The sequence below is a fragment of the Pithys albifrons genome, chromosome 6 (assembly GCF_047495875.1).
Source record: "Pithys albifrons albifrons isolate INPA30051 chromosome 6, PitAlb_v1, whole genome shotgun sequence".
Lineage (NCBI taxonomy): Eukaryota > Metazoa > Chordata > Aves > Passeriformes > Thamnophilidae > Pithys > Pithys albifrons.
In genome coordinates this window covers 54,941,826-55,086,004 of record NC_092463.1, presented here as the reverse complement: position 1 = coordinate 55,086,004, position 144,179 = coordinate 54,941,826, and the positions used below count along the sequence as shown (strand labels likewise).

Here is a 144,179-nt window from a genome sequence, read left to right as displayed (position 1 = left end):
ATGAGAGGAACTCGTCTTCATGAGCACTAGGCAGACAGCCCCACACACCCAGGTGACCATCCAGGCCAATGCCTTTTCCTGTCTAACCAGCAAACATTTAATAGACACTCAGCTCGCACTGATAATAATGTGAAAGAGAAAACCAGACCAGAAGTAGTAGCTCTGATACTGAGAGACAAATCCCAAACCGCAGCTCATCAGGAGAGTGAACAAGTCCTGCTGTTAGGAATCACCAAAAGCAGACAAACGTGCCCCAGGAACAGTGCCCACCACCAAGCATGAGTATTCCCAACAAGGATGCCCCTGATGAAATTCAGAAATACATATGCTGGGGGTTAAAAACATACGGACCTGGAAAGTCAAGATCATTCTGACTAAAGTCACCAACTTAAATTCGTGCACAGATATGCCTTGTTACTGCAAACCCTAATGAGACCTAATTCCTCTATCCTTTTTAGTACAAGAAAATAGCTGCTGACAATAATTCTTCCTCTCCAGCTGGTCTGGGACAGCTTCCCACAAGAAAAAAGAATGTTACCTTTTGCTTAGAGAGATTCCCATGAGAATGAGACATGCACTAGAATAATTTAGCACAGCATAACACAGACAGACAGAAGAGCCTGTTTAGAGCAGTTCAAACTCCGTTGAAAGCTGGAACAAAACAATTACCTGTCTTTAAAGACTGGAGATGGATGAAGAGATGTTTCATATTCTCTGAGGCATCTTCAAAAATGGTAGCAAACTGTCACAGTGCAAGGCAAGACTGATGTTTATTTGTATTTATTAGTATTAGCCCTGCTTAGAGCAGTCTCTTAGTTCAGCAGTGCCTCTATAGCCAGAGCCTTCAGGTGCAAAGGTGAGAAGACTCTAGAAACAGTTTTCTCTGCATAGATTTGCAGAACCAGACAGAGGAAATAAACATTGCATGAGATTCTACTTAAAACTGCAACCTCCTGTGTGGTAGTGGTACAGAACAAGCAGCTAGCAAAGACAAGCCCTCTACTACCACCTCTGTGTCCTAAATCAGAAAGTCACTTCTGCAGCAGCAAAACAGTCTAAGCCAGATGTTCCAGACAACACCTGTCACTGAAGATACACTATGAAACCCAGTCAACTGCACCTTTGACAGGAGGCCCTAGAAACCAGTGGACCCGTGGTATTCCTCAAAATGTTCAAGAATGCTTTAGCTGTTGCAATCAGCATATGAGATTTACATAGCCTAAGAAAGCAGAGTCATCTGCTAAGAACTCTGAAGGACTCAAAAATGTTTTAAGAGCCAGAGCATTGCTTGGAGCCTTCCAAGGCAACAGAAAACACCCCTGAAGTTACTGCCACATGACAGTCACCCTCAGGTGCCAAACAGAAATCTGTTTCTTTGTCTAAAGCTGGGTATTTCTATTTTAATCACCATGGGTGGGAAGCTATGAAACCTTGTATGCTACTGGGCCAAACTTACAGAGCTCAGTCAACACTACAGCAATGTGGGGCCACCTCCACACAGGCAGGTACAGGGACATGTGTAAGGATGGCACATATTTAGAGGCAGCAACAGGGACTCTTTAGTGTTTATTATTTCAAATGGAGCTGTTGGAGAAAAGCAAACTCAATCAAGGGTGCCAGTGTGGCAGTTTGCAGCCCAAATACTTAGCCAGTCCCAGGCTCTGGAGGGTGCAGAGAAAGGAAAAGTTTTTGCCTAAGGTCAAAGGAAGAATGAAAAAGGGAAAAAGAACAACTCAGAGATACAAGTCTATCCCTGACAATAAAATAAGCTTACTTCAAAGAACAACATAGCTACACTGAGCATTCCTAATTTCTCCAGCAGTTATGAACCAAAGGTAAAAAAGGCATTACAAGCTGTGTGACTACACAACTGTACCTTCTGTGGGTGCTGCCAAGATTAAATATCCTGAAGGTCCAAGTATTTCCAGTATAAACCTTAGTAAATTTGAGCAGATACAGACTGAAATTCACAGACAGGACAGAAATACTACTCGTTTTCAGGATACTTACTTCGAATTTCTCTCCTAAGTATGCTCATGTTTGTTATTCCCTTAGATTGTCTCCAATTCAAATCCTCTTCTATAGAGCAATTATAGTATCTGGCTAAATAACAAAATACCATTATGAGTAGTAAGTACTATTAGCTGTAAGAATAATGAGATCTGGTTACATTCCCTTTTTTATATCCATTTTGGCTTGTTACTTATACTGATACTGACTTTGTCCTTGCTGACTTCAGCTCCAGCTGAAGGAATTTTTCCAGGTAACTTCTGAAGTCAAGATTCATTTACTGTAGAAAGCTACTGCTCTTGAACAAGTGGGTCATCAGAGAACATTTCAAAACCAAATAAACTAAAGCACTACATTGTAAGAGCAAAATGAAGAAGAAAAACTTGTTCCAGAAAGCTTGCAAGTTTTAATAGAAGACGTCAATAGTATTAATTAACCCCCAATATAAGTTTAAATCTGTGCAGGAGGAAAAGGCCTTGCTACAACAAAGATTGCTCTAAACAGTGAAATATTTAACGTGGAAAGCAACTTATTCCCAGAAAGTGGCACTTCCTCATCAAAAGAACTGTTACAATTTTAGCTGTTGTGTTCCTACCATAGGTCTTGTCTTGTCCAAAGCATTCCTCGGCAGCACATTCCAATATATATTCCTGCATGTGTTTCTAGGTGGGTAGATCACTGTGGTTTGCAGAGTTGAGTCAGCAGGAGTGGACATTCACAAAGACATTTGCACACAGATGGCTTGTTATTCAGCAGCAACAGCTACTCCTTCCCATGAATTACCAACCTGGAAAAGTTTCTGAAAAACTTGAATAGGTGGATTAAAAAAACCTCAAAATCAACCAACCAAAAAAACCCTCAACAAACCCTTCCCCCAAAACCCACACCCAACCCAACAAATTCCATTATTTTTCTAAGTTACATGTGAAGTGTTCTGTGAAAAGCCAGATGTATAAACTTCAGGAATGAATGTGCTGTTCACAAGTGAGGAGATCAATATCCTAAACTGAAACAGAAGCCAACAGGAAACACTTTCTACAGTCAATCAACTGTGGATTGCAGGGATGCAATCCTTGTCATGCAACTGTGCTGCAAAACAGAAACCAGGAAGGAACACTCCTCTAGCGAGGCAGTGTTACACTTCCAACTCCCTGTATTTTATCCTGGAAGAGATTACTGCTATAAATAAAGGAATTTAATAGCTGCAAGCCAACTACCTACTTCAGAAGGCAAGGAATGCTGCCAAGAGAGAATTACAGCAATGCTATTCCACCACTGCACTTCCAAAAAACAAGCATTATAAAATATGAATTAAGCTGAAACACAGCTTTCTGTCCAATTACAGCAACACGTGACTTTTTATATAACCTTGATCCTCCCATTAACCCTCATCAAAAGAAAGAGGTAAGAAAGACTGACATCTGGGTTTTGGTGTTTGGAGTTTTTTTCTCCTCTCTCAATCTGTAAAAGCAGAGGAATAGCAAAGCAAAAGCATCCCCAGTCCCCTTGTGACTGGCCTCTTGTGTATCACACAGTTCAAGCCAGGTTAAGTCATAACCTCCTCTTACACATGTCCTTTCTGTGGAAAGGGTAAAAAATGTACTTATACCCCTCAGACAGGAGATGTATGAAAATCCTGATTAATTTTACATTTCCTGAAAGTATTTCTCTCCAATTGGATACTAGATCTGAAGACACACTCACCACTTCATCTAGAGCTAAATTTTACCTACAGAAAATACACTTCTATGCAGCCAGCACCAAACAAGACCTTCAGAACTTTCATGACAGACTATGAGTGTGGAGATGTATTTGAGGCAGACAGTTTTTAAGATCTCACAGTAAGTGCTGTACATATTTTTCATTGCTATTGTTAAAAGCTGGCTGCTCTCTGTGAACAGTGCTCCATTTATTTCACCTCTCATGCATTAGCTTTCCTTAGTTGCACCAAATTCCTCACAGTTCTCAGAGCTCTATAAATGAAGCAGCGTAACACCAAGTGTAACACCTGATCTATGCATTGCTCCCTTGTGGCTCTGGGTCACGATTCTCTTCATAGGAGAATCATCTCCTGCAAGAGCCCAAAATTTTCCTCACATGCATGCCCTCAAGGCTATCCAGCTTCCAGCCTTGGGCTGTCAGAACTCTTCCCTGTGACTGTGTGACAAGCAGACCGAGCTAAGATTCAGTTTTGCTCTAATCCACCAAACACGATAGTTGTTTTTCTACTCTGAATGTTCCCAAACATGTAAGGTTTAGGTAAGACCACAGCTGGAAACTTGATAGCAGACTGAGCCACACAGAGAGACATGTCAACTGCTCAGTGTGTCTGCTATAGTTACCAACAGCCCATAAACACATGAAAACCCCACACACAAGGAGAACAGCTCAGGCTCACAGCACAACAGAAATAGCAGCATGGGAAACTTCACTTTCAGTTAGTGCTTCAAGTACACTATCAGTAGTGACAATCCAGAACTCCACAGTTTAGGCTAAACAGTCTTTTAAAACTGGTAGTAATACACTATCCAGAGCTACATGATCTTCTCTTAGCAAATGCTTAACATGACCAATGAAAAAAAGAAAGATTTCTCTGGACTGGTACAAAACACTGATTTTTTTCAGAAATGCAGAGAGAAATCAGATCCACTTCAGTCTACAGCACAGCAATTTTTCACTGTTATTCCTGAACACATTATAAGAAATGACTTAACTCCAAAAGCCATGTATTTGAGCTAAAATACAGTTGAGACCACTTCCTCAAAACAGACTCCACTGCAAAATTTAACATTTTCACAGTTTCTGCTTATACCTTTACAGGGGCAAAATAAATCACTCCAAGCAAATAAGCAGAACTGTTTATTGTGACAGTGGCAGCTTTATCTTTCTCAAGCAATACAGAGTTGTCTCAAATGTTTTTACCTGCCAATTTAAATATTTCATCTACATCTGCATTGTAAGTTTATAAAATTTAAGATCTTTTCAGCTGATTTAACACAAAAACAGAAGCAAAAGAACAAACCCTTGGAAACATAAAAAGTTGCATTCATGGCACATTTATTCTCCATAGAAAGTAAGAAAACCTCCTGACTGACCTTTACTCAGAATGAGGAGAAAGATAAATATCCACAGCTCTTTGTCCCATCTGGTAGGATTTTAAGATCCACCTATGCATGTCTAGGCAGAGAATACAGTTTTAGCCACACTGAGCCACCCAAAGCTCCACAGTTTTTACATGCATTCCGTCCTTGGCGTGCTGACTATAGGTCAGGGACTCTGTGCACCTACAGCAGTTTCAAATTAAGAATACACCATAGCCAGCTTAGAGAAAAATCCATTAGTAGCTAATAGAAAGAATCACAAGAAGGTCTCACAAGAGTTTACTAAAACATTAATGGTTTTTAGATCACAGTTTTCAAATATAAAAATTGCATTTTCCCTATAACCGAAATATATTTACAAGAACGTTTTTAAAAGATGGTCTGTAATTTAGATCTAATCACTGTCATCTGAACCACCTTCAGAGCCCTCATCATTGGACCCCTCTGGTTCAGACTCGTTACCAGATGCTCTGCCAGAACCCTCGTTGTCAGATCCCCTCTCAGACTCCCTGTCAGACTCAGCACTGTGAGACGCCGGGCGAGACTCATTTTCGGAGCCACCGGAGCCGCGACTCCTCCCTGACTGCACAGACTCATTGTCAGACTGCTCCGACTCCGACCGCCTCCGCTTCCTGGGCGACCTGTCGCTGTCGGACTCTTCCTCCGAGGCGCGGACGCTGGCTCTCCTCGGGCTCCCTGCCTCGCTGCCAGACTTGTTCCTGTGGTCAGAATCACTGTCAGAAACAATGCGTTTGCTGTGCTGCTGCTCCCCATCATCGGAATCACTGTTGCTATTTCTAGCGTGTCTGTAGGGAAGAAACAGAGAAAAAAAGTATCAAAAGGTGCTATAAGGTGCTATCCTTAGCTTAAAATTAAAATGATTTCAGTAATGCCAGTATTAGAAGAGTAAGAGGAATTAATCTGCAATGGGAAGTGAATACAATGAAAGACTTCTCATTATCTCTGTGTTATCTCATTAACACTGCATTTTCTCTTCAAGGTATGCATAGAAACTTTAAACTCATACGAAGTTAATTAAGGTTCTTACCCATCATCAGCAATCTTGAGTTTATCCTCATCAGAAGAATCGTCACTTGATGAAATGATGGCTTTTGATTTGATCTTTCCTTTCATTGAAGGAGGCAGACGCTCTGGTTTGGGCTGTACAGGGGAAAACAAAGCTTGTTCATGTGGCTGGTTAAAGCGCAGGACCCAAACATAGAAACACATTCACAAAACCAGGCAGGTTTTTAAAAAAAGTTCCATTTACTATCGCTTAAATTCTAGACAGCTTTGGAAATACCCTTCACATCCCTGAAGCAGCAATAGGGGAGGGGGATAAAATTATGCTCAAAGGCAGCTGGCTTCAAGAAGCTTTGCTGGAATTTTCAACATTAATAATGTCTCTTGACTAGAGTAATGCTGAACTCTAAACGCCTATTTAGAAAGCAATGCAGCTACTTAGGGTTTAACTTACAGCTTTCTTCTTCTCTGCTTTGGGAGGACGTCGTTTTTTAGGTCGTGGGCCATTTTCGTGTTCTTCATCATCACTCCCCTCATCTGCCTTCTGGGGCCTTAAACAGAAACACATTTTATGTGACAAAAAGCATAACATTGCAAAAAAACTTTAAAACATTAAAAAAATACCGGTCTCAAGAAATGTCCCGTTTATCAAGTGTTAACTCGTACTTCTTTTGCAAAGCGGCTGTTTAAGTTCTGTAATGTGTATGGGTAAATTAAAATTAATCATGTCACCTCTTGACAACAGTTCATTTTTCACCCGTTATGAAAGACTGCAGGAGAATATACTTAAAAGCCCTACTGTTTCTCAGGGAAGTCTAACAGTGAAGTATTAGCTACCTCCTCCTCTTCTTCTTCTTTCTCTCCCCCTCCTCTTCTTCCCCATCTTGTTCACTGCCACTGCCCTTCCTCTTCTTTTTCTTTCTAGATATGGGCAGATCTTCATCACTGTCATCATTGACAAACTCATCAAACTCCCCTGCTCCTTTTTTGGAACGCTGTAATAAACACACACATACAACCTATTATTCGCCTTCCAGTTACAAACCTACTAGAAAACAATTCAAAATAGCAACTTCATGTGAACAGGTTTCGAAAGATACGAAAACACAGACTTGGAGATTATGGGAAAGCTGGAACAAGGTTGGTATCTTTTAGAAACTCATCCCAAATTTGAACATAATAAAATAATCTGCTATTTTAACAAGTGAAATGATCAGACTTTAGTGATGCCATCAGGCTCAGAACTTTCAAGTACTAGCTTCCAATTTTTACATTTTAGAATTAAACTTGTGCAGTTTCACTCAGTGCCTGAAATTAAAAACCTGTGCTCCTGTAAGAGACCACATGTCAGAAGGGGAAAATGAAGGAGATTTAATTTTAAAAATAAAAAAAATAATAAAAAAAATCTGTTCTACCCTGCCTCCACCGCCACCACGTTTTTTCTCCTTTGATCCTTCTACTTCACCAGTGAACATCAGAATATTCTTGGTTTTCTCCACATATTGAGCTCTTTGTTCCAGAAGTTTCTTCTGTTCTTCTTTTTCTCTTAGGCGCTTCTCTTCCTGAAACATCGAGAAAACCAACCATTACTATTGTATTTGCAGCATTGTGGTGATCATAATCCCAGGCCTATAAATTACTTGCTGTCAAGAAACTGAAAAATTGCTTTCTGACAGTCTATGTCAGAGCAGAAGATCCACATGGCAAAAAAAAAATAAACATTTCTACAAGCCTATGCTAGAGGAGGCCCAAGTCCAAAAGGACTGTTGCACCAAGTGCTTCCTCATTCAGTCTGCCACTACAGAAATTCAATGACAAAACTTCTGGCACACCTATTTTACTTCATTATAAAACTAAAAATCTGTTTCTGTGGCTATGGGGAAGATAGAGTGAGTATCTCCTGTTAGCAACAATATTTTCTGCTAGCAGTTACTATGACTAAGAAAAATATCTATTGAGTACCGCCCCAGAGCAACAGATGGATACATACTGCTAACATGTATGCTTTTTAAACACTAAGTATACTTAAACAAATGTGATAGACGGGATTTGGCAGAATAAAAACCTGTTCTTTAAGCAGTTTTTGGCGAAGCAGCTCCTTCTCCTGCTCTTGCTTGGCACGCAGCTCCCTCTCCTCTTCATCCTGCTTGCGTGCCCGAGCCACGTGGTACTGGGCCTGGCTCAGCAAGTCGGAGCACTGCCTGTAACATGGAAGGGGCTCGCGTAAGGCAAGGTGGCAAACACTACAGAAAGAACTGGCTTTATAAGGGGCATCATCACAACAGTACCTTTATGCCCCCAATAAATTAAAAAAAGCTACTTGAAATAGCACAAAGAAGAGTAGTGCAGATTTTTGACTAAATTAAAGCACTTTCTAATAAGCGAATCTATCTTGCAAAGTATGATTTCAGAATGTATTGCTTCACACTCAAGATTTAGCTAATTCACATACAGAAAACACACACATGAACATAAAAGGAATCATCCCAACTAATCTGGACAGCTTCAGAAGTATGGTTAGTAAGAACTCTGTATTAATTCACCACATCCTAACAAACCTAAGCAAAAAAGGTAGGTCAAAATTCTAGTTTGAAAAGCCTAATTGTGTAAGAGTTGAGGCTGCATAAAATGTTCAAGTTGCATGAAACATTAAAGCAAGGTGCTTTCAATAACCTCTCAGCTAAGGTTAAAATGATATTTCTTTCAATACTGAACCTTTCTCCTCTGCACAAAGTACTTTAATGATACCATTTCAGATGTGCATGATGGCCAACAGGTGTCATTTGTATAAGGCTGTGAAAGTCTTACAAGAACATGCAAGAAATGGTACACAGGCCACATTGAGTGAAAAGCTAAGAAAAAAAGCTTACAAGGAGACCAGTTTGGATAGGCTTGTGTACAAGTTCATTACTCCTGAGCTAAAGTTAGCAGACTAGACTCTGTAAAACCAAACCCTTCCATGACCCACACTATTCACCCATAAACTACCTAAAAAAGTCTCCATGAAAGGAAACCTGTTGCTAAGATTATTACATTCAGAGTCAAAACAGTGAGAGGTACAGATGTTTAAATAAATGTCACTGCACTCAATGATGGAAAATCTGCCATTAAAACACCTAAAGCTTGCAGGCTCCAGCTAATGGCAGACATCACATGTTGAGTTTCAGACTACATAAAAATGTTGGGAAGCAAAGATAGGAAAAGAATGAAACAGTAACGAGGAGTTCCCCCGCACTTGTACTTCTACTGTTCTCAGAAACTGTCAGTTGAAATTTTGAAATCTAGTTTTAATACCAAAAAACAGGGCAAAAATATCCTACTTTGTATGTGAATGGAGGATTTGTTTGTGGTTTTGGTTTGGTTTTTTTACCTGGCTTCCGTAGCAGCAAGTGCCAAGTCAAATCTCATCTTATCACCTACTTTACTCAAGTAACTGAAGTACCTGGGGAAAGAAAAACAGCAAATAAAACTTAGTAAATATGGCATAACTTACATATTTATTGCAATTTTGCCTTAAACCAAAAGCATTTACTCTTGAACTACAAAGCTCTAGAACACAATAGATGAGGAAACCTCACTAATTTCCTCTGTGCCAGCCCCTTTAAGGACAACAGATAGAAAGTTCATTCAAAGTTCTCCAAATTCAAAACACTTAAAAAGAACTTGAGAGAGGAAAAATTCTAAAGAGAGTTCTAAGAATTAATTCACTGGCTCCTACCAATAAATACATTGCTGACCACAATAGATTTATTCTTTATCTGTCACAGCTTACATGCTTGAATTCAGCAGAAGGAAGGAAAACTTATTTTTTAAAAGTAATTTCAGAACAGCCCCCTTGACCCAGTGGTCAGGCCCTTGCAAACACAGCAAACTCCTGAACAGACTGGTAAGCTGAGAGGATCACTGCTTTGAGAAGTTTCTCCAATTCACTTACAGGAAAATAACCTTTTACCTTTCAAGGTTGCCACAGTTTCTCCCCATATACCCTCAGAGACATTTTAAATGAAGTATTTTGGCGAGACTGAACTCAATTTCTTGCAGATGTGAATAAAATAATTCCTTGCTCAAGTTTTAGCCTATGGACAGTGTTTCTCAAAAAGTTTTAGTTAATAGGCAAAAATAAATCCATGCAACTTCAAGGCAATACATAGCAAGCTTCTCACTAAATTGAAGTTAGAATTTGTATCCTTGACAAAAAAGCAGAGCTAGGAATGCATCAAGCATGCACCAGCTACACCAGCAACACCTGGGAGCACAACAAATGGTGGAAAGCTCTGTTCAAGGATGCTGACAACTGGATCAGATTAATTACACTGGTATCTGCCCAAAACTTTTTAGAGAGAACTAAAATATCTCAAACACGCTTAAAAAAATGCTTTTGTTCTTGAGCCATGACAGTACTTAGGCTTTACTTGCCAACAGGAGGGCGAAATTAGTTTTCAGGGCCTGTCAGGCATTAACCAGGCTTATACAATATAAACAGATTTGACTTTAAGCCTTATAGTATGCTTTGAAGGAAGTCATCAAAAGGTATTAAAGTCATAGAATAGTTTTCAACATTTTTTTCAACTGTGCATTTCCAGGAAGAAGGGCATCTTGGTCACAGCAACAACAAAACCTGTTGAGAAATATATATTGGCACCTGGTCAAACAAAACAGGCTCTGGAGCAAAGTCTGAATATACAGTTTTGACTGGCCCAATCTTTTGTTTTCCTGCTAGAAATGCTGGAATTACACACAGTGCTTCATAGATGATTGCTCTTCCAACCAGATGAACAAAATAGATTATAGTGATTAGAAATAAATGACCTTTACCTATGGGCGAGCTCCAGCTCTTTCACAGCATTAAGCACTTCCTTCAGGTTGCTCTTCTCATCTTTCAGGACCGAGGTAGCCAGTCTTTGTAGCACTAAAGCCACATTAAACATAAGGACTGTATCACTTGGTGCTACATGCCTGGCCTGCAAAGAAGCACATACAGATAAGCTGCAGTGTGATACAGAGGTGCACTGAAATGACAAACAGAGAATAAGCACCAACACTTCAACCCCAGAGCACCGAATTTAAAGAGACACAAACACAGCAACTTACAGTAACTCATTCCGTGATACACGATGTTCTACATCCATACCTTTAGCAAAGTTTGTTTGCATTCCTGTAATTTGCCACATTTGAAGAGCGCCCGGGCCAAATATAACAATACTTCAGTATTTTGATGCTTATAGAACTTTCTGAGGCAGTTTTCATACTGAAATGGAAGAAAAAAGGCAGCATAAGAGATGACAGTGGTCTGTTACCAGTGGTCTGTTACTTTGGTTAGCTAACTCCAGAAAATGCCTCTATTCCTAAAGAGAATTACTACTAATATGCATTTTGTTTTTTAAAGAAGAGTGTTATGCTACATGGATGCTTCCTTTTCAGTGATCAGAAAACTCCTTCCCCTATTCCATAGCAAGTACCTGTATTTTCTAGAAAATGGCAGCAGCCAAGGAGGCTCTTTAGGTCTTAAAATACAAAAGAATACTATGCAAGGGCCATCTGTTGCAAGAAAGTCCAACTAACGCAGCTCATTTTAAGACCACTCCATCTCCACAGGATGAAGAAGGGAATAAAAGATCTGTTTTCTCTATTCATATGAGATATTTTACAACTTGAACTGTATCTAATATATGATAATACCTGATGTAATTATTTTTTTAAAAATCCACACATTTCAGATAATTTAACATTAAATTTGTTGTGCCCACATAGCTGAGGAACTTGGCATGCCATGGGATATTCATTACTCTAAAGTGTGGAAGATGACTTGTTACTGTAGGTTTTGTGTGTCTAATATTAAAGGTTCAAACAGTTACCAAACTTATCCTTTTCAGTAACGAGCACCTTCTATTTGACATATTTTTTTCTCAAGCAATCATTCAGCCTTTTTAAACCTCCAAAATAGCAAGAAATACAAAGTTTTATTTCCAGCTCAGATACAGAAACTGCCCTGAACTGTAGTGCCTGAAGTGGCAACTCTTGGATCCCACTGTGTTAAGAGTGCCCAGTTTTCACTCACCTTTAGCAGCAAAGAATTTGTACTTAGCTTAAGTCTGCCTTGGATTTTTATGCTTTAGGGTGGAGAATTCACTGGGGTAATTGTCATGGCTGCAGTAAGCTAGGCTGCCAAATTCAGTTTGTCTCCCTTTGAGTCCAGTATCATGTTTCAGAGCAGAACCCGGGGAACAGTAACACCCCTCCGCAAATAAACACATTCCTAATAACACCTTTTCTTAAATACATTAGCAAATGAGTGAAATACTTTTTTCTCTCAAATCAAAAGGTGAAAGTGACACCCGATTTCCCACTGCTAAACAATTGCTATAATTAGGTTTCCATTAAGCTTTTTGTCAATAAAAATAAACAAAATGTTAAAAGAACAAAAGACCCAAATCAAACACAACAGAATAAATGTGGTCATGTTCACCAGCTTGTTAACATGTCCAAGCCTGTTAACAGCAGTTCACTGAAGGACAATGACTACTGACGTCCTGATCAGGTACGAAAGGCCCAGGAATGCTTCCTTATTAACCACCACAAAAAGCTTCAGAATAGCTCTGAATTAAGTACTTTCAAGCCTCAATGTGGACTCAATCTTAATGATGTAAGTTTGTTCTGAGCTTCTGTTCTGTCCAACATAAGCTGGGGTTTTTCTAAGCTTACTTGTATGCCTTGGATCAACTAATTGAGTCAATTTAGTGAGAATAGGTTGATACTTTAAAGTCTGCTTGCTTGAGCAGGTCGAACTAGCTGACCTCAACAGATTTCTTCCAGCATGAACTACCTTGTGTTGTTAACAGCGGCAAGAGAAATTATGGCACAGTCAGCTTTTCAGACAGCTCAGACTGATCTTCATGCAATCATTTGCAAGAACTAAAATAGGAACTGTTGCATTTAAAACATCAAATTGTATTTACTTATTTCAGTAATATCTGCATGTAAATTGCACACAGTAACTACCCTGACTGAAACCTCTGTGACTAATAATTAATTCCAAAATCAAAATTCTCGATTATGTTTTAACTCTGCCACCAAAAAAAAAAGAAACAGTGTAAAAGTTGGGAGGTGCTTTGCTAACCCTTACCTACATTCGGCAGTTTGCTTTTAAATCTAGACTTGACAGCCAACACCACGCTAGGAATAGACCTAGAACTTGTTAATATTTTGATCAGAAACTTTTGCAGCATCCATGTCAACTGAGAAACATCCAGAAATCATCTAACCCAACAGATTACATAGTTCAATTTGGAGATGTTACCATCTGCACAGCACTGATGTACTGTTTCTGCTCCACATAGATATGTGCCAAATTCAGCCACACATCACTGATATCTGCCGTTGCCTCTCTCACTTGGGCAAACACATCACGAGCTTCACGGAAATATCCTTTATGTGCCAAGACAGCTCCTAAGTGGAAAGTAACAGAGTGTAAGCTTCCAGGTTCATGTACTATGTACTCCTACCAAAGAAAATTAAATACTGCCTGAATAAAGCTCCCCACCAAAAACTGACATAGCTGCCATTTCCTGTGCTCCAGTACACAGTGCTCAGGCCCCAAAAGCATGAAACATAAGAACATAAGTTTTCCTCTGAAGGAAAACTAGAGTCTAATATTCACCTATGCCATTAGCAGCATACAAATTCTTTGGATCATTTCTGAGCACTTGCTTGTAGATTGCTAATGCACGGTCTTGATGACGTTTCTCCTGCAGAAAGAAATGCCCCAATTGATTGCTCATTTTTATAATGGAGAATTGTAAGACCTACTCAGAAGTTTCATGGCCTATAAGATGACAAACAGGCATCAAGAAAAGGCTTGAAATAGCTAACAGTATCCAAAAAATATATAAACAAAACCCACACACAGGGCAGAGAGATGCCCATTACCTTTTCTCTGTCTCTTGTGGGTTGATGTAGAGTTTGCAACCAGACATTGCCAAGAGCCAACATGGAGTAAGTATCATTTTGTGTGGAGGGCTGCTTCAATATCCTTTCAAATTTCTTCTGGCCTGGACCCCACTCTTGTTTAGCCAAATGAAGATTGCCAATCAGAGACCAAGCATCCGGATGGTCCTAAAGAAAAACTCACTGTAAGTTACAAGAGCACTGCTTTCCTTTGCAAGATGACTTTCCCAAGTCTAAAGTGCTATTTTTCCTAAACAGAATTCCATAATAAAAATCAAAACAGCAAACAACCCACACAGAGAGCAGGTTATGGTAGTTCTCTCTTCTCCTACTTTATGTGAACAAACCAAATAAAAACACAATGAAAGGAAAATTAAATTTTAAGTTAACTAAGTATTTCAAGTGTTTTAACTTTAAACAGTTGTAGGGTTACAAACCTGATTTATCTGAAGTGCCTCTTTGAACCAATCAGAAGCCTCATAAAAATTTCCTTTATCCCTAGCCATAGCTCCCAAGCGCAGGTAGCCTAAAAGTAAAAATAGCAAATAATCAGGGAACAGGTTAGTCATCTTGAACAAGAAAATATTTCAACATTTCAAAAGCAATCTTTTTCTGAATAGGCTAAGGACAGCAAACACTAAGACAACTTTCCATATTCTGTTCAAAATGAGACACAACACATGAAGAGGAACATTCATCCACAATGGTGAAACAGAAATTGCAGATTTCTAATAGTTAAAGTAATGCAAATGGTTTAAGTTGATTTTTTAAGTTAAAGACAACTGAAAAACTTCAAAGAAAGAAAGATCATCAGTTAGATAGTTCTCCTCCTTCCACTTTCAATAGCTCTCCCACCTCCACAAGCTTTGTGAAGGGTATCAGCAGGTGACAATGGAAAACAAGCAGAGAAAAGGCTGTAGATGAGGTTTGGGCATGCTGTGTGCTGCAACTTGTGGCAAACACCACAGCTCAGCTACATGGGACAAGAGGAAGAGCATAGTGAGGAAAAAAAACAGATGTGCCCCAGAGGCTGTGCTAACACCCCCAAGAGCCCTTCTTCCCTGGAGGAAGGGCAAGGTCCCATATAAAGTGATTCTTCCAAGGGGTCTATTTCTACCCACACTGGTGAAGTTGCAAAGCCTGGATGTATCAAGTGAATGGCCTTAACTGCAGCCCAGTCCTGAGCTGCTATGGCTTTAGTGGAGGTTGGGGAGCAAGTGGGCAAAGGCATGCAAGTCTTGAGCAGCTAATTGTACTAGATTTTTGGAGTACAGTATGATCTACCAGTAATTAGAAGGCTTACAGCTGGAGACTGGACTACAGGGATTATGAAAGCCTTAAAATAAATAAAAACCAAACCAGTAGGGTATATAGCAGACAGGTAAGCAGGCCCCAAAACTCCCATGAAAAGAAGGGAACACAGGTATAAGGAGACCAGAAAACACCGACAGGAAGATTTTTGGTGTTACAAGAGCAACTGTGGAACTAAAATACCAAGTGTATCTTACAATCAACATAATTAGGATGTTCTCTTAAGATGTTTTTATACAGCTTTTCTGCTTCATGAAATTCACACATGGCCTCATAGAGTCTGGCAAGGTTGTAGGACGTTGTTACGGAGATGGCATTGTAGTAATGCTCATCATGCTCAGCTTCTGCTTTTGCACGATCCAGCGACGCCAAAAAGTATTTCTGAAGTACAAAATGAAAAGAGGAGTCAAACACTTTTCTTAGAGAAAAACTTCTGGGTGAGCAAGAAACTCAATTCAAGCTTTGGGTAACTGCATACCTTTGCTTCTCCAAGGTTTCCCAGCCTGAAGTGCAAAGCACCCACATTATTCAATATCTCTGGTGGCACATCAGCCTGTACCTTCTCCTGCAGGATGCGCGTGGCTGTTCCATAGGCTGAGAGGGCTCCCTTGGCAAAGAGAGGGAAAGTGCACGAAGGAAATCAGGGAATGAGCTCTACGTGCTCTTATGAAAAGCACATATGTACATCACCAAGTGTGTATTAATAATACCTGTATATCAGTCTGTTCCAGAATCTGGGCTAGTTCAATCCACGCCTCTACATCATCAGGGTACTGTTCTGTGACTTTCTTTAAATGTCCCTGAAAAACAGCAGAAAATAATTACACCACTTTGTAAAGACATAACCAGTTTAAATAAATGGAAATAAAACCAAAAGAAAGAGTGAAGGCATTACCTTAACACTAGAAAGATATAACATACTGCAAAAGAAAACATCCTAAACAGCTGCACAATTTGGTCACAAAAAACCTGCATTAGTTCCCTTCCTTCATTATTCTGTTTTTCTGTAGAATGGAACACATGCTTCCAAGTCTTAGAAAAGCAGAAACTATTACACCAACATGAGAAGCTGGAGAAGTGATGTTTAATATTTTTTGCATTTATTTACCCAGCACTAGATTTTAAACACTTTTCATTTGAAAAAAGCATAACTATCCTTCCAGGTAAGCCAAGACAAGCATTTTCTGGAAATCACCAGCTAATTTTCTGTCTTCAGGAATCATAAGCTAAGTTACCATCTTCAGAGAAATTTAACATATATGGGAAGAATTCTGCCCTTTTAGTACTACCTGTACCAATGCCATACCACCAAAGATGAGGCCAGGGCTCCTCTAAATTCCAGGACATGCTTTAGCTAGAGCCCATGGTCTCAGTTCAGTCCAGAAGTGTTGGCTCTACACTGACAAGAGCATCTCTCATGACAGCACACAATGAAATATTCCACATCTGCAGCCAACTCACCACGAGTTTTATTCAACTTAAGGAATGCTCTGATTTCAGGTCTGATTTTCAAGTTCTACTCTTGCATGTAAATGCACAATGCTGGAGGAAGCAAAGCTCACCTTTGCAATATCCCGTTTCTCCTGGTCTTCTGAAGCTGCATAAAGAGATCCAAGGATTTTCATAGTCTCATAGTTGTTAGGATAGGCTTTCAAAACTTTTTCAAAGCATTGTGATGCATTCTCTTTGTCCCCTCGATAAATGTACATTTGACCCAATCCAAAGAATGGAAGTACAAAAGAAGAAGAGGCAAACTGAGTGGCCTGGTAATAATACTGGAAAGCTTGATCATAATCTTCCTAATTGAAAAGAATTAAATGAAGAACAGTTAGTGTTTTTAAGGGTAACCTTTGTATGAACTTTTGTAACACAGATTTTTTTTTAAGTGTAAGCTCAAAGGGGTCTTTTATAAACTGCCCTACCTGAACATGGAAAGACCTGGCCAGTTGATAACAGCTCTCTGCTTGCATTGCTTCCACTTCTGTATTATGGAAAGCATGAAGAGCCAAGTGTTGTACTTTACCATAGTCCTGAAAAATAGGAAGTTAAGTGAAATTTGATAGCTTTCACTCTATTTATGGTCAAGTGATTTATTATTTAAGCATTGCTACCTGGAAAATATAACAAAGCTTTTGTCACAGCACTGACTAAACAATAACAGATTTAGTTTTACCTGTTATTGTTCTTTTCTCTATTTCATATTTTAAAGCATGGGAGAGTGGGGAGGAGGTAAAAACAAACAACCCAAACTCAACTAACCAACCAAAAAAAATCCCAAACAACAAAAGCCCACAAGCCCTTCAGGACACAAAGATGAACTTGACTTAAAAAGTAAGTGTACCTTTTCTTGGTTTCTTGAGAAAGGTTTATATAAAATTCAGGTCAAAAACTTTACACTTGTTCATCTAGATTAACAGTTTTGTATCACACACCACTGAAATGAGATTGAATCAAACACCGAACTCTTGCTGTTCAGAGGTTAACAAGTATTTAACTGGAAAATTTCACAGATCTCTTACCTTCTTGAAAAAGAAGTGATTAGCCAAGTGATTCAACACCATTGGATTACTGGGGTCTATTGTGTAAGCCCTAGAGAGCAGTTGAACACCATTCTTGATGGAATCAGCCTAAATGAAACATGGACAGGTATTAGCAGCAACTCAATAGCTGGATCTTATTAGCAACTTCAAAGTTACTCTAAGCGCTAGGCTGAGGCAGGAATTCTGACAAAACCTTGCTGAGCTCACAGAAAAAAGTAAATGCAGCTTTTCTTCCTGCAGCACACAGGTGGAAAATGGGAAATGAAGCCACCACACAGGGATGGAAAAAAGCAGAGCAGGACTTTCCATGAAAAAAACTTCAAAAACCAGAAGACTTAGTCTTGATGCCCTTTGACATTTGACTCACACCCTCACAGCCTTCCTTCTATTCCTTCTACTGTTCAGTGTCCCCAGAGCCTGTTTCGTTAAGGTTTCAACATTCTACCCATTTTACTTTGCTAAGTCAGACCCACCTCCTTATTATTGAGTTCCAGAACAGCCAGTCCAACCAAGGCCCCCACACACTTGGAGTTCAGCTCCAGGGCCCTGCTGAATGCCAGACGAGCTTTTTCCAGCTTGTTCAGTTTCACGAAGCAGTGGCCCATTCCTAAGCGAACCTCGGCTAGGGAACAAGATTAAGACTCCCAAAGTTTCAACTTTATGACTTTTTTTACAATCTGGACATCAAACAAAGTGAAAATAGAATTTGTAAAACCTATAAAGCCATCTATTTGCAATTTTTAAAGGCAGGCTCCCATGCTTGGCCACAAAACTAACTTGAACATATTAGTAAGACTTTATTTCTTCATACGCCCCAGAACACTGTTGTATCTCCCACAGACCTGGATACTAAAGAAATAAAAAACTACTTGTATGGAAATGTATTAAAAACAGTAGAGAAAAGCATTGTAAATTTGCCAGAGGAAAGGGCTGGTGATTTCTTAGGGAGTTTAAGTTCACCCAAGATCAGCATGCCTTCAGAAAACACAAATAACAAGTTAGCTGGCAGCTCTCCCCAGATGACCCACTGAATCACTGCTAACAAAAATACTGTTTATCACCCTCTGACTTCCATGACCATGTACAGATGGACTAATACAGAAAATTCACATCATACTGCCCTTTCAGACTGCTTGTGATTGGAGAATAGAGAGACATATAAGAAAAACAATTTCAAATCTCTGTCTGTGTGGAAAAGGGGAGCACAGGAAAGTTATGTGTTGAAAACTAAGGCTTATATTTCTAAATACACTTTTGCAGGAACGATTGTTATGCTAAAGCAGAACACACAACTTGGTAACAAACCCTTTTTCAGAAAGGTGATGGCAAAGCACACAGTATGTCTCAAGAGACTTTTGTGTACTCACATTCCTAATGTAAATACCTTGAACTAATGTACTTAAATCACATGTGTCACTTCTACACCTGTTACCTATTGCTTTCCCTTTGCATAAGGAAAATACAACACCGGAAAAACTCACATTGTGCACTAAAGATTCTACTCTTCATGTCTTGTTTCATTATTGATACATTTCTGAATCCTTATTCCAAGGAGCTCATACACAGATTAATTCTGCAAGAGTCTTGAACAGTTCCCTCCCTCCCCATACAACTTCAATTTCTCTTACATGCAACTTCTCATTTTCTCATACCTCTTTATAAGGTAATACTTGAAAAAAAAATAGTATTTTTCCTAAATGTAATCTCCTCTAACAGCTAAGAAATACTTCATGTCAATGAACACCTGAACTCCTCTGTAATGAGCGTCAGGGTCCTTTTGACAGATATTGACCACAAAAATGCCCTTTGAATTAGGAAGACCTGAGTTAGTTTGCAAGCAAAAAAAATACTTTCAGTAGGAAATACTTTCTGCCTTACCTGGACAGCCTGGATTGGTACGCAGTGCTTTCTTGTAGTAGGCAAGGGCTCCTCTATAATCTTTCTTGTTGAAAGAAATGCATGCTTTACCTGTTACAAATGAATCAGAAATAAAAACAAAGCAGTTATAAATCAGAAGCTCACCTAGTTGTTGGTAAACTTGTGATGTGCCAATTTTCAAAAGTTACAGTTAAAAACTAGCAAAAATTCAGACAACTACAGCTTTTGTTATCCTTAATGATGTCAAGTATATGAAAAAAATCAAACATGGGAACACATTAATTTACATTTTTCAGGTTTTTTTGCAGAAACTTAATTCCTTCCTGATCCAGAGGAAAGACACTTACTAAGACTAGTGTACAACTTAAATTACAAGTGTTACAGCCCATTGACCCCTCACTAGTGGTGCCTCCACCTTCGACAAAGCAAACAGCTTCACTGGCCTCATTGGGGAAGTGAAAGTCTTTCCTAGCTCTTCCACCTATGTGTACTTCCCAGGTTTAAAGTAGTCTCTGCCGTGTGTTTCTGGTCACCTCTTGATCACATCCTTCTATTCCCTATGCACCCTCTTAAGCAAGCAGTTAATTTCACAACTCAACTCCAAAGACCAGGTTTTTACAAATACCCATGAACTCATACCGAGAAGGGCAGGAATATTATTTGGAGACTGGTTGAGCACGAAGTGGAACTGTGCATCAGCTTGGTCCATCTTATCACCTTCAAGCAGACAAAAGCAGGCTCTTCCCAACAAGTGATTCTAAACAAGAGAAAAAAAATTGATACATTTATATTTGTAAAACATGAAGTTTGGACTACAGGAAAGATTAACCAGCTATACTATAAATGCTTTCTATGATTATTTTTCTTACATCAGGAGAAAAATAAAACAAAACATATTACCAAGAAGAGAGTAACAACCAATTTATCTTTCCCAACCCCCAAAAGTTGACTTTCTATCAGGTGTACCACGGTAATCATTCCTGGTGGCACCACACACATTTTAGATACTCACAGATTTTGCTTACAGGCACTAAACTAAGACTTTAAAGCCTGAACAGTTTCTATCTTCCCTTTTTATTGAATGAATACTTGTTTTCTTTACAATAAATAATTTATGAATGTGGATTTTTACACAGATTTTGGTTTTACCTGATCGTACATAATGATTTTGTCAGCCATGGTGTACAGCAAGGTAGCCTGTGTAATGAGCTCCTTCTTGTTGTCTTTGTTCTTCTCCTTCCGAGCCTGCTGTACATAGTACGCTGCCAGAGTGTCCAGACATGTCATCTGATCCTTCTCATGGTCTCTGTAGTCCAAGTTGCCATCTATGCGTGCAGCTTCCAGCAGCTTCACAAAGTCCTCTGTCTTCCCTTGCTTGTAGTATTCCAGCTACAAAACACACACTTTTAACAGACAACACTACCCCAAGCAAGCATGTACCAAATGGATGCTTTAGGTATCAAATGCAGGCATAATCAGAAAAAGGCATTCTGATAATGCCACATGTTTTTCTGTCACAGCATCATAGAATGGGTTAGGTTGGAGGGATCTTAAGGATGATCTACTTTTAAACCCTTCACGGTGGGAAGGGACATCTTTCACCAGACTAGGTTGCTCAGAACACCATCCAACCTAGCCTTGAACCCTTCCAGGGATGGGGCAGCCACAGCTGCTCTGGGCAGCCTGTGCCAGGGCCTCACCACCCTCAAACACAAAGTTTTAAGCTACTTTTAAGTAAAGATCCAGCTGGTTTTCCTCTGAACTTCTTTGTCCTTTTGCACATTTCTCTATATTTCCATAGTATAGATACTGCCCCCTCCTCCTTTATTAAGTGCACAACCAAAAGCATAAAACAGGAAAACTACGGACTGAGGGGAAAACCAAAACAACTTAGAAAGCAAGCCTTGAGCAGCACCATTTCATGAAAAAAGATGAAATGAAGATCTTAATATGCATATGTCAAGTCAGAAATATCTGGCCTAGAATCAATGACTGGATGATCCCATTAAATTCCTGTTCAGAATTCAGCTACCACTGGCCATAAAAGTAAAGAAGTGGAAATTATTATTCACTTCTGTGACTATAATATTTAAATATACCATTTCTATATGTACTAACCGCTAAGGCAATCCATATGTGCAGCTGGGTGTGTTCCTGTTTCAGTATACTTATAACTTCATCACCCTCGGGCAACTGATCGAAGTCAAGCTCGATAACCTAGAACCAAACAGTACAGATAATCTTTTCACAAAGCATTAACAACATCTTCTATCACTGAGCCAGGCATTTCAAAGCACAAAACATAAAAATTACTTGTGTTTAAACAAGGTTATGGACAAAGAAAGAAGAGATAATGTATTGTATTCTGTACAAGACAAAAGCAATGGCCTCTCAGAAATGTCAGAGAAAAGACACCCTAGTGTTTGGAATACCAGTCAGGGAGAACAAGCAGAGATCCTAACTCAGCTTCTTTCACTATGGACATCAGGCTCAGAATTTTTACAGCTCAGCTAATAACCCACTTGACTGCACACTGTTGAATTTCTAAAATTTTTCCTGCAGGTAATAAAAAGATCTAGGACAGAGTCAAAATCTTCCATGTCATCAGATGTCAGAGATTCAATACCTAAGACTTATCTCAGAGTTCTGAAATTTTATAAAGTCTTCTTAGTGCCCAAGACCACTGAAAGGACTAAATTTCTGAATATTCACAACTGCAGTAATCATCAGTAAATGACATCAACAACTTTTCATTGTGCAAGCATTACTTTACAAAATTATCTTTCCATGCTGATCTATGCAAAAAAGGAGAAAAAAAGAACAGATGCTATCCAGGTGGGATATTTGGGAACATGATTTAACTGCCTGTTAGTTCACCTGCTACTCAGTCATGCTACCTTTAATATTAGTCATCTATGAAGAGGTGCAGCTGTTGTACCCAGGCTTGTACCCTGATTACCAATGCAGGGATTCTTCCTCTCTAGGCTGAATTAGAGCCATCCAGTTCATACGGGTTTATAGTTTTGCCTGAGGAAGACTTCAGAGTCCCAACAAAAATACTTTCTATTGTTAATTTTAGTTTTGTCTAAACCTCCTGTTTGAACAGATAATGATGTTTTTAAAATTAGGCAACCTTCATCCACAAACTAAAATATCTATTAATGAGAAATAGGTATTACCAACTTAGGAAAAAAAACCCCATGGAAATAAAAAAAACCAGCAGGGGAAGGGAGAAGTATTTTAGAACAATCTTTAGTGACTAATGCACAACTCAGGGACCCATGTAGTCCTAGGCACAACTTGAACAGCAGCACCATGATCAACTATCCATGTCAACACCTCAGACAGAAATTTGTGTCAGAGAAGAAAAAGCCCTCCAACATGTAAAACCCATAAAGTACCTTTGTGAGACTTAAAAACTCACAGCAGTCATATAGAAACCTGTTTCCTGATATATAAGTGCATGTGTGTATATATATATATATATATATGCATAGTATGTGTGTATTTATATATATGTGCGTATATATGTGTGTGTGTGTATGTATGTGTATATATATACGCATGGTATGTGTGTATTTTTTATATATGTCTGTGTGTATGTATGTGTGTGTGTGTATATATATATATATATATACACACACACACATATATATACTCATATATACATACAGATATATATGTATGAAAAGAGTATGGCTACAGATGTTCACCGAGAATATTCTTCAACCTGTAAGCAATATGTTTCAATACCTTACTTGCTACACTTATTAATTTAGTATCTGCTATGGAATGATTTCACTTCGAAGTTCACAACACCCTGCAAATCTGCAAACACTTCTCTTAAATTTTTTTAACCTCGGCTTGTGACAGTCTTCCTTAAATAAAGAAAAGTTAGGGAAGTGTTAAATCCACGCTGAAATTACCCAGGGCCCCGCTGCCCTGCCCGCTGAGGGGCACCGGGCTGTTTACAAACAAACGGCCGGGAAAACAGGACAGAAAAATCCGACAGAAGACTCGGGCAGAAAGCTCGGACAGAACCAGCGACGGGGAGAATTTCGCCGGAGACACGGCGGGGAAAGGCGCGACGTTGCCCCCGACGCCGGGACAGCGCTCCGGGGCTCGAGCCGCCCTTCCTCCCGCTCCCCACCGCCTCCCAGCGCCCCACTCGCCTCGTCGGTGTCCCGGAGCGGGATCTCGATGGAGCCTCGCGACATGTCGGCGACTGCGCTGCCAGTGCCCGCTCTGGGGCTGCCTGGCTGCCTCCCTCCCTCCCTCACGGCGCGCCGGGCCGGGACTGCGAGCACTTCCCCTCACGGCACGGCCCGACCCGGACGTGCTCGGCGCGGGGCGGGGCCGACAAGCCGCTCCCGCCGCCGGTTCGCTCCCTCAGCGACACACACGGCGCTGCCTCCCGCACAGCTCCCGCCGGTTCCCTCCCGCACCGCTCCCTCAGCGACACACACGGCTCTGCCTTCCCGCACCGCTCCCGCCTGTTTCCCCCCGCACCGCCTCCGCCGGTTCCCTCCCGCACCGCCCCCGCGGACACACACACGGCGCTGCGGGCGGTGCTCAGGGGCTGCCGGTGCCGGGCCATCGCCTGCCTGGCGTACCCGGCTGCGGCCGCCCCGGGCATTGCCTCCCCTCAGGGCACTCTGGAACTGTTAAAAGGCTCCCGAATAAATGCATTGGAACGCGCGGATTTCCCCGTCTTTGTGGGAAAACAAGGTGTAAATGCAAGTAGATTTTATCCGACTAGCTCAGTTGGTGTAATACTGTTAATACATATTAAAATTTTTTCAGCCCCGACTAGGCCAACTATTTTCAGATTATCCAAGTGTTTCTGGTTACAAATACCGAATCTCATAAAATTCGGGGTGCTGGGCCCAGCCCTGATCCTGTGAGGGATTCGGCCACTGGGAGGTGCACAGCAAAGAAGAAATTACAAAACTGGGTTGCTGCTAAATTGTGTTTTTCCAATTATGATGGCAGGTGCACTGATATATTTGGATAAAGCACAGTAACTTATCTTGTTTTTTTCCAGATGTACTAAGGCGAGACAAAAACGGGTCAGTAAGGCTAAAAGGTCCTCTGGCACGTTCCTGCGGAGGTGATTAAAAAAGAATTAAATCTGTGACAGTGGTGATCAGGCTATTAGACCCAAAGGCAAACGATTTTATCCAATAGCTAATCATCCTCAGAGTACAAAATTTTGAAGGAATCGATAGTCACAACTATAATGTTTTAAATGAGTGAATTTGATTGAAATAATAATTGTAAATTTTTATAATACTATATATTACAGTAGCAATGACTAGATGACTTGTTCTCTGAAGCCAAAGTAAGCAGTATTTTTAAATCCTTAAGATTTTTAAAATGAACTTTATATTTTTATTTATGCACTAATTATTCTGAACAGAGTTACCTGGTCCAATGCATTATAACAAGTGTTTCTCCTACTCTGAGTAGATTTGTTTCATAAATACCTTTAGGAGAGAAACTTTAGCATGTGGCAGGAAAGCAGAGTGACATTGAAATTAGTAGGAGTGTCGTTTTTGTGCGTTGAAAACCTGCCCAAACCGATGTCATGCAGAGCAAGGTGCTAATTAATAGAGTTCTAAGCCATAAAAAATTAGCAGTACAAGTGCAGTTCTATAGAGTTAAGTTTCCAATGCTTGAAACCTCAACAAGTTTCTAAATATAAAACTGTGGATGCAAGTACAGTATCGTTATTGCCACCTTCTGGCAACAAAAAGGTTCCTATTTACAGTCAGTACCCAGCATTCTGTTTACAGAGTATTTGGATTTTCTCTGGGGAGTTCAATATTTTCTCTGTTTACAGCTTTGCATTTTCTTGTTTCTTGGGATTCAGTGTGTTCCAAGATTTTAAAAATATGTTACTTGTTGCAGGAAACCGTGATTGATAAACACCGAATTGTTAAATGATCAGTTTTATTTGAACAATAAATATATCACATACAAAAAGGCTGATTTTTTCCCCCCTTCTCTTCCTGGCAAAGGCTTTTTCAGGGATTATGCAATAGCATTACAGGTTTAAAATGCATGTCAGCAATTAACAGGACAAGGGAGGATTATACAAAAGACTGTAGAGGTATCAGATGATATTGCAATGCTGTAATGTAAAGAATTAAAGTATCACTAATTTTTAGTATAGAACATTTGCTAGGAAGAACTAGTGTCTTTAAGACTTGAAACAGACTTATACCTAGAGAGATATATTAATTTTTTATTAGCTTATTTATGATCAACTTCAGGAATTTTGCCATTCTGTGTTCTTTCTCTTTTAAAACCATTTAGTTTACAAAACCTTGCACTTCATCAGAGCCAAACTTCTGAAAAGAAATAAAAAGTTTGAGGTAGAGACAACACGGACTATTCCTTGCCAAGGCTTGTTTCCAGAAGGACTCCTGAGTTCTGATACCACGTTCTTTGAGATGAAGTTGCACAACACATTTCTGAACACACTCAGTCACATTAATGCTTAAATGAAGATATTAGTAGCTAACCCAAGAACATTGAGATCTGGCATCTCCATTGTCCTCTAGTCTTTGATAAAATTCATACAATGTTTTTGACAGGTACTTTTACATAAAATATTGACATTTAATAATGACAGTTGTTTTTCATAAAATGCTTAAAGTAAAATATACTTTCTCTATTCAGTGGAATGTTACTGTTTACTGAAAATTGAAGGTTACAAAGGACTACAGAGTAGATACAGAAATCAATGTCTTTGATACTATAATGGTACTTTTTAAAACGTTTTGAAAGTAATGGAGGAACTATACCTTATTTAAAATATCTCTTCCTTGCATTATAGCTCTGTTAAAAAATTCTTTTTGTTCTGAAACCTGTGCATGCCCTCTAAAATCCAAGTTTTTAACAGAAAGTTTAAGGAAAGGAAAACACATTATACAAGCAAGAACTTGAGTGCAGAAGTCAGTTCCAAAAATAACAATGAACACTTGTGCTGAAATTCTCAGGAAGGATGAAGCCTGAGAGTCAGCCTGAAGATGAAGAAAGCTTTGGGGAATATGTCAACAAATCTTTCTCTGTTTCCTGGCAGTGACTGGTTGTTCTCAATGTCCTGTTCATTAATGTGATTTGTCATATAAACTATATACTGACTGCTATACACAGGAATTAAATAGAAACAACTATTAATTTTCATGTATCTAACATCCATAGTTCATTCTCTGATGATTTATGTTTCTTCTATATCTCCGTTTTTTTCTTTTACAGAACCCTTTCTCATTTTGTTTAAGCACTAGAGGTGGCCGTGTTTAAACAGATCAGCACCCTCACTTTTTGTGGGCAGAGTTCTGTCCTGCCAGATGAGATCTGAATGATCTGTTCAATAGCCTGTGAATGCAAATACCCACTAATTTAGATTTTAAAAAACAAAAGTTGGTATAAATCTGTTTTGAATCACACAGAAATCTTCCAAAAATGTAAAGCCTATTTCTAATGGGCTTGAAAAGATGGAGAGCAAGGTCCCAATTCTGCATGGGCACAAGGATGAATGTCATGGATGTTGCAGAACCTGGGTATGATTTATATTTTAATTCATTAATACTTTGTAGTTCCTGCCTGTGTAGATGTTCTGAATAGGTGAAGTTTAAGGTGTAAACAGAAGACCCAAACTTAGAAGTTTGCATCTTGTGTTGATTTTTGAAACCTGTCTTTTTAATATTTTTCTGAGCAAACCCTTAAAGCTCTTAAAAGCTTATTCCATAAGCACTAAAGATCATATTTTAAGGAGGAATGGCAAAATAAATACTTGTATTTCAAAATAAAGTAATGTGCACACATAGACATGTATATTGCCTCTTCCTTAGACATGTGTTCATTAAATACAATATATATTTTATACTATACTATATAATACATTATGCATACATTTAAAATAATAAATTCTGAGTATCCTAGATCTTCTATTTACATACTCATGAACTCAGATTTCATGGATGTTTCCTTTGATTGTAGTAGAAGCACTGCTAGAATACATAGCTACGGGTTGACTAATATTTACTCATAACCACAGCACTAATTATCTGGATGGTGGGAGTTCATTAAGCTTTACTTTATGTTCTCATCAGTGTATTTACTTATCATTTTGCTCTCCCCTGCAACGTTTCATTAACATCTCTTACTTTTTAGGTAGAAGTCATTCATCTTTGTTGGACACACTAATAACTTTTGGTCCCAGGGAAAAGAAAATAAATCTTTGTGTGGGAAAGAAAAGTAATAATTTTAATTCTTTCCCCACTCAAGATAGAAACTATTATTCTACTGTATCTAATTACTTGTTGTAAAGTAGGTATATTATCTGTAATTTATTTCATCCCAGGAGGAAAAAAGTGCACTTTTAAAATTGACCTTTACGCCAATAATTCTGTGTCATGTTGTAACATGTATCTTCCTATTAATATTATGAAACATCTTATTTTTTATCATCTTACATTGCATATGAAAAACATAGATCAGATTAGTTTAAAAGTCCATGTAATAGCACAATGTGTATCTAGCTATTAATTTATTTAAGAAATGTCTGTTCTGTGTTTCTGTCCAGCACTTGATGTGTTTATATCCACATTCTTCTTAGGAGACCAGGGACATTTTGTTCAGAGATTTGAGAAGTGATGTGGATGGATGCCATACTTGAAAGCCTGTTTTCATATCTCCTATCAACACGTAACTTAAGTTTACAATTAACTTGATCCATGCAAATAGAGCCATTGATCCTTGACTAGGCATAAGCCCAGCTGTCTTCTTTAATTAAGGCCTCAGATTGGAAGAGAACCAGTAAATGTTATCAGCCAGAAGCAGATGTTATTTTAAGATGCAAGGAGGTATTCTAAGCAGTGGTTCACTGGATAATTTGGAACCTATTTCCATGTATTGCTCTGAGTATACGTTCTTGCTCAACTTCTGAAGTTGTGGCAAGTGGATAACTATTCATTTAAAAGTACTTTAACTGAAGGACTGTCTGTTAGCTCTAACTTCCCAGAAGCAGGTGATAACACTTAGCAAGCAGAAAAATGTACAGCTGTAAATTTTAAGACATTCCTTCCCCCTTCTTAAGGCATCTTCTGAACTGGTATTCCCTGATAAGTCAGGGTGGCTGTACTGGGAGATACTGGACTTGGTATTCTCAATCTGTGTTGTTAATGGAATCAAGGCTACAGTTCACAGCAAACTGCTGCACTAGAAGTGCTGTACTGTGAACTGCCTGGAAATTCCTGGGTTTGCACATTAATAGAACAATATCTATCACCATTAATGTGAGTAAGACTGAATAGTGTAGGGAATTAAATTGGTCTCCTGTGCATATGAATGTCTGCCTGGAGTTCTGAGCTGATTTCATTTGCCAAAGAGCAGTCTGGTACTGTTAGTGCCTTGTAGTCCTGCTGGAATTGCCATCCGTGATGCAGTGCATGTTTATAAATAACACTGTTTCTATCTGCAAGCTCAGCCTGGGATATAAAGTAAAGTTGTGTTGGTTTTGGGGTTTTTTTCCAGCTTGCACATCACCACTAATAGAGCTACTGCTGGAACTCAGTCAAGAATTCTGTTGATTGAGAAGCCAGTAAAGAAACTCTCAGAACTATGTTGCCTCTGCACGTATGAGTAAAAGTTTATTTATATCAGTCAAGTGACTATGCATGCATACAGATCAGACTATTCAAATGAAGGAAGGTACAACAATCACAAATTATTCCTTCTAGTTATTCTCTCACTGGGTAAAGAGTGACTTTGTTTAGCTGTACCTTAGCAGATTATTTTGCAGTTTAAAGGTCTATGTATGGTAATTCATAATGTGCTGAAAACACAAAACTTGCAAGAGAGACACCTTCAACTTTCTTTATAACTAAATGTTGTTCAGGCAAAATTCTCTTTTGTTAATCAAAGATAGCACAGCTCAAGCAACTAACTAGGCAACTCCTGTAGACAAAGTTGGTAGACATAGTACAGCTGACAGCTGTGAGCCTCAAGTCTGGAAGGGCAGGTATGTATGCCTCAGATTCTCACATTTTTAGTCACATATGCTTCTAATAATGAGTCATTTTTTTAGAGAGTGACAAGAGTGGCTGTGTTTTCTAATATAATCTTAAAAATACAGGTTTCTTTCTTAATTTAGCTGTGCCATTTTATGTAGAAGCTGACATAAGGAATGCAATATGGATATTTGTCTGAAACTGTAGTGGTGGAAGCCTTTCAACCCTTGTGATCTCTTTCATTGCTTAACTTTGCTCTTAGAGCTTTTCAGAAAGTTTAGCCTGAATTTCCCTTGCTGTTATGTCTCCTTCAGCAATACACAGAAAAAGGTGGTGTTTTTACCTTTCCTTAGGGTAATTTGTATTTTCCATGGGCATGTAAACAGAGCACTCTGGTTCTTTGTAAACAGATGCTGTTTATGAAGGATGTTTATACACCAGGAAGGAGATGCGAAATCCTTTGAATTTATATACATGTGATTGTTAATATCACTTCTGCAAACATTTTTCCTGGTATCTTAACTTAAATATGAAAATACTTGTATGACTTCCCCTCAGAAAAGTTCAATAATGATGATTGCTAATAAACTATTATTACTGATTAACTAGGAAATACAATCAGTTTAGTAAGAACTCTTACTGGCCATTGAGATTGTAGGAATACAAAAACAAGCACACATTTAGCAATGATGCATCTAAAATAAGGCAAAGCATTTCTGAAGGACCCTTCAAAGATTGGACATTACTGTAAGAACTGGGAAAAAAAATATTGGAAATTAAACTTAAGTAGACTGAAAATTTTGAAGGGGAAATTTTGACTTCCTTTTGCAAAGCTTTATAACAGTTTTAATAAAATTTAATTCTCATACAACTGAGAAACTTCTAAGCCAGCCAGTTATAATCCTGACAAGTGTTTGGAGGAGCTGTCTTTGTGTTATGTATTGCACTTTTTTGTTTGTACATACATCCATTTTTACTGTGTCTTAAAAGCAGTTTGATGGTGTCCTCCTAAGAAGAATCTGACAAGGATAATGGCAATAAATTATGCCAAAATCCTTTCTTTACTAAAGATTATAGTAAGTTTACCAAGTTCTCTATCACCTGCACATTTTTGTGTATGTAAAACTATAGGTCTGGCAGCTGAAGGTGAATTGTTGCTGATTTTGATCCCTCTGGGTTTGAGTGTTTCTCCACCATATCCTTTTTAATCTTGTCCTTCAAGTTACCTGCTTGGACCTGCTATTGTTGTAGGAAGGTTTCGGAGGTTGTCACGTGTTGTGGATAGAGTTCTATAGCTCTGAAGGCTGCTGTGAAGTATCCTAACTTTTCATGGCATAAGGGAGAAGAAACCTGCTTTTGACTTTCCAAACTGACCTGCACTAATGTCCTCTGCCCTAACCCTACACATTCAACCTGCTGTACTGATTGAGTATGAGAGAACAAGAAAATTCTGCAGTTGTGCCCTCCCTTCATTTGCAGGAAAAGTGTTAACACATTCACATAACATACTCTCACAATTTTGCCATGCAAATAGTAAAGCAGGATAGACATCAGCAGAGGGCACTATTGAGGTATAAATAGAATATTAATAAATTATTTTTTAAAAGTGTTGCCATGTGTTTTCAGTTTTCATTCATAAAATCGTAGCATAATTTACAAGGAAAGGAGCTCTGAAGGTCTTCAGGTCAATCCCTGCCTCAGAGAGCCAAATTGACAATGAGATACAATTACTATGGCCGTAGTAATGTGTCAGCATTTTTGGATAATCTGTAACAACCTGCAATTAGATTAGTTTTTTTCTCCAAACCATTTTTGTATCCACTTTTGAGATTGGATGCAAAACACCCAGAGTTGAAGTGTAGTTATTTTGTATGAAGAATACTAGAAAAAAGAAATTTAACCATTTTTGTTTCCAAAGTCAGTAAATAGTATTTTTTAACAATTGCTCATCAAATTTAATGCTAATAGGTAAGCATGGAAAAAAAATAGTCCTACAAGTACCTTGTCTGTTATTTCTGTAAGGCAAGATTGATTAGCGTGGTAATATCAGTGTAAACTTCTATTGGAGTAATGTACTGTTGTTGGTTGGTGGGGGTTTTACAGTATTTGCTACTCAATAATATGATTTTCTTTCTTTCTAACAGCCTTATTGGAAAGCTGAAGTAGGAAGAACAGGAAGAATTTACTAAAATGAGTACTGCTCATGTTTTAAAACTTTGAAGATGTGCCCTATTGAATGTGTGGACAGATTTATAGAAAGAAGAGACTTCTCCAAATTAGTGAGTTTTATTAGGGAAATTGTTTCTTTTCTCAATATAAACACAATCCTAGCCTGTCATGATTACATGAATTAATTGCAGTTCCTTTTTTCAATCTGCTTGCTTATATTAGCTGAAATGGTAAACAGTTGTAGGATACAGCATTTTCTTTTAGCTTATCCAGTTCTGCAATGCTTTTCAAAAGCGTGTTTGAGACAAAGTAGCAGAATTCTGGGCTGTGGAAGGGTGTCTGTTATAAAATAGCAAACACGGTGCTACATCAGGGAGGTTAGTGACACTCATGTCGCATAAAAGAACTTGTGATATTTACTTAAATCATTTGCGTGCATCAATAATTTGTATAACTGACCTAAGGCAAATGTTTTACTACTGCCTTCAACCTGTGAGGCAATGTTGTTGCTCTCAGTGCCTGGTTTTCAACCTTTTTCTGGCACACTTATTTACAATGTTTATTCAGACAAATTATTTGTGATTTTATGTATTAAATACAATTGCTGGAAAGAACATCTTTTTTTAAATTCTCTTTTTGCTCCTAGAAAAGTGAATACTAAAGTATCATTAGGTCACTCTTACAATAACACTGATGTTTCCCTACCCTTATGCTTGGCAAACTGAAACAATTGGTAAAGAGATTGTTGACCACTTAAAAGCACTTTCTCCTCCTAATTAAGTCAACTTTATTTGTAAGCTGTTTAACTTGAAATCTAGCTCCTCTCAGATGGTGAGCTACCCCTTTAAACACACCCAGTGGGTTTAGTTAGATGTAGGTTTAGGTTCCTGGCAGCTCTCCAATTAAATTAGGTTTAGCTGGTTCAGGCAAATGGCCTCATGAGCCACATGCAGTTTGGAGTGTGGCTGTGTACATATTCTTGTAAGGGTAAATGCCAGGTGTTGTGGGATTCAGTGGAGGCTGAAGGTGGAACTGTTCTGTTACCAGTACCCAGCAGAGCCTGGGTATGACATGTTTTGGTTGTGGTTAGATCTTTGGCAGGAATTATGTGGTGCTTTATAAGTGTGGTTGTGTTGCTCCAAGGCCTGCACAGCTGGGGTGGGTCAGTTTGCAGAGCAGTGCTGGGCTCTGCAGTGTCTCTGGATCCTGGAGCACCATGACATGGCTCGTTCTGCCACTGTTAAAGTATCCCATTGGTGTAACAGTTGGAGGCAGGTCCAAATGAGCAGGCAATGTATTTTATCACGGATAAAAAGCTTTTGTCTTTGATGTATCAGAATGTTTGCCATGTAGGAACACTATAAAATCAGAAAATGTACTCCCAATTAGTATGGTATTTTTAAAAATGCCCCAAACAATATTTTTTAAAATTTTGGAATATTGCTAGTTTCAAAATGCTGGCAATATCTTTATTTTTTGTCTGGGTAACATCAGCAAAGATTTTTTTTTCCTAATTGGTTTCAATATTGATTTTATACCAAACATGCAGCTGAGTAATACTAGCTGTGGAACAGGGATAAACATCTGTGAAGGCAATCTGATAGTTGTGTGTCTTGGAAGATGATGGCATGGAGTAGAAGAAGTACTTCTGAGTTTTAAATGCTGTACAGTGTGGAAGACTTGGGTCCATGCAAGGCACAGAAGGGGAAAAGTCAGCTTAGGACAACTGCAAATGACAACACTTCCTTTTCTAAGTATTGGCTGGGCTTTAAACAACTTGGCAATTCCAGGAGTGCAAATGTGGGAAGGGCTCCTATTGTAAACTTGTGTTTTGCCAGCAGAAAAGTAGCTCACAAGGGATATTGGGGAGAATGATAAGAGACTGACCCAACCTTAACAATTCGGAAATTATGAATGACCTTTGTCTAAAGGATTGCTCTTAAATCCCGAGGTACAGTGGTGGCCACCATTGTAAACAACAGCACATTTCACCCTCCTGCTGACAGTCCTCTTCACAGGAAGTGTTTGGAGTGTTCTTGGTGGAAAGGAATGCAAGGTCATGCATTGTATCATGCAGTAACTGGAAAGAGCTGAGATACATGAAATCATGTGGGAAAGCAGCTGAATTACACCTGATAGAGAACAAAGGCACATATTCCTAGTCCTGTCAAAGAAAGTGACTAAATTTACCAAAAAACCCACATAATGATTTTAGTAGTGACCTTGTGAAATCAGTGTTACTCTGACTGATTAAAATCAAGCACATAGCACTACAGATCCCTCATGTAATAGCCTGTGTTTTGGCATTCGTCTTCCTCTACCCTGCCCCAAACCCCAGCACGCTGCTCTCAAGTGGCTGCCAAGCAGTTTTGGACTTGCATAATGAGATTCTATTGTGTATGCTCTTAAAAAATAAATAACCAAAAATTGCACATCATTGTCAAGTTTTACATGACAAGTTTTACTTCAGCTTTGTAGCGAATCATGGTAAGAGTTTTGTGATTTTTCTCTGTTATATTAATATTGTAAAGTTGCAATTCTTTTGGTGACTTTTCCAAGAGGATGACCAATTGCTCTCTTGCTTAGTTTATTTTCTGTTGCTATATTAACAGGATGAGTGAGGAGAAGAGGATATTGTTTATTTTTACTTTCCTCTGTAGGGCTTTGGTTTGTGATTCTTCTCTGTGAAATTATCCATATGTTTCCTTAGTAGTTTTCAGGGAAGACTTAAGTTCACTATTATACAGAAAATGCTGACATCCAAGATGCTGCTCTTCTTTTGGCAACATCAATTTTGTTCCATAAATTTTGTTTAAAATAAAACCAATGACATTTGCTGTCAAGGATGTTGAAATACTTTTTACATTGTGGAACAAGTTAGAGTGAATTTAAAATCCTTCATTTCCCCAAAGTTATTCTGAACCTCTGAAGAAGAAAAAAAGAGTAGTAGAAGGGAATTTCTTATAAACACAGGGGCTCTTGTAAAACTAATTTTCTTGAATCCCTGGAATTAAAAGCAACTGTACATAGTGCATTGCCCCATATCCAGGTAGCTAATTATCTACAATAAGCTTTCTAAAAGCAAACATATTAGGACAGTGTATCTCATAAGAGAAGTTTATGAGGCTGCTCTACCTCCAATCTCCAAATAAAATTGATGGGAATTCCCCATTTATTTTGGAAAGACTGACACTGACAATAGTGGATTACTTATGAGATTTTTACTAGGGAATTGTAGACAAAGCAACTGTGTAAAGGAAGGAAACAAGCCTTTTGCCTTTCATTCATTCATTCATTCATTCATTCATTCATTCATTCATTCATTCATTCAACTATTTTTAAGAAATGGTAAACTACTTAAATAGCTCTATTTCCAAAAGGAGGAGGTGTGTCTGGACGTGGTTCTGTACAGTGCCCATCTTAATGGACTTCTGAGCTTGGTTAAGGTTCGTAAATTCTACTGTATTCTTAGAGTCGAGCTCTTGTTCAGTAACTCACAGATACTTAATGGCATTTTTTGCACCACTGCAAGCAGGAAAGAAGGTTTAGTACTGAGCAGGTGGTACAGTACTGAGGAATAATTGTCAAGTTGATATTATTAATCTGTTTTTACAGTTATATTCTTTTTCTTATTACTGAAGTTTTGTAAAAAGGAAAAAAAAACAAACCCTGAAAATCTGTAGTGATTGAATGACTGGGTTGATGCATAACTAGAGAAGTGAGCAATGACTGCCTTTCCTTGTTGAGTGGCAGTAAAGTTGAACTTTGAGCACTACTGATAGCCATATCAATTGTTATGGTTTTCTCTAGCATTTTTTCATGTCTGTGTTTGAAGACTTGGAAGGAACAACAATTCAAGAATTCTCCAGCAAGTACTGTATCTCAGCTTGACAGCTCAAAACCATAAACCTTCAAAGGGCAGTACTGACTTGTGAAGAAAATAGGACCATGCTCAGCTAGTACTGAAGCCTGCTAACTCTTTTAGGTAAGTTTTTTGCTAATGCACTCAGTATTCTCCTCCTGTTTAATATCTTCATGAATAACCTGGATGAGGGATCAAAAGCACCCTCAATCAGTTTGCAGGTGACACCAAGCTGGGTCAGAGTGTCCATCTGCTGGAGGGTAGGAAGGCTCTGCTGAGGGATCTGGACAGGCTGGATCAATGGGTTGAGACCAAGTCCATGAGGTTCAACAAGGCCAAGTGCCCAGTCCTACACTTGGATCACAACAGCCTCAGGCAGCACTACAGGCTGGGGAAAGTGTCTGGAAAGTGACCCAGGGGTGCTGGTCGACAGCTGGCTGAACATGAGCCAATGTGTGCCCAGGTGGCCAAGAGGGCCAGTGACATCCTGGCCTGCATCAGGAATAGTGTGGCCAGCAGGACTAGGGCAGTCATCATCCCCCAGTACTCAGCACTGGTCAGGCCACACCTCAGTTCTGTGTCCAGTTCTGGGTCTCTCATTACAGGAAAGACACTGAGACACTGGATTGAGTCCAGAGCAGGGCAACAAAGCTGGTGAAGGCTCTAGAGAGGAGGTTCTGCAAGGAGCAGCTGAGGGAGCTGGGAATGTAGAAAAGGTGGCTCAGGGGAGACCTTTTTGCTCTCTACAACTCCCTGAAAGGAGTCTGTAATAAGGTGGGGGTCAGCCTTTTCTTCCAGGTAACAGATGAGAGGACAAGAAGAAATGGCCTCAAGCTGTGCCAGGGAAAGTTCAGGCTGGACATCAGGAAGAATTTCTTCACAGAAAGGGTTGTTAAGCATTGGAACAGCTGGCCAGGCAGCTGGTGGAGTCACCATCCCTGGAGGTGTTCAAGAACTGACTGGATGTGGCACTTAGTGCTCTGGTCTAGTTGTCACGGTGGTGTTCAGTCAGAGGTTGTACCCAATGATCTTGGAGGTATTTTCTGACCTTAACAACTCTGTGATTCTGTGCTCTATACAGTGTGGCAGCAGAACAACCAAAACATTATGTGTAATGCAAAGGATCAATATTTTCGAGGCAAGATTAGGAATACAAGTTGCTTTACAGTCTGAGTGAGAAAAGTGCTTACATGGGGTTTAAATGCTGTGAACTGTATGGCACCTTCCTGCAGCCCCTAAAAATTTAAATGCAGACATGAGCTAAGCCGGATGCACCATGAGCAGCAGGGTCAATGTTGTCTTGCTATGACTGCAAAAACAGTAAAGTTTTTATTACCACAGTCACAAATTTTTATCAGCTTTATAGATTTGTTGCATACAATATTACGTGCAGCACTGCAAGCAGTATCCTTGTTTGAAAAATGCAAGTAGATAAAGGGGGGAAAAGCCACATGGAAATGGACGAAATTCTATGTCAAATGTTTAGATGTTGCACTTTCTTGTTATGCTTATGAAATGCTAAGCAGTTTGTTAAACCTGTTTCTAAATGTAAGACTTTTTGCATGAGGGTGGCTTGGAGCCAAGGCCTGTGCTGGAGGGTAGAAGTGACAGGAGGCTCCTTCTCCTGGCAAGGAGCTGGAGCCAACAGCATGGAATACAGAGTGTGGTGGCACCTGCTGTAGTGATTGTTTGGACCATGTCTATTCCCCCATTAGGTCAGGTCTGACTGTAGTTTAAGAAATATTGCTTCTTAAAACGGTTGTCTCCCAGAAGCAGGCAGCTTGGAAGAAAGGGGCAACAAATCAGTAGCATGGACAGACTTTCCTGAAGAGGAGCTGGAGGGAGAGTCTGGTTTGTTGTGGGCAGGCAAAACACAGGAAATTTTAAATACCTGAGTGATGGAGGTGGGGAGAGAAAACTTCCCAAAGAACAAAGGCTTTGGGCAGGGAGGTGGTGGTGGTGGAGCCAATCTTATTGCTGATGTTGTTTTATAGTAGTCAGATGTGTTTGGGAAGCTGAAGGCTTGAGTTCTAGAATCTTAGGCCTAGAAACTGAGCTCTGTTCTGAGATTTTGTTCTTGTAAACTTTATGTTTGCTTGAAAATAATTGGGTGCAAATGTTTGCTTGTGGCAGACCATCTTGCCCCATGTTCCATCTTAAAAACCAATGGAAATTTGTTTGGGAGCTGTCTGATTGTTGTTTTGGGGGGAGTTGTGGTGTTTTATTCATTGGATTTTTTGTAATTGAATGAACAGAAAGAGCTGGGACATTGAAGGTTGCTTTTGAGCTGTTATTCTCTAGGGAGTTGTCTACTATTGCAGATAACAGTGAAAAGCAGTTTCAAGGTATTTCCATATAAATTAAATAATTTTCAAACATATTGAGGTGTGATTTGCAAGACCAAAAAGTTATGACAGCACACACTGAAAAGTGGTAATACTTTTAAGAAAGCTTAAGGCCAGACACACTTATCAAGCTTACAAAAATAAGTTTACAGCAAATAAGTCTTCATAGACTGACACATGTAAAAAGGTAAGGCTTTCAGAGACCAAGAGAAGTGCTGGTGTGCCTGAAGACTCATCTCTAGTCCTCTAACTTATCATTTAGTGTAATAAAATGTCTCCTGTTTAGGAAATGGAGTATTAACTGGAGCAGTTACAAGTCCAAAACACCAGCAAGTCTAGTAAAGCTGACTGTTCTCTGCAGGGCAAAACATCTAGAACTGTCATGAATCCTAGAAACATACAATGCTTTGAGTTGGAAGGGACCTTAAATATCATTTAGGTCCAACCCCCAGGAATGATACCCGTCAGACAAAGATTCTAAGATGATGAGACTGAACAAATACCTCGCAGCACGGATAGAACAGTATCTGTGGGCAGTTGTGTGGGTGAAGCAGCAGATGCTCAGAGGATAAGCTATTCATGACAATAGCAACTTGCAATATAATTAAGTGAAATACATAGAGAAATAGAGCTACAACTGATAAGTTCTGAAGATTGTTGCTTTCCAAGTACCACACAGCATATGAAAGGCATTGATTTATCCATTTATCAGCTTCTGTGGCCTTCTGTGTACATTGCATGACTCACCCACTATAATACTCAAACAGAAAGGAGTAACTTTTAAAATAATAATTAACATGCAAGTCTGGTCCTTTGACTGTTTGTGATTGTCATTTTCATCTTGCTGAGTAGTCATCTGTGATTTAATTCTCACAATTAAAAAACAAACAAACAAAACCCAAACCAAACACAAACCCACAAACAAACACACACACAAAAAGGAATAGAAAACATTTCAATTTTTTTGTCAAGACAGATTTTGAAGCTTTCATGGGAATTTCACTGGTTTAGAGTTAAAACTAAGTTTTAGTAAACTAAGCTTTCATATGAAGCCTATCATGATAAGTAAACACATTTAAATATTTCCATGCTTAGTAATCTTCCCTGTCACTGCTGCCTCCTCTCCTGCCATCCTGCACTCAGTCTTCCTGACACTTCCACTAAGCAGGATCCCAGTAAACGAGCCAGAAGAGCTTTCCTTGGCACACTCCTCGTGACGGCATTTGGGCTTCAGTGACGAAACCCAGAGAGGAAGCAGAACCACAGGAGTTCAGCAGTCTGGTAGTAGGGCTGCAAAGCATCAGATGTGTAAGGAATCCTACTACAGGGAAGTCAGTTTTCCTGAGACAGCTGTTTCCTGGGAAGTTGGGGGCAGGGGGAATCATGTTGTGTGGTTGCTTTTCTTGGTTTAATTTTTTTTTTTAAGTCTGAGTTTGATCTGCAAAATCTGTAGCACATTCAAACCTGAGCTCTTGTAACTGAAAGTAAAAGAGCAGTGGAAGGATTTGTCTGTGTATCAAATGAGGAGAGAAAGGCAAAAAATATAATGACATGGGATTTTAGGAATCAGGTACTGTTAGTTTATTGTAAAGAAGGGGCTTTTTAATGTTGTTTTTTGTTTAATTTGGTTTTTGTTGTGCATAGTTACTTTTGTTGGGTTTGTTTTTCCAGGAGAGAATTATACCTGTGTTTTCTTACTGTTTGTTTTCCCAGGAGGGAATTATACCTGTATTTTCTTACTGTTTAACAGACTAATATTTCTCCTGTTCATAACTATCATGGGATGAAATTTTTATGGCAATACAATCATATTACAGCAAGTGTAACAAAAATCCAGAACAATGACAATGGTATTTGGTATTACAGACAGTTTATTTGTAGCTGATAAAACCCACTTTTACACCTATGTTTTAGTTCTCCTCTCACAGACTACTTAACATGACAATATGTGCTTGTATTTTCTTAAGGAGACAGTTTGATAGATGATAACAATCTCAAGCAGCAAAGGGAGAAACTTAATCCCCTGTTTGACTACACTTACTTTTTTTTTATGAGGAGAAAATGAGTCATAATTAAGGCAGGTGGAGAATAAGATAAATAAAAGATGCCCACAGTAGCTAATAATGATTATAGAAAGTATTGTGCTGATCTTGGGATCTTGCCTGTTGAGAATAATACATTTAATGTCAACATTCCTTGGTAAATTCATGAGAATGAATGTAAAAATATTTAATTGGGAATGCAGGCATTCATTCTTGTAACAAGCCTCTTGGAAGAGCTCCTTCTTTCAGTGAACTGTGTGTAAAGCAGTGAACAGGGCAGTGATGTTCATGCCATGAGTCACCTGGGGCTCTCCAGCTCTCAGCAAAATCAGTGGCAGAATTCTTGCTGATGGCACTGAAGCGGATGGGACCTCAGACTGAGCATTTTGCCAGAGAAGGGGGATAACACTTGCTTTCTTCTTTCCTGTAAAGTCTGAGTGGCCTTACCTACATCTGAAAATAACATTTGGGAAATTTCTAAGTTCTAGGCACCCTTGTTTTGTCTTCCTCTTCTGCTTCAGCTCCAGAAGGCCCCATCCAGTGGGTATATCTGTATGTGTCTCTATTCCTGGCATACATTTATGCTGATTTCATTTAAATGTAGGGTTACCATTCTAATGTGTAAGAACAAGCAAAATTTCAACTTCCTTCCACATAGATCTTTTGCTTTTACATTAATTTTATAGAATGTGTAAGTTAGTGTTTAGTAGTGAAAACTGGTTAGTTACTTTCAAAGCACAGTGTCAAAAGACATAAATTTATTAAGATAAACTTAATCTTTCATATTTTAGCACAGAAGGTAATCATAACAATGCTTTTGATGAACCACTATTGTTAGGACAGCTATACATAAATAATAAATTACATGGTCTGAACTTTAATGGAAATGGCTATTTGTTCTCCTCAGCTTTGCTCATATTTAATATAAAGGGAAATGATGCAAGCTTGTTCTTCAGTCATTTTCAGGAAAAATAAAATTAGAACTTTGTTGCTATTGCTTTTTTATTTTTTGTAAAAAAATCCAAACAGCTTCAGTAAATAATGGAGGGGAAAGGAAGAACAGGCAGAGGGCTGACTTTTGATCATACTTACCCATCTGTGTTCTGTGACAGAGTTCCTTGTTTAACAGTAGGGCAGACAGTTCCTGACACTGTTGTTCTGACATTGTGAGATTAATGCTGCTCCAGTCCCAAATAGCTTTCAGTCTAAACAGGGTCCCTCTGATATATTGAGTCAGTAAGAGTAAGTGGAGTGAATGTGACCTAAATAATTTTACCAAGCAGAGAGCTCTGCTAAGTCAAGCTGGTTTAAATATTTGAAGGAATGGAGATGCATTGTCAAAGGGATGCAGTTAACTCTTATTTGCTTCAGTCTCCAGAAGACTCTTTATGCCTGACTTGGTGGAGATTGCACAAATACCTGTATGGTAAGGACTTCAATACTGCTGGATTGAGTTTAATCAACTGCAGTGTAACTACCTGCAAGGTTGCAAAGGTGCCATTCTAGGTGTAAAATAAGCACATTTATGTTTTAGGGAGAAAGAAGATATTCTGATAAAACATTTTTAATGAAAGTAAATACTGATAAGTAATATTCTTCTATTTACACAGTAACAAAGATCTCAAAATACAGCTTTGAAAAAAAATCAAGTGAAACAAAGGATTTGCCAGACCAATGTAGAAGCAGAAAATCCAGCCATCACTGAGACTGTGATAAATAAGAATAACTTTTCTGTAATCTTCAGAGACCATGAGAACTTTAGTTTTCAAAGTAAACCCAAAATCCAAAATTGAGTTTCAGCTCTATTTCATACCAGGAAAACATTTAGGAGAGGTATTTAAAGCAGTACAGGAAAATTGTAGACTCAGTTGCAAATGCCTCAAGCAGCTCAGTTGCCACTCGTGATAGTGGAAAACATGGAAGTTTCCACAGTGCCTGATGAAGGTGACAATCCTTTTCAAAGCAGTGAGAAAGGAGAGCAGATGTTCAGCAGGTAGAATGTAGAAATAAGTCTTCCACATAAACATTACCAGGTAAATATATAAATATGCAGGACCTCAGCTATAATAAATTAAAATTATGCATCCAGTGAAATGAACAATAGATGTTTAATTTACTCACTAAAGCCATGATATCTTAAGGAAGCAAACAACTTCATTAATAACTTTAGAAATTACTAATGTGCTAAAATGTTTCAAGTAGAGTACTCATCAAACTTAATTTGAAAACTGTATCAAGACTTTTAAATAAAAAAAAAATAGAGGAAAAGGTTCTTTGAGTGGGAATACTTTTGCCCTGTCTTAGCATGTAAAATATCACTACTTCTTAACTATGTAATGACATATGAGGCTTAAATTCTTTTGAGACCTGTTTTTTAAGGTGAAAATGTAACAACCATTTCCCCTTGGAAATGGTTCTTCAGCCATAAGGATGCAAAACAGTTGTCACAGATAACTAGTCACATGCTACTAGTACTAATTTGTATCCACACCAACTTCAAACAAAACGTATTTTTAATGAATTCTAAGGCTGTAAAATTAGGTCTCATTTAGGAAGTGATATTTAGGAGGCTTTTTATGCTTCTAGCCTCTTAAGCAGACATTAACTAGTGCAGTTGCAAACTTGTGTTTGTGTATGTGTTGTATAGTTTAAATTGGTGCCCTGAATTTTATAAACAATTACAATTAAAAGACATTCTTCTGGCGTCATGCTGTCACCCATTGCCAAACATACATTTGTTTTCAGTGGTTTGGGCTTTGTATTATTCCTATTTAAAAGGAAGGAGTGTTTAACTTCTACAAGTCTTCAAAAATCTCAGTTAATGTCTCATGGCACTTGCTGGCCCTGTACCCGTGTTTCTTCCAACCTTTCCCAGTCCTGTGTGCCCTTCAGAATCTTCCTAAGCAACTGACATTTTAAGTTTTGCTGGAAATAAATGGAATAATCACATATGACTTCATGGTTTTAGTTTTGCTTAGTTTTTCCTCCATCATGCCAAAAGGAAAGCTCTATTAATCATATCTGTGTCTTCCAAAATATCTCAACCTGATACTGTTCTTTCCCTCAGCTTTCATCTCAATAGAATTTATACAGCTGACCTTCTCACCTTTTAAAAGAAAATCTTTACTTGGGGATCTGGCCCAAAAGCACAAACTCTAAGTATTTAACTGAGTGCTTGTATTTCTTTTGGATCATTGTCCTCTGGAACATGAATAAACCTGGAAAGTAAAATCAATAGAACACAGAAACACATAATAACGAAGGTAAAAAACCTAAACCAAGTCCCCAAACCAGCTGACAGGCAGGTTTCATAGTTCTGTTATCTGCAGGTGTATTTTCAGAAATTATGTTTGCAGTTGTCACAAAAATATCTTTCATCAAGTCTTTCAGTTTGGTTTGAGTTAAAGGCAGTCTGTACTACAAAGTTAATGAGACCAGCTCTTGGTTTCACAAAGGGGTATGTTTGTCAGCACTTTCATGTTTCAATGGACATTTTTCACATTGTAGAATTTTCAAAGCACTTACTAATGTAAAACTGTGCCCATTTTGAAAGAAGAGATCTAGCATTAACTGATCGTGCTGGTGTGCAAATTAAATTTCTTATGACTTTCTTACTATATTTCTGAGTATCTTTTTAGTAAAATCAGCTTGCAATAAGTGTAAATGAGTTTTCTAATCTCTCTCTGCTTTGCAAAAGCCATTTTAACAATACAGTGCAGTTTTAATTTGTGAAGCAAAGTAATAGAGTGCAGTTTAGCAAACACTTCAGATTTCTGAGATAATATTTTCGTCTTAAGCTCAGGTATTCCATTTCCCCCTGTCTTACAATGAAGCTCCCGTGTGTATGGTGCTGTTCATAATAAATATACACAATCTATTCACTGCTTTTCATCTGTGAAAAAACCTAATATATTAATATGTAAAATGGTTTGACTAGTGCTAAGGTACTGTGTAAGAAACGGGCAACCATTAGATATGCTTCAGTCAGTGCTCCTTTTGCCTATAGCAAAACTGGAGCCCCCTGGGGATAGATTTGTTAAGCATGAAGACAATTTTTCACATTTTCTTAAAGAAGTCATAGTTCTGAGGTTAACAGTGAGCTCTTGACTTTGAACTAGAAAAGCAGTTTTCATTAAAATTTGAAAATGATGTCTGGAAAGTGCAAAGAAGTTAGTTATTCTGAGCAAAATAATCAGAAAGCTTAGGAAAGCTGAAGTAAAAATAGGTGAAATCATGAAGAATTATGTAAAAAAACCCACTCTTTGGAATGGCAGGCTGTATAAGAGAAACAATTCAGGACCAGATTTCCTTAATCATGGGGTTTTTTCAGCTAAACATATGAGTGATTGTTGAGGAGAAAGGTATGTCTTTGAAGACATTTGAAGTAGAGCTAATTAGTACAGTGACACTAGAGTTGTCCCATTCCTTAGGGCTTTTTATATGCTGCTTGTTTGGAGATATGCCCTTATTGAAGGACTGTAGGATGTGGTGTGGACAATGCAAGCCAAAACGTCAGGTCAGTACAGCAGGATATTTTGTATTGCAGAAATTAGGCTCCTTGTTTCTGGCTCCCAATGCACTAGACTACACATAAAGTCTATAAAATTGTCTTTTGTGGTCAGAAACATTTGAATAGGAAGACTGAAGAGCATGTGGCAGCAACTCTCAAGCTCACTCAGCAGTTGTCAGGTGTCAGCTGTGAGAAATAATGAAGTATGGGCTCACCTACTGCTGAACAGATACTGAAACCAATTTCTGCCATGTGAGGTGAAAATGCTTTACTTAAACCTGAATGAGGTACAACTGATATTTCATCATCGATTAAACTGTAATAAGATTCATGTATAATGCTTTTTTATGTGAACCAAGGCTTTAGGAGAAGTTTAAAATGTCCTAAGAATCAATTCAACTTTTTACTAAACATATATCTGAATAATATTCTCATGTAAAGGTGATTGTCCCACTCTACTCTGCACTAGGGCACCCCCACTTTGAATATTGTGCGCAGTTTGGGGAATCACAAGGTAAGAAAGGTATTGACCATTAGAGAGTGTCCAAAGGAGGGCAATGGAGATGGTGAAGGGCCTGGAGGGGAAGCATGTGAGGAGCAGCTGAGGGCACTTGGTGTGTTCAGTTGGAGAAGAGGAGACTGAGGGGAGACCTCATTGCAATTACAGCTTCCTGGTGAGGGGAAGAGGAGGGGCAGGCACTGATCTGTGCTCTGTGGTGACCAGGGACAGGACTGAGGGAATGGCCTGAAGTTGTGTCAGGAGAGGTTTATGTTGCGTATTAGGAAGGGGTTCTTCACCCAGAGGGTGGTTGGGCACTGAACAGGCTCCCCAGGGCAGTGCTCACAGCACCAAGCCTGGCAGAGTTCAAGAAGCATTTGGATGATACTCTCGGGCACATGGTGTGACTCTTGGGGATGGTTCTGTGCAGGGCCAGGAGCTGGACTTGATGATCCATATGGGGATTTCCAACTCAGCATATTCTGTGATTCTGAGATAAGAATGTGTGAGATAATAATATGACAGGCTAAATTTTGAAGCAATTCTCTGATAGCTTTGTCATTAATCTGATGTAATGGCTGTTTGATTTTCTTTTTTAGTTGCTTGCTACTTTAAAGCATTTCATTGCTCTGCTCTAAAAATTCCATTACTTTATCTGTTGCTGCCTTTTGTAGTCTCAAAAGAATGTCAGACTTGCTGTGAGAAATGCAAGTATTGCAGGGAGGTGACGAAGCAGTAACTACTTCCTGAAAGACTGAGCTGCTTGTTCAGTCTGTTCTCAGGCTTGCTTTGGGAGGTGCTCACTACAGAGCGACATGTGGAAACAACAGGCAGATGTGCCTCTGTTTCAGATGTACACAGAGGCAATAGCTTATTGCTGGAGGTTGTGGCTGCCTTCCTCCCACAAAAGGGAGGTTCAGTAGAGTGATGTGGCAGTACAAGACTGCTTTACCCACTGATAGCCACTGCTTTAATTTATAAATATTTGTCTTTTCTCCTTCTGCAGCTTTTTTCATGAAATAGAAAGAAAATAGTACTTGCATCTTAAATTTACTGTTCAAGTCAGATTTATCGAATACACACTCAACTTTAATAGTAACAGAAACTGATCATCTTAGCGCTGTGGATACTACCTGAAATCTCTTGGCACCTGTCTTGCACTGCTTCTTTTTTTATCCATTGTGTTCTTCTGAGTAGCAATGTCACCAATACATTTATTCTGTATTACATCACTTATTTAAGAGAACCTTGATAAAATTTAGCTTTCAGCAAGTTTAAAATATGATCATTGATCATTGTGAACTTTATCAGTGAGTCTAACAGCTGAGATAGATTTCACTGGCTTTTGCCTGGTCTTTGAAATGCTGAAGAAAAGTAATATTTTCCAGACTAGAAGTTTATGCTCCCTACTTGCTAAAAATTCAACAGCATTTGAAACATTCATTAACTAATGCTCTGACTGCACCATGGTGCCTGGCTCTGTTTTTCCCTAATTTCAAAATACTTTGGCCAGTAATTTGTTGGGTTTGGTTTTCTTTTCTTTTCTTTGTTGTTGTTGTTTTGGGTTTTTTGGTTGGTTTTTTTTTTGGTTTTTTGTGGGGGTTGTTTTAAGAAAAATAGAAAATGGCAGAGGTGTTCAGATATGGACCTGAACTTGGAGAATCTTTAGTTCCCTGTTTGGTGCTTCAATGTGTTTTCTTTCACAATCATCTAGGACATAGTTCTTAAGAAAGTGGCAAAGAGTCTGTAATTTTATGTAGAATATTGAAATTGCTTTCTTTAGCTGCTTGCATTTTAGGACAATTCACTGTCTAAAAAGATACAATACACTTTAGTGTCATTTTTTTCACCTACAAGATTTTAAAATACGAAAATTCCCTTTTTGCAGGTCAGTGTAGATGCACTGAGTAAGAACTTGCCAATTTCCTTTTGTGTTTGATTCTTGCTTCCTTGATCATTTCTGTATTCTCTATCACTTCGGCTGTCTTTGCCTCCACTTGTAGCATTAACCTTGATGTTTTGTCATATATGTCTCACACAGCCTTTGCTCTCTCCTGTTCTCTAATTTAATTTCTTTGGCTATCCACACTAGTGGTTTTCTTCTTTTATAGCCTATCCTATTTATTTCCTAGTGTTCTGTTCTTTCCTTGGACTCCCATTTAATTAAAGCTGTACTGTCAACTTTAAAATCACATTTCCATCTGAAAATGTAGTGGCTTCTCTTGTTATACGAAGCCCTTGAGATGACTCCAGCTAAAAGGCAGAGCAGATTGAGGGGGTGTGGGGAGTGTGCCTTCCCTTCTTTCATTTAGCTTAACTCAAGTGACATTCCAGCATTATTTTAGTGTCTGACATTTCTGCTGGCTTAGACAGATCTGCCACTGGCTGTTCGCAGGAGGAGGAGAGAAATCACCCTTCCATCCTCCCCTCATTTCCCCTGCAGCCCTCCAGGAATGTGTGAGTCAAGTTCTAGTCAGCACTGAATGAATTAAGCTGTATTACAGTGCTGCTTTAAAGGAAAATTAAACTCAAGACCTCTTGCTTCCCCAGCTTTTACGGAACAACCAGGAATTTAAAACCATTCCCCCTTATCCTACTCTGGGCCTGCCCTTTGCCTACTGTTGCCAGTGTGGTCTTCAAAGCCTCTGTGCAATCATTTTAAATTAAATGCTTAGAAATATGTAGGGTACCAGTCTGATTTCCTTAATTTTATAGCTGTTTCTGACCCTCTTTCCAGCTGCCCTGTGTGCCACTGAGGGGCAGGCAGGTGTCCCAGGTGTTGCTGTGAGAGGGAGGCAGGTGCCCGGAGGCAAAATGTGAGGGAAAGTGCCACAGATAGAATGAAGATCTTGGAGAGAAAACCAGAGTTTCTCACCTTTCCTTTATAGGGGATATTTTGAGAGTGAAAAATAAGATAACCTGTGAGGGGCAAAATGAACATTTTGGGGTGAAATCCAAGGTAAATGTCAGGGACAGAATGAACATCTTGGAGGGATGTTAGTGTGGGGTCATCATGTTTGAGGACAAAATCAGAAGTACCTTAGTTCCAGCATTTTTGTAGCAGGAATCTGTAAGTTGGCAAGATGATTAAAGTATGAGAAAGAATGAGGGGTTTAGGCAAACTGTGGTAAATTAGCATTCTGGATTTGTGTAGTTTTCTTTGTGGAAAGTAAAAGTGCAGGCAGGGTGAAGGACAAGGATTTTTGTGAGAGAAAATCACCATCATAAGGAATGACTCCATAAACTAAAAATAGTGTTTTGAATTATTTAGAGTCATGAAGACAAAGTTTAACAGAAGATCATGGACATAATCTTCCTGTAAGAAGTGAAAAGGACGGTAACAAGTACTTCATGCAAAGGTCAGCAACAGATTGTTCCAATACTGAATGGGCTAGAAGGCTGGTGGAAAGAGAGAAAACAAAGGAAAAGAGGATGCATTAAAAAAAATAATTGATGTGGGTTAAAGAGAGAACATATAATGAAAACAAGTACTGCTCCTATGGGAGTAGAGGTTAACAGAGAGACCTCAGGCCTAACTGTGTCCTTCTTCCTTGGCAGAAGCCATCCAACAACAAAACAGAGACACAGGACATTGAGGCAAGAGTGAGGAAGAAAAGCAGCAGCCTCGGGCTCGAGAGGGGCTGCGAGGAAGGTTCTCTGGGCAAAGGGATGCTGCTGGCATCCCAGGGGCAGGGATATACGATAGAGTGCTCTGGGTGACGCCCTGTAAGCAGGGCTCGGTCTTTGCTCTGGTGTCGTTGGCCTTTTGCCATGGTGCTCCTTTGGCTGCCCGGAGAGAGGGGCAACTCTGTAAGGAGGGTCAGAGCTCCCTTCTCCGCACCTGAGGGGGCCACAGAGCTCTCCTGACCCCCAGCCCACCCTGTAAGCAGGGCGGGGCTTTTTCTCTTGGCACCTCTGTGCCTGCTGGCGACTGCTGGCCAATGTGATCCCCTGTAGCTCCGGGGTGTGTCACAGCCTCTGTTCCTTGGCCAGCCATGAAGCCCCTCAGCATGGTGAGGCCCTTGTGGCTTCTCCGCAGCCCAGGGGCGGGTCTGAGGCCATCCTCTCCTGCTGGGTAGTGTGGATGTTTCCGCACAGGTTGGCACACAGAGCTTGCTCCCTGTCCTGGGACGTTCCCCCTTTGTGTCTTTGTTGGTTGAGTGAGCGAGTGAGCTTGTGCTTTGATCCCTGTAGAGATTGAGGCAGTGTAGGCTTAGGCTTCCCAGGAGGGAAAGAGGGGCTCTGTGCAACAACCGGGAAGGTACCCTCTAAGGCCCCAAGTGGAGACACGGCCCGGTCTCGCCCCTTCACTCTGAGGAGGCAGTGAAGCCACTTAGTGATGGTGTGGGCAGCACGGACCCGCCTGTAACCAGGGCCCGGGTCTGTGGCTGTGCCACGCGGCTGCCTGTCCTGACCTTAGGCCGTGAGTTCCAGTGCCTGGTGCTGAGCCTTGGTGTTGTTGGTGCGGGGGAGGGCCGAGCTCTAGGGCTCCCTGGGTGTGGGTCTGGCAGCCTCGGTGCCCCCTTGGCTGGGAGCCTGTGCAAGGAAACTGTGCCAATGCAGGTTACCCGCTTGGTGTGCCTGTCACCATGAGGCCTATCTCTTAAAATGCCTTCTGGTGCCTTTTTTGGGGACAGTGAGGTCATCATACGGTATCTAAGGCGAAGAATTCAATCTTAGAGCTAATGAGTTTTAATGTAGATAAGTAGACAAAATCAATCCCTACAGGTATTTTTTTGGTTTTTTGCAGTTAAATTTATGCATCTGAAAACAAAAATGCAAGGTCACTTTTTAAACTTTTTACCACTATCAGTGTGAAATCTTTTGACCCAGAGTGATATGGTCTGTACTTTGCTGCAGAAAAGAATCCCATTTAATTGTTCTTTTCAGAGGACTGGTGTGACTGCTGAGGTGTCCAGCTGTCAATGTACAGGCCAGAGCAGTTGCTCACATGACCACTGAAATAAAGGGCATCCAGAAGCTCTTGATTATTGAACTCTTGCTTTATAGTCTTGATTTCATAGAAGTTTGGCTTCTCCAGGGGGATTAAGTTGTGCAGTTGCACAGGTGTGGAAGCCAAGGTTTTGCCTAATGGTGTATTAGGAATCCAGCAGAATGCTGCAGTGAGTGGACATGATCTGGACATTAATGTATCCAGTGGTTTATCGGGGCAGGGAGTTCAATCCTTCCAGCCTTTGTACAGAAAATACAAACCCTGACAGGGTTATTAGTGAAGTATTCACGAAATCCACCAAATTATGCATGTGTCTGCAAAGTATGACATGCAATACAGGAACGTTCATTTTTTAAGTTTCAGCAAGGTATGGCTGTGAAAGAGGTGGCTAAGTGGACAATGGCAAACAAAATTAAGGGCTCTGGAGCTCAGAGACAGATAACATCTTACTCAGCTGTTTGTAGCAGATTTTTGACCGTCTTTTCACAAATGAGTAAGTCTGGCCTATCAAGTGGGATAATAAAAAGAGATGGATGTTAGATTCGTAATTTTAATTACGTGGATTTGTTCCACTGAAATGTGGTTGCCAGGATATTGTTGCCTGAGTTATATAGAAGACAAATGCAGATGCTATATTCTTGCTGGTACAGAGGCTGACAACATTTTTGCAAAGTTTTCCCGTCTGAGTATTTCTCATGCAATTCAAAAATTTAATAGTCGTATCTTCTGTGTACTTGAAGTGTGGCGTTGTCTCCTCTTCTTGGCAGGACCAGAGAAATTACTCTGTATATGAAGAATCCATCTTAGATGAAAGAAACAAGAGACTTCAGCAAGGTAAGGCATTACCTTTGAGACCAATATTTTCATTTAATTTCTGGGTTTGTACTTGTATAAATCAACAAGCTCAGATCAACTGAGCATACTGCTCCACCAAATCTCACTTTTATAGGTTAATATAGGATTATACAAGGACTAAATTGAATAATTCAAACTGTTTATTCAGGTGACTTGCCTTGCAAGAGTTTATAAAACTGTTATTATTGCAATGCCCAGACTGTCTTCAATATCTCACTTAAAACTGGCTTAGCTCTGTTTGGTCTGGAGCATTAGGACTGGACAGGTTCAGAAGAGGACTTTGTAAAAAGTCAATAAACAACTCTGAGTTTGTAGGTAAAAGAATAAAGTCACTCCTGCAGGATAAACATGCAGCTATCCCAGAGAGGACAGCACCTGGGTTCAAAAGCTAATAGTCTTTAAAAAGGACATCTTCAGTTTATTTCTTCCTTCCCTTCCTTAAAATTGCATATATAGATTATTTGAGTGTAGAACATGTGTGGGTTTCTTTAATCATCTCAATGTATGTTCAGGATAGAAAATGTCATGCTGTCTCAGTAGTTTGGTTTAGGGGCTGGCTACACACTTGGGTCTGATTTCAGTGATTTTAGAATTCTTCTGGCTTATTATTAATTTCATATTGCTGAAGGCTTTTGGGGGTGTTTTTTTTTTCTCCTGCTTCTGAAATGTTTCATCAGTAAAACAATCCATAATCCTGTTTGTTAAATAGGTTAACTTGTGGTCAGGATTTCTAATAACTTCAGGTCCTTTCCTGGGAAAAACGTCTGCTTAACATTCCTACTTTGCAATATGGTGTCTTCATTCTCTCATGGATACACAACCAACCCTTCTTCCCCACTGCCTGTTCCTCTGCCTTGCAAGGGCTAAGTCCTTCTAACAGTCACTGGAATTGTTCTAAAGTTCCTGTGGTTTGGCCAAGAAGTAACATCTAATTAGCCCTAGTGACAGCATGGGTGACAGCTCCCAGTTTCCTGTTTGATTCCAATTAAGTTTTGCTGAGGATTTTATGCACTCACTTTTAAGAAGTTGTTTAGCAAAAATTATTTTTTTAAAAAGGTACTTGTTGAATCCTATCTTAATTAATTTATAAGAACAGTGTTTCTGACAAAATATTATAATTCCTCCTAAGAACAGAGCATATGAAATCCAGTGGATTATATGTTGATTCAGAAAAGTAGAGAGACAGATCATGAAACTCTGAGTAAATTCTTACCTTTTATTTCTCTGCAGGAGAGTCCCAGTCACCATTATATAATCAAATTTACCTGGGATAATGTGTTATGAGAATGTACAAGCAAATGAAGATGTACACAAAAGGCAAGGCAATTTTACTATACTGAGAAGGAGCACAAGGTGGTCTCTGGTAACCACACCTGATACAGAATTATGTTTTGTCCAAAGGCATCTTTAGATTTCTGACTGAAGTGTTAAAAAAGTGGATAGTAAAATGTCAAGTAACTGTTAAGTCACTCTTAGAAGGAAAATAATCCTAATATTTATTTGGGGAAATCCTGGAATGTTTCAAATAGTGCTTTTATTTTTATGACATTTTCTTGTTTACATGGCACTGATCTGGTAAGTGAATCATTTTGTTGTTCTATAGTGCAAACATAGTTTGGTTTTAATCATGCTGGTATTTATGTCATTTTCATTCTTGGCCTGAGAAATAAACTGGAATTCACTGTATCAAACAATAAATACTTGGATGAGGTTCCTCACAAATTAATGCTTATAAGGCTTTAAACATATGATCTGCTCTCAAATTGTTCCACAAATGTGATTATCCTCTCCTTGTTCAGGCTTTTGTTAGACTCCTGAGCCCACAGGCAGTGGCTTCCCAGGATTTTAGTATGCACTGACACGCTTTCCTCCTTTAGCTCTGGCATTTTTCCTCTGCTGCTGCTGCACAGTAGTAGGAATCTAAATCCCAGCTGTTTTGGAAATATCATAATGAATGCTTGGTTTTCTGTCTTGTTTGAGGGCAAGCAACTAACAAATAGATTCCTCACATTACACATACAAATAGATTCCTCACATTATACATACATATATTCTCTACAGTTCAACTCTTCTAAAGATTATAGAAGGAATACAAGAAACTACAGTTTTCAGAGAATCCCAAAACAATACAAAGTTTTATTTTAATGGAATGGAAAATATCCAATGTCAACAACAAAAAAATCCTTTGTCTATATCTTCTGTCATCAGTCAGTGGGATGAAAGATGTTCATGAATCTCTGTCTTGGTTTTTCTCTTCTATACCATGAAGTTCATCCAACAATTTACCCTGACTAGGTTTTTGCTCCTCACCTTGTGTGTTTTGTGTTGTTTTCCTTTTCCCATCTTTGTGAAGATTATGCTGGTCTTTTTGTTTCTGTGGACTTAGTCATGACTCATGACTTCTTCCCAAGAGACTCCGTGTCCTTTTTAATTTTTCCCTTGTTTAAGGGAGACTCTGAAATGCCATCCCTGAGAAAGATAATAGCAACTCTTTCTAACTCTAGCCAGTATCCTTAATATTTTATTTTTTCAGTCAGAACAGAAGAGACATTTCAGCCTTTTCCATTGTTTCCAGCTTAGTGAATAGCAGTAAAAAAAGACCTTGTTCTACAGATACAGCAACTTTCATAGTGATACTGTGGTATGAACTCTTAATATACATCTATACATATAACAGTTCTACAAATCATTACTTGTGCTCCATTGACCTCCAGTTAATTTGCATGTGTGCTCATGGTTTGTGGCAAAAAAATGTAGGAGAGAAGCTTAAAAAATACTTTCTAAGCAATCTTTTTTGTTTGTCATTAATTTATTACATAGAGTTTTTTTCAATCTCTGATGCAAAAAGTTACACTTCAGTCCAGCTGAATTCCTGTTGGTGAGAAGGCTTATTGGCACAAACCAAAGGAATTTTGATAGAGTTTGATATGTAAAATACAAATTATGGTCACTCTGCTCCTCCTGTTTAGCTGACTGCCAAATTTGGATTTGAGAGGCATGTTCTCCAGGTATCTGTTTGCAGGTAAGAACCTGTTGCTCAGTTGCTCTACTCCAGTTCTATTGTTTTGACAGGGGCAAATCTTCCAGATGTGTTCAGGATTTTTTTTCTTTCAGGTGGTACTGTTTCTTGTGACTGCCTTTTCCTTCCCTTCCAAATCTAGGATGAGAATCATAGAATCAATTTGGTTGGAAAAGACCTCTGAGATCATCAAGTCCAACCCTTGGTCCAACTCCAGTCCCTTTACCAGATCATGGCACTCAGTGCCACGGCCAATCTCGCCTTAAAAACCTCCAGGGATGGTGAATCCACCCCCTCTCTGGCAAGCCCGTTCCAATGCCTGATTACTCTCTCTGGAAAGAATGTCTTTCTGATCTCCAACTTAAATTTCCCCTGGCAGAGCTTGAGCCCGTGCCCCCTTGTCTTATTGCTGAGTGCCTGGGAGAAGAGACCAAACCCCACCTGGCTAGAACTTCCTTTCAGGTGTCACTGCAGAAGAGCAGGGCCCAAGCAGGGGCTGAATTCCAGTCCCTCCTAGTTTTTTCTGTTACCTATTTAATAGAGTTGTAACTGGGAATTTTGATTTTAATTTCAGAACACAAGAGATTTTTTTTCTTCCAAATTTGAATGAGTCTCTATGAAATTCAGTCTGATCAAATTCTGCTGAGCCTGCAATGCAAGTCTAGTATAGTTTGACTCTATTTGTATAGTATGTCTGGCTTTAGCTAATGCACCCTCACCAAAGGAAAAGTATGGGGTTATGTTGAGCACTGACTTACCTATATATATTCTGGCCTGTATCAAAAAGAGCATGGCCAGCAGGCCCAGGGCAGTGATCCTTCCCCTGTACTCTGCATTGGTGAGGCCACACCTTGAGTACTGTGTTCAGTTCTGGGCCCCTCAGTTCAGAAAGGATATTGAGGGACTGGAGCAGGTCCAGAGAAGAGCAACAAGGCTGGAGAAGGGACTGGAGCACAAGCCCTATGGGGAGAGGCTGAGGGAGCTGGGTTTGTTTAGCCTGGAGAAGAGGAGGCTCAGAGGTGACCTCAGCACTGTCTAGAACTACCTGAAGGGAAGTTCTAGCCAGGTGGGGGTCGGTCTCTTCTCCCAGGCACTCAGCAATAGGACAAGGGGGCACAGGCTCAAGCTCTGCCAGGGGAAATATAAGTCAGAGTTCAGAAAAAAATTCTTTGCAGAGAGAGTAATCAGGCATTGGAATGGGCTGCCCAGAGAGGTGGTGGATTCCCCATCCCTGGAGGGTTTTAAACTGAGATTGGCCGTGGCACTGAGTGCCATGATCTGGTAAATGGACTGGAGTTGGACCAAGGGTTGGGCTTGATGATCTAAGAGTTCTTTTCCAACCCAATGGATTCTATGATTCTGTGATGTATACTGATTTCTGTAGCTTGTAAAATTGTATGGTATTTGGACATGCTCATTTAAGACTTGGTTTTCAATTTTGTTTGAGATGGCAAGCTGATAATACGAGATTTTATGGCTTGGCTTTTCAGATGTATAATTGCCTGGTATCAAAAATTGTGCATATTCTCTTCTGTAGCTGAAATAGCTTGTGTGCATTTATTTTCCTATTGGCTGAATTGCTCCCAATTCATGCTGCTCTTTCCCAATTGTTTGCTTTTTAATGAAGGATTTCAGAGCTTTGTTTCAGTTGGATGTAAACCCAATCACTGTAAGAAACCTTGTGTGAAAAGAGATATCTGGATTAAAGGTGTTTTTCTATATATTATGGGTTCCAAAATGTCATCTAAATAGAAACACATTTGAATCAATTGGGAAAAATGTATTTGCTGGGCACAGCATTACCTTTTTCCTTTGCAGAGAAAGTAGAACAGAAATAGCTGTGTAAACAAATACCAAGGAACATTTTGATTTGATCAAACCTTGAGGAGTTGAGAAGTAAATGCAACAGTCTAACACAGATCCAAGAGTACAAGGATTAACAGCCTTGCTGGGTTTTAGAAACTAAAACTGGAAAAGAAGCAAGTTAAGTCTAAGAAATGTAAGGAACATGTAAATCTTTGAATATAACAGAATGAGCATAGTAGTTTGGGTTTTTTAAGAGGCATCAAAGCAGGAGAGAAAGTGAGGTTTAAAAAGTTTATCAGAAGGTATTCTCCAACTGTACATTTCCCCAAAGAGGGATGAAATGCTACAGTGAAGCCCAGGATTTCCGTGTGCTGGTTCAGAGTACTTCTTGGTGGAGGCCTCTGGACCAAACTTTAAAAATTTAGAGTTGCTTCTATGCAGAATTGCAACCACATGGTTTTCCAAGAGAACTAAGAATTCAAAAGAAGGGATTATTAACTTAAGCAACAAAAATCAGCAGGTTATATTTACCTCTGTGCAATTGTTATTTTCCCTGGGTTTTCTCTTAGTAAGAATTTAGGATTTGTGATTGTGAATCAGATAAAAAAAGAGTATGGAGGTTTTCTTTATTTTCTGTTTGCTTTTTTTTTTTAATTTATGATGTACTACCTCATCTGAAAAACCTGTCTGAAAATATTCTACTTTTTTATAAGCTACACTTAATTATATAAACTGACTTTTATAGAGAAACATATTATTATGTAAATGCCTTTGGTATGTGGTATTTTATTGAGTGTAAAAGTATTTATGAACCTTTTTAAAGACACAAAAATAACCACATGCAAATTGCATCCTGCAGCTGCATACACGTAGGTTGTATTGCTTGAATATTTTAATGATATTAAATAACAGCAACAATAAAAAAGGATTGTGATGTGATACCAAGACCATGTCATAATACTGTTAAAGCAATTTTAAAAAATAGTGCAATTCAGAACCTTTTGCTTTGTGGCATAACTGGTATTGGCAGAACTGATTCTAATATCAAAGACCACCAAGTGGGTTCTGAGGATAAGAGTGAGAGTTATTTCATTGTATTTAGACTGAGGAATCAGCCAATAAAAGTAATTTTCTTGCTGTCTTAAGAAAGTTCCTTTATCCCATGCAGTTTAATCCTTCCTAGCATTAATAAAAACTTCACAGAAATACAGGTTTCAGTGCAGGAAGAGGACTGAAGATTGTCAAGAAGAGTATTCTCCCTGAGGAAATAACTGTTTTTCAAATTCTGCATTGTTTCTAAAGAAAAATGTCATCTTAGAATTAAGGTGGAAGGAAGAAGTATGCAAAGTAAGTGCAGTCATAAATGCATTTGCATAATCTGGAGCAACAACTCAAAAGAAAAGGTGACTTGTACTTCAACCTCAGGCTTCTTGGAATGCTGTAATTCTACAGCTGTATAATATGCCTCTCTGATAATGTCATGCAACTCAGCACTTTTTCTGTGAATTGGCCACTTTACAGCTGACATCCCTTCTTGGTTTATTGCCCTGTTCTCCAGCTCTTCCCACAAAGAACAGGTAATTGGATTAATTGTATAGTACCTTAGCCAGATTTCAGGGGGAAGGGAAGGCAGAAACAAGATGTCATAGGCTTTGACTGACAGGCTGATTTTGAACAGGATGCAGGCAGCTAGGAGAAATACATGGCTTTTCTGGAAAATAGAAACACTGCAAAGTCACCTGATTATCTCCAGAAGCTGTGGGAACATTTTCAGGAAAAAGGAGTGCTACAGTAATTTTTCCTAACTGAAGCAATCCTATGCAAATGCAACTAATAATGCCAGTCAAGAGAGAATGATGAAACAATGCTGAATATTTTTCTTCCTTCCCCTGGTAAAAGGTATGCAGCTTGTTCTAGGGAAAACATTAGTTTGGGAAAACCTACATCACTGTTACCTTCCTCACTGTGTGGAGGATTGAAGCATGTTTTTGTCCATGCTGTGCTTACATTCCTTACAGTGCACTGTAGGGGACCTGAGCACGTGCCTTGGTGTGAATCCTATTCAGGGTGGAAGAAGGGGCTTCAGAAGCCAAACAGCTGCCACCCCTTCCCATCCCTCTGGTAAAAGCCCAGATGTTCTAATGAACATCTCTGGAATAGGATGTAAAATGTGGAGTGGCTTTCAACCTGCCCTGTTATGCCTGTATTATAAAGATAGAACAGCTGTTTCCCCTTTGTTCCAACCCTACTGCAGGGAGAAAGGGATAACATGAGCTCACTGCCAATCTGGGACTGGCAGGAGAACTGGGCACCTGTTGGTGTTGGTACTTTGTGCTGCAGCATCCACTTCAGAGCAGGACACCCTGGCACTCCCAGGTGCAACACATATATTATACTGACCATTTCTTTGCTTGCTAAACTTTACTACAATGGCAGCATCTGAATGGCCCTGGAGTATTTCTGCAGCCTTACTCCTCTGAGCATGAAGTACACAATATGTTAATCCTTTTCCCCCTTAATGCTCAGGCCGTTCAGGAAAGACAGGTAGAAAGAAATGCATAGGACTACCTTCTGCTGTCCCTCACCTTGAAACAGGACAAACCTTTAATAAATATAAGGAGAACAAATTATCTATATTATAAAGAAGAAAATAGATATTGTCTGTGAGCTATAAAGATTCTGTGATGCAAAAGAAGATAAAAATACATAATTACAGGGTAGGGTTTAAATATATTCATAGTTTTCTGCCCATATTCTGAGCCAAAATGGCTGGATTCAGGGTTAACTAATATGCTTACCATTTAGTTACACTAGGATTATCATATCTCACCTAAGTTACTGGATTCACAATTCTCTAAATAATATTGGAATTGTTTTGGTTTTGTCTTGGATTTTTTTTTTCTGTTATGGGATGATAGGTGAAACAAAGGCCTGAAGCTGAAGCTGCTGTGGATGAAGATTCCAAGTTTTAAAAAAAGCAAAACTATCTCAAAAAGCAGAATCACTTGCTCTGATGATTAGAACATGGCACTGATGAGTGTTTCATGATTCAACTCAAAATATGCATTTCCCAGTAAAACCATATCAGACTCTTGTTTTGTGCAAGTTCAGTATATCACAAGGTGACAATGATTTTTATATGAATATATAGGTTAGGGTATCTGTTTATCAGATCTTTTTGGTGCTGGATTTCTTCATACAAGACTGTTCTTAGACTTAACATGTCTTTTAAAAAAACAAATGAATATTTATTTTTTATAATTTTGTGAATATGTGTATGAAAATTAGAAAGTACTGCTTGTAATTTAAAAACCCCAAACAAACCTGATTTTGCTGGCATTGTGGAGCAAAACCACTTATGTCTTTTAGAACTAGGATGTTCACCTTGAAGAGGATCTTAGGAAGAGAACATACAGAAAAATAGGTCAGTGGTTTCTCATTAATAAACAGCCACCAGGAAAATATCATCAAACTGAAATACAGGAACAAACGTAGAGAGGAGGTATCAGGTTTTAGATTTGAGGTGAAAAGGATACAATCTAGATTGGAGGGAAGGATGAAAGGGGGAGTGTGAAAGGAGCAGGAAGAGAAAATGTAATTTTAGGGTCTCATGTTGATACTGGTGTATCTGCAACCAGTCACAAAACTGTGTGTTGGGCAATTCTGGAGGCATGTCAGAAATGCAGTGTGATTTAAGGGCTATCAGGGGAAATTTCTCACTGGAAATGCATCCTTTTAAATGGGAACAAAGAATGAAGAACCAGTCCTCTGCCCAACAGCTGCTTCTCTGTGAAGCATTAAAAACTCGGAATAAATTGTTCTATTAATCCTGGGTTTCTTCCTGCAATGCTTTGGTGCAGACAAACATTTAGCTATGTACATATGGAGATACTAATAGGCACAGGATGTTTTACAGAAAAGGGATTCAATTATTATGCATATAAGGGATTCAGTTTGGGGATGCAACCAGGACTTTAGCTTGTGTCTTTGGAATTCTGAATCTGCAAAGCCCTTAATATGTGCCCAGTTTTTTGGAAAGAGTTGAACCATTCTATCTGAAAATCAACATTCTGAAGCGAATCACTTAAACACAAATGTCACAGTTCTGTCATATCTCAAATAACTGCAAAGCTGCAGTGTTACAATAGGAGGTGACAGACAATTTTATCTACTGACATTCATATTGATGCTTTTTTTTTGTTCTTTTAAGTGCACTGCCTTAAAATTCTCTAAGGAAAAGTACCAAGACACAAACCCTCTGATGAATCCTGCAACAGTCATCCAGTCAACAGAAATGTAGGTTAAACCTTTCTCTAAAATTCTACTGGTAGAGGTGGAATAAGTTTTTAATTCGTGTGTTTTTTTTCACAAGCTGGGTGGAAACTTTGCAATAAATGACAAAAAGTAAAATCCCAGCATTGAAAACAAGTATTAACCAAAATCAGTTTCTGGTCACAGTTTTTCCTTATTTTTACTTTCTGCTGTAGGAATGGAGATCACTTAGAATGTCCCTAATAAATCTTCCCACATTGCTTCCTGATGATTTTTTTACCATATGGTAAATGTGCTCTTCACCCTGCAACTAATCCTTAAAGCCTAGGGCTGTTAATTGAGCCTGCAAGAATTCTGGATCAGTATGGGTAGGGGATATGCTGGTATCAAGTTTCACATGTGATTAAGAATTATAATTCAGGATTAATTTATCAAGGGGATGTCAGCTTACCAAAAAAAGTCTGGCTTGCATACTTTTCCTAGGAAAATTCAAAGTCATGCTTTTCTTTCTATGGATTAAAGTATCTTCTTGGATACTTTTTGTATGCTATTATATGAATGTACATCCATGGGGAGGGAGAAGATCCTTTGGATTTTTTTTTCTCCTAATTCGTAATTTCTGTCTCACTTCTCATAGAAAAGTTAAGATAGAGTGTACTCATAATGATTTTAAACCTCCTCAACTTTCTAAAAAAATCTCCAGAAAAAGTATTGTCAAACTTCATCCCTCCTCTTTTTCTGGATTCCTGCTACTGTAGATCCCATTTTAACCCCTCACCTCTCTACCCCCAAAATCAAACTAGAAAATGAGCTCTCATAGGAGCTGTTCTCTATGGATAATTACTCATCCAGTGGCCATGATTATGCCAAATCTTCTGGAATATTTTCTTTCATTGAAAACCTTTTTTTTTCCTCCTAAAAATATTAAAACTATAATTGCTTTTTTTTTTTCATTTGGTTCATCTTCCCTGGCAGCTTTTCTGTAGAACACAGGACATTCCTGTAACAATGTAGTAAACACTTTGCCTGCACACATGCTAAGGCTTCAATTACTATTAACAGAAATTAAATCTGAACCTCAGCAAGCAATTAATTAGGTAAGTGAAATGCATGCATGACCTTGGAAGGCTCTATGTGTGCTAAATCATATTTGATATATTTAGCTTCTTGGCAGGCTGGATTTTAAGGGCATGGAAACAAAGCAACTTCCTTGCCCACAAAGGTTTAAATTTCTGATACTGTTTTTGATTTCCCTCAAGGGATTGTAAACATCCTAATATGGTGCTTTACTGGAACTTCATTTTTAAAACCACTTTCTTAAAGGGAGGAAGAAGAAAAAAAATTAAGACATGAATATGGGCAATGAAAATATGATGGTGCTGCAGATGCCTTGTGTAAGGTGTGTCCTGAAAGACTTGGCCATTTAAACTGTTTGTCCGTTTGGATCATTTTGTTGATTATCTGGCAATGAAGGCTAGAAAACAGTGATAACATTTTGTTTCTTGGACTCTGTTTCTCATATAGAGGTTATTATCTGGCTAGTTTGAGACTGAGAAAAATGTTAGGTTTATAAATAAAAAGATTCATTAAGGCTTAATGAGTGGAGCTCTTTGCAGGCAGTTTGAGTACTTCTTCCTGAAGTCTCAAATCTTTCCGTGTAACATGGACTATTTTACAGGATCACCTATATCTCAAAGCATGACTCAAAGCAAACTTTATTCACACAGTTGTCAGTATACATTGTATTCTTTAGGATGACTGGACTCAAGCAAACATTGCTTTACCTTGTCCTTCAGGCTCTGCAATTGCATGTTCTTTCAATTTCTGATTCAGGTGAGGTGCTTCTCTTTCACTGCAGAAAGTTGAAAGCAAATCCCCTGCCTTCCAGAAGACTCATCTAGAAAAGTTACTGCATAAATGCTATTAAATTGTCATAAAGTTTTGTTCCATTTTATGCAAATGAACCAGCATAGCTGCTCAACTGACTGGCAGAGTGAATATTGACTTCATATCATCCTGTTGGACCAGCATCCATTTTAGCTCAATTATTCTGGATTCCATTGGGGATTTAGTATTCAGCAGAAAGAGTCACAGATGGGGAAGTTTTATTGCATGTTTTGCCTTGTTTGTTTGTTTGTTTCTTGTATTTACTTATCAGACTTTCTCTTATTTTGTTTCTTTTTTCCTCCTATCTGGATGAAACTGGCAGGTAAGAATTGCATACATAAATGACATTTGCATAATGGTGCCAGCAAGTGAAATAAGGTTACTCCACTTTTGTGTGCTCTATAGTGGTAGCAAAATACAAGCCAGAAAACTCACAGAAAACACAAATCTGGTGCAAGATTAAATATTTAAATTAGCCGAAAAATGCTGTGCAAGGAAATGAAGCGACACAGCAGAACTTGGACATAAATTTTAACTCAGTTAACTGGTTTTTCCATGCAGTTGAGAAATAAGATGGTGAGAATGGCTAATATAGTTCATTAATAAACAAAATTGCTCATGCTCAATGCTATTTGTGAGGTGAACCTGACACTGACACAGATGCTGGACAAAAGTCTTAACTGATAAAAAGACTTTGGGGATGTTTTTAGAATGAAATATGAATGCTTGTGTCTGAGACCTCCAGTTTTAAGTGCAAATATTATCACTTCTGCTGCAAATTTTTTGCCTGCCTTATGAATAATCTTTATACTTTAGTGACTAAATAAAAAATAGAGCATGTAATCATGACTTGTCCTTATGGATGGTGAGTATGTATGGGCAGAAAGGATAATAAGCAACATTATAATGGAATGTATTTTAAAGCCCTGAAACATAAGATCTTCAAAAATAATAATAAAAAGTAATAAATCTCCCAAAAATGGGAATTCTCAGAAGCTTAAATGAAAACACCTGCAACAGTTTCTACCCAAAAAAAAGCTGTTTGATTTAAAGTTCTTATGTCTGAGAAAATAAAACTGAAAAATGATGCAATACAGATGCTAGTACAAATTCTGTAGCTGCAGATAACTAGATGGAAGTCTGAAACCATGTTGAGTCACAAGAATCTATTTCAGAACTTGAAATAAAATAGTAATTCAAGAAGACAAAAGGGGGCATGTTAAAATGCCTTGCCAGAGAGCCAGTAATGGTGCAAAGGATTGTAAATGGACAAAAGACATGAAAACCTGACAGGCTTTTGAAAAACCTCCTCCTATTATGTTGGGGCCAAGCTTAAAAGCTCTTGGTAGAGAAGTTTTTCAGAACCTTTTTCTACTGTGTTGATTTTAGGCACTAAGAATATCTTAAGTGTTGAATAATAGACTTCCTAATGCAAGTTGAAGGTTGCTGTAGCACAGAGAAGGTGCCCAGCCCCTCTTATTTCCTTGTGTTACAGGACTGTGTGAGGTTGCCATCCACTCATCTTCACCCACTTCTATAAGCATCCTCAAGTTGCCATGCATGACTGCCTATGGAGTGTGGTTTCCAAGTCAAATCACCAAATCCTTAGTTTCCTTTGTGTGATCTGTTTCTGCCTCACTGCTCTTATTAGACATTGTCAACAAGGAGCTAATTTCATATAATGGTTTGCTCCATTTTCCTGAAACAGTCCTAACATATCCCCTATCCAATAATTTTACATAATCTGCTGCAATTTTTTGACATTTCCCACCCTCTTCTGTCTTGTGTCTACTTCAATTGTGAAAGGTTTTTAGGACAGGTTTTGGCTTGCTTATGTTTAATAACTTCACAGCACCTGGCATAAGCAGAACTCCTCGGATTCGTGGATGTAATTGTAATAGTTAAAAATAAATAGTCTGAATTGGCAGAAGGGGCTGAAGTGAGACCTGGGTCTGGTTTAGAGCTGAGAGCTCTGAATCCCATGCACGTGGTTCCTCCGCAGGTACCTGCATATAGTGTGGTAAATGTTTTGGGTTTCTTTTCCCTCTTCATGCTCCATGTGTAGCTACATTCTCTCATGGGATACAAGTGACTTGTGTGGACTTCAACAGGAATTATTCATACTCTGTGAGTGGAGAGCAGAGCCCATGACTGGACTGAAGCCAACTTTCTTTAAAAGTTCACTTGCCTTGTATTTGCTCTCTAATTTAGACTCCTTCTGACCAAACAAAGAGGGAGGGAGAGGGAGAGGAATGAAAAATAGTAGCATCTGTGTCAGTAAAAAATTCTAAGGGTTAACATAACATGATGTAAACTGTTTCATCTGTTCTTCCTACTTGCCTGTTTTAATCAGAAATGAGTAAGTAGAGCTTACATGCACTGAACTTGAAGAATGCTGGTGGGGATGTCTGCACTGTGTTGTACTTATACCAGAATAGGACAGCCTTTAATTCTGTAATTCTCTGAGGCAAGAAAGGCTTTCTGAAGAGTTTCTTTAAATTTAAACTCTCATTCTAATGTTAGGCAGCCTGTTGGATCTCTGAGTTAAAAATTGCTTCAGCTTTAGTTACCAGAGCCAGATGTAACATTGACCTTAAATGGTAAAAGCTCCCCAGAGTGCAAGAGAGGCTGGCCTGAGGGAAAAAGAGGAATAACTCAAGTTTTAGGTAAGTCATCTCTATAACCGAGAATAAGCTCTTTTTCAGCCGTGAAACAGAACGGAACCGTAGTCCCTCCTTAAAGGTACAGTACCTTGTTGTTGTGATACCGAGTAGCTGATTCTTTCCACCTTTACCCCCCACCCTCTTCAAATTCTACCTCAGATTTTAGCTGCTTAAAAACTGGGTGTAGTTAGTGAAAGCTCCTTCTTCTTACATACTGTTTGGGACTGTACAAGAATGAAAGAGGAAAAGCTGTGCTAATTACACTGAGATTTGATTAATAAAGGTACATAGTAATTCAAGGCAACCCGATTCACAAATCCTGTTATCTGTATTGTTAACCAATAGAGAGTCTTAGTTGGAGTAATACATGTTATAGATAAACAGTAATGTCTCTTTTTTTTAATTGTGTGGCTTTCCTTCTCACATGCTTCTAATAGTACCGAAGTGGTTCATGTTCGTGGATTGCCTACTTGTCTGGAACTTATCTTTTATAAGCCATTTCTCTATACAGTATGTGTTTGGTTTTAATCCTGTTAGATGTAGATTAAGAATGTGAAGTTGTGACTAATTGGAATGCTGTACAGAAAAAAAACCCAAATCCACCTTTATATATTAAAGCATGTTTGCTTCAGTATAGAAGATCTCACTATTTACTTCTCCTGATATTTTGGTCTTTGGTTTTCTCTGTACTGTTTGGTAGGTACCCTGCAATGAAGTGTATTTTTTTTCTTGGCAAATTAAAGCACATTTTTCACTTACTAATGTGTAGGTTAAGGTCTTTTTTTTCTCCAGACAGCAGTATGTAAACAACATGAAAGAATGAGGGCAGTGCAAGGAAATGATAGCTGAAATTGAAGACTTAGTTCCTGTTACTAGCTCATATTAGTAACAACTTGTCTTAGGGAGTTGATTTATATACATGTATATAGCATGGCTTCACCTGCTGAAAAATTCTCTGCAATCAGAACCAAATTTCCATCCTTGCAGAGTGATTAGACATTAGTTTTTAGTGTATGCTATGCAGAGGTTGGGTGAATTTAGAGTTCTGAGCATAGACAGTTCTTGTGAGTGCCGGCAGTTACTGCATTTGTATTTGCTAAGGCACATGTGCTTGCTTTAATGACAGTTTTCTTCATCCAGCTTCAAGAGAATGTGATAAAGGCATCTTACTTGTTAAAGCATTTCAGATTCTGTTGCAAAACTTGTAATAGTTTTCCTTTTATTTTTCTCTGGCTATCATTAGTTAACAGCTCAGTGCTTTTAGGTTAATCTTCTAGCTGACCTTTCTGTTTTAAATCAACAATTATATCTCAAATCAACACTTATACCAAACTTGGAGCTTAGTAATCTAATGATACAACTCATTGAAATCTAAGTTTATTAGGACCAACAGTGGATATTTATAATCAGTCCAGTATATTAAATACTGAATATTAGAGGCACCTCACTTTTTGTTATTCTTGTATTTAATAGCCTCCAAAGGCCCTTGTTCTTATTTGCTGGTCTTGCATGTGTTCCTTTACTTGTGATGTTTCATGCACCCCTTCAGCTTGTGCAAGGATGTATAAATTTAGATGATATTTTAGAAGGTGTCCAAGTTTTATCTGTGTCTAACTCCTCCAAGTCTGAATCAATAATATGTTTCTAATATATGATATCTTAGAGCATTTCAGCAACTATTGTTCTTATTCCATGCATTCTTTTTTATTTTGTAACTTTAATACATAATATTGTGCCTATGTGTAAATTTATCTTCAGTAAAGATATTATGATGACAATAAGTATCATTTCATGCAAAAAATACAATTGTGTTACTTATTTGTACATAGTGAAAATTGTGTGTTAACATCGGCACTCTGATAGGAATTATCAGTGTATTTGACTCATAAAAATCCATCTGCTTTACATCCTACTGGATTAAGCTCTAAATTGCCTGTGGACATGAAACCTGCACACCCTCCTGCCTCCTATCTTTTTATATGTCTGAGTCAGTTTTAATAACTATAGTCCTATTTATGTGGGACCAAACCAGTGGAGTTTGAGAACTGTCTGGCAGCCAGATTCATGGTTCCAATGTTTAGTACCAGCCTCTTCCTGATCCTTTGGACCAGTCTGTTTCTGGCAGCTTTTAAGGATGGATAGTATGGTGTAAAATAACTTTTTGAAAAACTGGCTAAGACAAAGCATGGCAACTGAGGTGTAGGGATTTGGTGCTGGGAAGAGATTGATGTGAAAGTTTCTCCTTTTCAGGGTCATATGTGTATGTTCTGGAATTCTCTTGCCTCATCTATTTGCTGTTCTTAGAGAGGTGTAGAATTCCAGGGAAAAGAAGCATCAAATGGCTTGTGAGTGGAAGGGGAAAGAAAATCCTTACTGTTTCAAGGTTTGTGGGCTATTTAAAGCTCAGTGGAATTTGTGGGCAGAGAGAGATCTCTTTTCTGTCCTAACTTGTGGCCTTCCTGTAAACTAAGCAGAAGAATTTCCTTGTGATGCCTTCTCTGCTTCTGCTTCCTTTGAAAAGTGGGTCAAAGAGATGTTTTGGATCTCAGTATCACTGACAGAAAGGAAATCTGAGTGGGTGATGCATTACTGCAAGCTTACAAACTCAAGACAAGAATTACTGCTTATGTACATGTGTAGTGGTATGTTGTAGAGATCTAAGACTGTGACTTATGGTAGTGCTCTGAAATAATCCATTTCCCTCCCTGGAAAGTCTTTCCTAGGAATTCTGAAAAGGAGAAAGAGATTTGATATTTGAGCAAGAGGACTTGTAGCCCAAGGTTTTGCTGGAGAGCTCGACTTCTAAAAGCATCCCTGGATTTAATTCTCTGAAGTAGATAGATGTAATAAGGGGCTTTTATATATGTTTCTTTAAATATGCCTGTCACTAATTTTACAATCTGAAAAATAGTTTGAGAAATTTCATTGTACGTAGGAATTGCCAAATGTATTAAATATCTGAAAAATTTAAACAACAACAATGACCACCACAGCTCCCCAACCAACAGCTGAAATCAAGAATAATTTACCATCTACTAGAGCTTTTACCTGCTCTTAAAATGTACAAAACACAGTCTTTTAGTATCACAAGTCATCAGGGACCTGTAGTGCTGTAGATATGATTATCTGTGGATTTGGAAAAGTAAGGCCTGCAGAATGTGATGGTTTTTTAATGCTAACACAGATTGCTGGGAGCAGGGACGATGAGATACATGCAAACCTGCCTGCTAATGTATGTCAAGTGTGTACAGAAACCTGAAAGTTTCTTTCCCCCAACTAATGCTGAAGCATATTCTGTTGTGTTTTGTCATGATACAAATTAATACTTTAAAATCAGTGTTGTCCCCTAATTTACATGTAAATACACTTGGTGGTTGCCCAAACAGAGCTGCTATAAAATAGAGTTGCCTGGGCTGGTTACTGCAACTTCTGCAAAGAGCAAAAGGGTTGAAAAGTTGATATAACAAACAGTAAAGGGGGGAAAGCACTTAGTGTGAGACTTGCACACTGTTTTCTTACCCACTGTAATGTTTTGCTTGCTGGAAATGGATAAAAATTCTGTGCTGCTGGGTCAAGTACAGCAACTGCTATGGGGTAGAGGCTTGTCTTCTGAGTAAAATTATTACTGTTTATATAATTCTGCAGAATGTTTTGTAAGGCTGAAGTTATACATGGGGAATTTAGCTCTGAGCCTTTGCTTTTGAAGTCTTCAGCAAAGTTTCCATTGAATTCAGCAGTGCCAGACCAGGCTCTCAGTGAATATCACAAAGGTAGAGACTATGTTGGTTAGCAGGAAAGGAGAGTCTGCAGTGTAGGAGAATATGAGTAGGAGAAGGGGGTCTATTTTCACCCGTCTTATTTTGGACTTATAGAGATGCACTAACAAATTATAAGATCCGTAGAATGAGATTTTTCTGAAACACTGGAAAAGAAAAATCCACTATTTCATTTTCTAAATGATTCCCCAGTTTCTCTGAAATGTCTCTGTGAAGGCCATTTTCGAAGGAGGTACATGTTTACACACCCAAAATTGTGCTGGACTGTGCTGTAGCTGCTGAACAGAACAATGAAAACAAAGTGGGCAGCCTGGAAGGAGAGCTTGTATGTATAAAAATGCATACAAACTTCACAATTTCAGCCACTGAATTTCCTGTATTTTTCTTTTTTAACAGTATATGAAAGTGACTTACCTCTGGGCTCATGAAAATAGCATGAAATAATGAGAGGCCTATTAGCCATGGAGGGTGGGATTTGCCCCAGGAGGAGACACTGAGTCAAACTGATGTTCTGCACATCACCTCAGACTGGAAAACTCTTGGAAGCAAACCTACATTGTTGTGCCTAGTTCCCTTATGCAAGCACAGTGGTGCCCACCATCGTGACCTCCCTGAGGGCTCTCGCAGTTCATAAACTTATCCTTCCTATTCTTTGATAGATATAATTATCAGCATTGCTCTTAAAGCTGTTTTTAGTAGGTGCAGTAGTCGGTGGAACAGACTCTAGGAAACCACGCAGATATATCAGAATTCCCAAGTATCTCTGGAACTTGAAGCAAGATTAGCAAGACTTGAAAACTGCTCTGTGTTTACTCAGTGAATTAAGTGAAAATATCTGTAAGGGAGAGGGAGAAACAATCTGTGGGATATAGTCTAAAACCTCAACATGTAAAACTCAGCTTTTATATGTCTGTTGAGCTTTTGGGATCTGTTTGAAAACTCTCCTGCATAAAACACTGCATTAAAATGTCCCTTCCAAAACCCACGTATTTTGTGCTAATGAAATAGAGTCACCAGAATATTAACAACTTTGTACTCTTATAAGAATTTTCTGGCATTTTCTTTTGGATCAACTTTTTTTAGAAGACTTTGACATTTCCTGTTTAATAGATTTGAAATGCTCTTCTTGATAAAATGGCATACAATGACATATAATTGTAACAGAAAAGTGAGTAATATCTAAAGATCCCCCAGGAAATCTATTCTGTTGCTGTTTGGTATTTTCATATCTAATAATGTGTTCAGGAGTCACCTTAAATACCAAGTGTTGTTTACTGATCACTTGTAGAAAAGATACAGAACTTAAAGGACCCAGAGAAAAAGTACTATCCAAGAGAAAGGTAGGCTGGGGTGCATTGGGAAGAGTGTGGCCAGCAGGTCGAGAGAGGGGATCCTCCCCCTTTCCTCAGCCACATCTGGAATGCTTTGTCCAGTTCTGAGCTCCTCAGTACAGGAAAGACAAGGAGCTACTGGAGAGGGTCCATAAGACACCACAAAGATGGTTAGAGGTCTGGAGCATCTCTCTTACAAGGAGAGACTGAGGGAGCTGGGCCTGTTTAGTCTGGAGAGAGAAGACTGAGAGGGCATCTCATTAATGCACATAAGTATCTCAAAGGATTTTGAAGAGAATGGTGCCAAACTAAAACACAAGAAGTTTCACCTCAACACAAGGAAGAACTTCTTTACTCTGAGAGTGGCAGAGCACTGGAACAGGCTGCCCGGGGAGATTGTGGAATCTGCCTCTCTGGACACATTCCAAACCCACCTGGTCACATTCCTGTGTCATCTGCTCCAGGTGACCTGCCTTGACAGAGAGGTTAGACTGGATGATGTGCAGAGGTCCCTTCCACCCCTGATGATTCTTAGGAATCTTAGTAATTCTGTGGTTCTTTCCATGAACAGACCATACAGCAGGCCAGACTCTCACTTGCAAATCGCTGTTGCAGTGTTTGGAATGTGTGGAGCTTTGCCCATGTGCATGAACTAAGGGTCTGTCTCAGTGGATTTTGATCCCTCCCAAGAATCTGGCTCCACTTAATATAAAGACAATTTCCCTTTTTCTTTTGCTTAACAGGTAAAGGTCAGAATTGATGGAACATTTTTCCCTTCAGAGCAGGACATGGTAAATGTCTTGTACAGTTTTTACAAAATGGACACAGACCCACCAAATTTTTCACATAATCTTGTTCTCAAATAGTAGTTAGTGATATGCCTTCTCAGAACAAAGTCCTCTAAACTCACAACAAAATCCTTGAAACTCTCGATACACCTTTAACTTAACTGTCTGCTTATATGATTCAGAAATTGTGAAGTTCTTTCTTTTGAAGGTGGGTACTGTGCAATCATCCTGTGTACTTATCTTCTGAGCATCTGCTTGGAAAATAAAACAGCATGCCATTTTGACATCCAAGAAAGTGCTATAAAAAGTCTGTTGCTATGTTTAAATGCCTACACTCAGTTGCTATAGCAATAAAAATATCAAAAATGATGTACGAATTGCCACAGTGAATTACCAGCCCTTTCCTGGACAGGGAGATTGTCGGCCTGGGAATGTGACAGAGATGCTCAGGATATTAGAGGGCAGAGTTGCCCTGTAGTTCCAGGTGCTCTTCACTGTCATGTGTAAGCACACTGTGGCCTAATTGTATAAATCCCAAAGCCGCTGTGTCAAATGGGACAGTTGGATCCCTACTTAGTTGTTACTTCATGCCTTGGGTGACATAGTTCATTATTTTGATGGAGTTCCCATTCCTCTGCAAGACAAGCTGCTGAAATGTTGACCTTTCTCTAAATTCCTTTGGTCCCATTCTATCAAGTGTGAAAACAGGAATATAGAGTGCACCACCCTGTGTAGCTTTGCTCCCTGACTTACAATAGTCAGTGTGAAATGCCCTTGTTCCTGAGCAAGTTATGGGAACCCTGCTCTGAAAAAGAAAATAAGTTCTATGTTATCTAATGGAATCCTTAGCATCTCTCTGGGGCTCAAAGCCTTGAACATTCAGTTGCTTCTTGAAGAGAGCAGGAAATACAACTTCCTTCACAAAGCATTGCGAGCAGAGGAAAGCATGTTAGTTTGGCAACTGTTAAGTGCAGTTATGGAATTGAATGGTTTCTTCAGACATTTCTATGCCTTGTTCTCCTTCTACTGAGGATTGTTAGGGAAAAGACTTGGAAAAATAGGAATCTTGTTTGAAAGCACTAGAAGTCTTTGGTTCTTTTTATTCCACTTTGCTTGAAGAATCTTCAAATGAGATTGGCTCAAACTGCAGAACACTGTGTTGGTCAGTTTGTTTATGGTGATCCACAACAGTCTCATAGTTATTTCAAGAGTTTTCCTTAATATATGCTTTACAATCCAGTTGAGAGGTCTGATAGCAGGAACGTGTCAGTGGTAGAAATACATATTTTAATTTCTGTTTCATTTGTTAGCTATTGATTAATGCTCTTGTTCAAGGGTGTTTATGCTGGTAAACATATAGATGAAGTGACTCTTAGAGGCACTGTGATATAGTTTGAGGGCACAGTTAAATCTTCCAGTACTTCTAAGTACCTTTGGCATATTTTATTTTGGTAAAAAGTCTGAATAAACTACTACCAGGTACATGGATTTTCTCAAAATAAGGGTTGCAATGTTACATAGATAGTTGCACCCCTCTCATTTCTATTAGCTTGTATTTGCAATCTCATTACAGTGTTTTTCTGTAATGGATTTTGAGCATCTTTGGGATTTAATTGTAATATTGTAATATTTCAATTTTCATTTTAACCATTGAGAAATGGGACATTTTGTTGCTTTAGAGCTACACAAACTTCCAGGAGTGTGGAATTGTGTGTCTTTCTCAATCTCTATGGGGATTCTTTGTTTACTTTCCTTGTCAACCATTCTGCATGGAGAACTGGGCAATCACCTTTCAAATGGGTTTATTCTTAAACAAAAATGTCAACAGCACTGGTTGTGGGTTTGGTTTGTTGGTTGTTGGGGTTTTTTTAACAGATATAATAGGTGAGTCTGAACATTTAATCCATAAATATTTATTGTTACTTGTTTATTAAACTCTTCTTAAAATTCCAAAAGTTATCTTTTTTTGTCAAGGTTGTAAGATGCTTCTGTGGCAACACATGGTGCCTGTAAAATCAGCACGGCTGTGCTTCATGTACAGCATTGTAGCTTTTACTGTTGAGAATATTTGGTTCCATGAGTAACCTAAATGGGGAGAGAGAGAAGACAACAGACAAGATGTGTAAGACTTAGAAACTGTAACTTTTATTTTTCATGAAACTGTCAAATACTTGAAACACAGAAACCTGATTTTCCTTAGAACTGTGTCTACAGCACCCTCACCACAACTATTATGATGTCAGTTTATTCTGTATTTCAAAGCTATTCTATGTAGTTTCTGTTTTGGATGCTGTATGTCTGAACTTGCATCTGCCATGGAAATGCCAAATGTCTGATACCTGCTAGTCCCTGCAGCAGCTTTGGTTGGAACTGGAGCTTATTGCAGTGCAGGGGAAAGGGGGAGGGCTGAACAGGCAACATGGCTATGTAAGCTTTTTCCAAGGGAAAAGTATAATGTGGCTGTCAGATAAAGACACATTTATATACTGTGCACTAGGCTTCTTTAAGTGTTAGCTATGCATTTATTCTTTCCAAATCTATTTTTGGTATTGTTTGCCTTGGAATAGAAATTGTGTTGTTATTCTGGTTGTCAGCCAACTATCCTTCCCCCTTCTTCCCTGCCCTCCCTTCGTTCCCTCCCAGTACCCTTTGAACTTGTCCAACTTGTTGAAGTTCTCAAGAGAGGATCACAAAAGTATTATGTTCCTGCAGGCGAAAATCAGTGGTGTGGAAAGAGGAGAGATCCAGCTTAGAGCTGCTAAGGGGAAAGGCTCCACTGAGAGCTGAAATTACCATGGATCCTGTTTGATCTGCCAGCTGGCAATCAGCACAGCTGAAGCTTAAAAACAGGCACAGCAAATGCTGTCCATTGGCCCTACAGACTGAGAGATGAGGAGACAAGTGAACTTGTTATGAGTGAGATAAGACACAAAATCATCAAAATACAATACCTGAAGAACAGGTTTTGATAGCTCAGCTGCTTAGAAACAACTTGTTTCTTAATGGTAGGGAGATATGGGTTACAAAAGTGTCTTTTTGTGCACTGATATTTTGGAAAATTTGTGTAAATATCAGTGAAACAGATCACAAAAGCCACAGACTGATAACTCTCCTGCGATTTCACACCAAGTTCTAATGGTGACAGTCCATGTGTTTGTCTTCCTTTCAAAGCAGTGCAGAGCACTGATAGATTGTAACACAGACCTCCTCTATTTTGCAGATTTTTCCATCGAGGCTGTAATGCCTAAAAGGAAAAGTTCTGAGGTTTCTGCAGTCTTTGGGAACAGGCTATAGACTCCACTCAGTCAGCTCTTCAGGCATGTCAGTCAGGTTCATGGGAATGCTGTCAGTGGACAGGTTCTTCCCATGGCAAGTAAATGTCAGCCACCCGGGCAGAGGCAGCCTGTCCAGTTAGACTGTCCTTATGCAACAGAGGTTTTGAAGTTCAGCCAGGGAGAGTAAGTAATACCCAGAGGCAGCGGCCCTTCTCTGCCTTCTGGTCATTTGAAGAAGGCAGCTGAGGGTCAGGAATCTGTTCCCTGAAAATTTCCTTGTATCTGAAGTGGTTCCTCCCCCAGTTATGTCCCTTTTTTGTTCATATATGAGGTGAGGAGGCAAGGTTGACAAAACTTCAGGAGTTTCACATCACAGACCCTGCTCACTTGGACCAGCTTCTTTAGGTACCCTGTTAATCACCTGCCATATCTTTAGGATTGGGGTTTTTTAGTATGCAGCAAAATACTGGACTCTTTCTTTGAAGATTACTCTGAGTATGCAAGTGTTGGGTTTATGGGTCAGGAGTAATTTTTTTCTTCTTTTCTTTCCTCCTGTTTCTAAATAACACTGGGAAACCCAATATGATGCTCACAGAATGAGATACTGATCCTGTTAAAGAACTCCCCTTCTGTCTCCCTTCATCTCACTTTAGAAATTTCTAGATACCCTTTTTATTGAAGGAAACTTCAGTAGCATACATCAGGATGAGATCTCATTTGTGCTTAAACAAACTGACTGCATACTTTATTTTGGTTAGTCACAGGTTTGTTGCTCTGTGATTATTTGAAAGAACTACCTGTGGTAACATCCTGTTTTCTTTCTTTGCTTGATATCTCTTTGGGAGGAGCTGTTTGTTTTGCTTGAACAAACAAGCAAGAAAAACCCTTTTCTATCTGGATAACATTAAATTTGTTTCTTATGTTTAAAAACAGGAAGCGCCTGCCTACAGCATCCAGCCGTCAGACTGCTGAATATTCATTGCCCTTTCTTCACCTGTGCTGCAGGGCATTATGTTGACCAGGAGAGCTTCTGACCTTAAATTCCTCTGATAGGTAATAAGCTTTCTGGTTGCATTTTCAATTTTACTTCTGTTATTTGAAAGAGTTGAGCTAATTTCTCATTTGGAAGTCTCATCCAGTGCAATTAATAGGAGTCTTGTACATACAAGAGTTGCAGAGGCCAGTTGTTATTCTGACAATTTTTAACACATTTCAGTCTTTTGTTGTTGTTTTTTAATTAACATATATGTTGACCATTTGTTAGTTTTTAAATTAAGTGCGACTTCATAAAACAATTTTAATTACATTGTTCATTAAAAATTAGTATAAAAGTTATAGATAAGAAGATATGGAACACTAAGAATGTATTTCTAGAAGATACAAATCATTGTTGGGCTGTCTAAATAATATCAAAACTTTATTTTTGTCCATAACAATTAAACATAATTCCTTTGAATTGCATGCTCTACTCAGATGGATGTTCATAGAGGGAAGTTCTGTCATAAAATTCAGTCTGAAACTGCATTCTTGGTGACTGAAAGTGAGGTGTGTTTTGGGTATGTGACAAAAGTGAGATTCAGTTCAGAAGTGCATAAGATGGGACAGCTGCCATGAGATAACAAAATGAGTTTTACTACAGTGAATTTAATAACTTGAACCTAGTCTGGGGTTCAACTTGAACCTATTACACAATGCCAACATCTGATACACGGTTCAGGTGAGGAAGAAAGATCCAGTGGCTGATGTCACTGAAACACCTTGGGGAATGATCATTTCTTCTGCACAATCTTTGCCCTAATAACAAGTGGTTCTTTGGAAAAACTGAAGAATTATGTTCATAGTGTTTTGAATGTTATGAGATTCCTGAATAGATATTTTGAAAAACAAAATGAAAAAAAAAATCATCTTTCCTAAAATATTTGGAGGATATAGTGAGAGAGATATCATTATACAGTGAGAATATACGGTGAAGAACCAGATCTCTTGAATAGCTCAGAACTGAACTGTTTTATCCCTCACCTTCTTAAAAACATGGTTCCATAATTTTCTGCTGCATTTGTGCTATGAAATAATTATTTCAATGGGTGAAATTTTAATGTTCTGGTCAGTTATAAAGACTGAGTAATGTACCAATGAAAGCATGTTCAGCATGTTTTCAATATTCAGACTTTCCTCAAGAATATTAACCCATCACAGTAAGGAATCCAGCTGGGAATCCTTGTGAAACTCAAGTCACCAAATAACTTCTGCCTGTCCCTGCAGAGTAAATTGATTAGAAAGATTGTGTGACTTACCAATGCCTGACTTATGGTGTGGTGTAGCTGAAATACAAGAGAGAGTATGAACCTGATGATTCACTAAATAAAATTCCATTACTCCACACTGCTCCAAAAATTGAAGAGGAAAAAGAAACTTTTAATACCAACAGCACTAATATTGCATCATTGGTTACTCTGTCACTGAATATTCATTAAGCTCTGCAGTATGTTCAGTTAAGGTACTGGTTGTAATTAAAACAAGCTGTGTGATTGACATTTGCCTTTTGCTTCAAATTAGTTCAAAAGCATAATCAACATCCATTTAGAATCAAAGTGGGTTTTATTTTTATGCATATGATAGAGAAGTGTGGTGCCATTCACTCAGGTTGGCAAATAACTTGTATGGAAAGTATTGTAGTTGTCGTGTTTCTTGATCTTCTAGATTCCATTGTTCCTTCAGAAAAACATTTCTCAGTTAACTGGATAATGATAATTTCAGAAACAAAATCATAGTCGGCTCTGACTTTAAATTTAAATATTTCCTTTAGCAAAAACACCAAAATGGCATGTTCAGTTAGTAACTTTATCCTCTTTGTTCTTTAAAAATATACTTTTTTTCCTCTGAGAAGGTTAAAAACATAACACTTGGAGGGAACACTTAGAAAATGAATTTGTAGATTATCTTTAAACTCCATGGAAAATCAAATAAACATTGTTCTAACTAAGAAACATTAACAACAACAAAAAAGTTTGTTTTGGAAAAAAATCTTTACATGCCTTAGAAACGTGTTCAACACAATTTGACATCATCTTATTTGCACAGATCAAACAGTACCTTTGGTATTCATTTATCTTTAGATAGACTGAAATTATTTTTGCATAGATAGAGACATTGTATATCTTGTTTGTTAAGCTAGTTTGGCAACTGTTACTTGTTTGTAGTCAGTTGTTAGGTATTATAAAGAAGAAATAAAGGAAGTATGCAAAAAAAGATTAGTGGAACACACACTAAATGTTTATAGAAAATCTAGTAACTCTAGTTCTAAGTTCTAGCTTTCTTATTTCTTTCTATTTGTGAGGCAGAACAAAACTACTGGGAAGATGTTTTCCTAATGTCTGCAGCCTGGGGTTTGGACAGAAGAGAAGACCAATACAGAGAATTAAGATTTTAATTCTTCAGAATTTAATTTCTTAGCTATCATAGTTAAGAATTAAGGATAGAAGCTCTCTCTCTTTAGCTGACTATTCCTTCCCCTGCTCCAGGCAATTTATTTGAAAGGCAAACTGAAGTAAGTCACTTCAGGAAAGGGGTTGTATAAAAAAAGGTAACTTTTAGCCTAACCAAGTTTATCTCCCTGGGCTTCCCTGTAGCCATCTAAGAAGTGAGAAATTCTTTCAGAATGCAATTCAGAGAGCTTAAACAAAGTTCCTGATTTTAGGACAAGAACTTAATTTGATTCAAAAATAAAAAAGCAAACTTCTCAAACCAACCAAGTAAGACTTGGGGAGACAAATGGCCTTAGACTGAGGTGAGTCTTCATGTAAGGTCCCCATTACACGTATTCTCCTGCCTCTCCATCTGTTGAAGGCAGTGTTATTATAATAACTCTTGTATTAAATAGGTCTGGGCTCTTTTTCTTCTCTTGATCCTTCCCCTGCACAGAACATAAAATTTGCTGTTACTGGTTTGGGTAGAAACATTGGACAGAAATCTTAGATCGGTGTTTAGCAACTGTATCCAGCCATATCCAAACTGAAGAATCTTTGACTGGAACCAGCATTTTCAGTTGACAAGTGGAAGCAAATATCTGTGTTGTCTGCAAGAAAAAAAATATCACTCCCTCAGCTTATCAAGTTTTGATTTCTTATATCAACTCTAATAACTCTAATAGGACTGATGCAAAGCTGGTATTCACTTCTGTTTAACTGAATTGATAAACAGAGACAAGTAAATGAGATCAAGTTTTGTAGTGGGTATTAAATCACAATTCCTAAGGCAAAAGTGCAAACATGAGAGCTTCAGGGGAGAGGGATAGTGAGCTGATAATCTGACTTTTGGGTGTTGTAAGAACTGTTTGTCATGTTCCTTTGCTTGTCTGTGCTCCCAGGGTTTGGTGGGAGTGAGCTTTCCCTGCTTACCCCTGTCCTGCAGGCCGTACAGCAGGAGATGAGATATAACCCCCTAAGGTTAAAGGCATAGTAGTATTTCATCAAAACAGCACGGGGAAAACATGGAAGTTTAGAGGGAAACAAACTGTACAGTTTTGTCTCTTCAAAGACTTTGTAGTGAGTGCAAGCTTTGATTGGGCTTTGTTGAAAAGAAAGTAGGTTGCTTACAAAGTTTAGTAGGCAAGAATTAAATATAATTTATCTGTTTTGATCTTGTGTTTCTATGATGTAAGAACTAGCAATAGTGCATGAAATATTATATATGTATTATTTCTGTTGTTAAGGCTACCTTATTGTAGAATTTGTCTTATAGATTCAATTCACTAGGTATACAAGGAAAATAATACTTACAGTGTGAAATAACTTTAAGAGCTGTGAAGTGGCTGATATATAATATTACTCATTTCTGTTTCAAAATTTTAGTATCTCAGGGGAGAAGCCCATCCATTGTACCTTAGACCAATCTTATTTTTTTTCTGTTTCCTTGCCTACTAAACCCTAATGTTTATACTGAACTGAAGAAATATCAGTAAGAGAAAGAGAAGAGATGGTTCCAGATTCTCTCACAGAAAGTTGGAGTTATTCCTTCTGCTATTGATTCTGTGAGAGGAAATCAGCAGGAGTGCAAGAGCATCCTAAGACATTCCCCCAGTCTGTACCATTGATTTGAGCAGAGATTATTCCCGTGGTTTTTCTGACTCAGCCACATGTGAGGCCTTCAGACCGGGAGTGTAGGCAGCTCTGAGAAGCTGAATATATGTCAGAGGGAGAGGTTCCATCTCAATGTAAAAAAGAAATATTTTACAGTGAGAACAATCATTCAGTGGAACAGCCTCCCCAGGGATGTGGTAGGTCCCATTGCTGGAGGTTTTTGAGGTCCAGCTGGACAGAATGCCCAACAATCTCATCCAGGCTCTCTTTCCCACAAAGGGTTGGGCCAGTTGATCTTTCAAAGTTCCTTCCAAACTGGGCTTTTCTGTGATGATAAGTAGGAAAAAAGATGGGGAGTAGCAATCAAGAGGTGTATAAACCTTCATGACAGTCTCAGTTCCTTGATCTTCTGGGGGAGAGATGAAGGGGAAAAAGATTCTCTACTGCTTTGCACTTGTGTCTTCTACTGAATAGTATTGCAATCAAATGGAATTTTCTTCATACAACCATAAAATTGGGAACGTCATTTAGTGTATGTGTGAGCAAGTGTGTGCATGGATGTGTAAGACTGCAAAGTTTCAGAAGTGCTGGCTGTGAAATTCAGTTCCTTTTTGTGTGATGCATCTTAAAGAGCTGAAAATACTTTCAGTGACCTGCCACCCAAAGAGCCTCCTAAAAACATCTGAAGTTTGTTCATGTGCAAGAATCTAAAACGTGACAAAGCAGGAGATGCCAGACATTCTCCAGTCTGGGATATATTTATTTCTTCAAGAAGGCTACTTAGGAATCCAGCACAGTACAGACCTATGGCAGCAGGATCTTAATCCTGGCTGTGGTCTCAGCATGCACTGTTTGTGTTTACTAGAAAAATGAGAAAAGAAGTCTTTTTCTCTCATTATTTCATTCTGCCTGTTGTTCTGTGCATCCTTTCCTTCAGCACTGCTAATTACTCATGATGGGCAAAAAGGAAATTTTCCTTTATTCACTTTCTCACAATCGGTTTTTTCAGCAACTGAAACTGTGTCCACAAGTGAACACTCAACCTCCACATCAGGCCATGTAAACCATTCATCTGATCCCAGCTGAGGTTCATGTTCATGCTACTCCAAAAGCAGAAATGTTCTTTAAACCTTAGTGTTTTCAGCCATCTCCAGGTTAGGCCTCTCCAGATCCAGAGGCTCTACAGAACTACCACTGTACCTTTCATCTAAATGCATCTAATCCATTTTCAAACTGATTCATATGCTCCAATCCTTGTACAACTGCTGTGGTAACAAATTCAGTTATTAATTATATACTGTTGTGAAGGACCTTCTTTTGTACTTTAACTATTGCCTAATTAATAACTGCTTTTGTCATCCTCATTCTTATGTGCTGTGAGGAATTGTGATTAAATAATTAATAGGCCACCCTGTTCATCATTTTCTAACCTTTTTTCTGTTCAGAACTGTCCCTTTTTCAAGTTGAAGTGCTCTTGTCTTTTTTGCCTGGAAACACTTTGCAATTTCTTACCATTCTTTCTTCTATGAACCCTTTGTGTTTATGTTGAGTTTTTTTTATTCTTGAGGGTTTTTTGAGATGTGACTAGAACCATTTTAAAGATATGGGCTCATATTCTATGATGTTCTCAACTCTTTCTTATTAATTCTCAACAATTTTTACTTTTTGGCTGCTGCTGAATGCTATTTCCAGGGAACTATCCAAAATTACTCAGATCTCTGTCCTGACTGGTACAACACAATGCTGGGCTCTGATTTAAGCCAAGTATACTTTTTGTCCCTGCCATGTGCATTGATTTGAATTTTTTAGCAGCTTCTTTCACCTGTCAGTTTGTCATTCAGGCCCCATAAACTGCCTTGGCTGTCTTTAGATCTGATTTTCCCATTTCATCTTTAGTCATCTGTGTAGACTCTTTTTCAGCTCCTTCCTGGCTGTGGAACACCCCAGTACCTGTGGAAGGGTAATCTCTGCAGCAGACAGGCAAACCTGTAACTCCTGTCCTTTATTTTCTTCCTTAAATTCCAAGAAATATTTCCCTATTGTCCTGTGAGAGCAGAGTCTCCTTAAGGTGCTTGGTAGAGAATTTTGTCAAAACCTTTCCCTATTTGAAAAATGCCTATTTCTAGTATTAAAAGTCTTGTTGACTTTTGTCAAGAAATTTAATTAAATAGCGAAGTTTGGAATGTTATGCAGTCCTATATTAAATTATCATTCTCAGATCTGGATCTGTTTATTAATAAAATATTACATTAATTTCTTATCTAGGACAGTTGTTATCTAAAAGTAAGGAACTAGGATGAAAGTCTTAAATGATAATACAATTATAAAGCAATCAGTCCTCAAACAAGAGGTTTGGTTTGTTTTGGCAGAATAGCAAGGAAGTTCAAGGTCAACATCAAAATATTGAAGGAGGTGTTTTGAAAGGATGAACATCATTGCTTATACTGTTCACCTTTCCCTCAGTCTCTTTAAGGCCTTTTATTTGCTTCCCACTACTTCAGGTAATTCATGTGCAGCTTTTTGTCTTGGCATTTGCCAGAATGTTGTCCAGAGGCTTCCTAAAACCCTCAGTATTTGATTAATAATGAAACTTTTGAAGTACCAGTATTTCAGCATTTCTTCTACAAAAGATTAATGTAGTTCTATGGTATTGTTACAATTACAATGAGTTCCTCTATCTTCTTTTAAGACACATTTTCTAAATATTCTACCTGGGTTTGTATTTTTTATATCATAATATATTAGAATCACTGAATCTTTTTCATTCATTTTCTGCAACTGTTTTAAAATCAAAATAAATTAGCCACGTTCCATTATTTTAATATAATCTTGTTTAGTTTTTTCAATATAAGAAGAGAAAAACAGTGGTAAGACAATGAATCTCAGTGGATGCAGACCATACACTTATTGTGTACAAACTGTTTGTGAGGAGGCAAATACAGAATGCCATTTTGACTCGTTGTATATAAAGTTATGAAATTAGCATAATTAGATACACATCACAATTTCTTGTTAGAGTAAAGACAGCAGCAACACTGAGCTCTACCACAGCTGATAAAGTGTCTCCTGCTCCTCTTCCAGCAGTTGTCAAACTCTGAGCAGCTGCAGCTGGAACGGGATGTGTTGTACCACCTCGGCCACTGCATTGAGCGATGCTGCTGGTGGGGAGCTGGTGACTGAGATGCAGGTCCGGGTCTGACCCACTGCTCCTCCTGCACAGAGGGAGTGCCCTGACAGAGAGAGCAGCTCCAGTAGTTCTGGGATTTCTGTTGCAAATCTTGACCCATGAGATGTTCTGTTGTTCTTTTAAGGTCTGATAGAATAGAAGTAACTCTGCTCCTTTTACGGCCTTTCTCGCTTCCCTCATTTTCACTTTAGGTTTGGAGGCGAAACTTTAAACCCAGTGTATAAAATGTAACCCCCAAAGTCTGGAATTCTCTCTCCCCACAGAAGTAATTCCCTGGTTTACACTCACCTCCCTGTGCAGAGCACTGATAAAACCATGCTAAATGAGTGTGGGTTTTTTATAGATGTTGATGAGATTATGCAGAAAGCTGGTACATTACCTTTTGGATCAGCTCCTGGATGTAATCAGGGATGGAATGGTGCTGCTATGTAGCGTTATCAGGGAAAGATTCTGACAGAGGACATGGGGGACATTTTGCTACAGTTGGCTTGTGCGATTCCAGAAGAGCAGAGCTGTTGTTTTCCTCCAAACTGTTCTGAACTGTCTAATTACCCAGAAAATCTGGCTTTTTGGTACAGTACATGCCAGTCAATGCGTAAAAATTCTTTTCTTGTTCTGATAGCTTTGATCTTTTTTATTAACTATCCTGCTTCTGGGTTTTGGAGAACAATCATTGAAAATGGAAGAAATAAGGTTAGAAAACCAACTGTTCTTAGGGTGTTGTATTTGGTAGCTTTGTAAAAGGAAATGAAAAGTTATTTTTCTTACCATACTCTCTAGCAGATGCAAGCTAATGAGAATGGTTTCCAAATTAGAGTGCAAATAGTAAACCTCCTGAATCTAGAACTATAGGAATTAACCAAAATAGGCCTTGTTTTCTTCCTGCTGAGATGAGTTTAAAATTAAAAGGAGTTATAGACTTCATTCCCTTAGATCATCGAAGGTTAGCTTTCACATTTGAGAAAGCTGACTTCAGTGTAGCCCATGTCCAGTGGATATCTGTGTTTCCTGGAAGTGAGGTAACCAGCAGGAGATGGTTAAAATCTTCCTTGGACCCTCAGTGTTAGTATCTTGAAGATCAAGTCTTAGATTCTGATGGAGTGCAGAACACAGGAAATGGCAACTTGCTTTTCTTTTTTCCCAAACAACTGTTTGCTTTCATTTTCAGACCAACCTTTCTGCAAGTCAGCAGCTCTTTCTGAAGTGATAGAGCAGTGCTTTCTCCTGTTTCCCCACATTAAAACAAAGTGCTCAGGTTTAATTTTCCTGAAGCCACTTCACCTGCATGTCAAATAAGGATAAAAAAGGCAAATCATTTCTCCTGTCATTCTGGCTGTGGCTTCTAGACTTGCAAAGGGTTCATCTCACATATTATTTATTTACTATCTATGGTTTTAATCAGTGCTGTGGCAGCATTATAAAGCACCCTTTTAAAGAATGCAGAGGAATATTTTACTGTATAAGATACAAGTGCAGCCATGTCATGAGCACATAGAACATTTTCTGTGCTAACAATGTGTTTCCATATCATGTGTGGAGCTTGGAGTATTTATTTTACCTACATCTTAATTACTACACAATCCTGTCAGATGCAACACCTTTGGAGTCCTTAAATTATTAAATCAAATATGTTTTGTTGGTTTCACCTTGAAATTTATAACTGTTTCAATTAGCCTAATTAGAAAAAGAGGATCTCCGAAGACTTTGTTTCTGTTTCAGCTAACACATGCACCTCATTGGGGTGGGTCATCCAATCCATTGCTTCCTTGGCCAGTAAAATGCATATTGAATTTTTTTGCTAAATTCATCAGTAATAGGCTGGTCTTTTTGACTCTGGGTATTGTGGGTCTTTGTTTTTAAATCCCAGTACAAAAAGAGCCCCAAAAACAAAACAAAAAAAAAAAAATCCAAGCTTTCTCCAAGCTTTTGAAAGTCTTTATATAGTGCATAAGTTGAACTGTCCAGTAAATGCACTTCCTCTTCCCATCACACCTTTAAAAAATTTAATTTAAATTAACAACTAAATTGGTCCAGGAATGCTCACTGTGAGAACTTCATAGCATGAAAATAACACTGTGTGACTACATCTGCAGAGTACATTCAGTGGCAAGGAATCACACAGCACACAGAAATCTGCAGATGATTCAGCAGTACAGGCAAAAGACCTTCTGCAAAGTATATTTGCAAAACCCTGTATTATATTAATAGATCTTTTGAGCAAGAAAGGGCTTTGGGCTCTGAATCTGCATTGACATCACACCAGAATAAGACACTGAGGACTTCCTACCCCACCATACCGCTTTGGATAATACTGAAATTGAGCAATCATGATTAATCTTTATTATCATTACTATTATTATTACACCTGCTTCTGAAGCTGGATATTGATAAGAGAAATTATTGTGGCTTCTGGCTTTCAAGTTGTGTCTGTTTCCAGGAAAAAGGCTAAAAGGTGGCATTACAGTGTTACTGCTTTTTCACACTTCTGTATCATATGCTGGAATGAGGGAAGAGGTGTCTGTGTTGGGCTTTGCTTCTTCACAGGCAGCAATGCCTGCAGGTTTGTGTGCTCCAGGGGTAAAATTGGACTGTTTCTAGCAAAAGCAGCCATTCTTGTGATCTAATATACAGCATCCCTAGATCCAAACTGGGGCATTACAGTCTGGATGAGTGAACTACCAGAGCAGTAGAAAAAGAAGCTGATTATTTGTATTCCAGTAATGCAGTCAGTACTTACCACTGGCATTACATTTCACCTGACATTGCTGTGAAGTCCTTTGAGAGTCTCTCCATTTAGTAGATGTGGAGCATGAGTAGAAATAGATTCTCATCAGAAATGGCTTTTGGCCCGCAGGATGTTGATAAACTGGAGCAAATCCAGGGAGAACCCCTGTGGTGGTCAGGAGGTACAGACACTGTGAGGGGATGCCAAGGGAACAAGCTGGTACTGCTTAGCCTGGAGAGGAACTTCGTTGCAGCCTCGCAATGTTTAAGATGCTGCTAAAAAGATGAGCTCAGGCACTGTACAGGGGTGCAGGGCAGGGGAATGAGAGACAAGGATCATAAGGGACATTCCCAGTGGGTGTAAGGGTGGGGCAAGAGGGGAAGCTACTGTGGAGGTCATTAAACACTGGACTAGATCTACCAGCAATTCTTCAGTTTCTGTCCCAATCTTTCTTCTGTTCAATTCTTCAATTTCAAGTTCCAACTGGACAAAGTCCAAAGCAACTTCCAGTTGCTTCAGGGCTGACCCTGCAAGGGTTGATCCAAATGACCTTTCAGAATTGCTTGAATCTGGGAATGGATCTTCTAGTCTGGCCATCTTACAGTAGCATAAAACTTACAGTAGTCAAATAAGCAGTCAGCAAACAAAGTCCACACAATGGCTGATTGTTTGAATATGGTGATACTATAGATAGTGCTTTCCTGGTGTACAGCAATGTTTCAAAAACTCAGTGGAATGAGATCCATAATTGTTTTCTCATAAAAAGGAAGTTAGGCTCACTCAAGCTCTTTTGGCGTGTGCTCATTTTTGCAATGCAAAAAACATGTGTACCTGTATCACTAAAGCAAGCAAATGTGAATCTGGTTGTGTCCAGGAACCATAAAATGAGAACAAAATGCTTGTTTTGCTGCTTTTTCATTTGTTGATGCAAGATGGAGACCTTGAAAGCCCACAACTGCATTTTAGGATCCCAAGGAAGGCTATTTATTGTCGGTTTGTTCAACAAAGTGTGCCCTCTGGGATTACCCTTTGTGATTGGGAAAGAAAGAATTTCTTTTAATTTCTTCATTTGGAAAATTTTTTGCTTGACTAGCAACAAGATTCCTGGGTCACTAAGCAAGAGTGTTCTGCCCTAATTGCCTTTAACTTATTTATGTTTCTAAGGCCTTTGGCAGTCATTTTTTCCACATTATAGGAGGTCAATATCCTGCTGCCCTGGAAAACAGAATCATTTATAGAATGTTTATATATAAAAATTGTTTTCAAAAATTTTACTTCATGTATCAACCTTAAGGCTTTTCTCAAACAAGGATGGATCAATACCAAAAGACACTAATTTGTTTTCCCCTAATCATATGTCTCCCCTCCCCCAAGCGTATTTGTTCTCCTTTTACATTAACTAAGATTATAGCCAAGATGCAATTTGAAAAAATATCATTTCCAGCTCCCAACTCTGCCTACACCACAGACAAAAATAAATGTGTAACTAGAATGTGATGTGTAATACATGCAGGCCAGACAGCAGAAACATATCTGGGTTCCTCCAAATCTGGGAGGAGTAGAAGAAAAAACCCAAATGACTCTCTGTTGACTCAGTGTTACTGAGCACATGATGCTCACTTAGGCCAAAGCGTCTTTGGTGGTAATATTATCTCTTGCTACTCTCAATGCCACTGCTATTAACAATTTCTGTGAGCCATTTATCAGTGCACAGGTCCTGCATCGAGGGGCAATCTGCACCATGCAGCAAACACTGATGCTGACTCCTAGTTTATGTGGGTTTTTCAAATAGTGAGTCGTTTAGGAGGAGGAACAGAACAGCATTTTTTTATCATTTTCAACCTTTTTTTTTAATATTATTTTGTCCTTGGTTTAAGATCACTGCCTTAATGTTGTAAGACAATAAATTTTTCTCCAGATATTTCCTGGCTCTAGATCTCTTTTGAACTGCCCTTCTGAATGACACTTAATGCACTGCTCTCCCACTCTTATCTTCACACTTTCTTATATGTTGTTCCTTAAGCTTAGAAATCCTTACTCTCCATGCCAAATATCCACCCACTCCATGTTCACATTCTTCCTTTAAACTGCATTTCCTTAAAGTCTATCAAAAATTATCTGCAATTAAGAAACATATCAACTCTGCCTTGACATCTGACAGACTTCTGATCATCAGATTTGCTACTGCTGGCTGAATTCTGTAACTTGTGTGTAATACCCAATAAATCAGGGATTGATTTTTCCTTAGTATCACAGGTACTGCCTTTTTTACTAAATATATATATATTATCTTTTCAAAGTACCCCAAATTTCAGCCCAACTGGTTTCCTAGAGGTCACCTGGCTGAGCAGGGCTGCTTTTTGTCTTGCTTTTTCTTGTCATTCAAACTGAAAGCCCACTGATGGAAAAAAAATAGGTCAGTAAGATGTAGGATTAGGTAAAGTTTTTGCTTGCAAATTAACAGAATTTATGGAAACAGCTGCCTATGAATTGTAGAGTTATGGGGAATTTTCACTTTGGGATGGTGTTTGGTTGGTTTTTGTGGAGATAGGTTGTTTCTTTTGGGATTTTTTACATAAAATAAGGAAAGGAATTATTGAAATTATAAAAGCATATTTGATTAGGAGTGAATAGTTGAAATTTAAAATGCATGAGGCATATCTAAAAACTGCTGGATGATAAGATCTGGTAGGCAGTTATGACTATTTGCTGCCCCAGCCTGGATGCTTATGCACTTTGTTCTTCATGTGCAGCAAAGGTTTGTTATGTGGCTTTGGAAGATGATTTCCTGGGGGTAAAGGATCTACCATAACTAACTGGTTCTCTCCTGGAGAGCTTTCTCTGAGGCTGTGAGAGTGAACTTTTGTCAGCTCAGTGAAATATATAGGGGGCTTCCACTGTTAGTTTTGAAAGACTGAATATATGGCTTCATATTCACTTCAGTTTCTTCTGCTTTCTGAAGAGTCTTTTTTTATTTTTGCTACAAAATATGCTCAAGTATTTGGAAAGCAATAAAAGAACAAAATAGGCCACAAAGAAAGCAACAACCGGGAAAGGAGATACATGCATGGTTTTCTCTTTGGCCATATTAGTTTTCTACTCTGAAGGGAATGTCTTAAATTAATGTAACTATTCGTGCTAAAGGCAAGGCATTGAATGAGGGCGAACAGATTTCAGGTCTGGAATCCAGGAGGAGGTGCCACCTCCTTTGGTTCTCTTGCCACAGTCAGGCTGTTGTCTCCAGCACGGAATGTGGAATGTGGGCAATGCCATGTTCTTGGAACGGTGTGACTGGGGAGAAGCCTCTCCTCTAAGAACCTCACAGGCCTGTTCTTTTCCATAACTCCCTTTGCTGTCCTTCCTACACGAGAGCTGGGGCTGGTATCTTGGCCACAGCCTTCACCTGCTAAAATTACCCTGCTGGAGTTCTGTCTCAAAAGTTCAAAGAAAAGACGCAGAATTAATAAAAATTACACGTGAACCAGAACATTTTTTTTAACTTGTATGCAATTTTTAAAACCATTTACTTTCACAGGGAGGTGATGCTTCTTATAACCCCATTTTCTTACATTCTTTAGAGTGCTAAATAAAAACCAAAATATGAACATAAAAAAAATGCATCCAAAGCAGGGTAATTTATAAAAGTTTGATTTACTCAATGTTAACTCCTAACCGCCCCTAAACAAAAAACTGGAATAAGGAAATTTTCAGGCTGCCTAAAGTATACTTATCTTAAAAGAAAATATTTTTTTTTAAATCGGAATCTACCAGTCTAATAAGGTAGTGAAATGCTGCTCTTCAGTGTTTTGAAAATATGTGCATTCTTCATCTGTTTGCTGATTGTCTACTGCATAAAATTCAGCTTATAATTCTTGCAAGGGGAAAAAAAAAGGGTTGTAAGCCACTCCTCTGGATGCTTTGCAGCAAGAGAAGTGAATCTTTCACTTCCAACCTTTTTGTTTTTCAGTCCCAACAGTGTGTCATACCCAGCCATTACTGGAGATATTCTCCTGAGTGCATCAAAACAACATTTTGCTCTCTGCCTGACCTAACTTTTGCTTTCTCTCATTCAGGCAGATTATTGAAAACTATCAAGCTTTATGTGTTCCTGAGCTATGAGGAAAACAGGAAGCAGACAAGGAGATTCTTTCCTGTCATGCTGCTCTGTAAATCCAGTCCTGTATGTGTAGCTTGTAGCTCCAAGGAGGTCTGTACACAGAGTTCAAGAGATGTTTTTAGAAGCTGTAATTTCCTTAAGCTTTTGTGAGTTTGTTCCTTTAAAATACCTTTGTGAGAGAATTATGCACATTTATCCCTTGTCTCTGCGGCTGCAACCTGGAAGTGTTCTGATTGTCAAGAAGTATTAAGTTGCTCAGGAATTAACCTCTGTGCTGAGGAATTAATCTCTGTACTTCTCAGAATGAAAACAGATGCTTTGAATTCACGTAGTGGCTGCATAGAGTGTGCGTGCCCCAGTGGAATTGTTGTGTATCTTACAAACAGAAACACCACTTTGTCTTCCAGATTTTACCTTGTACGGCTGTTTGGATGTGGGCAGGACTCAGAACACTGATGTTATCACAGGGAGGCTTTGTATTAGTCCTGGGGGCTGTGACTGTGTGTTTTGCTAAACTGACTGCAGCATCTTAATACTATGCAAACCTGAATATTTAGCATGAAAAACCACTCTTTTGTATTAAATATGAGATGTAGTAGGAAACAGTCAATATTTTCCTGTGTTGCAGACAATAAGAAGTGTGTTACAGTTTTCATGTAGTATCTTCTGTACAGGGTAAGGATGTACATGGGTCAGCTTTAGTTGTGGGTTTGAGGGGTTTTTCCCCTTCCAGTAAATATTTATATTCTACAAAAAGTTTGGAGTACTAACGCAAAACAGTATTGAAGTATTTCTATTAAGATACCCTGGATCTGGCTTAATGGGTTTTGTCTGGTTTGTGTGGTCGTGATGTTGGGGATTTTTTAATTTTTTTGAGATAGCTAATGAATGGCAATAAATTTTGCCTGTGTATCTTAAACTATAATCTTTGAAAACTTAGTCTGTGGTACAAACAAGAAAGCCATCCTGTTTTGCTCACCCTTGGTTTGAAGGAAGGAAGTTTAGTGGTCTTTAAGTACTTCAAAGTTGCAAAACCTAATTAAAAATGTTACATGAATGCCATAAGCTTTCACAGCTATACAAGAAGGAATGCAAAAAGATACCTTTGTAATATGTTCATGTTTGACATCCACTTTGCAGGACAGCAAAGAAAAAGTTATGAAAAGCAACTGAGGACTGTGTAGTTCATCTGTGTGCATGTCATGCAGCTCCCACTGTTGACAAATGAGAGTTGCTTGATGTGACCCCAGGCAGTATGAGGTCAAGACATTAATAAAATGCTTTCTTAAGTGTTTATTTCTTCTCTCTTTTGTATATCCTTGTTGTGACGTGACAGAGCATTTGAGGTCAAGTGCCCGGCTATCGGTGAGATGGAGTGAAGCACCTTTCTGTGAGCCTTCACCACAGGGGACTCAGCCGTGACTCAGAAAGGGTGAGTTAACTGCTTGTACTCAACTTTCTCTACTATGGTAAAATGAGTTGCAGATAGAACACACTGAAAGCCAAGGGGCTCTAAATACTTTTCCCTTTTATGGAATAGAGCTCCCAGATTTCCATTTCCTGGAGATTGTACTCTAAGTCTACACAGTGGTAAAAGAAAGTTCTCTGCATTCACTGATCTATATCTGACTACAAATTTGAGCTCAGGGGATCATTTTTTCCCCAACTATTTTAAGCAGTAAGTTTATAAAAACAGACCAAAATGTTAAAAATCATTTCATCCTCTCTTTTCTTTCTTTTTCTTGCTTTGTTTTCTTTAGATTGTCTCCTCTTAGTGTGGGAATAAGCAGAATGTGGTGAATAGTATAGGTAATTTTTTTGTGTTCTTTTAACTCATTTTGTAGGTGCAAAAGGCTCGTGCAGACTGAGATTGTGGATCTTCACCCACATCCACTCTGCCTGTGACATGTGAGTTAATCTCTACAAGTATTTAATTTTAAAAGTTCATTTTAAAGCTCTTGCAATTTCTGGAAGAATGGAGTTTTGGGGACAATCACTTACTCTGTTAAAATACTACAGTAATGTCAGGATAGGGTCTACTACAATTATGTCCTTTGATAGGACAGAGATAGGCCAGACAGATTTTGATCAATGCCTAACAAAAGAAATAACAGAATCTGGAAATTGTCTCAGTGCCTGGGATGCTAATGTGTGCTTATGGACCTTGAGTGTTGCTGAAGTGCAGGTGTAATTTTTTCTCTCTCAGTGTCTTCAGGGACAACAATGACAGTTGTTTCAGTTGGTATCTCACTGTATTGCATGTATTGTTAACATACCATTTCCTTCTTTGAAACATGCTAATTCTTGCAGGAAGGAGTAAAGCTGGCAAAGCTAATGGTAGTGCTCTGCAGAAGAAAAAATGTAACTTCCAGTGAAATAAGTTTCCAAGGACATTTCTTTCTTTTCTTTCTACATTGATGAGATTCAGACAAGCTCCTCTAATTCTTGTTAGAATGTTCTCACAAATTCCTGTTTTTCTATATGTTTTCATTCTCTGTGGCATTTCCTGGGGCTGTTTTCATTGCCCAACCAAAAGGACATAAGGTCACTTCAGCAATGATGGAAGAACATTTATTCACTAATACCTTCAGGTTCCATCATTTCTAAACCTTTACCTTTTCTACCAGTATCAAGTATCAGAAGGCAGTAACTTGGCAGCAAATGGCAGAACTCCTTGTACAGCCTGGAGCAAGGAAGTGTCTCCATTGGTTACATCTGTCTACAGGACATGATGTTTGTGCTCATTAAACATCACAAAGTCTTTAAAGGATCTGGACTACTGATTTTAAGAACACTGCACAGGTTAAAAATAAGCTTTTAGATTGAGAAATTAATGATTTGGGAGTTCTAAAACACATAGTTTATTAATTGAACTACATCCTTATGCTGAAATGCCAATATGTGGTAGCCCTCACCTTGGCTGTGTACAGGACTGCAGCAGTGGAGTCAAGGTGTGCAAAGATGGGGTTTGTTTTAAAAACAGGAAGAATTATGTGCAAGTTTTCTCTGCTCCAATGTAGTCCTCAACACCAGGGGTTTCTGGAGGGAAGATATTAGGAAAAAATGGAAAGTCAAAGGAAGAAATTTTCCTACTGATCAGCACAAAGATCTGGAACTTACTCCTATTTGCAAGATAGCTCTGTAAGGAAATCAGAGTAAGGATCTAATTGTGCCAGAGATGGCCTGAGCTCAGTCCACTCCAAATCTGGGGGTTGTTAAGGTGGCGTAAATTCATCTTTCTACCCTCCATTCTGCCTTGGCTGTACTTTCTGTGCTGCATCTCTAAGACAACACAGCTCAAGATTTGTCCCTTTCTATTCTTAGACAAGCCTGCTGATTTATTTCTTGTTCTTTTAATGTTTTTTACTTTTTAAATCTAAAAAATGAACTGAAACTTGATGTGCTTAACAGCTCTTGCTTGTTTCAAGATAACTTGCATTACTTTTTTTGAGTTTAGTATGTACTAGGAACTCAGCTAAGACCAGGAATAAACCACTTTGGTGCAATAGCTTATACAATTCCATGTAGGACTCCAAACATGCTTTGGCATGACTCAAAACGTTCCTGATTTTTCAGGCCCGGCATTCTAGTGAACTGAATGTATCAGAACCATTAAAAATTCATAAGGCAAACACTTAGAGGGATTAAATAAACAACCAAATTCATATCTTCTCTTTTTTGTCTTTGATAGAATTTGAATTCTTGCACTCAGAAGGGTTTTGTTACAGAGATGAAAAGCAAGTCTATATCACTTTTTTCAGTTACCTTGCTTCCATCTCACCCTTATGTGTTGTTCATAGTTGGCAACTGCTGTTTGATACTTAATTGTTGAAACACGGAGAGGTTTAATGCTACTGCTCACTCTCTAATCTCTGAGGGTTTATTAAAATCAATGTAATCATAAATGTCTGTTTTCCATCATGCTAGGGACTTTAAAGATGTTCTGTTTTAATAAACATTTTAAAAGCTTTTTATTCGTAGAAAGCTTCCTCTGCTTTATTTGAATCAGAGATGGGTAACATCAGGATATAAACATGAACTTCCACTTACTTCAGTAGAGCTAAAAATTCTCCTGTAAGAGGTTCAAAATGTTTACAAAAGCTTGAAACACACTGTCCCTAAAGCATTTACTGCTCTGAAAAATCTTTATGCTCACTATTCAGAAACGGTCTGTATCTTGGTCTTTGTAATGATCTCACATATGCTGCATCTTTTTCACAATCACAAAGGACTGTAATGAAATAATTATTTTTCCTGAACACACTAATACTTGTGTAGGCCCATTTTTACATTCTATTAGTTCCGCATTAAGTTTCATGTGAGGTGGCCTTGTATTCCTCTTTAGTAAAAGAGAAAATAAAGTTTCCAACATAATGTGAAATGAATCTAATAAAAGCATCAGTCTTATCTGCTTTTCCAGTCCGAAGTTTTCACACATCCTGTAGGTTTCACAACACAGATTTTTTTTCCTGTGAAAGCTGAGGTGAGGAACTTGTCACTATTGAGACTGCTTCAATATTTCTTGTGAATGCTTTTGCTTCTTCTTTCTTTTTGCTTTTTTTTTAAATCAACATATTTATTTTGACAATTTTAATTGCCAACTTCAATAAACCAACATGTTCCTGAATACATTTCTTTGCTGACCCCTGAAATGGAAGGGAAAACTGCAGAAGGTTAATCTTACAATGCTGCCAAATGCCTTGAATTTCAAATCATCTCCCATCTGAACTTCTTGATTCCATCTGTCTTGAGTTCCAGAAGAGTAAAAGAATTGAGATGAGATCAGTTATTCTGGTTTGGAAGAAGATAAGTTTTAGGAGGAGCTTGTGCTTGCTCGGTATATTTATCTCCTTGGCACACTACTGAAGTTGTTGTGGTACTGTTTGAGTGCCCATCTGGCAACTGACTGTAAGGGACATGCAGCCATCCAGCTGTGCCCGGGGCACACAAAGACATGCAGCCATCCAGCCGTGCCCAGCAGCACACAGGGGCTGTGCAGGGACATCCAGCTGTGCCCGGGGCACACAGGAGCTGTGCAGGGTCATCCAGCTGTGCCCGGGGCACACAGGAGCTGTGCAGGGACATGCAGCCATCCAGCTGTGCCCGGGGCACACAAAGACATGCAGCCATCCAGCCGTGCCCAGCAGCACACAGGGGCTGTGCAGGGACATCCAGCTGTGCCCGGGGCACACAGGAGCTGTGCAGGGTCATCCAGCTGTGCCCGGGGCACACAGGAGCTGTGCAGGGACATGCAGCCATCCAGCTGTGCCCGGGGCACACAAAGACATGCAGCCATCCAGCCGTGCCCAGCAGCACACAGGGGCTGTGCAGGGACATCCAGCTGTGCCCGGGGCACACAGGAGCTGTGCAGGGTCATCCAGCTGTGCCCGGGGCACACAGGAGCTGTGCAGGGACATGCAGCCATCCAGCTGTGCCCGGGGCACACAGAGACATGCAGCCATCCAGCTGTGCCCAGGGCACACAGGGGCTGTGCAGGGACATCCAGCTGTGCCCAGGGCACTTAGGAGCTGTTCAAGGACATGCAGCCATCCAGCTGTGCCCGGGGCACATAGAGCCTGTGCAGGGACATCCAGCTGTGCCCGGGGCACAAAGGGGCTGTGCAGGGACATGCAGCCATCCAGCTGTGCCCGGGGCACACAGGGGCCGTGCCCCAGGTGGTCTCTGCTAACCGCGCTGTGTGTGCCCTGCAGGCGCCGCCGGGGAATGCAGTGATGTGCTGCTGGGGACGGTGGTGTTGATGAGGACAGTTTCCTAACTCTCGGGCAGGTGTCGCAGTAAATATTGCAATCCGTGTACTGCTGCCATAAGGACTGATTTGTGCTTCTCACTACTCATCTCAGACGTCCGTACAGGCTGTCTTGCTGATGTTATCCTTGTGAATGCAGTACCTCCCCTTGATACTAATAAGAAGAATTTGCTCAGCTCAAAGGCAGAGATTTATTTTTATTCCTATTTGGGCATTCCTGCTATTTTGCTTCAGAAGTGTCTTGCAGACTGTTGACTTGTGCAGAGGTACCAAGTCTTTCTACAATTCACCTAGGCCTTGCTCTTGCTCATAGGAAGAGTGCCACCATCTGGGGTTCCAGTTTTGCTTTTCTGAGATCTGAGATCACTCTCTGTAGCATGAAGGCTTTGTTAGTTACTAAAAGGCATAGCATGGAAGAGACAATTGAGAGGGAACCTCATCAGTGTGCATCAATATCTGGAGGGAGGTTGTCAAGAGGAGGGACCAGGCTCTGCTTGGTGGGGCCAAGCAATAGGACAAGAGGCAATGGGCAGAAACAGATGCAGAGGAAGTTTCATCCAAACATGAGGAAGAACTTTTTTCCTGTGCAATGACCAAGCACTGGAACAGGTTGCCCAGAGAGGTTGTGGAGCCTCCCTCACTGAAGATATTCCAGAATCATCTGGATGCAATACTGTGCTATGTGCTCTGGGAGGCTGGACCAGATGACCCCCGTGGTCCCTTCCAACCTGACCCATTCTGTGTTTCAGTGATATCCAGGATGCTGTTTACTGACTAGAGGATTTTTAGAGAAGGTACTTTGGTCAGTCATAGTGACAAAATAAAAATCTGTAAAATGGAGGGAAGAGATGGAAATAGCAACAAGAATAGAAGGTTGTCTGTTTTGAATGCATTTGCTAAGTTATACTTGACCTTGAATGCTTTAGTTAATAAAACACAAGATAGCATTTTTAATTTTAAACCTTAATACTGTTTGTTATTGTAAAGTGATCCCAGTGTTAGAGCATAGAGTTTTAAATGAATTTGATTTGTATTTTTGGCATCTAACCCAGCCTGCAGATCACAAGGCCTCCCAGCGCTTATGCCTTCAGGCTAACTTGAAACAGCCCTTGCCAGCAGTGCATGGTCCTGTTAGTCCCCAGTGCAGCTCCACGTGCTTCACGCTGCCCACCATGCCAACCTCACCTGAAGACAAGGGACAAGCACAAGAGGCACAGCACAGCAGTTCTCCTCCGGCCAAAGTAAGCACTCTAACAGAGGGGGTTTCTGACACTTGTTGGAAACCAGAGGCTGAAACATGTTTGTGTGTATTTAGGAGTTTATAAAATAAACCTAGTCATTGCTCTGAATTCATGTGTTTTGTTCAGTTGATGAAGCTGTGAATGATCCTTCAGTTCATATTCTTAGAGTTCTTCAAATATTTTATAGCCTAAAGGATGAGAACTCAAGTTGCTCAAGCAGTTGTTTACCATTTTGATCTGGAGGATTACAGATGGTGCAGAACAGACAGACATATATCAAAGCTGTCCAAAGATGTCCTTTCTGATGTGATTAGAGAAAACTTTAACCTTTGAGAAAATAATTTAGACTTGTACTTCATAGTAGTCTTGGAACAACTGGTGTTGGTTTTACAGATATAGAAGATGTAATGCAATTCAAGAGTGTGTGAAAGATGGAAATGGCCTTTTTGGTTTGTAGTCTTTCTCAGTGCCTTATTTGCCACAGCAGTAGCTGAGCAAACATGGGAACTATACAGAGTTCAGGTGGGTGCTCCCTAGTCACATTTGTCATTTTACCTCAGATAAATTACAAAAATCAGTAAGAGATGGTACTTCTCCCTTTTCAACAATCTATACAACAGATAAAAAGTAACTTTATGTTTAATAAACTGGGTTTGGTGGGATTTTTTTTAATCATTAGCTGAGATGAAGTAAAGAACTTCACTGTGATTACAAAATCACAGTGTATCCAAATCAACCAATTTTATGCAAACTGGTGCAAAGAAGGATAGGGTTTATAATCTGGCACATCCTCAGCTAAAAATGCATCACTTTCACTGGGTTTGAGGACACTGCATTCTGCACTGTAGGTGAAAACATCTGCTGCTTTAGCATTGTTGGAAAATATTGTCGGCAGTGAGCCCTACACTGACTTGTCATGTATTCCAACTAAACTGCACATTGTGCTGAGTGTAAGTTTCCTGGTTTCAGATAAACACCCCAGATGGATGCAAGTTCATCAGCTGAAAACATGTGTTTGTTCAAGAAGATTGTATTGGATTTTTAAACTCACCTATGTGAAAAGTATTTTAGTACAAAAACTTGCTGGGTAAAGCATACCCGAAGTGGAAAAAAAATATGAACAGCTAGCAGACATCAGTGATTCTAATCCTAAGTGTGCTTGTCAAAGGGGAAGAACAAAGATTTTTTTTAAAAAACAATAGTTCTTTAAATGCATTTTACAGGCCTTTTAGAGGTGGGTCTTAACTATGATAATCTGTTAGTTCATGAGTCAGTTAACTGCAAAATGCTTCGTTTTAGACGAATGGTGGTTTTTAGGCACAAAGTAGCAGTGGAAGGATTTTAACCACACACTGCTCATAAGGCTCCTTAAGTCAAGGTTTGCCACTAGCCCACATTGTGAGAATCTGGTCTTGTTCATACCTGCTGTCACTATTGGGTCTTGCTGCAGACCAAGTTCTACAGTGTGACTCCAGGTCACTCTAAGTAAAACAGCTCCTACTGTGAGATAAGGACATGCAAAGGAGGAGGGCATTGGGAAGGGCTAACAACTGTTGGATTTATTTTCTGCTGTTCAACAAAACTTTCCAAGTCTGGAATCTCATCTTTTCTGAAGTGCTGTCTGGTATCTAACAATTCCTCATTCTGTTTCAGGAGGTCCTTCCCCACCTTTTCCCTGCATGCCCAAATGCACAAAACAGCTCTGACAAAAAGAAAATGAACTTTCCATCACATGTAGTTTCCTGCATGCTCCAAGTATTTTTATGTGATGGGACAATCTGGGTTTATAGGTCTCAAATTCATTTTGAGAAAACAAATATGGGTTTCCATGTCAGTATTTCTTGCAGCAGCCTGTGCTCACCATTCTGACTAATTCTAAACAACAATCATCAAAGTATTCCATAGTTCAGTGTTCCTGAGGGAAGTGGATGTGCAATTGCCATGAACACACGTGTAAGGGCACTGAGCCTGATTCAAAGAACTTGAGCCTCTGATCTGAAATAACAGCACGTAGTTGAACCCTTAGCTTGTGTGCTGGTCTTGTTAGAGGAAGTATTGAATATTTTAGACGTTTTTTATACAGAATCATTTTTCCCATCATAAATCATAGAACTTCATGGTCAGATGTAAGTCTTAATAATTTCCATATTTAAATCTAATTAGATTTAATTCACATAGAATAATACAATATTATAATATGCTTTCACTGACACTCTTAAAAACTCATTTCAGGTTTTCAGTGTTAAAAGTGTAATTTCTATATATGTAATGCACACCTGCATCAAAGATTAGATCCTTACCAGTTATGTTAAAATTTATAGTGGCCTATAAATCTCCCTACACTTTCTGGGTCATCTTTCCCCCTTTTAAAATCAAAATCCCTGTTTCTATTTCCAGCTTTCTCCCTGTGTATCCAGCTCACTGTTTTATTGGTTCTTCTGACTGCTGAGGAAAAATCTCTCAGGTGTTCATAATGTTTTTTGTACACTGTTTATCCCATCATTCAAACTTCTGCATTTCTTGTATTTCTTATGATTCCTGTTTAAATTTTTATTGCACTTGTATCAGACCAGCACACATTATCTGTTTTGCTCTAAAGGGGATGTCCTATGTTTGCTTTGTTCTCCTGTTTCAACTAGATACAGTTACATTACTTTTCTTGCTAAACTTCAAGCTGAACACCTCATTTAAACATTTAAATTCAAGCTTGTTTAAAATCCCATCTCACTCCAAAGACTGCTCTCTGAGATGTGTAACTTTTCTGAGGTCTTTCTCATAAGTCTCTGTTTCAGGCCAGATTTGTTCTGAAATTCAATCCAGACTTCTAATTAATATCTAAGAATATAACCAGGTGGCAGAGTGTTTTATTTTTAATTTTTTTTTCCTGAGTGCTTTAAAGAATTCAGGTGATATACAGTGAAGTTCTATCATCTGACTACTTTGGCATGGTAGGTCTTTTTATTTTTGTATTGCCCTCTCATTAATGTTCAAATCCATCCAAATTTGGCTGGATTATAAAAATTTCAAAAACATTTCTGTGTGCCTAGTGAGGGCCTGATAGCCAGAATGTCTGTAGGTCCTATCCCCACTCTGAGAATCCTGGTCCTGTTGGATATTCTGTTATGGACCAAACTGCATGTGCCACACTCTCAGCCCTGCAAGACTGGATGGCACAGGGTCATCCTTGTGCAGCATGTGGAGCAGCTCCCACCCAAGCAATGGAGGTGGAGTTTTACCCCAGGATTTTATGGGGGAGGGCTTGTGACAGAAAGGAAGCAGGATTTGGGTAGCAGGGCAGGCACTGCTACTCGGAGATGGGGCAGCTGTTGGGAGCAGCTGCAGAGCAGACCGGTCTGGAAGCTGACAAGGAAAGCACAGCTAAAGGCATGCAATGGAAGAGTGATGGAAAACCTCTGTATCAGCTTTGTGCAGTTGTACAGCTTGTGAGACAGCCTAAGCTTCCTGTTAAAGCTTCTCTTCCAAGATCTGCACAAAGCAGCCTGAGTGCTCTTCAGAGCAGAGGATAACAAGTTTTTGTTGATTTGAGCCAGCTGGCCCTGCAAAGAGACTCATCCTCTGCCTCTTCCTGCCTCTCTCCTAAAGAATGTACAGTAGGTTTGGGCAACAGGAGCTGGAGGTTTCACTTGTGTAGATGTTGAACTGCTACAGTTGCTGAGCAAGATTAATGTTTTCTACCTGACCTGAACTAGCCTTGCCTGGAGCTTCTTTCTTTTTCTTTTCTTTGTTGTTTTTGGGCGTTGGTTTTTTTTCTTTTTAATGAGCTGGGTTTAGAGTCCTAAAATGGATTTGAGTGACTTCAAGGCTGATGTTACATCATTCAAAAGCTTTGCTTTTCAGCAGTCATGAGATTAATATAAACAATGGTCATGTGTATTCAGCTGCTTTGCTCTACAAGCAGGGCAATCACCTCTAGTTTTGTCATTGACAAATGTTACTGAGTAACATTTTCAAGAAAAATTGCTTTCAAGCCATTGTCATAAAGAGCCATTTGTGCACTAGAACCATATATGCATTGGTGTTCTAACACTTACAGTACTATGAGGATATTTTTCTAGAACTGAAATCTTCATGGTGTTTTCTTGGCATGTTTCCCATCTTGCTCTCCTGTGACTGACAAGGTGAACTTGCCAGGGAACTTCATAGGAGAATTCTGAGTATGGAAATGTGGAGCTGCATGACATGATTTTGTTTTAGTAAAAAAAAAAAAAGATATTTACAGTACAATCAAAACCCTAAATCAAGTGTCCAAATCAAGGCATATTTCATTGCCTTTGAGAGGAGAAGCGTTTTGCTGGAAAGTTTTCCCTCCAGCTGCTTTTTTGTTTTAATTTGAATGTATTATTTGGGGTAGAAGTAATCGGTATTTTACTATATATGAGAAACACACAGTACTTTATTCTAATTTGATGTACCTCCAGTTGTGATGTCTCTTCTCCTCAGCTGATTGGCATAATTATGCAGAAGGTGTGGGATTAAATGCTCAGGGCAAGGTTTCATATTAAGATGGAAAGCCATACATCAATATTCAGTGCCAATTTCTTTTATCACTGAAAAAGAGATTTTTTTAATTAAATATTGCAATTATATTTTTAAAATATTTTCCAAGTAATGTGAAGGGAAACCATGTGGAACTCTTAACAAAATAACCTTGAAATTATTTTCTGAGGCTTTGAATATCATGTCTACACTTAATACAGCATTTATTCAAGCTTTCATTGCACAGTAGTGCTGTTTGGAGGGTTTGTGTGCCTGTTACCCTGTTAGACACAGCTGCTTTTCACTCCTGCATTCAGATTACAAATTCATTAAAATGCTACACATTTCCTTCAGAGGATGAGTGGTTTGCTGTGTGAAAAATGAGCATGTCTGCCATTTTAAAGCTTTCTCGTTAGTTCCATATTAATTGAATTTAGCTTGCATGCATTAGAACTTTTAAAAGAAAACAGATATTCCAAATCTCCATCATCTCTTTTTAGTAATTTAAGTATAGGCCCTAATTCACATTTGTTCTGTCAAATTAAAGCTAATTCTCTCTTAGTTCAGTCATTTTCTCTTTTAGCTCTATTGAACAATGCACATTATTTCTCACATAGAGCATCAATATTCAGTGGTTTGAATTTCTGTTTAACTATATTTTTCTGTCACAAACCATGCAGGACACTACAGTTGAAGGGACAACATGCAGCACACCTTCTATTGTTCTTCCAGAGAATGCTGTTACACCAGATGCAGAAATTGAGAAAAATCTGGTTAACAGGTACTGTATAATAGATTACCAATCTATGCAGAACTTGTACAGTATTTCCAGGTGCTGTGCTTCTAGAATACTGCTTTGCAATGTGTATTTTATGAAGGTATTATTACTATATCTCCACTGAGATTTGGTCATATTGTCTTTGCATGTTGATGATGGTGTCTGAGATACAGAGTGGGAGAACAGGAATGTAATTGATGCTAAAAGAGTAGACTTGCATATAACACTAAGCCTGCCACCTGACTCACTGAGTTGCACAACTCAAATGTGTTGAATACAGATTTAATACCTCAATAAAATGAGTTTTGAAGCACATATTTGGGGCTGTTCACACAGCTGGGACAAGAATTCCACCTTGAGGTTAAGCATATGTGAAAGTAAGATATTGAATGGAAATAATTCTGTTTGAAGTAGAAAATTTCAATTCAGTTTTGACTTAAGTAAAGGTTATTCCTACTCTTCTGATGCAGCATACTTCATCCCCAGGGATTTTAATTTATTGAGGGAATTTTTTATTTATATGGGGGGAAACTAATCAGAAAGTATTGCTTTCAAATCTATAATTTTCTTGTATTTTTTAAAGTGTACTTCACCATACTTCAAGATTATTTTAGAGTCAGAATTGCAATACATCCCTTAAAAAGCAAAATTATTTGCTGGATCAGCATTTCAATTTACAGTCATTTGAGACTTTCACCTGGTTTACAATCTAGAAAGATCCCATATGACTTTAGGGGAATGTCACTGTGGGAGCCTAAGGAATTATTTCAGCCTCAAAACTTAGTTTAAGAAGCACTAACGGTTTACAAAGGCTATTTTTTTTTTTGGCTATGTACCATACTTACATGAGTTTTAAGTTATGATAGTGACCTGAACAAATGTCTATTTTTCCTGAGAAATCAGAATTTCACAGTGTATGAAGTTATTAGCAAATTTCAGAGATCGTTTGTAAGAACGCTTTTCCTTCTTTCTGCAATCTCCTCCATTTTCCAGTTGTCTGAAGATGAGAGGATCTGCAATAAATGCTTTATGTCTTCCTTTTTTTAGTCAAGGTCCTTTTCTTTTTTCTAGGCCTCGTAGTCCTCACAGGAGACATTCTACCCGTGCCAGTAGGAATTCAACAAGTTCATTGACTTCTGTTGGTAAGAAGGGATTATTCATTTAAGCTGGGATGTTTTCTCAGAAACTGTGATATGCAATTAAGCCCTAAATATGGAGCCTGTACTGACTGCAGTTTTCCCTGTGCATCCTGTGCAGTGCATGCCCAGGGGATAGTGGTTTGTTTTGGGATGGGGGGTGCAGGCAGCCTGACTCATGGAGATACACGCACTGTTAGTTTCATTAAGTCTTGAGATTGTCCATTAGCTTAACATAGTTAGAAGGCTGGAGACATATGTGTTCAAAATTGTTGTTGATACTACTCAGTTTTGCTGCTTTTGAACTTACCTGCTGAGGAAAGGTAGAAATCACCATGTTCTGCAAACCTTCTCTTTTGCTGGCACAGGGAAAGTGCCACGGAGGGGGCCCCTCTCAAAATTCCGACACACAAACCTTAGTTCAAACCAAAACAGAGACTTCATTGAAGATAGATTGCTTTGAGAATATTTGATCTGGGGGCAGGATTTTTTACAGCCTTGAAATTGAACTAAATTTGAGGAAATTAAAGCCAAAGCACCCCTTCCTCCCCACAAAAAAATCAACCAAAATCCAGTGAAAAAACAACCCCACACCCACAACCCAAAGACTTGAATTTTTGCTGCTTACTCATCTCCTCAGCTTTTCTGAAGACTGATGGTTCTCTAATGGCTCTTGTCAAATTTTAAAATCTTTTTCTTGTGTTACCTGATGACTTTCCTCCCCCTCATCCAAGCTGTTCTTTAGATGCTTATAAAAGCCATTTATACCAACTCACACAGAAAGGGCCTTTCTGTCAACTGACTGCCTTCTTTGCTTCATCATAGCCTGGAGAATTGTAAAAATTGGTGCTCAAAGCTTTGTGCTTTCAAACAATTTGGAAGCCAGGGATTAATGGATTCTTTCTACAAATAATTAAAATTGTTTTGAAAACAATGCATTAATCTAAAGGCCTAAGTGTAAGGCAGTGGCCTTCAGTTTGTGGTCCATGCACCCTCCTGGGTCACTTACCTAATATCAACATAAGCGAGCATGAGGAAAAGCAATCTCTGACAACACCTTCTTTGACCCTTGGGTATTCTAATGGGTATTCTGTTAGGAATTTTCTTTTGGAAAATCCTTGCAGGTCCACCACATGGCAGAGATTGATTTGCTTTTTCCAACAGCTTTATAATTCTCAGGCTTTAGCTACTCAGCTTCTGCCCGCAGTTTTCCCAGATGCAGCTTTGCTGTTGCATCTGCATTTGTGGGAAAAGTTCTTCTGTCTGCATAGAATAAAACCTTTATTCTTCCAAATTCTGAACTTCAGTTATAGATGATTTTATTTAATCCCCTGTTTGTTAAAACTAGTGTGTGTGAATCTTTGCTGGGTTAGTTTGTGGGATCTTAGCCATGAAAAACTGAACATAGGAATTTCAGGGAAAAACTCAGCCTCCAACAGAAATGCCATGACTATTAGTTGAAATGGATCTAATGCCACATTTTTTTAGCAATTGGAAAAACTATACTGGGGACACAGCTGAAACAGCCAGTTTCAGCTATCAGAGCATCTTTCATCACAGAGACCTTATCTTTGTGGGCTATCTGTGTTTTGGAGGACTTGCTCTAAACCCGAGAACACAGCACGTTAGAAATGAGCAGACACTGATGTTTGCTAAATGCAAGCTCAAAGCTAAATCCATAGGTATGGTTTGTACTTGTTACTCTGATGTGCCACAACAGATCTGGCAAGTGGAGGTGCAGCTCTAATTCTGACTTTTCTACACAGACACCAGTGGGCACGTGATTGATCTGGTAAATGACCAGCTACCAGATGTCAAAATATCAGAGGAAGACAAAAAGAAGAACCTTGAACTGCTGGAAGAAGCAAAGAAAGTGAGCGAAAGGTTTCTGATGCGCAGAGGCAGAAAGTCAAGGAGCAGCCTCCCAGAGTCCCCCACAGGTGGGTGCAGGCCCTGGTTGTTCTGCTTCACACACCTGCAAAGGCACCAACAAGCAGCTACTGCAACCCAGGAATTGCTGCTGGTTGCACACACTTTGTTAAATTGGAGGGCAGAATCCCTCCACCCCTCCTAATGATTCCATATAAAACAGAAATCACCCATCTCTGTGTTCAGACCTGTCAGTGGGAAATGGTGTACAGTTTTTAAGTGCCTCAATGTCACACTGCAAACAAGAAAGCATGAAGTACTTCTGTTGAAATCTAAAAAAGGGACACAAATTTTGGTAGTGGATATTTTCTTCCTAATGCTCCTATTGTACAATAAGTGAAATTTTAATGATTCATACTGCTGAAAAAACATTACTCCAGACATAATTACGGACTCTTATTCTGAACGTGGTCATAAACTAAGCCAAATGGACCACATTCTCCTTTCAAAACACCAGAATGAAATGTTTTGTTCTGGAATGTCAGTTGAAATCATTTTTCCCCCTTGTATGAAGTGTTTGAAAACTGGAACAAAATGCCATTTTACCATGAAGCAGGACTTCCATTTAGCTTTGAAAAGCCAGTTCCAAAAAAGTTATATCTTAAAACTGGCTTGACAGTTTCTGGAGGATAAAAACCCCCACAATTACACTTATTAGAACCAAATATTTTTTTCCTAAATTCCATGTGAATCCTGTTCTGTGCTACTTCTTTGCAGTGCTTACAGTATCAGAAAACTGAGGAGAAAAAGGATTCTGTGTATCAACAAAAATGTGTTAGTTTTTGCAGAAAAGAAATTAAACCTAATTAAAGTTCCTAATTTACTTAAAACTACTTATCACTTTCTAGACAAACACATGACTGATGACTATGATATTCATACTTTAACCTTATCTGAATTTTAAAAATTCAGAAGCCACAAGCCTAGAAAGTAAAATTACCTCTTTTGTTTGGTTGGGTTTGCCTTTCTTTTTTTTTCTAATGAAGCAGTTTCCCCTACTCTTAGTCCTAAAGTTTCTCCAGTAGCATCTCAGAGCAGCTCTCTCACTCTTCCAGTTCCATCAGGTAAAATGATCATAAATAGTTAAGGGTGGAAAAGACCTCTAAGATCAACAATTCCAACCATTTTCAGGCTCAAACTTTAACTTATAAAAGCTCACAAAAATATTTTTTAGCATTTCTTGAGGAGAAGTCGAGTGGATTAAAGTGTCTACTCTTCAATATGATAAAGCCCATGAATGTATATAATATATAGTTATACATATATATATTTAGTTATATTTTTATTCCCATGGTGTTGCAAGGTTATATGTTCTATTTTTTTTAATTTTTCAATAATGGAGTTTTGAGAAGCTTTAATGATCTTTCACTTACTATATCTTTGAAATTTTTTTTCCTTTTAAACATTATTTTTGACATTTAATTTTTTTCTTTAATATATTATGGAGAATTGTGCACATATGTGTTGCTAATGCTATAGCAGTAAAAATTTTGAACAAAAATGAGGATATGCCCTAATTATGTGTGTGTTTGCAGGGTCTGATGCCTGCACAACCACTTGTATCGAGCCAGTATCTCCAGGGCAGGTAAGAGCTGAACAGGCTGTGCAGTAACCTGGTTACTACAGTGCTATATTAGTATATGCTGCCCTTTTAGACCCCAAGGACAATGGGATGTTTGGAACACTGTTTTATATACACCAAGATTGGATTATTGATATGTTTTTTTCTGCAGAGAAAGTGACTAATAAATGTTTACTCTGAAGACAAAAATCCATCAGGTAACAAGTGCTAAAGATCATAGATCTGTTAAGTGTAGAAAATAGAAAAAGATCCAGTATAATCCTCATCTATGAAAGAAACTAATCCCCAAATCCATTTCATAAATAAATGTGATAAGCAATGTAAAAACTAAGTCAATCCATTAATATCTGTATCTAACATTTGCAGCATAGGTGTGAAAGATATAACCTTGTAAGGCAATTCTTTCTTCCCTTTCTTTGCTAGAATAACAGAACTGTGAAAGAGGATGATAGGCAAACTGCAGAGGTAAGTGTTTCACATTAAGAGTTGAACAAAGACTGCTGGTTTGTCTTAGCACACATATGACTTGTTTGTTTGACTAAAAATGCTGGAAAACTGTTCACTGAGTGAAAAGAAAATTATACTGCTCTGGGAAATTGTGGAGCACCTGCAAATATAGCAGAGGACAATGGACTTGCAGCTAGTTTACACCCTGTCATGTACCCTGCACTAGCTCAATTAAAATCAATATCCTAATAACTTTATAAGTAAAGCAAAAATATCTACCATAGCCACTTCTGTATAAGCTGGTGCTTTAGACAGACATCCTCTTCCAGATCCCTTGGGTTCAGTGGAAGAGGTTACTGAAACCTTGTGTTTCTCACCACTGATGGGATGTTACTGCTCCACACAACTATCAGTAGAGAAGTTCATATGAATGTTTCCTAATTTGTTTTAGGTGATATGAGATGGCCTTTTAAAGGGGCTTTGCTGTGTGTGGAATAGGCCATAGCTGAATAAAGTATGGCAGCAGAATTTTGGAGCAGTGACTATAAAGGAGAGGAGCAGCAACATACCTAAGGCACAGCCCATGGTTAGACTGTATGTTGGTTGCCTTAAATTGCTGACACAGGTTCCCTGACATAAAATACAGATTCTGTACCAAAGTAGCCAAGGTATAGGCAAAAATGCTCCTCCTGTAAAGACTGCAACCAAATTGTCAGCTGTGGTACTGCACACAGAGAAAGAAGAGGGAAGTTACAATATGTTCTTTAACTTAGTGTACAAGCCCATGGGTTTTTTTTTCCTCTGGGGAGGTGAGTGACTAACAGAGAACAGACAAAGGAAAGTGACAGTGCTGGAAGATACAGGGGTAAAGGTGTGTGTTCAGATAAACTTTAAGATGCTGAGGAATTTGGCTATGTGAATATTGCTGTAATGGACTCTGGAATTGGAGAGGTCAACTCAAAAGTTCAGAGAGGAGATTCCCAATTCAATATTCTTCAAGTGCCTTTTCAAAATTACTTCTTTTGTCAACAGCATATGTTGAAAAGCAAATGTCACTGAAAAGAAAATGGCTTTTTACAGTGAAAATGTGTCCTTGGGCAAGGGAAAAGAGGAATCTTGGCTTGTTTCTCTGTTTTATGTGTGTTCCTCTGCTTTCAGAATGCTGCAAAAGGATTAATTGATAGAAGGCAGAATGATCAAAGAAAGATTTCTCAGGGAAGGTTGGTTCCTCGTTCTGCTGGTTTTGAAAACTCCAAAGAGAAGCTATCAGACCAAAAAGAAAACTTTGATCCACGTAAACATATGGAGACTTTACCTAAATGCTCCCCTTCAGCCGGTGATGGTGGCAGAATGTCTCTTAATACTTGCATGAATGTTTGTGAGAATGAACTTGGAAAATCATGCCTCAAGAAAGGAAAAGAAAATGATGTTCCTTTAAGAACCCATCTACCAGGACCAGGAATAGGAAATATGGACTCAAAGCTAAAAAATCCTGTTCCAGAAATGAGGGACCATAAAGTTTCATGTAAACCAGAATTTAAACTGTGTGGACTGCGCCCCCCTCTACTACGGGCTGTGTCATGGGACAGCTTGGAGCCTGGGCAGAAGGAGAAAACACCTTTAAAGTTACCATCTGAGGAAGATAAAAGCTGTGTGGGTAATAAACCCAGCAATCAGTTAAAAGCATTCAAAGACCTTCAAATCCAAGTTCAACCAGTTCGAATGCAGAAGCTGACAAAGCTCAGAGAGGTGAGTCCTAGTCACTTGTATCCTGTTCTATTTTCGTATCTTGTTAAACTTTCAAGCTGCTTTAGCATTATTTCTACCATTGCAAGAAACATACAGTGATATGATAGGAAACAGTGTCAGCAAAATCAGTACAGAATTGTACCAGGTTTCTCCTTCGTGGCTTTAGTAAATTGTAACCTGTAGGTATTTCCATGGAGTTTCTCTGTTTCAACATGCATCAGGTGCACTGTGGTATCCTCAATGTGCACATAAGCATGTGCATGTGCTCTGGCACGTTGTAATACTGGTGTCAGGAACATACTGATTTCTTTCAGTCTGGCAGAAAGGTGAGTCCAAAACACAGTATATCTCCTTTTTTTGCATAATTTACATGACCTGTAAACAGGAAGCAATTGATTAACAATCATGTCATTTGTAAAATGTACTTGAGGCTCAATTTTGATCTATTTTGATTTCGGAAGAGAATTTTTGACCTGAAGAATCTTTTCTTCCTCAGGATGTAAAAACATTCTCTTTAAAAGTCACTTATGCTCTTTCACTTCCTTTGCTTCCCTGTGACATGCTTTTTCTGCTCCTTCAGAGTTGTCCTCAGATCCACAGCCTCTCACAACACAGGGACTAATTGTTGGATTTTTATATGAATGGGCTGCGACCTCTGTATAAACAGAAATCTTTTACTGAAGCTTGGAGTTACCGTACTCTTGTATGAGGGCTCACAAGCCTTTGTGTATCACACATTGTTGGTAAACTTAATTTAGATTTAAAATTCACTCTCACTTTGTTCAGCTGAGTGTTTTTGAGTCCTGTGTTGGTTGGTACTCTCCCTTCTCAGAGCAGTAATCCTGTCATTTAAGAATACTACCCTTTGCAACAACGTTATATTTGCAGATCTCAGAGGACAGGAAATGGTTTGGGTATGACAATTTGCTTATTGAACATTCTCAGAAAATGTCTCAAAGTGTCCAGAGCTGTAAAACTGGGGATCTCTGAGAGCAAGAGCAGGTAGAGAATGTTCAGACTTACAGCTTCTAATTCTAACACGGTGCAAATGTCTCAGCTTCTAGAAGAACAGACTTGGACACTGTGATATCTATAAAGTAATCCCTTGTTAAAAATTGTCTAAATGATAAGTAAAAGTTAAGAACTAAATCCTAAGAAAAGAAGCAGAAATTTCATGCAAAGATAAACCACCGTAAGAAAGCAACTACCATGTCTCTATTACAAGAATGGCCTTTGAAAGAAAAAAAAACAAGTAGTAGGTACTTTCCTGAACAGCTTAATAAGAATGTTTTCTTTGACCCACAATAGCCAATATTTTAAGATGAACACAGAGCTGACAAATGAGTATCTCAAATTCTGCACTTTGGTTAATTCATTCTCATTGTAATGCTTGGGAATGGCAGCTTAGTTATTCATCTTTTCCTGTTTATGTAACACACATATTCTTAGTGTGCAGGGACTGGAAGTTTTGATCATAAAAACACTTGAGCCATGTAACTACCAAAGAAATTCTTCACTGTGAGGGTGGTGAGGCCCTGGCACAGGTTGCCCAGAGAAGCTGTGGCTGCCCCATCCCTGGGAGTGTCCAAGGCCAGGCTGGATGGGGCTCTGAGCAACTTGGTGTAGTGGGAGGTGTCCCTGCTCAGGGCAGGGGGGTTTGAACTCAATGATCTTTAAGGTCCATTCCAAACCAAACCATTCTATGACTCTAAGACTCTGTAATTTTGAATGGCCTAGAACCTGTTCAGCATAAGTAATAATCAAAAATTTAATACAACATGCTATACAATTCCAGTTAAATGAGCTTTGAACTTTGCCTCCAGTAGGAATTGTCTACTCCTAAACAAAAGCAGGTGTTGGCAAATCTTAAACATGTGTGAGAATATGAAAGTAGAAAACAAAGAGATGATAAAAGGAGAAATAAGACAACAAGATTTAATCCTGGAGAGCACATTTTTCCCTACCTGTAAGGAGCAGGGGCAGAATACAGTGACAGTGAAGCACTAACTTGCAGGTGTAGCATCCTAAGCTCAGGTCTTAATAAAGTCAAAGTGGCCAAGTCTCAAATATATGATTTTCTGAATTTTCTCTGTTTTCTGGGATACTTAGTAATTACTGGGAGTATGTCCAAAATTACTTTTTTTCACTCCCAATTATAGAAACTCTCTTTATCAAAACTCTATGTCTCTATTTCAGGAAGGAGCACATTTTGCAAATCTCTGTTTGCATGACCAAAATTTTTCCTAAATAATGCTGTATGAAATTTGGAACATTTTAAAATCTGTGTGAATGCATGTGTATTCATGCTATGTAGCACCTGATCATAACTTAATGTAGAATCTCCATTATATAATTTTATTAACTAAAGTAAATGTTATATTTAGTGTTCACATGGCAGGGCTAATGAAATGGAGATTTCTTGTTCAGTTATTTAGAAATGTTACTGTTTTTCTTAACAGGAGCATATTTTGATGAGAAATCAAAATTTAGTTGGACTTAAACTTCCTGAACTCAGTGAAGCAGCTGAACAGGAAAAAGGTGCAGTATCAGAAAAGCTGGAAGGAGTGTTTGTTATATCCTGATTCTTATAATTGCCTGTTATGGGGAGTGGGAGGGAAAAGTCTCTCCAGTTTCAATGGCAGGTGAAGCTGTCATGGAGAACAGTGATAAATCATTATGAATAAGAGAGACCAATAATGGAAGTACCTCAATTTCTTGATGGCCTGAGCCAAGAAGGTACTGTGGGTATTATTATAACCAAGTGAAAAGATGCACATGTGGAATGGAGTGTATTTTGGACATAATAGCTGGAGGATTGTCTGTAGTTTCAGTGACTTTCTAGGAAAACATTTCAGCAGTGATGGATGGAATAAATGGGACCTCTGCAAGATATTGTGGTCATAAGGGTGAATTTAATCCTTACAAGTATAAATAAGAGACAGAGTGTTTTATTCCCACTTTTTTATTGTAGTATTTTTGTGGCAAGTATTGAAATAACATTTTCACTTCTGGTACACATCTTTATGTCAATGTAATAAGAAAGAATAAGGTCGCATAAGAGTCATAAATGTGATTGAAGGACTGGAAAAATACACCTGACAATAAGTGGGATTTTTTTAATCTCAATTTCTATGATTTTTAAGGAAAAATAAAGTGGTTTGTAAGGAAAAAGTTTAAAACTCTACATAAATGAGGAAAGAGAAATCTGGCACCAAATGTTTTTTCCAAACTGACACAAGCACAAGAGATTTGACGCCTGTAGGCTGCATCTGAAATGTTCAGAATAAAAAGAAACATCAAAGATATAAACCTGAGAACAATGCAACATGTGGAAGAATTAAATAGCAGTAGTGCTGAGCTATCAAATGATAATATTTAGACCAGAACTGTGTAGTTGTTTGAAAGCAGTAAGTCAGAACTTGTTCAGAGTGCTTTTAAGGCCACAATAACTGAAATGGAGATGATTAATATGAAAGGAACTGGAACTGATTGCCCAAGATTTGATCCAAAGACACTTTCAATTTTTCTTAATACTGTCCATTTTGCTAATTCACAGATTTGCTTTGGGACTACTTCATAAGGTCTTAAAGTTTCTGTTACACTGAAAGATGGTTGAGATACTACTTTTTCTGTTACCTCTGGAAACAGACTCATCTTCAGTCTGAACGAAACAAGATTAAAAGAAACCTCTTCTGTATTTAGTGATTATAGCTTTGCATTCTTAGGGGTGACAATATTATTCCTGTCACTCTGATAATATATAATCTCCTGGAAATTATTTAGCAGGCTCTGTCTGAAAGAGTAGAATACTTTCTGTTTTACCAGCCTGTTAGATAATTTTTTCAGGTTTGAAAGTTGTAAGAGTAACATAATAAAAAGCTAAGCATCATTTTATCCAGCTTCCCAACCAAGATCTCATGAGCATCACGAGCTTTTTAGAGTCCAGTAACTTATCTAAATGATAGCCTGAACAGTTAGGGTCAACTCTTTGTCCTCAGAGGGGAAAACAAGTGAGGGGTCAAATCCTTAGTTCCTTTGTTAGGGAGACTTACTTCCTCACATTGTCATAAAAGTCACCTTGTGCTTTTCAACTGGAGTAGTAATTTTGCTTAAACAATAGGAAATAGCCAGATTATTACTGCTATTAATCCAATATACTGTGTCCATCATGTATTTTATCAATAATAAGTTATTGTGATCATCTGAGTAAACACAGCTTTGCATCTACAGAAGTTTAGATAAGTGGAATGTGTTACATCTGGACACATTGTGGTGTCAGACTGGAGTTTATGGGACACACGTGACTGCTCTTAAGAAAATACTGGAATTTTGACTATAAAGGAAATGCACAGAACTAAAATGGAGCTAGAAATAATCTCCTGTTCTGTTCTTTCTTTCATGTTAACACTCTCCACATTTACAAAATTTGAGCTTTTTCACACTAGTTGTTTTGCAAGTCTAAGACTCTTTCTGCTGTGCTTAATGAAAAGGAGAGATGTACAAAGTTACCTTCCCAAATCTGAGATTCAGAGTGGGAAACCTGCCTTTCCTTATAGGATAGTCCTTCATTAAGTTCTGGCAAGTTAGGGGGAGATAAGGGAATTATTATATATGAAATGAAATAAAATGAAAATACGAAAGCTAAGTAATACAAATTTTAAAAGAAAGTTTGAGCCATATCTTGGTCCTTATGAAAAGTGACAGAAGCAGAGAAATAAATATAACGTGTATGTCCTATTTCAATGAACATGCAATGAAACAAGTGCATGCTGTAATTCATTACCATAAATGGTGCATAAAATCCCTAGAATAGTACATTACACTAGAATTCATCTTGGCAGGTGGCATTTTAAAGCCTTAGACAATTAAAGTATTGTCTTACAAAATCTCATCTAAAATATTACAGAAATTATATAACTGTGCTGGAAAAGCACAAATGCAAACCCTTAGGTTAGAAGTTCAAGTATTGAATCTGGGTTCAGTTTGAATTTTGGGAAAAACAGTAGTACAAAAATTATTTTTCAGTGCATTAGGGACTGTCAGAGCCCATATTACTTCAGCTTTTCAATGACAATTTTACAGATTAATTTTGCTGCCCCTGCTCAAGAGGAAGAGGGGATCATTAGCAGTAAAGGAGAGATGAGTGATATATCACCACATGTAATTAAAGAAGTCACATTCTGCATGAAGGGATGGACCTTTACTTTTCGGTCACTTTTGCTCCTAGTAGAGTTGGGGTGAGAGTCTCATTGACTTTAAAAAGGACACAGTGAGTCCTATTTGCCTCTGAGATGCTGACTATTAATAGTGAATGCATGACTTTTCAAATAACAACTTTTTATTTAATGTGAAAATATCTCTAGGCCCTTCACCTCTCCCTTCCCCCACTGAAGAGGAAGAGCCAAAGAACAGCTCTGATGTCATGCCCAGCATTCCTGATGTATTGCTGCGAAAACTGCGAGTGCACAAATCGCTTCCAGGAAGGTAAAAGCTCATTAGAAGCAGAAAGACACTGATGGTTTCCAGGGAACTCCCTTTATGGACTTCCATACAACAAGATAAATTGCTGCATCTTGAAATGTGCAACACAGATTTTCTGAAATATTTGGTGGAGTGCACCAACTTCCAGTAACCAACCAACTTTTAAAGTTAATTTGTAAGCTCTGCATAAAAAGCCTGAAACCTGCATGTCAGGTTAAAAGTAGTTTTCTATGCAGATCTTTCCACTCCTGGTTTCCAGGGTTGCTGCTGCAGATATAAATTCATGTTGAAAGCATTAGTATTTCTCTCCTCCAGAAAAATTATAAGGGCAGATAATGCTTACCAGTGGTAGAATTCGGGCACATAAGAATTCTGCAATTTTTCTGCAGGTGACAATTTTTCAGGGAAATGGATTTTATGTTGCAAATGCATTTGAAGGACTTTCTTGGCCAAGAAGGCCGATGGGATCCTGTCCTGTATCAAAAATAGCGTGGCCAGCAGGCCCAGGACAGTGACCCTTCCCCTGTACTCTGTGTTGGTGAGGCCACACCTTGAGTGTTGTGTTCAGTTCTGGGCCCCTCAGTTCAGGAAAGACATTGAGGGGCTGGAGCGGGTCCAGAGAAGAGCAACAAGGCTGGAGAAGGGACTGGAGCACAAGCCCTGTGGGGAGAGGCTGAGGGAGCTGGGGATGTTTAGCCTGGAGAAGAGGAGGCTCAGAGGTGACCTCATCACTGTCTAGAACTACCTGAAGGGAAGTTCTAGCCAGGTGGGGGTTGGTCTCTTCTCCCAAGCACTCAGCAACAGGACAAGGGGGCACGATAGGCTCAAGCTCTGCCAGGGGAAATTGAAGTTGGATATCAGAAAAAAATTCTTTACAGAGAGAGTAATCAGGCATTGGAATGGGCTGCCCAGAGAGGGGGTGGATTCACCATCCCTCAAGGTTTTTAAACTGAGAAGGCCGTGGCACTGAGCGCCATGATCTGGTAAGGGGACTGGAGTTGGACCAAGGATTGGACTCGATCTCGGAGGTCTTTTCCAACCCAATCGATTCTTGAGGATTCAGTGGTTGGGGCTGTGCAAGTAGGCCCTCATCAACCCTTATCAACAGATGGCTGAAGCCCTGGCACGGCTCAGGAATTTGTCCTTTCTTCTTACACAGCCTGGAACAGAGTCTGCATGTCAGATTTGTAGGGTAGCACTGCATGCAGGGTAGCACTGCACCTGAGATCATCTGAAACAAGAGCTGTTATTGCGTAATGCAATGTCACCACAGCAGGGAACCTCCGGGCCAGACTCTCCTGAGGTCAGTCAGGCTGTACCTACTGGTCTTTGTCCTGACCTTCAGAGATTCCAGTTATCATTCTTGGCTGGGCTTAGTACTGGCTAAATATAACATTTTCCTGACAGAATCTAAGGGGAATTTTCCTCTTTTTTTTTTTTTGGGGGGGGAGGGGGCAATTTATTTTTAAAATGATACAAAAGTCCATGCCTGCAGAAAGTATTTTGGTCTAGTGAAAGAAATACAGGGAAGAAAACCGAAATGAAGCATTTCATGGCTTGCACACCTTGCACCACTGATAACTTCAGAGGCTGGGCGTATTTTATTTTGTGTTGTATTAGTATAAAGCAAAGCTTCTTCCATGTTTCTGCATAAGCTTTCTCTTTGAGAGAAATAAAGCTATAATTAAAAAATGCCTATTAGACATTTAAACAATTCCAAACTTATTTGGCCAAAACTAATTCCTACATTTGCCCACATGTTTTTGTACCAAAATTATCAGAGGCCTTCAGTCATTTGAAGTAATCAATAGGTGTTCTCTGTGCAGATGAAATAAATATTTAACATTTGCTGTGAAGGAATTGTTATATACAATATTTTACCTAAAAGATTGCACAAGGTGAAGAAGTTCAGAGAAATTTCTTGATTGTAATCAATACTGGAATGTAGAGCAAAACTCATAAAACTTAAACATATATTTTTTTGTTCTTTTCAATTAAATATTAGACTAGCTTTGGTTTTAGAGACGAAACTCATTAAAATGTGACCTTTTTGCTTTTATTTCTAGCTCCCCTCCACTTACTGAAAAAGAAGTTGAGGTAAGTATTCCTTAAACTCATTATTTTAGACATATGACTCAATTTTAAGTGGTTACTGTAAGTCTAAGAGTGGTCAATAGAACAAGGTAATGGCATGATTCTTTTTCCAAAAAAAATATTGCTGAGAAAAAACATTTTGAGCTCCATCAAAATAACAACTTCATGAAATATGGGCAATATGAACTGTAAAGAGACAGAGTAGGAATAAGCAAAACATTTCTATGTGCATTTTTCCTCAAAAAATAGGCTTTCATTTTGGAAATCATTAAAATATACCTAAACTAGTAAAGAAATTGAGATTAAATGGGAGCAGAAACTAAATAAGTTAGATTTCATTTTTATTGGCCAGTAGGAGCTTTGGGGCAATTTTTAATAATATCTTGCAGTGAGTTTACATAATTTTTCTTTCTCAGTTGAAGCCCATAATTTTGTTTTGCAGGTTGCTCTTTAGCTTGCAGGCTTTGTTGCTTCTATTTTTTTTTCACGTACCAGTCAAGAAAATTATCTTTATTTACTTAGCTCCAATCTAATGGAACTGTTGGTGCCTTGGGCTCTGCAAAGCACTAATCCTAAGAAATAGTGTGTCTGGTAAAGAAAGAAACAATCTTTAAAAGCAGGGTGTGAGAGAATAAAAATGTTAGCACTTAATCTTTTGCTGGCTTCAGTGGTGGGTGTTTACCCCTTAGGTAAAACAATGCTAATGCTGAGCTCATCCCTGGACTTCCTCTGCACAGACTATCTGTTTAAAAACCTTGGGGACCCTTGGAGGAAGTCCAGCCACAAAACAGATCCATTGTGATTCTGGTGCCTCTGGTAGGCTGTTGCCTTCATTGTGTCTGCTCAACTGAGCTCCCAGAAAAACATTCAGGAAAAGAGACAATGACAATCTATTCATGCTTAGTGGAAATAAATAGAAGAGATTTTTGAAACAAATTAATTTTTTTTAAAAATCATCAATTTTCCTTTTGAGTACTTATTTAAGCACCAAAGTTTGTTAAACACATACCTTATTAATAAATTGTTATTGGAATTTACATTACTTTGAGACTTATAGAAAATGCCTTTTTTAATCCAAACAGAATGTATTTGTACAGCTCTCCTTGGCCTTTAGAAATGATAGTTACACCCTGGAATCCAGAATTAACCAAGCAGAGAGAGAGAGGAATCTTACTGAAGAGAATGCTGAGAAGGAACTGGAAAACTTCAGAGCAGCCATTACGGTAAGAAAACCATCACAATTCTTTTCCTAAACTACAGTGTACATGACATATGGGAAATACGTGTGACTATTTTGCTTATACCTACTGTAAATTCAGCTCCAAACCCTCATTTTCTGCTGCTTGAGCTCCTCACCATGAGCTGCCCACCACTCTGCAGCAGAGAGAGCATTTTCTGCAACAAGGATGTTGCCCTACCTCTAGCAGATTGCAAGAATAAATACTATGCATTTGATGGTCAGTTCTTGAAATGGTCTGAAACCTGAGTCCTGAGATTTGCATCTTGAAAGGTCTCTTAACTGCAGGTAAAGAAGGTGGCCTAGGACAGGAAACAGCGAGGATTGCTTAGGGAATACCTGCACCCTTGGGATCAGGTTTGAGGCCTCAATACACTTCCATTCCAGCTGTCCCTGATGTTCCTTTGCAGCAGGAGTTTTCAGTTCTTCCTGCCAGAATTCTCTGGATTTTCCAGCTGAATGACAAATGTATCTCTGAGATGTGTCAATTTATGTGCTGCAGTGGTTTTTGTGCAGACAAGGGAGGGGATGACAGGATACCAGGCTGCTAAATGGGATAGCTGCAGACCCAGCTGACATATTACAAGGAGGTGCTGCCACTTTTATGAGAAACAGCAAGAAGAACATACGATTCTTCAATTTGCTTTATCAACAACATCACCATGTAAGAAAGTATACGATTAAAGAAAGATTGTGATCTTTGTGTCTTTTCATCTGTAATTCCAAATCTGCATTTCCAGAGTAATTGTTTCTGGAAAACAACAAAGAGAATGTTTTGAATGTTTTGCTGCTCTTCCCTCTGTTCTCTATGCGAAGAGCAAGCAGAAACAACTCATTAAATCTCAAGGGTTTCAAACTGAAAAAAGTCTGTTAGATTTGTCCTGTGTTTCTGTTAAGATCCCTGATCAGGCAGCAAGGACTGTGTTGCCAGCATGGCACAGATGTGATCAGCTTTTGCTTCCCCTGTGCAGTTCACACGCCACAGGCTGGCTTTTACAAGCTTTTTTATGTAACTTTTAACAAAGTGGAAACTGCCATTCCTATGAAAGCTTTTGTTCTATACAATGGAATAAACTAACAAGCAATTAAAAGAAGGGGTGGCTTCTGTGTAATCTCTATTATGTTAGACCTAGACTTGTTCCAGTCTCACTGAGAGGTTATTTTCATTTCTATAAGACAGGCACATGTTATATGGCTCAATGACAGTTTCACCAGTTTTCTTGATATTTTTAATCAGTCTTGTGAAAATTGATGTTTGTTATTCAAAAAACTCACTTCAGGAGAGAGCTGATCTACATGAACTTCAGATTTGTTCAAGAAAATAAGCAGGTTGCAGTGGCCAAGGGAAAAACGGAAAATCTGAAATTCTGTGCATGATTTTTCTCAAATATTCCTTTATGCCTTCTTGGTTCTTGCAGTTAAATTTTGGTTGCAATTTATTATCAAGGTAACTTCAGTAATAAGTAAGTGTAAAAAACTTTTGTGGTTGTAGTTGTTGTCATGATTCCAGATTCATCAGTCTCTTGGCTGTGTCTCTTCACCAAAGGTTTGCACTACAAACACAATTTCTGAAACATCTCAAAAAGTTACTGCACATCACTGCCTTCTTCTGAAGAAGAGGAGAAAAAGAGGAGAGGCTGTTCTTGTCACACATCATTTCAACACTCTTGCAGTAATACAAGTGAGGGGTTGCAGAGAAGTAGGGCAGGAGCAGCTGGACAGAGGGGAAATGGTGTGAACAGCGGCACAGTGATTAATTTCTTAAGATAACCTTAATGCCAAGATTGGTCCATCCTGAAAACACACTTCTAGAATATAGAAATCATCCAGCTTGACAAAGTCTGCCTGAAAGACTGAACTAAATTGTAAAGAGTTTTCTCATATCAAACTTCTCTATGAACAGAAAATTCATTCAGTGAAGAGATGTTCACTAATGCTTTGGCTAATAAAACATCCAAATTCACTCTTGCTTTTAGTAACCCATCCCAAGGAATTTATATGCTTTGATGCTTTTCGGTGTTCATCTGTGCTGTCCAAGTGACAATATTAATCCAGTGAATACATGTGTCTATCAATTGACAAAAAAGGTTCAGAAATTGCAATTGCCATTTGATTTACAGGCCATTTTTTTATATTACTCTTTTACATCTCAAATTCTTGGCACTAATGTCTCATTTTCCAAAAGAAATTGAAGTATCATGACGCTGAAAGAAGATGCGTGGCCCTCTTAACAGCTTGTGCCCAGGGAATTAAAATGTTCTTTGTGCTTCAGCAATAATTTTTAAGTGCTAGTTCAAATAAACTTGTCATTGTGAAGTGCACAGGTGGTGAAGCAGAAGGGACAGTATTGCCCAGGTGCTGAGCCCTCTGTCCCCCCTGGAACGGTGTGGCAGCAGCAGGCAGTGCAGTGCAGGCTGGAGCAGCAGCAGCACTCGGAATCACCTGTGGTGGCAGTGCTGGTGCTCCTTCAGGGCTCCTCTGTCCTCATGCAGTCCTGCCCAGACACTGCTGCCTGATTTTGTGGCTCTGCCTACTTCATTGGAACTAAAGGTGGCAAGACATGGCAACACAGCGTGTGTGTTTCCCCTGCAGTCCTCAGCTCACCTGTGGCACCACTATGAGCACAGGGAAGCCTACCAGAAGCTGCTGGAGGACATCGCCGTCCTGCGGCGTTTGGCTGCCAGGCTGTCGAGTCGCGCCGAGATGGTCGGGGCCGTTCGCCAGGTGAGAACCTCCTGGCGTTTAACGTGGATCTTCTCCCTTTTTCAGCCACAGCTAGAGGTGACACTCACCCTTTGAGTTCTGTTTGCCCTTTTGAGAGATTAAAGATGCCTGTTGTAGTGTCAGATAAGACACCATTTCAGTCTGGAAATAAAATTCAAACAAAAAAACATTACCCATTAAGCTATTCAACATCTGTACAACAGGCACATGTCTATTATTCGGAACTACAGCTGCATCACAGGAAACTTATTTCAAATCAGCACAGCACAAATAAAAAGCTTTTCTGGGTCAAAAAGCTCATCTAGTTCAGTCACTTGCCTTTGGCAATAGCTCAGTCAGACAACTATAAAGAGCATGAGAACAGAGCAAGTGTAAGTGAGAACAGAGCAAGTATTAGTGAGAACACAACAATACCCTGTCAGGTTGGAGGCTGTTCCCTCTGCCCTCTTAAGTAACCAGACTGATGCCAGTGACTAAGACCTCTGAGAGCTTGAAAACAAATATGGTGTGCCACGTAACTGCCAGACAGGCAGACTGCGTAAATACATGACAAAATAAATTATGATATTCTGTGAAATACATATGAAGGCATGTGCATTTGTCTCCTCACTAGCTTAGGAATTTTCAGTTTTGGAGGGACCAATATTTCTTAAAGAACAGCTATTCCAGATTCAGCTCCTGACAGGGAGCAGACACATAGAAGCAAAGGATTTCTTGGAAGCATGTAGAGGTTAACTGGCTATTTCCTTCTTTTCTTCCTTAGGAGAAACGCATGTCAAAGGCAACAGAAATTATGATGCAGTATGTGGAAAATCTGAAAAGAACATATGAAAAGGATCATGCTGAACTAATGGAGTTCAAGAAGCTTGCCAATCAGAATTCTAGCAGAAGCTACAGTGCATCTGGTAAAAAAAAAAAAAATAAGAGTTTGTCTTGACTCTATACAGGGAGATGTTGGTGCTGTTAATGATTAAAAGTGAAGTATCATGAAACCTGTTCATGAAGTTCTGATCTACAGGAGTGGATTTTAAAAAGTTCAAGAAATGAGATAAAATGTTTCATATAAGCCATACTTGATGTTATAGTACAGTAATTTCAAATCACTTTCACTTACTGAATTCTGATGAGATTCAACAAGATTTTCATCAGCCTATTGCACATGCACATGGCCTGCACAATTTTAATGCAACTATCTTTTAGGGGATGGTTGGTGGCAACATTTCATTATTAAAAACTTTGGTTTTTTCAACCTTTCCTTTGCTGAAAACTGAACTATGACTATTTTATTTTGCAAGTATCTGTATATGGAGCAAAATAGTGGGCTTTTGCCTGATCTCAGTAAAGATAGTAATGGTTTAATTTTTGCAATTATTTCAAATTTCTTCTGCAGGTGAAGCTGAGGTCAAAACTGTATGACAGAAAAATATGTGGTCACGACAGACCTTGTATAAATATACTGTCTCTGAGTTTGAAATACAAGCAAAGGCTTTATAGATGCTCACAGTCTAAGGTTGTTTTCTATCTTTTTTTCTATGTAGAAGATGGAGTGCCTCGCACATCTAGATCCATGTCTCTTACTGTTGGAAAGGTATTTCTACAATATAAAAAAATGAACATTTTATGTAGTGAAACTTCTCTGTCTACAAACACTTTTATAGGCTGTGTTCAAAGCACAGTGATGGTAAATTTTCCGTATTGTTCATGTAATTTAGCACATGTGCTTTGTAACTTGGGATACAGGATGAAGTATGATCTTGTGCAATACTGATAATGCTTGGTGTGAAGCTATAAGGGTCCTATTTTTTTCAGAGTAATTGTAATTCAGGTCACGTATCTGTGCTCCAGAGAATGGCGTAGGTCCTGTGCTTGGTTCTAGTTCTTCAGTGAGGAAACTGAACATTGGATCAAAACTTACTCTGTGGCTTGGTATTCCATGACCATAATGTTTGCATTACCTTAAGAATTTCATCATGGTCAGAGCACCTTATTGAGAACAGTTGGGCTAATTTTTCAGTTAACATCCAAGTATCTTTTTTGAATTGACAAAGTATTCAGAGTGAGAGATGGTTTCAAATTGTTTTTGCTTGACCCATTAATAGCTTCAGCATGTCCAGTGTTTCATTTCTGCAAAATTCCAAGTGTTGGAGATCAAGTTTATTACAAAACTTGCTAAAACAACCAGTGATTTGAGAGACATGAGTCCCAGTGTGACCATTGTGAAACTAGGTGGTCAGAGTCATTATACTCAGTGTGCTGTTTATTTTCATATTTTTATTTGTTTGCATTGTAGTTCTTCAGGTTTAGTTTATTCCTGTCATCTCTGAGTGTTGGATAGAATTGGAGCACAGAATATGCTGAGGGCAACACTGGCTTTCAGAACGAGAACCAGATAAGTTGAAACAGAGGCCCCAAGAAAATATTAAATTTAACAAGGACAAGTCAAAGTAATAAAGGTGACCCCAAAACACTAGAATGGACTGCCTAACATGGCTGCAGACCCCCTGGTGTAGCTTTTCAGGAGCACATTAGATAAAACCCTGTCATTAATGACAGATACCGTTGGTTTTGTCTAGAACCAGGATCATGGAGTAGGTGGCTCCTCCTATGTATTTACTAAATCTGTATTTAACTCCTTTCCTGTAAAGTTGTCTAGAACAGAAGTGTTTGGATATGCACTAAAACAAAGCTGTTAGATGCTGAAAGTGTTTAGATGTTTTTACTCAGTTGGAAGCAGAGATTTTACATATATTTTATAGAGTGAAGCATCTGGCTACTTACCAAACAACAGCAAAAACCTGTGATCTGCACTTGAGCTCAAACATACTGTGTACAGCTTGTATGTGTTTGTCACATCATGAGTTTTAATAGGCTTTGGGATATGTAAGGAATGTCACATGATGCTGCCAAACACCTCAAGGGTGGGGGGGAAGGGTCTTTTGTGAAGGAATGTTTCTGTAAGTTATAATTAGTAGATTCAGATGTAATTGATATATCATAGTAAGTATGGTATATCCCTACACCTTTTCCACACCTTTTAACCTGCAGAATTGTTCTTCAGTCTGCCTTGTTGTATGATAGAAAACAAAAAATTGTTGTTCCTCACAGAATATGCCTCGGAGAAGAGTCAGTGTTGCAGTTGTTCCTAAATTTAACTCCTTGAACATTCCTGGTCAGTCACCAACAGCTTCACCTATACCTTCAATGCCATCCCTGGTAAGTAAACCCCACACTTTAAAAGTACTACTTTTTGTCTAAAGCACTTTTACATAGGGCCAAGCCACAGTTACTAAAAAATGGAAGCCCTTTCATTGCTTTAATTTGTTTTGATTCCATCGGAGTAAAGGGGACGGACAGAGGTAATTCCATGTGCCTTCAGAATCTACCTCCATAAATTATCCCCTTGGAAATAGCTGAATGGGACAGGCTGGTAGTTCAGAGGCATTGGACATTAGTGACGCAATTTGCCTTTTGATCTGTAGTAACACACAGGAAAGAAGTGAAAATATTGTCCAATGTAGGAAAGAAATTTTAACTAGAAACCATAGAACATGACTGGACTGCTGCTCCTCATTGCCAAAAATTTCACCAAACAAACACATAGAATTAATGCACAGAAATATACGTGGTACAAATCTAGAGGTTCTGGGAAGATTTGAGATTAGTGGAGTCATCAGCCTCTGTGTTCATTTTTTGCTTATAAAGCTTGAATAAATTAAATGAGACTCTAATCTGAACATAGTAAATCCATAGATATGCTTTAGAGGAAAACTGCAAGGCATACTAACTGTTCAGGATGAGCAATGATGGACATAACCTGAGACTTATGCACTTTCCTGTCAAAAATGTAGGGTCATTTAAATGAGTTTTGCTGAAAAGCTAAATCTAGTTTAGTTTTAAGAAAAGCATCTGTTTCTGCAATTTAGTTATTATGTCCTCAGAGGCACTTGTTTCAGGAACTAAGTGTGTTTGTTTGCCATGGTTTATTATAATTTGGTTTTGTTTAAAATTTCCCTTTGAAAATTCAGCTGTTAATGTTCCCAGAACAAGAGGAGAGATGCAATAAGGTAATTTTACTATGCAGTGATCAATATATATTGGAGAAAATTCTGTGTGCAAGTGCGTTATTTGCTGTGGTTAATGGGAGCAATTTGGAAACTCCATATTAGAGAGAGTTTGGTTATGAGTGTGGGAGGGAAACTTAAGCAGCACAGGGACTTTGTCATTTTATTGAACAGTCATTTGAAATTAATGAATGGGTGTGACATTTATTGCTGTGTTTTACAGTCTGAATCACCCAGTAATGGAAGAAGCAACTTGCCATCCACCCCTGCTCTGCCAGCACTTCTAGAAAAGTGAGTTGTCCAGGTCATCTCGTTACCTATTAAATCCTAATACGAAATGGTAATTATATAATTTCTATGTTTCCTAAGCCAAGGCATAAGGTATTGAAATCACTGACACAATATTAGTTTAGGCTGGTTAATGATCTGGTAACTGTATTTTACTGTGTCACCATCCCATTTTTTTTTCATGTTCAAGGAGGTGACAATCAATACCTTAGAACTAAACCGAGCCTGCTATGATCATTAGAACTCAGCAAATAAAAAATGCATCATATTATGCATTTAAACTGCTGCCTTCAAAGCTTGAGAAAACTAAGAGCAATATATATAGGACACATGACTTTTTTTTATGCATTTCCTGCAAGAAATTAATTCTTCATCTAAAGTTGGCCATGAACAACCCAGGGCATGAATATTCCTTAATTTGACTATCTCAGCAATAGCAGTTTGTGTTCTGCCTTGCCAGAACTCTGCAAGATCTAGACCATCTTTTGAAACTGTACAGAAACTCTGGGACTAAAAACAGCAGCCAAAAAGCCTTATCAATATTTCACACTGGGTCTTCAGAAAATGAATCATGTTATCAAATAACAGAGGTAGAACTTGAAATTCAAGTTTGAGCATAAGAATCTACATGGACCAACCGTCAGAGCAGTGTAAAATTACATAGTCCAGCACAGTTTTGTATGTTTAAGCACTTTAAGTTTATAATCATGATTTATTTAAAACCCAAGTGGAAATAATGTGTACTGTTAATAAGACTTCTTGAGAGAACATCCATTACCCACAGATGGTGTCAATTTTAGTGCCAGAAAAATAAGACCTACAAAATGGGTTAGATGATAGAATTTGAAATGGGTGCCACTGTTGAGCTTATCAAACTTTGATAGGTTGGCTAAGTTATGTCTCAATCACTTAAACTCTTTGACCCAGATCAAATAAATAAGGATAGGAGACCACTGCAGGAAGAGAGGAATATAAAATGGCTTAACTTTAGGCCAACTGCTCAAAGCTTTCATTTAAGAAAAGTTTTAGTTACAAAAGCAATGTACGTGTTTGTATTTTTTTAACCTGTGCATCAGTTCAGCATATAAAGTCAGCAGAGAGGAGTACCTAAAAGGCAAATAAAACCAATGTTTTGTTAAATTAGTGTTTGATATTATTTCTCTAATTTTCTCTTGTATAGCAGGTTACAATTTCTAAGATGATTTTTAGAAAGTTGAGGGAAATGTTTTCAAGAATAGCAAATAAGCCCCATGGATGAGCCATGAAACAAATGCACTTTGTTTTGCCTTTTTCAAAGAAGAAGCAAAATGCAAGTCATATTACTTCAGAAATATTATAGTTACTGTTCTTAAATTACAATATTTTGAAACATATTTTTGACTTTTTTTTTATTTGAAAGACATTTCATTTCCCAGGTGTACATTAATAAAGACAACTCACAACATTGTTGTGTACTGCAAATACAACACATTTCAGTGGCATTATTTTCTATTTATCTGTTTCTTTTGTCTTGGCAGTGGAAAGCCTAATGGAGAACCTGATTGTGAAACCTCTCCTCCTGTGCTGGCACAGAGTGGGTTGGAAGAGATCAGTCCTGAAACTAAAGCCAAGATAGAAGAGGAAGCATATAACAAAGGGTGGGAATATTTTATGTGAATTAAGTCTGTAAATATGTGCTACCAGACCAGGACATATGGTTTTAAAATTTAATTTTAAGTACAAAATGAATGACATAATTGAAACAAGCTCCTAGAAGATGGTCACAATTGGAGCAATGTGGGAAATGTGAGTGAGCTTCACTTGCATTTGCATGGTACCTGTTAATTTTCATTCCTTATTAATAAAAGCCAAACTGTGGGAGAGCAGTTACATCAGGGATTCTGAGTTGGGTGGGTTTTTTTATGTCAATAATGTTCCACTCCATGACAGAGTAATTCAAAAACAATCTTATTAAATGTTTGTTTTGAAAAGGGTGCATGGAAATAAGCAAAGAGTAAGTATCAATGCTTGCAGCAGCTTGTTTGTGTCACAAAGTGCTTTACACAGTCTGTTTTAGGAAAATTAACAACTTTGGGATCTGTTTCTGAATGCCAAGCAAGGAACTTTGTACTATGTGAAGAGTGAGACAAAAATTTAATTCTCTCTTACAGAATCCAGCAAGCCATCTATCTTCAGCATTGATTCATCCTCCAGGAAAGAAGAGATATCTGGAGGGTGTTTAAAATTACCGCAAATTACTAAAGAGATATTTACCAACTCCTTTAAGAGAAATATTTACCAACTCCTTTACAATAGACAAAAGTTCTCTGCTGAGGACTATAACCTCTTATTCTTGTTCAAGATGATAAATTTCATATCAGCCCTTATATAATCCTGTTAAGGCTGTCTATGTGCTGTACTCATGGTCTTCAGCTAATGTTTACTCTTGTCCAAGTGCTCCAACATTTCTCCTTGTGTTTTATTGCATATAACAAAATATAAAGCTATTTTTTCGTTAAATAAGCCTATACAGCATGCTAGACTAAGAAATACATGTTTTGTGTGTTAAAGGTATCAGGAAGGCTTGAAGAAAACCAAAGAACTTCAGGAGCTGAAGGAAGAAGATGAAGAGGCACCCAAAGAAAGCCATGATGAACATGAAGAAAGTGAAAATGAAGATGAGATTAAAAACCTGAAGAGCAGGTGAGACAGGGTGTGATACGTAGATACATGAGGGGCCAATCTTTTATATTTGTGGTGCCCAACCAAGTGTTTTATATTATCACCTTGACATGTTTTCCTCCAATCTATGGAATTGTATTTGAAATAACAGTATTTTCACAGAAATACCTGTTCCAAGACAATGTAGTTACAAAATGCAAAGCTTTTTATTTTGCTATTTCACCAAAAAATATATGTTGGTATCAAAAAGCTTCATCTTAATGGGGTTTGGTTCTGATCTGAGGTAAGAAAGTGTTCCAGAAAAGTTCTTTTGATTCCAGAATGTATCTCTCTATAGATGTTCATTGTCTCAAGAAGGATGTAATTCAGGAATCTGATGCCCAAATTTGTGCTGGATGTCATTCCCAAAGGGTCATTTACAGGGTGAATGCAGTGTAAGACAACTCCTCAGCTCTGCTGGACTTGCTCTGCACTGGACAGGCAGGTGGTGGCTGCCTCTGGAAGCTGAGTGAGTGCAGCAGGACAGCTGCCTGCTGGAGGTCCTGCCGGTCACCAGAGGGACATGTTCACTGCATCCATCTGTACCCAGTGCTCCCTGTCTGCTGGGCACTTCTGGAGCATCTGCTTCATGGCTTACCTGAGGCATTTGGGGCCTAACTGGAAAACGTGCCTGAACTGTTCATCTCTTCTTACAGTGAAATATGGTCTCCCTGGTGGTTCTACCACCCAATTCAGTATTCCTGCCATTCTCTGCATCTGAAAAGCAACAAGTCCTTTGCCTTAGGGAGGAATGGAATGCTGGCCAAAGGAAGTAATATGGCCAATCCCAGAGTAAGACAGGGATCCACACTCGATCCAGAATTCATTTCCATTCCATAAGCACTATACAAGGTTATAAACACCTGTTGATTTGATATTTCAGCCACGCTCAGAGGGCAGCCATCTCACTAGTCATGACATTCTTAGAAAGAAATGTTTAGAACATGTTCTAAAGCTTATTTTAGTATATGTCAAGTTTAGTATAGTCAAGGTATATGAACAGTGCAGAATTTACATCATGTCAAGCTCTGACATTTGCCAGTTGACAAGTGGGAGAAATGGAAGTCAAGTTCACAGTCTTCAGCCATCGTGCAAGTATTACCTGTATCATAAAATAGTTTGAGTTGGAATATCTGAGTGTACAGCTCTTCTTAAAAGGACACTGCAGTCTATTCCTTCTTTGACAAGGTGTTTGCATTGGGAAAAAAAGATAGTGCACCATATATATATGAAACTTCTCAAATTGAAGAGCTTAAGATAATAAATTTGCATATGATTAATATGTAACCATTTTTTTTTTAATTTTACAGCAGACTTGAAGTCATCATTAATTATTTATATATACTGTACCCCAAACTGTGCAAACACTGGAATGTGGTATGGCTGGTAGTGGCTGCAATCATCATTTTTGCTGTGGTGTTGGGAATCTACCATTCCTACAACTCCTGCGATGAAAAGTCGGAGGGACCTGAGGGGAAGGGCAGCTGCTCTGCGGCCCATCAGTACTCCTGGTGGAACTCAGGGTTTCGACAGCAGCAACACACTGAATAATAGAGGAACAACCACCTGTTTTGGTACCTGAGCAAGTTTGCATCTTAGACCACTGTTGTTAAAGGTAGTGCTTAGTCAACCCTATGGCTGTTACACGTGAGCTGTTAAACAAGTGAGCTACTCCACACCACCGGGTTGGGGGATGCACAGGGAACACATCTTGCCAAGATGAGAAACTGATAAATAATCCTGTCTGTCCTCTTGTTGTGATTGACTGATACAAATAAAGTAGTATGGAATCATGATAGGGGTGGGGCAGCAATCAGCAACCAGCAAGACATTGGAAAGAATTATTTGTACAGGGCATTGACATCTTGAAGAAAGTCATAAAACTGCATTTGCAGTTAGTGCTTCACTTTGTATTTTCTGAGTTTATTGTTGACTTTTGAAGTACTAATTGCATTTAAGTCTTTTGGGTATTAAGAGTCTAATTAATTTCCTTATTCATGATTATTGGGTAGAAATAGAAGTTCTTCTATGGAAGAATGTAATTATATTATTAGACCAAATTCCTTGCTGATAAAGTAATTTTATAAGAGGAATTATCTGTATGATTATTTAAATGGAATGTTAAGTACATGCATAAATGCGTTTAATGATATCTTTAAGAATGGGACCACCACTTTTTTTTAAAATAGGATACTCAACAGGACCTAAAACGGGGTCTGTATCAGGTGACACAGTTGATATTGCCAAATACATCTGAGAACTTCCAGTGTGTCAAAGGGTCATGCTTTGCAAACATTTCTGTATGACACTCAGAGTCAGTACTGGTTACAGCAAAAAGTAGTTGCTATCTGGAAGGTTAGATGTGCTGCCCAAGCCCAAAATAAAGCAGTCCTGGATGTGGGAACCCATCCTTTATTAAAAAAGAAAACAAAAACTCTTCCAACCTCTGTGTACAGGTGATCACACTAAGCAGACTCTGCCCTACTACTCATACTGGAATAGATCTTCTTTGAGATCTGCACCAGGCACACAGTTCTGCAACAGCCAGAGCCCAGACAGAGCCTACATGAATCAGGGCATGGACCCAGTGAGGACTTCAGACAGCTCACTGTGTGTCTTCACAAGTTCATTTTCAGAATCTGATGCCAAGTACATAAATTCTCTGACACACTTCCAAAGCTGAACCACCAGGTCATGATGGATTCACCTTTTGCAGCTCAGCCTATTTGGGAGTTGTGAGTTCTTACATAAGAATGTGAAAACCTGATATTCTTAGATAAGCAATTTCAAAATGCTTTTTTTTCAAGGCCATTACCTGTAAAAAACCCACCACCTAAGGCTGAGACCAAAATGTACATCACTGAGGGTGCACCCCGTGTACCTGCTGAACATCACTTGTGATTGAGGGGGAGCTTTGTTTGTCTTTCCATAGCTATAGCCACAATATCCAAATAAGTGTGACATGATTGCACGCGTATCTTGTGTTCTACTGGCATTTCCTGACTGTGTAACAGGTCTGTTCACCAACTGAAGGATAAGTGTGTTCTGAAGTACTGTAATTTCAGTTCAGATGCAGTTAATGTCCTATTTTCTTTTGGTGTAAACACTGAACCTCAAGCTAACTATCAAAGAAAACAGGTTTCTAACTCAGTCAGAAATTTAATTCACATACCTGGCACTAGTAACAAATATACTGCTGGTGATTTTTTGTTTATTACATCTTTAGCCACATGTTTCTTAGGAGACATTTATAGAAGAGAGAAAGAAAACAAAAATCTAAGAATACCATTTTACAAAAGCAGACCACTACTACTTTTGTTGGGGGTGGGAGAGGTGGAGGGGGTCTATAAGCAGTTGGGAGGTTGTTTTTTTTTATTTTAAAATATATCTTATTGAGGAATAGTATGCTTAAGGAAGTTCAAAAAGGATAATGGGAAAGTGTCATTTGGTCTAAAATTGTAATTGGTAAAGAATAAGACAGAAGAAGGTTTCTTGCAAATTCCTTGGACTCTAGTTGAGCTAGAATATCTGACTCTGAACAACTACTTTAATATTTTGTGTACTTTCAGTATTTGAAGAAACTTGTCAGTTGTTCTTTGAACACTTATTAAAAGCAGCTTCTTTGACTTAATATTCTTTACAAAAAACATTGCAGGCTTAGTAAGGCATTAAAAATTGAAGGTAAATAGTTCTGGATATTTAGAATTCTCTATGCCAAAACTTATAGCACATATTTGATTATGTGACTGTGGAAGTGGTGGGCTGCACTGAAGAAAAATAATTATCAGTGCCTACAATTTAATTAATTCACTTTTATTTACACCTGCACTGATGTGGGCCCAACAACTTATTTTAAGTACACCTAGAAAGTTATTGATATCAACAGGACTCTCCAACTGCTTATCTTAAGCATGTGTGAAAGCCTTTTTGGTCAGGGGGTGAACAAGGTCTCCATCCTTGCTTGGGATTCAGCACACTGGCTTTTGGTGGGATTAGTGCACAAGGGCCAGTTCCCACAAGTGATGGTGCTGATTTGAACTGAACTACTTGCATGTCTAAGGCAAGTATAATTTAGTCACCAAGTATTTAGTTGTTGTGGGGAATCTACTGAAAGAGGCAAGAGATTTTAATGAGGGTGCAAAAATGAAGATTAAGTTTATATAAAAGAATTATTTTTATAACTACTTTAAGCAAACTGTCCACTAAAAGTAACAAACCACGACTAACACCACAGTAAATAGTTTTGCTTATATTTTTCAGTTAGTTAATGAAAACACCATTTTAATAAGAATCTAGATTAAGCTCAAAAACTATTCTGAATGTAATTTTATCTGTTGGATATTAGTTTGCTTTATCTGGAAAAAAACCCCAACCTCTTCTGTGTTCAAAGATCACGTCAGATAACAAGAAATAAAGCTATTATTTATGCTATTAACACTGAACTACTTTTCTTGATGTGCAATATTTATTTTTCTGCTTTAACAAGACACATTTACTGTTTTTCTGCACAGCACAAATGTTTCTAGTAAAAGGAATTTCCAGAGGGCACTATTTTTGTGTATTTAAATTTGTAATATTGTAAGATTTTGCACAAGTGTGCTGGTATTGTACTGTATAGTATCACATACTTGAGTTTCAAAATAAAATATGGTTTCAAAGTCCTCAATGTGGTGACCTTAAAGATCTGGGTTTGCCTGTGCTCTCTCTGCATGTTGATGGCTGTGCTCAGGAAATACCTCCTGCCTTGTCTACACTGCAGGGTGTTACATGTACCAAGGATCTTGTTCTTAGTTTTCCAGTTCTTCAGGAAAAGCAGATAGAAGCAGCAGCAAACTTCTGTGTCAGCAGAGAAGGTGTTTGTAAGCAGGGTCACCCCTGGCATACCATGGAAAAGTGATGAGAGTGGATGGAATATCCTGAGGAGAGTTTAACTCCTGCTTCAGAGGGAGGCTGTGTGTCCCTGAGGAGCCCAAACATGGAAAACCACACTGGAAATCTGTAAGCAAGGGATTCTGAGTGGAAGGTTAGGATTCTTTGTTTTATGTCCTTGTAGACTTGGGAGATCTGGGAAGCTTGGGCTTTGTGGAGAGCTGAACTGCCAGGCCTGTGGGTAGAGACAATGCTCAGCCTCTGAATCTCCCATGGTCTGTGACAGGGAGAAAAACTCTGGGACAGCGACAACCTGGAAAGGAATTACTGTTACCATGGAAAGACTCTGATGTTGTATTTTCTGTGTAAACTTGTTTCCTTTCCTGCTGTTCAGGTTTCAGGGTTCCTCTAGAAATGATTGTAGAGAACAGTTAATTCTGTTCTCCCAGATGAAAAGTTTTCTGTTTAGCAACCCTCAACAACATTTTCAAACATCCTGGCATAAGAGGCCAGGAATTTTTCTTACAAGTTACTGTAAGTATTTAGGTCAAACACTAATTAATCATCCAGTGTGAGTCTGCTTTTTTTTCTGCCACACTAATTATGATGAAGACACACAAAAAGGTTAAAGACCTTTTGTACTGTTACAATTCAGACAAGTGATCTTCCACACAGTTTTGGAACAGCTGAAATACAAAAAGGAAGAACCTGACCAAAAAAAAAGTTATTTCCGTCTCACTTCATCATTCTAAAATTCTTTTCTCCCTCTCCTAATCTGTGTTTTGCTCTCACAGGACCAGGTGAAGCAGCTTATATTTTTGTTTGGTTTTGCAAGGGTGTTTATCTCATTTTTATAGCTGAAAATCCTACTAAACATCAGGAGCAGGGACTGCGTTTGGCTAAAGAAGCTTTGCCACGGTGAGGAGAGTAGGCACAAAGTGTAAAACTGGGCAGGACAATTAACATGCAATTTTAAAATGGCAGAAACCCAGCTCTTGATTAGTTTTCATGGTAGGAAATAGTTTGCAGTTCAAGTTAAGTGTGGAGATGGTAAGATTTTGTTTAATGTTCTCAGTGTTTTACAGCAACAGTCTACTTTTCTCCTCCCACATTGTAAATGCAAGTGAATCCACTTACAAACTGCTTCAGTTGAGTTAATTCTGAATACAGTATCTCACCTTGACATCACTTTGTAGAGGCAGGTAAGTACAGAACAATAGAGGGAATAGAAACTGGAGTAAGAAATTTGTGTGAAGATCTCAAGGAGCTTTACCAACTTTCAGTTCCAAGCCATAGTCCAAACACAACTTAATTTTCATTTCCTTTATTGCTAATGGAGACATCATTTCACTAACCCACAGCATTCTGCTTAGGACCTGTAGATGCCTATCTGTGTTACAGAATATCATATAACAACCTTGTTATGTGCTGCTTTAGGAGATTGGGTGTGTGCCCAGTTAAAAGTTAATCCTGCCTTAATGTATCAAGAGAGAATTTTCTACACCACAAACCGCAGTTTAAAGAGGTAGCTACTGTAACATTTGTGTTTACAGGACATCTGAACCTTTGCGGAACCACAAACTGAACATGATGTAACAAAATCATCCTGTTGCAAAAAAAAAAAAAAGGAAAAAAGGCTCACTCCATTCTGAACTCTGTAGGCAGGTAAAGCAATTTACTAACTGTTTTGGAGACAAAGAGTGAGCCAGCAGGGGTTCTTAGCTGAAAGAAAAGTGGGAGCAGAGGGGGATGAGTCTTTAAATACATAAAATAGTTGCAGGACATAAGGGAATAAACCATCTTCCATGTCCATTGCCAGCAGGAAAAGAAGGGATAGGTTGACACTGGGGTGTGGCTAAGTCAGTTTAGAGCAGGGAATACCTTTGAACAGTAAGGGACAGTGAGGCACTGAAATAGAGCTTTTGAGGATACATTAGCAACCTGTCACTGGAAGTCTGAGAACAGGTTAGACAAACATCTGTCAGGACTAACAGAGATACAGCTGACAGGACTCACAGCAAAGGAACTGGCTCATCTCTGGAACTCCATTACTGCTCTGTGTTTGTTGGAGTCTCTGAAAGAAAAAATCATTTCTTTGCTAAGACTTCCTGAAGGTTTTTGAAGTTACAGCTGTAAGGATCATCTGTGTTTTGAATCCATCAGTGGGAATCACTGGTGTTGGAACTTCACAAAAGGCAGCAGTGATGGGACTGGCTCCCACCTCTGTACCTACAGTCTCACGGGGAATCCCATTTACAGTAGTGCATCTCCAAATCAGTTCAAAACTAGGTCTCAATTACCTCTGTGTTATGGGAACTATTTGTGCATTGGAACTCTAAGGAAAACTACAGTAAAAGTACTCCATCAAGACATATAAGATAGTGGGGAGTGGATGCTCTTCCAATGCCAATTAAAAAAGAAAAGTCCATCATGGCATGCTGTGATACAATAGAGGATTTGATTTATTTACCAGATGAATAGATAACATGAATAAAGAGCTGATAATCAGTAAAAAAGGAAAAAATAGCAAAAGAAAACTTCTTTCAAAGTGTTTACTGACTTAGCAGTCAACAGTCTTATCTCCCTTCCTCAGCCCTGTTTTCTGAATCAGCAGTAGTTAAATTTTCCAGCAATCCCTACATGAAAGGGAGTGTAAAGGGTGACAGGGGATTTCCGGTGAGTGACCTCGCCTTTGAGTGGGACAGTCAATGCATTTGCTCTGACATTCTCTCTATGAAGCAGTGCAGTGACAGCTGAACTTGCTTTCCAGAAGTCATCTCAACAGAGGTCTGACAGTATCCAGTATCTTAATTTTCTTAGCACAGGAGGCAAACTACCTTGAATTCTTTCATTTCCTGAATTTTCCAAGTTGGTGACAATGGCAACTTATTTTGGAGTTACCTCAGCAGTGGTTTTCATCTGGGTTATGACATTCGTGGCTCAAAACCACTTCGTAACAGGTATGTAAAGTTCCACCTTTTAAAGTCTTGGAAAAGGCAGATAGATTTGCCAATGAAAATGGGGGAAAGGTGCATGTGGAAATGTGTTTCTGGCATAGGAAATCACAGGGGTTTGAGCCTGCCATGGAATGAAAACTAGCACATTGGGATGGATTTGTTAGCATAATTTAATTGCTGTCTAAATGCTGAGGCATTTTTGTCTAAATTCTACAGAACTGCTTGTTTTAAAGGTTTGGTATTATATTTAAAATTAAGTTCAGATCTATTGAAATGTAATTTTATTTTGTACTATTTAAAATACCAGAGAAACAGTTTTGCACAATCCTCAGGGAGCAAAACATGCATGAAATTCCATCATCAACTTGACACAATCTTTTCTAACTGCAGTAGCCGCTGGGAAATCTGCAGACACTCAAAGTACCTCTCAAGTCTCCAGACGCTTCACTGTAATCTGCAAGGAGCAAAGGCTTGTTCCACTTACGTAAGAGAACATAGAGTTATTGCAGACAATTGATTGTCTCACCTACTGAAAGACTCCTGAAGGAAACTTGGACTAAGTGAATTAGGTGCTCAAATCAAATCCTACTGAAATTCCACAGGATTGCAGTACCTAACAACAGTAGTCTCCTCCAGCAAAACAAACCCCTGTGTAATTTTCACTGGGCTAATGCAGAGCTTGAGTCTTGTTCTTTGCAGCTGTTTGGATGCCCCTCAGCTCCTCTCCTTGGGGGAGTACCTGCTCACTGGTCCAAGAGCCCCAGTTAAGCTCAGGACTGATCTCCAGCTGTGTTTTCCAGCTGTGTTGTAGCATGTCATGTCCCTCCTGCAGTGACTTGCTGACTGGGCTTCACAGGTGGACTCTGGATTTAGGCTGTAGGTAGCCTTGTCTCCAGGATGGACTTCAGGCATGTGTTATAGGTAGCCCCATCTTCTGCAGTTCCCAAGTGGACTTCTGGATGTCTGACTCATTGCCTTGCTCTCTCTGGGGCTGCCAGTGAAACCTGCCTCTGCCACCACTGTGGTCCTGTGCAGCTGCTGTGGGACTGTGCCCTGGTCAGTGAGGGCACTGCCCTGCCTGGGCTGCCCTCTGCTCCTGACTCCTCTTTCCTTGTGGAACAGCCTTATTCCTGCTGCCCTCTGTCATCAGCAGCCAAAGGAAACTCTTTCCAATAAATCAGAGTGAAGGCCAGGCACAGAGCAAAGAGAAAAACAACAGCTTCCCAAAAAAGGCAAGAAGGGAGCTAACACGCAACAAAGTCAATGCTCATAGCTTACAAAAGTTGAACAATTTTCTTCCTGTCCTATGACAACTTTGTCTTGCTGTGAGATTCTTTTGTCTAGATCTTCCCACCTACCTCAGTAAACCAGATTTTTCACCAAAGACCCAAATACTGAGCAGAATGTCTCAGTGGATTAACTAAACACATCAAAGCTCAAAGTACAGCCATGTGCAGTTTGTGGACCAAAAAGGATAATGTGCTTCTAAAGGGTTAGTCTGTCTCTTGTACAAACTTGGTCATCTTTAGAACAGCGTTCAGAGGTGAAGAAGTGATGGAAAGACTTGAAGAAGCTACTGTTCTCTTACTGGGCTTCTTCCTCACACTGGGAAACCATCTGGAATTTAGACTGAATCTGATAGCTTTTACAAAACATATCTTTTACTTTACCATTTTGTTTTAAAAGACTTAGCAAATTTAAAGCTACAACTTTGGTCCATTTCCTAGAGTCACCTTTATTATCACGACTTAATTTTCTGGTACCGAATCTTTACATTATACTATGTATTCATCATGCAATTCATGTGTACAAATATTTGCCCTGTAATGGAATTACTAAAGACTGTAGCAGTTTACAAGTGCCTAGACAATCTTCTGAGATTTTATTACATTCCTTTCAGTCAGCTGCTCAGATTTATTTGAAATATGTGAAGTTGGTCATTGAGAAACTTTCAACATCACATTTTTTGAAAGTTGTGTTGGCTCAAATACAAAGATAGGAAAATAATTGATTAAGTGAGCAATAAAAGAGCATAAAAATAAATAAGAGAAGGAATTAGGCATAAGCTCGAGGAGGAGGAGAGGAGTCTTGAAAACAGAAAGAGGAATTGTGGAATGTGCCTCAGCAGCTAAGGACTTGTTTAGGGAACCAGAGGTGATTCTCAAGAGACTTGTCTTTAGCAAATGGCAATCAGGAAGACAACCCTGGGACACATAGAATAGAGTCAAATAGAACAGAATAGAATTATTTCATTTGGGAGGGACCTGCAATGATCATTTATTCCAACTGCCTGACCAAATCAGGGCTGCCCAAGATAAAACACTTTGCTAAGGGCCACTGCCAGGCTTGGATCACCTGCGTGTCTCAGAAACCTGCTCCAGTGTCTGCCCTGACACAGAAGCACTTGTCCCAAGACAAGGCCTGGACAGTGACATGCGTGAAGACACACTGGCTGAAAGGAATGTGACAGTGTGAATCACCCCTCACTCTGGGGCTACTTGGACAGACTGTAGCCTTTGATAGCTGCATGCACACCGTCACTGAGCAACAGGGCTCCTCTGCATCCCTGTGCAGCGTTTGGGCTTGCCTTGTGTTCAGGCCAGGGCTGTGGGAACTGCTCCAGTGTTCAGGGTCTTTGCATCTCTGCCGAGATAAATGCCCTGACACAATGATTACTGTACCAAACACTGGAGTCCAATTAAACTAAGGACAGCAGAGGTGAAACTTTTTCCCAGAAGCCAATTCCAACCCCACCACATGCAGTGGGAGCAGGAGCTAAAAGCCTGTCTTTCTTTGAGTCACCTTTTATCCCCTTCTCATCATGAGAGTGGTTTGGCTGCTGGTTCTATCTTTTCATTCATAAAACTTAATTAACTTGTATTGCTAAGAAGTCATGTGGTGGATCTGCAGGCATCACTTCAGCCTGCCCTGGGAGTTTGTGGATTGCCAGTGCTATGAAACATAGATTTTATGAAGTATTCATTATTGTACATACCTGGTGAGCATAGTCTGGCAAGATGCTGAGTGAGGAAGTAACACCTATGGCTGTTGGTTATCTGATACGTTGACAATGAAACACTGAAATGTTTAATTTAACAGGGTACTTACTGTATGTAACCCCAAAACAAAAAATCTTTTTTATCCCAGTATATGCTTCCAGTGAAATATGGAGGCAAAACAGTAATATTCTTTCTCCTTGTTTGTGTCACATCCTGAATTTTGTCCTCTGTCCTTAAGAGAGGCTAAGAAAGAAGAGCAGGTGTGACCTAAGCCATGCACTTGCTGGTGCAGGTGTCACAAAGAGTGTGCCCGCTGTGGCTACCTAAAAAGCTGGAGGAACTGCCTGGAAAAGTGTCATAAATCCACCCCATCTCCTCTTTTCCTGCCAAGTTCAGTAAACTGAACACTTGACAGTGGCTAGGGGGTGGAAGCATCAAGCCAAGCTAGGAAAAAAAAAAAGAAAAATAGTTTAGGAGGAATAAGGAACATCAGGAATGATAAAATTTTTGTATTTTCTTGTTGGTATATTAATTCCATGAAAGATTATGTCTAATACCTTTGATATTATATAATAGATAGATAGATAGATAGATAGATAGATAGATAGATAGATAGATAGATAGATAGATATCTCTTATATAAGGGGTGTAATGGCAGAATCAGTGCCTCAATGCAACTGCTTATTTTAATTTTTTTTAAAGGAAATAAGCCTGTATATGCATTTAGTCTAACAACAGCCAAACCTCTTGAAATTCTAGACTATTGTGTTAGAACAATATGTTCTGTTTTTAAAGTATGTCATTCATGCTAGAAATTAGTTCTCTGCTATCCTCAAGCTAGAAACTTTAAAAAACATTCCATTGAGTTGAACATGATCTTAAACTCTTCATGAGGAATAAATGTTAATATTTAAATACTAACCTTGAATATTTTATGGCTTACTTGCAGGTTCCATCCATTCACCTTGCAGGATCACAGGTGTAGGACTTTATCCTGAGAAGAAAGTGAATTTCTCAGAAGCAATTAATACATGTAACCAAATGAATCTACAACTGGCAAGTAAAGACCAAGTTGAAAATGCTTTGAAACACGGCTTTGAAACGTGCAGGTATGTCAGTCAGGGCTCATTGCCATTAGTGACCACCTCTGCACACCTCTGAGGCTGGTGATAAATCTGATACTAAAAGCACTGATGCTTTGTGTTGTAGCTTTGGATGGGTGAAAGATGGATTGGTTGTTATTCCTCGGATAACATCCAACAACAAATGTGGTCAGGGCAAGACTGGACTGGTGCCATGGAAGGCTGGCCACCTTCAAACATTCCATGTTTACTGCTTCAATTCCTCAGGTATGTAAGCATGACAACTGCATCCTTTGTGTTTTGCTTTGGCTTATATTAGGTTTTTAATACATGCATGAAAAAATAATAATGAGTGAGTTCTTATTATTTGTTTACCCTTTCCCCTGTCCTTAAATGTTATCAAGCTGTATTTAGCTCAGAAGCTTCCAAGAAATACAAAAGGTCAGTTCAGTTAACCCAAGTTAATAATTTGGTGCTGCCATGAAAGCTCTTGAAGAAGAGTTGCTTTTACCATTCTGTAATGTTGATGCAACGCTCTGAATAGGTTTTGATTATTTAGGCATGTCAGTTTGAGAGACAGCAAATCAAATCAAATCTTTAACCAGTGTCTATGTGTGCTCTGCCTGTCCTGGCAAAAAAACCAAGGGTGTGGTACTTCAGGAAAACCTGAATGTCTCTTGGTAAAGGAAAACTAAACCAAAATAAATTATAAGCCAGAACAGCCAAGAGACCATAAATGCAATCCATCATCAGTAAAATAGAGCAGTTTTCTTTGATGTGCACCATCCTATATGTGAAAAGGATGTTGATAAGTTAATTCCTTATCCTGCTGATAAGGAGGCACTACATTAAAGACTGAATTACCACCTAACCTATAAAGTTAAAAATTATATGATTGGGCTAACTTAGTTTTTGTCTACAGTTCAGAGCTTTTATTGATGAGTGCATAGATGAATTAGTGCTATTGCAACATGTTCTAAAAGAAGCTGCTCCTATTGATACTGTTATTTCTCCTGTTCCTATGCACCATGGTGTTTCAGGGCATGAAATATATGTTATTCTGCATCAGGAATGTTGGGTCAATTTCGTAATGTTAGAGAGGCAGCAAGTAATTCCAAATTACTTGCTTTGTTTAGCTTTATCTAAATTCATACATACATACATATACATGTATAGATGTATATGTATACATATGTATACATACATAAGTATATGTATATATATATGTATATGCACTGTTACAGTATGTGAAGAAAAATAAGCTTTCCAAATGGTTAGATGACTATTTAATGTATATTTAACATTGGGATGATTCTGCTTTTTTTTACCTTAATTTCCAAATTGTTGCCTGTTATAGGTGATTTTTACCCAAAATATTTTTCAGAAGCTCATTCTGTCAATTTTATTGTGCCACAAAAAGTGCCAGAAGCTCTTGCAAACCATAATGGAAAAAGTATAAATCCCTTGCCAGTTAGCTTTTATTCTGTGAGTGTAACTGCGTCATCCGGGTCCCCGTGGGGATTCATCTGGAGAACAGTGCACATGTCGTTTCCCTGTTATTTGTGCTGTAATTTGCTTGTTGCTGTAATGAAATTTTTATAGCTTTACAGAATACAGAACTTCACTAGCAAAGAAGAATTTTCACATTTTCACATAACACCAATTTGGAATTCAGCTTTTCAACATTTCACTTGCATCCACATTTTTATATAGACATTCACTTCATTTAAATTATTTAATTTCTGAAAATTATTTATTTTAGTTCAAACCCGAAGTTTGTTTCTTCCCAGCCCCCCCCCATCCCACTGAAATCATACCTCTTTATTATCTCACACTGGTGTCTAATTTATGGGCTACTTTTGTTTCCAGGATATCAAATTAGCTTTCCAAGCATCATTACATGAATACATTTTGAACATACAAGTAATAAATATCATGGAAATATTCTTGAATATACTCTGCAGTAGTTAAGTCTCCTGCTCTGCGGGAGTTTATACTGTTGGATTTTACATGCAATATTATCCTAAGCACTTACCAGGAGGAATCTTGTCATAGGTGCACAATCAAAAAATGAGTGCCACACTTGCTCCAAAGTGTTTAACTTTGTGAGTAATGAATGATAAAAGCTGCATAACCTGGGCTGTAACTACATGTTTGAAGCACCCACGACTGACTTGGGTAAGGCTTTTGTGAGCGAATCATCATTTCCAGAAGAGAATGACTGAGGAACAATTTCAATAAAGGTGTGTGCAGTAAGCACTAAAGTAACATCCAACACAGCTTTCCATGTATTTCCTTTCCTTGCTGCAGATGTCCAGATTAATTCATGTAAACCTGACCCAACCACAACCCCATTTCCTCCATCAAGTGCACCAACAGACTTAACTGCACAATCATCCTCGGATTTGACTGAGAGTGCCCCGGCAGTGCCCACTGGGACTGAGCCAGAGCAATTCCTGAAGAATAGACGATTCCGTGTCGTGTGTGTGACTGAGACAGTGTTGCCCACAGAGGAGACCACCACACCACTGCCAGAGGAGTCCCCCACGGCAGCCTCTCCCAACCACAGTTCCCAATCCGCCTTTAAGAACGACCCTGTTATCTTTGGAGGTAAAGGCCCTCCCTATGTGGTAGTTACTGAATCAGAAGAGCAAGTTGTGTCGAAGTTAGTAGTCAAACTGTTTACTGCTGGTTTTGTTTGCTACTCCAGCATCCATTTGGAGGAACCTGGAGGCAGAAGCAAAGCTTATAACGCAGAGGATTTTAAAATAACTTTTAAGCAGAAGTAAGATGTGGTTTTATACTCTCTGATAGTATTTTAATATGAAATGGTGGAGGTTCATTCTGGTGACTGTTATTTGGGGTAAATACATCTCAAAAAAAGTCTTGGGCAAATACACCACATGCTCAGAGTAGTGGAAAAGTTATCAGGCTCTTAAAAACAAAAGAAGCCAAGACAGTGTTAAGGAGGATTGTTGTTCCCTAAATATGGTGTTCTCAAGATAGCAGGTGTGAGTAAGTAACACTAATCACAGATATGGAGAAATAGACTAAATATGAGGAAAAGCATTCTAAACCTGTAAGGATAGTTAGTCACAAGGATGTGTTCTTTAGGCAGGTTGTAAAACCCCTCCAACAAATACCTGTCAGGGATTGTCTAAATACCTGTTTTAGTCTCTCGATCAAATTAGGAGGAGTACCCAACCCTCTGAGATTCCTAATACCTCTATTCTTGAGTTGATGTGCATGTACCCTCACACTAGGCTGGTTTTAGAGGAATCTGGATTTATGCTCATGAGCCTTTAGAGAGCCAACAATAAGCATAAATAAAATTCTATGTTTTTTATCACTTTTATCTCTAGGTATTCCCACCACACTTCTTGTACTGGCAATCATCTTCTTCGTTATTTCAGTTGTTCTAGCAGTCTGTTATATCAAAAAGTAAGTAATTGGGGGGATTTTTCCATCTTTTAACTGAGTTAACCCCTAGAGTACAACCAGTGAATATTTAAAATATATAGCAAAAGAGCAGAGAAGTAATGATGATGACATAACAGTGTAGCACAAAGAATAAAATCTTAAACCCTTGTTATGCACATAATTTTGTTGTTGCTGTTGCCATTCCCTGCTTTAGAAAAGGAACCAAAAACAAATATTACCTATTTCTGACTGGTCAGCCATTCCCAGTGGAAAACATTTCCAAGCATGTCAAAACAGCAACACTGAAGTGAGCATCTTTTTGTTTACAAGCTGTTTATGCAGGTTTATCCCTCTTTTTTTTTCTATATCAGACTCAAGGTGAAAGATTTTATAATTGGACTGTGATTGTGCTGTAAAAAATTGTTGAGCCCATTTGTCATGTGTAAAGATCTTCAACACAGGGCACCATCAATCCTATCAAAAAGTGTGCATTTCTCACATCCCAGTCCAGACAGCTTTGTGTGCCACAAATCCTGAATACACATTGTCTGTTTTTTAAAAAAGCACCAAAATATTTCTTTAGAAAGCACACTGCTTGAAAAGCACAAAGATCAAGTGTGCCTGTGCACAGGCTGTGAGACTTTCACATGAGTAAGTTCATTCTGGCTATTTTTCCCTTTATTTCTTGAGTGATACTACCAAACTATGTCAATGTTTCTGCCTTACTATCCCTTTTTTTCTATTTAAAGGTACAAGAAAACCTTCCCATTTTTAAGCAAGAATGAGCAAAAAGAAATGGTTGGAACTGCTCCTCTCAAAGAGGCAAAGTCAAATGACAAAACACCTGAGAAGGAAACAACAAATAATGGAAATAAGGCAGAAGAGTCTAAAACTAAGCCTGAGGCCACAGTAAAATGTCTAGAAGCAGAAGTTTAAAGCAAAGAATGTACACACCTTAATGGAAATACAAAATTAAGCACACAGAACTTTGCAATGCTTTTAAACTTGAGTGATTGTGAATACTCATGAGTATTTTCTCTATCTTAACATATGAAACCTTGTTTTAGCATCTTTGTCTACAAATATTCTTGCAGGAGAACATGGTATCTTATTTACTTGAAATAAATAAAGAAACCCCATATTACAGCTCATTTTTCATCTTTAATATAGGAGTAATTAGGAATATGCTATTAACGACATGCACTGTGATAACTGTTTGCAAGGAATTCAGATCAATATATAATGAAAAGGTTTTATATTCAGCTGAAGGATGTCTGCTAACTTAATGTCTTACATAAAATGATGATATTGTAGTTATTCCTCATGTAGATTAGCTTATTTCCATTAAGCAGTTGCACACTGTATTTCTAAAAATCTGTTTACAAAGAGAAGGAACAGTTCTGTTTACAAGCGAGTGAGAACCTGAAGGATTAACCCACTGTCATTCAAATACCCAAGGAAGGGTACAAAGATGCTGATGTTTATATATACAGCAATGAGTCACTTTCTTAAATACCTTCAATGTAACATAATTTACTGTTTTATTTATTAAAACCAGTATCATTCTTCTGCATCAGGTGTTTGACAGGGGTGGAAAAAAAGCCTTGATCTGCATCTCAACACTTATATTTGAGATCTTTTCTGTATATTTAAGTGTGGCTTTCACATTAAAGGCCTCGAGCAGTATGGGATGTTTACAGTACTTCATAAAAAATAAAGCATGATGTTTGTCTGGACAATTTATTCTCATGAAAACTGTTTCATAAAAAGAACTCATATAACCTTCATGTTACAGAAGTAATTAGTTATAAATGAATAACAATAGCAATTTATCAAACATTCTCCTGAATAAACAATTTTGATAACTTATTTTTTTTATGTGAACAATGTTATTAGGGCAAAAGAAGTTTCTTTTTATGTCAGGCAGCTTGAAAAACACAATCTTACATGAAATACCAATAGAACTGCTTGCTATATTGTTTTCAACAGTGTAGGATACTGGGTTATGAACTTTGACATTTTTCATTCACGTAAATTGAAAAACTGCCCAGTGGTTATATGTTCCACCAGACAGTGAGTTATAGTGAATTGCTGCACTAGAATTTCCTTGTGTTGCTTTTTTTTCCTTTTTTTTTTTTTTGTGACCACTCAGAAA

The 144,179-nt window shown here is 38.7% G+C and overlaps 3 protein-coding genes across 8 annotated transcripts; 2 read left to right on the top strand and 1 right to left on the bottom strand.

Moving 5' to 3' along the window:
• Nucleotides 1-4,856: 4,856 nt before the first annotated feature.
• On the bottom strand, nucleotides 4,857-24,118 carry CTR9 (CTR9 homolog, Paf1/RNA polymerase II complex component). Its single transcript, XM_071558978.1, has 25 exons — nucleotides 23,980-24,118; nucleotides 21,926-22,024; nucleotides 20,957-21,196; nucleotides 20,447-20,564; nucleotides 19,808-19,897; nucleotides 18,403-18,551; nucleotides 17,909-18,016; nucleotides 17,312-17,419; nucleotides 16,952-17,188; nucleotides 16,100-16,189; nucleotides 15,868-15,996; nucleotides 15,587-15,770; nucleotides 14,516-14,604; nucleotides 14,061-14,246; nucleotides 13,792-13,879; nucleotides 13,432-13,580; nucleotides 11,266-11,382; nucleotides 10,950-11,095; nucleotides 9,505-9,576; nucleotides 8,200-8,335; nucleotides 7,550-7,696; nucleotides 6,972-7,129; nucleotides 6,589-6,685; nucleotides 6,160-6,272; nucleotides 4,857-5,917 (listed from the first exon to the last, which is right to left on the bottom strand). Exons 1-25 carry the CDS (start codon nucleotides 24,022-24,024, stop codon nucleotides 5,506-5,508), a joined length of 3,507 nt encoding a protein of 1,168 aa, XP_071415079.1. The 5' UTR covers nucleotides 24,025-24,118; the 3' UTR covers nucleotides 4,857-5,505.
• Nucleotides 24,119-64,409: 40,291 nt separating this feature from the next.
• IRAG1 (inositol 1,4,5-triphosphate receptor associated 1) lies at nucleotides 64,410-131,801 on the top strand. Of its 6 annotated transcripts, none has more exons than XM_071558977.1 (24): nucleotides 64,410-64,712; nucleotides 74,813-74,932; nucleotides 90,323-90,418; nucleotides 90,831-90,894; nucleotides 94,698-94,781; nucleotides 95,806-95,994; nucleotides 101,172-101,272; nucleotides 102,341-102,411; nucleotides 104,172-104,345; nucleotides 105,870-105,919; nucleotides 106,340-106,381; nucleotides 107,522-108,112; nucleotides 110,572-110,650; nucleotides 113,476-113,596; nucleotides 115,660-115,690; nucleotides 116,770-116,910; nucleotides 119,517-119,648; nucleotides 120,412-120,553; nucleotides 121,187-121,236; nucleotides 122,754-122,861; nucleotides 123,933-124,000; nucleotides 125,515-125,634; nucleotides 126,548-126,679; nucleotides 128,011-131,801. In XM_071558977.1, exons 6-24 carry the CDS (start codon nucleotides 95,926-95,928, stop codon nucleotides 128,246-128,248), a joined length of 2,460 nt encoding a protein of 819 aa, XP_071415078.1. In that variant the 5' UTR covers nucleotides 64,410-64,712; nucleotides 74,813-74,932; nucleotides 90,323-90,418; nucleotides 90,831-90,894; nucleotides 94,698-94,781; nucleotides 95,806-95,925; the 3' UTR covers nucleotides 128,249-131,801. The 6 variants fall into 6 exon arrangements, with proteins under 6 accessions (XP_071415078.1, XP_071415073.1, XP_071415075.1 ...); XM_071558972.1 differs by having other exon boundaries at nucleotides 128,008-131,801; XM_071558973.1 differs by lacking the exon at nucleotides 64,410-64,712 and adding an exon at nucleotides 64,723-64,788 and having other exon boundaries at nucleotides 128,008-131,801.
• A 2,416-nt stretch (nucleotides 131,802-134,217) lies between these two features.
• On the top strand, nucleotides 134,218-143,710 carry LYVE1 (lymphatic vessel endothelial hyaluronan receptor 1). The gene is made up of 6 exons (XM_071558971.1): nucleotides 134,218-134,526; nucleotides 138,472-138,631; nucleotides 138,732-138,871; nucleotides 140,915-141,214; nucleotides 141,967-142,045; nucleotides 142,774-143,710. The coding sequence occupies exons 1-6, from the start codon at nucleotides 134,445-134,447 to the stop codon at nucleotides 142,958-142,960; spliced, it is 948 nt and encodes a 315-aa protein (XP_071415072.1). The 5' UTR covers nucleotides 134,218-134,444; the 3' UTR covers nucleotides 142,961-143,710.
• The last annotated feature ends 469 nt before the right edge of the window (nucleotides 143,711-144,179 follow it).

What these genes read in the sequence shown, in the direction of transcription:
- LYVE1 (XM_071558971.1), top strand. Translation starts at nt 134,445, where the DNA reads ATGGCAACTTATTTTGGAGTTACCTCAGCAGTGGTTTTCATCTGGGTT. An exon ending in TCAAAACCACTTCGTAACAG is followed by an intron (nt 134,527 to 138,471) that starts GTATGTAAAGTT and finishes GCTTACTTGCAG; the next exon opens with GTTCCATCCATTCACCTTGC. An exon ending in CACGGCTTTGAAACGTGCAG is followed by an intron (nt 138,632 to 138,731) that starts GTATGTCAGTCA and finishes TTTGTGTTGTAG; the next exon opens with CTTTGGATGGGTGAAAGATG.
- IRAG1 (XM_071558974.1), top strand. Translation starts at nt 95,926, where the DNA reads ATGCCAACCTCACCTGAAGACAAGGGACAAGCACAAGAGGCACAGCAC. An exon ending in AGCCAGTATCTCCAGGGCAG is followed by an intron (nt 105,920 to 106,339) that starts GTAAGAGCTGAA and finishes TTTCTTTGCTAG; the next exon opens with AATAACAGAACTGTGAAAGA. An exon ending in CAGAAGCTACAGTGCATCTG is followed by an intron (nt 120,554 to 121,186) that starts GTAAAAAAAAAA and finishes TTTTCTATGTAG; the next exon opens with AAGATGGAGTGCCTCGCACA.
- CTR9 (XM_071558978.1), bottom strand. Translation starts at nt 24,024, where the DNA reads ATGTCGCGAGGCTCCATCGAGATCCCGCTCCGGGACACCGACGAG. An exon ending in GCAAACAAACTTTGCTAAAG is followed by an intron (nt 11,096 to 11,265) that starts GTATGGATGTAG and finishes GCTTCTTTGCAG; the next exon opens with GCCAGGCATGTAGCACCAAG. An exon ending in AAGAAGAAGAAGAGGAGGAG is followed by an intron (nt 6,686 to 6,971) that starts GTAGCTAATACT and finishes TTTCTGTTTAAG; the next exon opens with GCCCCAGAAGGCAGATGAGG.